General features: G+C 39.3%; 2 protein-coding genes, 1 long non-coding RNA gene and 1 pseudogene across 5 annotated transcripts in view; 2 read left to right on the forward strand and 2 right to left on the reverse strand.

Annotated features, from left to right (window-relative positions):
- Positions 1 to 9,557: 9,557 nt before the first annotated feature.
- Positions 9,558 to 91,390, reverse strand: MTX2 (metaxin 2). Of its 3 annotated transcripts, XM_036319383.1 has the most exons (14): positions 91,136 to 91,390; positions 67,233 to 67,280; positions 66,204 to 66,250; positions 46,175 to 46,247; positions 39,871 to 39,947; positions 38,500 to 38,592; positions 37,959 to 37,997; positions 37,445 to 37,570; positions 36,041 to 36,117; positions 27,102 to 27,186; positions 25,480 to 25,559; positions 16,485 to 16,651; positions 10,470 to 10,551; positions 9,558 to 9,574 (listed from the first exon to the last, which is right to left on the reverse strand). In XM_036319383.1, the coding sequence occupies exons 1-12, from the start codon at positions 91,173 to 91,175 to the stop codon at positions 16,546 to 16,548; spliced, it is 891 nt and encodes a 296-aa protein (XP_036175276.1). In that variant the 5' UTR covers positions 91,176 to 91,390; the 3' UTR covers positions 9,558 to 9,574; positions 10,470 to 10,551; positions 16,485 to 16,545. The 3 variants fall into 3 exon arrangements, with proteins under 3 accessions (XP_036175276.1, XP_036175278.1, XP_036175277.1); XM_036319385.1 differs by lacking the exons at positions 9,558 to 9,574; positions 10,470 to 10,551; positions 25,480 to 25,559 and having other exon boundaries at positions 16,628 to 16,651; positions 91,136 to 91,389; XM_036319384.1 differs by lacking the exons at positions 9,558 to 9,574; positions 10,470 to 10,551; positions 16,485 to 16,651; positions 25,480 to 25,559 and having other exon boundaries at positions 26,705 to 27,186; positions 91,136 to 91,389.
- A 19,256-nt stretch (positions 91,391 to 110,646) lies between these two features.
- Positions 110,647 to 110,745, forward strand: LOC118662288 (annotated as a pseudogene).
- Positions 110,746 to 138,136: 27,391 nt separating this feature from the next.
- On the reverse strand, positions 138,137 to 140,419 carry HOXD1 (homeobox D1). Its single transcript, XM_036319052.1, has 2 exons — positions 139,586 to 140,419; positions 138,137 to 139,199 (listed from the first exon to the last, which is right to left on the reverse strand). The coding sequence occupies exons 1-2, from the start codon at positions 140,217 to 140,219 to the stop codon at positions 138,886 to 138,888; spliced, it is 948 nt and encodes a 315-aa protein (XP_036174945.1). The 5' UTR covers positions 140,220 to 140,419; the 3' UTR covers positions 138,137 to 138,885.
- Positions 140,076 to 144,179, forward strand: part of LOC118661253 — a 14,288-nt gene continuing 10,184 nt past the window's right edge. The window contains exon 1 of the long non-coding RNA XR_004969233.1: positions 140,076 to 140,207. This is a non-coding gene — a long non-coding RNA (uncharacterized LOC118661253). The remainder of the gene's footprint in view (positions 140,208 to 144,179) is intronic.

Genomic DNA, 144,179 nt, shown 5'->3' on the forward strand with positions numbered 1-144,179 from the left:
TAGACTGGAGCAAGGTGAAAAAGGCATCCAGGAGAGATGTATCTAAGAAAAAAACTATCTGATTTGTTTAATTGTCATCAGAAAAATATACCCATTTGGCCCAAGATTTGGGGTTAAACTAGAATAAAAACAGAAAACTAAGCAAATGAAAAAGAGAGAGTTATTAATTTCAGGAGAAACAACAAAGTAGACAACAAAGGAAAAGCTATCGTATCATACAGTTCAGTTGTAAAAAAGATGTACTTAGTCATAGACTCTGAATATTGATCCTACCAAAATGAGTGAAGGTGTCAGGGAGGAAGGGTGTGAAAGCTAAACCTCATTATTAAAGGTAGGAAATTAATAGGTAATACCGAACGCTGAAAAATAATTTAATCATAGGGTAAGAATGTTATTCTGAAACACGATCACAAATACCAGGAGAACAAGTTAGAAGACTGAAAAGTGGTTACACTGAAGATGACTCAGGAGAGAAAGACTGAGTCAGGGGCTGCTGCTCTTAATTTTAAGCCTTGAAAATAATTTTCCTTTTAAAATTGTATCTATGTACACCTGTTTTAAAAATATTTTTTATTGATTTCAGAAAGGAAGGGACAGAGAGATAGAAACATCAATGATGAGAGAGAATCATTGCTTGGCTGCCTCCTGCACACCCCACACTGGGGATCGGGCCCGCAACCCGGGCATGTGCCCTGACTGGGAACTGAACCGTGACCTTCTGGTTCATAGGTCGATGCTCAACCACTGAGCCATGACGGCCAGGCTATACCTTTATAAAAGTTTAAAAAATAAAGGGACAAAAATAAGCAGAATTAAGATATCAAAATATATCCGTATTTTAGAATCAGATGCATTTATGATAGTGAATGCATATTTCATATTTAATGACAAAACATGTTAAACAGTCTTTCAAGTTTTACAATTTCAAGTTAATAAAATTTTTTAAGGAAGAAAAATGAGAAAATTCTAAATTATATAGCCACAATATTAAAAAGTGCTTCTTAAGACAGTTTCAATACATTAGGTACATTTTAAAATCTTAAGTATTTTGTATTTTTAAAATAACACACATCAATCACTCTTTCCCAAGTATGTGTTCATTGAGAAACAATACTGAGTAGATGATATAGTACAAGATCTCCAGTCCCCAGAGGTTTAAAACATTTATTTCCCATGTTTTCCAGATGTCTGTGTTGTAGAATTCTTCATTGATTTTTTTTTCAATTCACTATTTGAATAGTTTTTCCCATTTGTAAACATGAGTATCCAAACAGTAGCTCACAGCACATTTCAGTGTACACATATAAACATTTCAGTGGGACAGAAAACTGCACTTCATTCAAACAACAGATTAGGGATAAAATAGTGGTTTCCAGGTTGTTTCTGACATTTAAAAAGGGTAAAGTATTTTTTATCCCTTTGCTGCCTGTTGTATCTCTAGATACCTAATAATTTTGAAGAGAAGATCCCAGCATGTTATATACACTGAAACCCCCTCCGATAGCAAAGTGATGTTTTCCTTTCTATTTTTCATTTCTGGATGCTGGCTACAGTCAACGACATAATTGTGTTCTCGTATTGATTTTCTTATAAAAATGTATCCTTGTTAGATTCATTGATGACTATACATTACTGAGGCACCTGATAAAATTTCATTGTGTTATTACCACTGCACTGGAAATGCTCTTTGCTCGATGAAAAGAACGACTTTTAAGGTAAAGATGAAACTGTGTTTAATGCAGAATTCCAGAGAGTGGCATCCTTACTTGAAAACTAATCATCAAGAACTCCCACCCTCAAATCCATTCAGTATTATTCTCTGTTGAGAAGATGCACTGTATCATTCTAACTTGACCTCAGTTTTCCAATTTTAAGAAAAGATAAATTTCCCACTTTAAACACTTACCCACTGAACGCTTTCAGTTCTTCAAAAGAATCCTGGTTCTCTCGGGGTGGCCTGTGTGGTGCACCCCCTCTATCACGCTGGATAGACTTTCGTGGCCTGTACCTGGTTAACTTAAATTGACTTGGGTTAGAAGATTTGTTAGAACAACTCAAGTCAAATAGTGACTTTGTGTTTGTAAGGTTGCACAAATATATAACCCATAGTTCTTTTCCCTTTTTCATTTGGGGGGTTATAATAACAACAAGTCCTCCTTTTTACTAAGAAATACTAAAATATTCTCTTTCACTTTTATCAGAATTCTAGGCTTCCTGAAATTCCTAAAGCTCCCTACTGACAAAACAAGGGAAAATACATTTTTAAAAGTCTATTCAACCATTATAGATTATTTCTAAGGAGTCCAACTAAAAAGAAAATAGCTAATACTGTCACTTAAAAATTTGATATAACATACTCTTATAAGATCATTTACTTTTCAGTTAAATGCATCCCAGCCTGTGCCATTCCTGATGACGTGGATCATGGAGAGTCTGTTTAAAAAAAATAAAATGTTCTTCTTGGTGAAAAATAATTTTAAAAATCAATTTCTCACTTAAAATTAGAATCATTGTTAATTTTAAATAATAAAAGTATTCAGAATTCCACATCGATTAGATGACAGCAAATTTATGCATAAACTTAATTTTAAGGATTAGGACACAAAACTAGCACTTTGCTACATAAAAGATGGTGTCAGATACCACAACACTTCCTAGTTCAGTCTAATCTGAACTAGAAACTATTTTAAACCCATCTTCTTATTTCTTTAAATAACGTGCAATAACTCAGCCAGCTCACAAGGCACTGCTAAGAAGAAATATTTAGGGGCCTGATTGACAAATAGAGAAATAATTCATAATTAGCATGTCAATTGCATATGACTGGCTGCTTCCCGGAACTTAAAATAGCATGTACACTAAACTGTGCTTTGTAGAATGTTAATTTGTTTAGCAATTTTTTTCTCCAGGCTAGAAATAAGAGCACAGTTCTTGTCTTGGTTATCAGAGCTCTTCTTACAGGTAGCACACTGGCGAGGTTTTCAAATAATCCGACTTGGCTCCTGACTCCCCACTGTTTCTGGCTTAAACTGGAGTAAGTTACTAGTATTTGTATATCTGCCAGCCTTGGTTTCCACACTTGAAAAGTAAGGACAAGGGTCTATGCAAGTTCAAGTGAATCAAGAGTTCAAATTGAATTTGATGCTAAAAAGATGAGCAGGTACATAGCAGTTTTCTCCATAAATCATTTTGAGGGAGTTCTGCCCACAGTAACATCCCACTTGCCCATTGTATTAAGTGTGTGTAAACAAAACTACTCTTTTAAGTTAGTCTAAAAAATATGCACTTAGGGACTTATAAATAGCATATTTTTATTCATTAAATCGTTTTTAAAATAGGCTGTGAATGAGGACTTCAACATGCTTAAGAAAATATTATTCATTCTGCAAAGAGTTACTGTGGCCTGGAATACAAGCTGGTCACTGGGGACTGTGCGAAAGCCACAAGCAGGAGGAGGCAGAGGCCATTGCCCTCCTTCCTCCGTGACAACTCGAACCCCCTCGGCCTTGGCCTGTCTGCTCCTGAGGGACGGTCCACTGAGGCTTTTGCAGCCTGAACATGACCGAGATGTTTGATTTGAACAAGGCAGAAAATCACAAAACTAAAAACAAATTTGCTATGGGGGGCGGGGGGGGGGGGGGGGAGTGCTTTGCTTTCCAGATTTTATTTTAAAACATTTATTCAGGCTTCTCTATGATTTCAAGCCCCACAGCCCAAAGGCATTAAACTGAATTGAAGCTTAATGGCCTGAAAAGTTGCCTTTTGAATTAAAGCACATCCAGTTACAAAGCAGGGAGGGGCAGGCATCTGCAACTAATCTGAAAATTCCATCTGATCCTGGACTTTGAGGACACAGAAATAGCCAGAAGAATACAGTGCTTTCAAATCACATAGGGGAGCATCTGATTTCTGGGAGCTGGGTTTCTGTACCAATGCCCAGTTAAGGGGCTTTCCCATTAGTGAAGAATAAACTATAACATAGAGAGGTTTAGAAGGGCCTGGTGAAGAAAAAAATAAGCTTTTCCAGATTCTCTTCTCACTAAGTTATTCACTTAATATGGAGGCAAATTCTACAACCTTTCCTTTTATAGGTAAATGGGGCATTGTTCCCAAACCAGTGGGCTCCAGAATAGGAATGATATACTGGATACAGGTAGAAATTTTTAATTTTTTATTTTAGTGTAAGTTGCCTGCATGTTTATTTAGCAAGTGGTTCTTTGGAGATAAGAGAACTAAAGCAGGGAGCAGAAGAAAACTTCCAAAAAACTACAACTAAAATTCTCCAGGGGAAAAGAGAAAATATTGCATCCATGAAACAAGAAGGAGCTATAAACACAGAATAAACAAGGATGAGCTTTTAGGGGGGAAAAAGAAAAGATAGCCAAAATAAAAAGTCCAGTAAGAGGACTGGGAGATAAAGTCAATAAAATCTTCTAAGGAAATAGACAAAGAAAATTTTAAGAAAATTTGAGTATCAATATAAAATATTAAACAGCTGATAAATAAAACTGACAAAAAGAAAATGATTGGGAGATAATTCTCAAATAAATAATATAAGAAACATTCCCAGATCTGAAGTTTATAAATCTGAGAAATGAAAGGCCCTCTGAGAATCTAGTATAATCAATGAAAGATGTTCACATAAGGAATTTTAGATCACTCTGGATAAAGGGAAGATCCTAATAGCTTCCAAATGGGAGACCCGGCACATACAAAGGATCAGGAATAAGAATGGCATCAGACTTCTCAAAAGCTACATTGGGACCTACAGAACAATGAAACAATGAAGATCATATTCAATTAGCATTTCACAGCTAAACTATCATGCCAATGTGAGGGTAGAATAAATATATTTTAAAACAAGATGAAATGATCACTTCTCATGCCCTTTTTTTCTCAGGGACCCTTTTTTGGAGCAAAACAAGAAGGAGTTAAAAATGCACTTTAGCCAGTTTGGCTCAGTGGATGGAGCATCGGCCTGCAGACTGAAGATTCCCGGGTTTGATTCCGGTCAAGGGCACATGCCCTGGTTGTGGGCTCAATCCCCAGTAGGGGACGTGCAGGAGGCAGCCAATCAATGATTCTCTCTCATCATTGATGTTTCTCTCTCTCTCTCTCTCTCTCTCTCTCTCTCTCTCTCTCTCTCTCTCTCTCCCTCTCCCTTCCTCTCTGAAATAAAAATATATTTTTTAAAATATGCACTTAAAGAAGATAGGGAATCCAATGTAGACAAAAGGCAAGGAGAATCCCAGGACCACAGGCCTCTAGAGCAACTGGCTCAGATTAGAGCAAGAAGATCCAAGATCCAAGGGAGATACTTCCAGGGAGAAAGAAATCAAAGGAAGGGTATAGGGGGAACCTGATAGAGTGTCAGACAGGTTAACCTTTAGGGAAACTGGACAGAGAGACATAAGAGGGCATGGAACAATATATTACTGAGTACAAAGAAAACAAATCCAATGAAAATCAAGAAAGTTAGTAACTCTGGGGCAAGTGAAAACTTATATGACAGAAGAAACATAATCATGGTACACTCTTTGGCTCCGACAAGAATAATAGTAGTCATCCTATATAATAAAAGGGTAATATGCAAATTGACCAAACGGCAGCACAACCTGTCACTATGATGCTCACTTTCCACCAGGGGGCAGACACTCAACACAGGAGCTGCCCCCTGGTGGTCAGTGAGCTCCCACAGGGGGAGCATCACTCAGCCAGAAGCCGGCTGAAGGTTAGTGAGCGCAGTGGCCGTGGCGGGACCTGCCTTCGCTGTAGCACTAAGTGGTCAGTTGAACATCCCCGGAGGGCTCCTGGACTGCAAAAGGGCACAGGCTGGGCTGAGGGGACCTCCACCACCACCACCGCCCCCCCCCCCAGCCCCCCAGCGCACGAATGGCCTCTAGTAGTTTTATAAACTCCGAAATACTAATTTAACCAAAACTAGGGGGGCAAGACTCAGGGTGGTGTAAGAGAGCTAAGTCCTCTCTGTCAGAGTCGCAGTCAAAGGTGGTGAGTAAAACCGACCACTCAGGAGAGCGCCACACACTCTTATTTAGAAGTTGCGGAAGTCATGCCGAATAACAAACAAACAAACGAGCCAAAAGAGCCAAAAGCCGTTGAAGGGTGGAGAACAGGTCTTTATTACATAGTCAGTGAGACATTTCCTCTTCATGGAAAACTTTCACCTAAAGATGAACACCAATTCTGATATTCTACTACAAAGTGCCTTAATTCTGTACTTTAAAAAGTAGATTATCATATTCTTGTTAAGCATTGAATATCAAAAGGTAAAGAAATTCCTTCCATCCTACCCACTTCATCACAGGCCTGCCAAGTTCTCTATGCCAAGATGAATGGACCAGACTAGACACTCCATTGGCCTGAATAAAATATATACTATCTCTAAGCTGCCAATGGATTCATTCAAAAGTTCCTGGGCCAGTTGTTTGAAATATGAGAATGTTTTTTTCTGCATCACCCCTATCCCAGGAGATATGTTTTAGATGATTACTTATCACAGGATTCTGGATTCTGCTCTTTGGGTCGAGGAGGAGGGAGATTGGATGGGGCAACAATAAGTTAGATGTAGGTTATTGTTAAGACTGAGCTTTTGTGTTGGATGGTGGGTTCATGGATACTTATTCACAAACTTATATTTATGAAAAAGTAAACAATAAAAACAGGACCATTGATAAGAATATGTCATGAGCCAAAAATTATTAACTCATTTCTACATACCAGAAACCCATTGGAGACAAAAAAATCTATTAACCCAGAATCCTGCTTAGCTCATGATAATTCAGATGGCACATTACCTATATATTCATCCATTACATGCAATGAATATTTATTAAATATCTCCTAAGAAGTAAGGCATTAAATAGGTCCTAGGGTTACAGTAATAAATAAAGGTAGGGCCCAAGACCTGTGGGTATTAGAGAATCACCTTTATCTTTCAGAATTCAGAAATTATATTTAAATATCTAGACCATTTCAAATGTTTTTAAAACATACACACAGCAGTTCCCTCAAACATCTCATATAATTATTAACAAAAAGGAAGGCAACAGTAAAATGGATTAGGAAAGTGTATGTGTGTGTGTGTGTGTGTGTGTGTGTGTGTGTGTGTATGTATGTGTATGTGTGTGTATATATATATTATTGTTGACACTTGAGAAAGTAGATTAAATTGGAAGTTCCAAAAAAGTCCAAGCAAATTTGATAATGCTGGTCCTTCCCTTTCCCTTGACACGCATGCCCTTGAGCACCACTTTAAGCTTATTAGTCAAGATTAGGGACATATTTAGGTCATAGATATAGTGGTACATGTTAATACTGAGAAAATAATTAAAGTCTCTAGATTCTCTCCACAAAGCAATATTTTCCCATTATTTCTTGATTCTTCATTTTTTACACACATTCTTTTCCAGGGTTTCTCTCTAGTTCTCTTGAGTTGCTTTCTTTCATTCTAAAAATATATCTGAGTGCCTTGATTACAAAACAAGTTTTAGCCCAGAGGGATTCTGGTTTAAACCATACTCTCCACAGCTCACAGACCACACACACACTCACCCCACATACACCTGACAGCTGCACAGTCAGCAGTCTCAGACCTGAAGTTCATGGTCATACATCAGGGCCAAGGCTTCACATGGGCTCATTCAGAGAAAATATACTAACCCTGAAGTTACAACTTTGCCAGGGGCTGGTACCGCAGGTAGGTGATGCCTGGTTCCTGGCCTCCAAACTCATAACCTCATTCCCCAGAATAACAATGCTATAGGAAATAGCAAGGTAGTTAGAGGGGAGAGCAAAGAGGAAAATTTCTCATTATTTGAGAAACACTAACATAGCACTTACTCTTTGCCAGCTCTGTTTTAAGTGCTTTACAAATATTAACCTGTGAGGTAGATGCTATTATTCACATTGAAACATGAAAAGATGGAGGCCAGAGAGGTTAAGTAACTTGTCTAAGATCACACAGCTACAAGATGATGAATTTGACCCAAGCAGTCTGGCTCCAGAGTCTGTGCTCTTAATTATGACTCTCTGCAACCTCCTTGAGCCTACTCTCTACCTTTCTAATACTGCGATAATTAATAATCTGTTTTCATTATCGAAGGAATAGAGAGTGTGGGTGGGGAAAGGGCTTGGGCTAAGCCCAGAATCTACCTTTCCAGGCAAGCAGAGGAGCAGAAGCTAGAACAGGGGAGTCAGGGAAGGAGGGTGTGGGTTCAAGATCTGTAGAGTGAGAATCTGGTTCTCCCTGGCCAGAACATGCTTGGGGATGGATAATGCTGGTAGCCAATGTGGAGAGAGGTGACTCCAGGCCTGGAAGCCATTCATAAATAGGAAATAAGCCAGAAGTAGAGGTTAAAGTCTGTCTGAACTGATAAGAGGGCCCTGTGGATGGAGCACATTGGAAAATGAGCCAAATCACTGTCATCAGAGAAGCATATAAATAGCATTAAGACCTTGGCCTCTTTTCCCATTCAACTCAGTGAATGTTCATAAAGGCCTACTGTGAGGAAAGGGTCACATTCGACAGAATAAAATAAGGATATGGCCCAGGCTTTTCTCATCTCGATGAGCCTTTACATTGAACTTGACTGTGGGCGTGATAGGCATGAGATGTTTGGAGGGGACCTCAGCCACCAAGGCCCCTTGAGAGCGCCGTCAGCACAGTCTGCAAGATTGAGAGCAGCAGGGGTTCTGGCAACCTCCACCAGGTGGAGGGGAAAATAAATGGGGGCGGTGGGGAGGGGAGCAAAGCAGCCAATATTAGTCAAGATGAAAGAAATCCATAATAGAAGGTCAGCCACTCTAAGAATAACTGTCCTGCAAAAACAAAACCAGGCCAAAAATTACGTCTCCTACCCCAGCCAAAAGCATCTGCCTTTTGAAGTTAGTGCAATGTTCCGGCTTTGTTATGTGTTTTTTCTCCTTTATCCCCTAAAGGTTCTTCTAAGGCAGGCCGTTCTCTGTGAGAAGATATATGTGAACAAGGTTTCATTTGACATCTGTTTTCCAACTATTAAACTTGAGGTGGTTATTTTTAGAGTAAAAGACCATTTAAGAAATAATTAGGTGCCCATAGATAGTTTTAAAAAAATGTTAGGGTTATGTCTAAAATAATTCAGACTGATTGAAAAGTAAGAGAAAATAATTTAGATTTGAAGTTTATTAAAAGGACCAAATATTTAAAAATCAGCAATATAATGTATCTGCGTGCACCTCAATTTCCCCATTTGCATGCTGTACTGCCGTTTGCAAAACATGGCTCCCTGACCCTCCCAGCCCCCAGCCTGGGAGCCAGCTTGAGCAGTTGGGTTTCCGGGAGTGGTGATGTGGTGATGGATTTGCTATGATCCACCCTCACCCTTTCTCCCGTTTCCACCCATGATGAATGGACACCATTACAAGATGGTGACTGGGGTTAGGAGTGCACCTAGGAGAGCTCACCTCCAAGGGGGAATCAAACGCTGGACCTTGGCCTCTTTCGTGTGATGCTTTACCCCCACTGAACCAATCAGAAATATAAGGATGCTTATCACTGGCTTGCCAAATGGAAGTGCTGTGAGAATGTATTTTTTAAAAAGAAGGAAAAGGATGAAGAAAGATGTTAGAAGTTTTGCTTTCACAGTAAAAAAAGCTTTACTTTCAAATGCCAGCTAATATTACTATAAATCAGGAACTGAGGCAATGGCATAAAAGCTGTTTCTGTAAGTCAACAACTGGCTAGAGACTACATGTGTCTACAAAATAGGTTTTGTAAGATCATGCTTATTTTAGAAACATCAATACTAAAACAGCAGTAACGGAAAGTGTTTTTCCCCTTAGTTTAAGCACTGCTTGAATATGCATTATATCCAGCCAAGCAATAACTGAACAAATTCCTTTCTTAAATGTCCCCAAGTTCAAGTATATGGCTTCAAGCACACCACAAGCTTTATAAAACAGCCTAGCTTTAAGTGTGCAATAATCGCTCATTTCCTGGCCATTAATTCAGACATCATGCAATCAGTCAAAGACATCCATTTTCCTCTGCTGCTATTTTGGGGACTGCTGCCCTATTGTCATCCCTGCCTGAGACCCCTGACTTAGTCGTCTTTTAATTAGAGCCACCAAGAATGACAGGCAGAGCCAGCCCACTGAGGGTGATCCATCACATGGCCCATTTTGCTCCCTGGCCTCGTAAATGACAGTGTATAAACAGGACATCTTGGATATCAAGATAGCTGCTTAAGGAAACAGAAGAACAAATGGTGACCACCTTGTAAGCTCCTTCCCTGCGATTATAAGCTCTAGTCTAGGGCTGTATTTACTGACACAGTATTTTGATTAATCATCCAAATAAACTTTACCAATGATGATGCTATCGAAGATGTTTTCTCTAAGCTTGCCCTTAAACAAACTGATGTCATAACCTAACACTTGCCCAAGGCATTGATTCATACCAATATACTTACACTGAGCAATTGGGACAATTTTTAATGGAACTGCTTTTTAGCTAAATCCTTTCCACGTTGGTCAACAGCTATAGTCCCAGTCCTAGAAAATAAAATAAAAAAATCAACTCAATACTGGTAGGCTCTTTCTTTGTCATTACAGAAAGCACTACAAATTAGCCTACAGAGTGTTACTATTCAATTATATTTTCCAGGTAAAATTAAAGGAGTTCTTTATGCCTGATTCAATATAACCTTATTATTACAGAGAGAAGATATATAAGGCCCAAAGTTATGTTAGGCTGGAACTCAACTCTATACCTCTGTGGTGAGCCAGAGAAATGGAGTCTGGAAGTGATGAAGGCCAAGAGGTAAATACTTGGTATTACCCTCCTGGGCTCAATGATTTGCCCATGTCTGGGAAGGTGCATGAAGTTTTGGTCCTCACACTCAATATCTACATATGGCCAGAAAGTTAGATGAAAGGTAACTAAAATAATCATGTGGATGAAGCAGTTTTCATAAAAAGGAAGACTTAAAAAGTTAAGACTCCCTACCAATAAAGTCTAAAAGGGAAACTGTATTAAAGCCTGTGAAATTAAGATAAATAATGAGTAGGCTACCATGATATACTTGCTCATCAAATCCAAGAGATCAAATTTAGACAAAATCCAGGCAACCAGGGCACTTCACATTAACCCAAAACTTGCAAAACCTCCAAACAAGGGCCTTGGAATTTGTATTTTAACAAATGTCTCAGATGGTTCTTATGCTCAGGCAAATTTGGGAATAACTAAAAGTAGAGGCTGCAAACTCCTAGGATGAGTAATATTAATTGCAAAAATGTTCTCACCTGTCCTGCTGTTTGTCTTACATATGCCAATTATCAGTACACAGGACAGCTCGGATCCGCCCCCCCCCCCCAAGAGGATGGCTGGGGCTATTTATGGATAACACAACTGACCCAGAGCTCACCAGCCTCTTCAGCCCAGGAAGACAATAAAGGTTCAACAACAGTGTTTGACTGTGACGAGCTCAGCCTCCTTCAAAATGTACCTGTGGTTTCCCCAAGTTCTCTCACAGGAATATGATCATTTAAAGTCTTCTTCTCAAGCCACAGGCCATTGAAGGCAGTCGTCAGAGGGCAGCTGCAGCTCCTGATGGCCTCCTGTGTCCCCTTCTTCTTTCTCTCTCTCTCTCTCTCTCTCTCTCTCTCTCTCTCTCTCTCTCTCTCTCTCTCTCTCTCTCTCTCTCTCTTTCTCCCCTTCTCTATAGCCCTATCCTTCCTTCCTTCAGACTTCAGGACCACAATGGCTGGAGGAAGAGGCTGGGACTTGTGCTACATTCCCGTTCCTGGGTTTACTTTTCCAGGACTGCACTGCTAAAGGCAGTCCCCCTAAAAGATTTGATTTTTACCTGCTTGTCAAAAAATTTATTTTCATATTCACAACTATCACATTAGGTAATATTCCCAAGCACATAAAAGATATTTTTAAATATGTTTATTTTTCAATTACAGTTGACGTTCAATATTGTTTTATATTAATTTCAAATATACAGCATAGTGGTTAGACCATTATATAACTTACAAAGTGATCCCCCGATCATTTTTGCACACATCTGGCACCATAAACAGTTATTACAATATTATTGACTATATTCCCTATGCTGTACTTCATATCCCATGACTATTCTGTGACTGCCAATTTGTACTTTGTAATCCCTTCACCTTTCTCACCCAGCCCCCTAACCCCCTGGCAACTCTCAATTTGTTCTCTGTATCTATGAGTCTGTTTTTGTTTTGTCTGTTCATTTATTTTGTTAAAAGAGAGAATTTTTTTTAAAAAAAACATATCTAGAATATAAATTGTTTTGTCAAATTTCAGCTTGATGGCATTTGAAATACAGAATCAGTCAAATGATGGGGCTTCTGCATCCTAGGAACCACTGGGGAAAGAGCATGCCTTTCCTGGCACTTGCATAAGCCAACAGCAAATGGAAGACATTTACAGCTTAATGAATATGGTACGTAGCTGTTTCTAAAATGTACTTGCATTTCAATAATCTGTATTAAGTGAATATGTTCTAAGTAAGAGCTCAATTGAACTAGAATCATAAATACAACTGCTTCACAAACCAAATCCAAAGCTCCAAAGGTTTAGGGTGAGTGTAGAACCTTCATTAGTCTGAGTCAAATATGATCCTTGTTTTTTGGTCATTTCACTGCTTGCTAAAACTGTCAACAAAAGGGAGAGGAAAGACCCCAAATCAATCAATGACAGATGTTGATTTGCTACGTAGAGAACCCTACAGTCTGAAAAGTCTGGAAGAACCCCTTCCTGGGTAATGTAGACCAAGAGAAGTTTCTGCTGGTCAAAACATTCTCATATGCTAAACAAGTGCAGCAACGGTAGACATTCTGCTTACAACTTAATCAAATTTACTTACTAGTCACCATCAGGGTCAATTTACTACAACCACGTGACTCCTCAAGAGAATTACATGAGTTTCATAAAGGGAAAAGAAGCCATCGCCACAGAGCCACTCCCCTGCTCAACCTGTTATCTTCAAAACACATATTGCCCTCATGTGATGAGTGTGTAGGTCTTTGATAATGATAATTCTCCTACTCAGATGCTTGCCCAGGATTGGGATGTGCTCACCCTGTCACTTCTGTTTCTCCATATGATTAAAGTCTGGCCACTTGTGATGTGGATCTTTATTTAGAAAAGGGAATAGTTCTCTAAAGATGTCAGCCCTAGTCATAGGTAATGATCAACCACTTTTCATTATTCAACATTTTGTACCACAAGACCCTTTTCAAAATAAATTATGAGACAATATATTTGTTCATCTGGTGTGTTTTGGGTCCTAGACATACATAAATGTTATTCTCTTTTCCCCCTTCAATTCATTGGATAATAGATCTTAGTGTTGAAATGCTTCTTTCAATTAAACTTGCAGTAGATCTAAAGATTCAGGATTGTAAACTCATTACAATGGGAGTAACATAGGAGAACAATACCATTGCTGGTGGCCCTGGGTACCCAGATGTAAGGGGGGGATTCCTTATAACAAGTTTCAAATTTAATCTTTGTGTGAGAGGATTCAATTCCTATGAAGAAGACAGAATCAAACATCAAAATGCAATAAAAGGAACTCTGAGCATGTAAAATCAGTAGTGGTGAAATATTTAATAAAAGCCAAATATTGGACTTGGATTTGGGGAAGAAGACTTTGTTTCTATTGTGACCTGTTGGGGGTGAAATGAAAACCCCCAGTCTTATGTTGAGCCAGACAACAGAAAATGGCCACATAATCCAGCTCAGACTGTGGTGAAAGACAAGCTTGGGGTGGGGGGGTAGGAAGAGAGGAGTGTTCATTCCCAGACTATTTTACTTGATTATTTAAGCCCAACAACTAGGGTTGCCCTATTTAGCAAACAAAAATACTGAATACCAATTAAATTTGAATTTTGGATAAGAAATAATTTGTTAGTATAAATATGTCCCATACAATACTTGAGATATACTAAAAATATATTCTTTCTTTATCTGAAATCCAAATTTAACTGGGCATACTATAATTTGTTTTTGTTTTTTGTTAATTCTCATCCAATGATATTTTTTTATTGATTTTTAGGGAGAATGGAAGAGAGAGGGAAAGACAGAGAGAAACATCGATGTGAGAGAAATACATCAATTGGTTGCCCCTTGCACAAGCCCCTACCAGGGCCCAGGCCAGGGAGGAGCCTGCAACCAGAATCCAACCTGGGACCCTTTGGTCCACAGGCTGATGCTCTATCCACTGAGCCAAACCGGCTAGGGCTGGGCATACTATAATTTATCTGTTAACTCCACCAGTTCACTGCCACAAAAGGAGACCACATTTGAGTCTAAGATAAGAAACAAAATTTGAACTAATTTGTCTGGTTCAATATTACCTGAAGACCAAGAGTCCTAAAGCAGAGAGCAGAGATTTGGTACAAAAGAAAACCTCTTGTTTTTTTTCCTTAAAATAGAAGGACATTGCATGTTGTGATGGTGGTTTTATTTTTGTTAAATTTCCTTGAGTTAATATAAAATCATAATCCTTTGCATTTGTAATAGCCTGGGGAAATAAGAATGTCATCCCTATGGGAGTTTATGTGCATTTCTAACAAGGCTACAGTGACAAAGGACTAAGTACATACCACAGTTGAATTTAACAAAGGAAAATAGGATTGTCAGTGTGGCCCTTATGATTCGAGATGGGCAACCTTAACGTAGGTTTATTTATTGTTTGGGGTTTAAGGTTTGGTGTGTCTGTGGAAATGTGTGCATTTGAGAGTGTCTGTTATAATAAGGTAAATCTCAGAGATGCATTGAACAGTGCACTGATAAAAACAAATTATTTTTAAAATCCATGATAAAAGATTTACATGTATTTTTTAGAATGCAGAATACATATATCTCTTTTTATAAATAGCAACCTGTAAGGACACAGAACACAGTTATTAACTTGTACTAAAAATACCAAAGTGACTCAAGATCAAAAGTTATCATATGTAATTAATTCCCAAATACACCGACTATCTTTGAGACGAAGGAAATTACCCAGCCATCTACTATACTTCTTAGATATTCTGATGTTTTTTTAACATATATAAAATCCTATTTTTCTCATTATGCATGAGGAAATCAGAAACTGATTCCAAAGTAAAAGTAAGATTGAACTTCTTTATTACACACATTAGTCTCTCTTTATTTATCTAGAAATCTCTTAAGCACAAGAACGTCTCTTTATTTTTTATGTCCCTGCAACCCGGCAGTGCCTGACTCACCATAGATGCTCAGGAATTATGCTCAGTGGATGAATCAATGATTCCAACAAGATTTTTTGGAAAATAATTCAATACTAAAAGGTGTCAACTGCCTTTTAGCATAGGTTTTATTGGGTAAGACTTGAAATGAGGTATGTGTATTTTTTAATCTCCATAGTTGGGGTTTAAGAAAAGTGACATCAAGCTATAACTTGGCTTTAGCTTCCGGCCCTAAGACCTTCAAAAGGCGCGCTGGCTTTCTCTGCATCCAGGAAAGGCCCCGTTTGCTTCTGCGGGAGCAGAGCAGCAGAGATTCCTGCATCTGTTCATGTCTTCAAGGAGCCTGACCATGAAAGCAAGCAGCTTACTTACAAGCTCTTGTTACAAATACCATTCTATCAAAAAAAAACCAAACACGTTATTTTTATTTCTTTATATCTAACTCCAAATAAAATGAATTATATGAAAAAAGAAATATAAATTAAATGTGAATTTCTTCCATAGCACAGTGATAATAACGCTGTTGTGTCAATGGCACACTGCAGAGAAAGAACAGGGAATGCAATAAACCATAGGCCTCTCTACCCACACCTGCATTACTGACGCCTTCGTAAAAGACAAGGGAGAAAGGAGAGTATTACGCACTCAGCACCATATTGGAAAGCATTATGTACTCATTTTACAAATGAAGAAACTGACTTTGCAAAACTAGGAAGCAGCAGTGCTAAGATTGAACCCAGGTCTGACTGATCCCAAATGCTGCACTTTTGCTAAGGTATCATGAAGTTCTCCCTACACCAAGGGCAGATGGCTTGCAGCAGGCCATCACTGCTACTGCCTAGTCAATTAGTGCACATAGCTGACTATGAGTGGATAAGGGGTGTCACTGCCTATTTGAAAGGACAGCAGATAATTCTATTCTTTTATGGAATGAGAAGTGCCAAAGTTAGGATGAATCAGTTCTCACTAAAAATTGCAATGGAGCACACAAGATCAGATTAGTACAAAAAGAATAAGATACATGACTTCTTTCATTGTTAAATTTGGATTTCTGTTCTCTGCATTTTTCATGCTATCTTGCTGAAACATCAAGGTTAATGTCTCAGGAACCTTCCAATTCCTGAATGACCTTTATCCCAATTATCCTTCCATACAACACCTGCTTCAGAAAAATTAACCTTCAAAATTCCCCTAAAATGGAATTTTCCTGAAGATCTGTATCCCATTCCACTCACTTCTTGAGTTAAATATGCTCAAATGTCCATGCTGTCACAAAGGGTAAGATTTCCTTCTTTTTTACGGCTGAGTAGTATTCCATGGTGTAACTGTACCACAGCTTTGTATCCACTCATCCACTGGTGGGCACTTGGACTGCTTCCAGATCCTAGCTGTTTTAAATAATCTGCAATGAACATAGAAGTGCATGTATTTAAAGCTGATACAAGTCATCTAGAATCTAATTCTACTCAATGGCGCACAGAAACAATGGGAATGCATGTATAGACAAGATTGTCTGTGAGTTCATTATTGTTGAAGCTCGGCAATGAGCACAGGGAGTTCACTATAGTATTCTCTTTGAATTTTTATATGTTTAAAATTTGGCATAATAAAAAGTTTTTTAAGTACCATATGTAAATAGTCTAAAGTAAAAGAGAAATCAAGATCTGGACATGTGAGCTAAAAATAGATGTCATGTAAAGAGCGAGCAGAGTCGGTAAAAGCTACAACTCAGCTTAAAGAACAACATTCTACAACTCTATGCAAGAAGTTAGTCAGAAAATAATGTTTGATAAGACATGTTTGATGAGACATAAATAATCAATCATACAATAAGGCCATGCAGTTCCTGGAGCTGGAAGAGGAAAGCAATACACGGACCACAAGGAAACATGTACCCAACTAGAGCAGAGGAAGGAACTGGAGACCTCAGTCTGGAGAAAATAGTTAGCAAAGAGTAATAGAAGAACAATGAGGATCTGAAACCAGGAAACAGACAGTGACGTGAAGGTGATGGGATAAGTTATAGAGATAATTCATAACAACAGCTGGCAATACTTGATGTTGGGATGAGAAAGAAAGAGGAGCCAAAGATGACTCAATTCAGTACAACAAATATTTACTGAGCTTGTCTCAGTAAACATTTACATGGTCTCAAAGACCTGCAGTCTAATTGAAAAGCTAAATAATTAAAACAATTGACTATATACAAGTGTTTTATAACAGACGTTAGCATGAAAGTTGCAGGAGATCACAGACGAAGGAGCAACTATACAGATGGTGATATTAACTGAGATGGGGAAACACTGGAGGGACCGCAGGTTAGAAAGGACTGGAGAATTTAAGATGCTTATGGGACATCCAGTTGAATAGGTTCAATAGGAGGTTAGACATAGAGTTCATATATCAGCATATTGCCAACGACTTCTAAAATAAATGGATTAGCTAAGTGTGTTGGAAGACAATTTTTAAAATGCCATCTTTATACTTTGGGCCTATAGATATAATTTGATTTTATCAACATCTTCATCAAGTTAAAAAATATTTTATTTAAATCTTGCCTGAATGCTAAGTAAACAAACTTCCAATTTAATGCTACTATAAAGATTTGCCTAAATCATCTGAACCTAATGTCAAATTCCCTGATGCACCATTTAAGTGCATCATTTAAGATAAATTAAAACAACTTCTTTGTAAATGCTTGCCTCACTGCACTTATCAGTACAGATATAAAACAGCAGTGTGATAATGGCTACCTTCAATGAAAAAAATGTTACTTCAAAAATGGAAATGCAATAAATCTTTGTTTTAAGGGCTATGTAGCAGAAGACAAATGCAGCTCTGAATGGCAGTAATTTTCCAAATGAAAACAAATCATATTTCTCTTTAGAAATGTTTGTACTCAATTTCTGAATGCCCTTAGAATTTATTGTTTTCTTGCAAAGTAGGAAATTGTGAAACTGTCTTTAAAGTTCATTTATCAATTGGTCCAAATACATGCATAGAGCAATGACTCTGAAGTGTCTGCAACATTTGCTATGTATGGTTAAGCTGTAACACACAATTTTCAACATCAGTTGACGTCATCAAGAACTCAAAAAGCAAAAAGTGCCATATGGCATAAAGTTCATACTTATAGAAACAAGGGACTACACCATCTACTATTTTTTTTTATGAGTGTGATTTATTTATTACACTTGAACTATGTGAGTCATACTGGAGAAGCAATTTTTGAAATGTGTGGTGCCATAAGCTAGCTAGTCTGCAGGGAAATCTTCTAGATTTTAACTTATATTTATAAAAGAAATTTGATAGGATTTTTTTTTAATTTGACGATCATAAAAACTTACTGTTCATGAATTATAAATCTGAAAGAAACATTACCAAAAGATCAATGAAAAATAATTTTATCAACCACAGCTAGAGAAAAGAATGAATTATCTTTCTATAGAAACTATTACAAATTGTTATGTTAAGAAGTGGCCGTCTACTATTTAATCACCACAATTATTTTCTTAGGTTGAGAAAGAAATCCCATATTACCAATATACAATATATAAAATTTAAGCAGGCTATGAGATATCATTGAACATTTGCATATGAACTTCTTTAATTTATTAGAAAACATAAGCAAAATTCTTAGGATGAGCCATTTTCATCTTATACCTGTCTGCAGATTGTCATCGTGAGAAATGAAAGGCGATATTCTCCAAAGTAAGCTCGCCAACTTGAACAATGAACTAAAGGTGAGTAATGGTACAGATGGAAAGGTTTATTTACTAGTAACTACCACCTCACCAAGATATGGCATGGAAGGCTGCCCGGAGACCCCCACCCCCCTGGAATGCACGTTTTTGTTTTTATCTACGCAACGTGCATGATACAGTACATGACTAAACATAATCCGACTTGATTTGTGCCGCGGTGATTCTCCAAAGAACAAATCTGTAAAATGACAACGTGTGAAAGCTTAACACAGTGATAGAAAATGGCAGTGGCACGGTTCATATCTTAAACTGACAGACTGATGGTGATTATTGCAAGGACAATGCCCTGCATATGTCAAACGATTTGCAAATAATTTATGTCACCTTCCCCTCCATTATTGTTTTTGCAGAGGACATAAACTGTGTCACCAATATTAAACTGTCTGCAAAAAGAGCCGAGCTCAGCTCTCTCCTCTCTGACAAAGCAGAGCCATCTGCACCCAGACAAACATGCATATGGCCATCATTTGTCCAACATCTTACACAGTGTGAAGGTTTTTTACTTGAAATGCCAACCTGGGTGGCAGATGATGTATGTGTTTCCTCAGTCCTGTGATTACCAGGCCCGCGCGCCGCGCCGCGCTCTCACCTCATCAGTTCCACAAGCTGCGCTGCAAGGTGCGTGAGGCATTTGCAGCAAGATGGCTTCTGACACGCCGCGGTGCAGGCGGCCTGGTGTGAATACCCGACTCCAGATTTTGTTCCAATCAGGGTCAAAGTCTGACCCGCCGAAATTGGTGTGGGTAGAGATTCAGGACTGAAAAACGGCCATTTGAAAACTGGAATGAATATATTTTGATAAAGGGGAAAGCAAAGGGCGTTCGCTATCCCCCGCTTAACTGCTGTGCCAGGCGCCTTGGAAATGGCCCGAGCATTGTTCCTCTGGGAGAGGATGCCGAGGAAGGCGCATTGGTTAGCCCGGGGAACAAATAGGAAAGGTTACACCTGCGAGGTGCCATTAGTTTGGGGGATTTGCCAGTACTCTCGACGAGAATAGAGGGAATTGTCACCCCTGCAAAATGACATGACAAGGCAGCTCTCCTGCAGACCTGTAGCAAGGTTTATAGGGACACTTAAGTAGGATTTTCTTTTATGTATTTGTGTGTGTGTGTGTGTGTGTGTGTGTGTGTGTGTACACAGAGGATGTGCGACCCTAAAATATAATTTCAAAACTATGAAGCTCTTTTCTTTTTAAGAGCTCTCCAGAATCCAGGCATGTGGTCCAAGGCAGAATGCATTATTTTTTCTCTTCCTGTGAGCCTCTGTTTTTACTGGGGAGGGAGAAGAAGTAATAGAGGAGAACTGAGTTTAAAATTGTCCCAAAGGGATCTGTTTAGACATCAAATAGCTTTTACAAAACCACACATTTTGATGAGTTACGTGTAAATTCATTAGAAACATATGGACTTAGTTTCCTACAAAATTCACATGGACATAAAATATCTCCCTGAGCTCCTTTATTCAGTGACGGGTAGTCGAGGGACTAAAAGAAGACATGTGATTCTTAGTTCTCATCTTCTGTCATAAACAAAACACTTTTCAAACACGGACTTTGAAAATTCAACCAAATACCTAATTTTATTCCCCCCACCCCCCCACACACACACTGATTTTTAGAGAGAATGGGAGGGAGGGAGAGAGGGAGAGAGGGAGAGGGGGAGAGGGGGAGCGAAGAAGGGAGATGAGAGAGAGAGAGAGAGAGAGAGAGAGAGAGAGAGAGAGAGAGAGACACATTGATTGGTTGCCTCCTGCATGAGCCTGACCGGCCTGGATTGAACCTGCAACCCAGCTACGCATCCTTGACCCTTGACCAGGAATCAAACCTGAGACCTTTTGGTTTGTGGGCTGACTCTCTAACCACTGAACACCACCAGTCAGGGCCAAAATACATAGTTTTAATTAAAAGAAATAATTGCTCAAAATTAATTTATTAAGAAAAAAGTCTCTGTACTTGCCAAATTGAAAACGTATCCCACCTAGGAGCAGTTATGCTTATGGGAGTGAGTGAAATATAAGCCATCAAGACCATCTTAATAGTGACTCAATGTGATATGATTTCCAGAAATTGAAGTCTCTCGATTGAAAATAACAGGCAGTTAACATTATTTCCATCAATATTTGCCACTTCTGATTACCTCCAGTTCTTTCAATTAATGACAAGAGGGATGAAAATGGAACATACATATGTTAATAATAAAATTATAGAAAAACAAGCATGATGGATTTTGTGAACTGACATTTGGGGAGTTCGTAAAATGTGGCCAGCAGCCCCTTAGGAACTTATCTTGACAAGTTTAATTTACATGTTTTTAAATGAGCATTGTCAAGGTTGGCAGAGCTAAATAACATTCAGTTTACCCCTCCTCCAGGCTTTTTGTTCTCCTACACCTTAAAAATATCAATGATATGGTTATTAAAGGTCTCTTTTATGCACAGAAAAGTTTTGAGAGATTCATTAAATTAGAATTATGAAAATTTAGTCTTTTATTTTTTTAATATATTTTTATTTATTTCAGAGAGGAAGGGAGAGGGAGAGATAGAAACATCAATGATGAGAGAGAATCATTGATTGGCTGCCTCCTACACGCTCCCTACTGGGGATTGAGCCCGCAACCCAGGCATGTACCCTGATGGGGAATCGAACCTGTGACTGCCTGATTCATAGGTTGATGCTCAACCACTGCAGGGCTAATGTCTTTTAAAACTGTCAATGGGGGGAAAAGGAGACACATGTAATACTTTCAACAATAAAGAATTTTTTAAAAAGAGAGATGTCATATGCAGAAAAAAAAATAAAAATAAAACTGCCTACTGGACCTTTCCATTTGGATGTCCAACACAGCATATCTGAAACTGGCCTCCAAATTGTTAATGTCTCATGAATTGCTTTTCTATTAATTGCTTTTCTTCCATTGAGGTTCAAAGTCTTTAATGCTACTTTCTCCTTCACCACATCTGATTAGCTATCAGCCCTGTAAACTTTCCCTTCCAGTTCTTATCAGATCTGCCCCTTTATTTCCTTTTCCTTGGCAATGTTTCTGACCCAAGTACTCATGACCTCAACTCAAATTAATGAAAAGGCCTTTCATGCTTGTTTCCTACCTCTAGGAGGCAGATGCCACATCACTTCCTGATCAATCCTTCTCAATGGCCAATCTAATCATATCTTATTCTTCTCTCCAAAAAGAATAATATTTGGGATTGTGGAATACTTAAAAATCCACAAAGCACTTTCACATTCATAAATCTGTTTGACCTTCACACCAAGCCTGTGATGTGGGCTGAACACGTATGGACATTTCTGTTTTGTAGATGAGGAAGCTAAAACTTGGAGAGGCACTTGCCTGCAGCTGTACATAGCTACCAATTGGAGCAGAAGTCCAATCCCAGAGCAATTTCCATTACACTATTCTGTCTAGGGTAACTGCATGTTGCCTAAATGTAGGAATTGCTTAAGTACACTCAAGGCCTATTGCAATCAAGTCCAAATTTACACTTATAAGTTTATGTTTCATGGCTACACTACAGAAATCTTCTGATCCAACTGCATTGATTTACCTACTGTTCAAAAATGTGCAAGGCACTCTTTGCTTCTACTGTGAGCTTCTAATAAAAGTCATCCCCTATTCAGTCTACCCACCTACCTTTTAAAATGCAATTTTTACCTTCTCCATGAAGCTTTCTAAAACCATTCCATTAAATGTCAATAATTTTTTCACATGTTTAAACTCGGGGTAATTTTTTTTTAATACTAATTTGGTCCTCATCCCCTTCTGAGGCAATACCCTCTGGGGATTCCATTTGATGACCATGCGTATCAGGTGATCTTTCCACTCACTGGTGGGAACACAAAATGACTTCCAGTCCTTTGTGAGCTCTAAAGATCGTTTTGCTTGTTCTTTTCCAATAGTTCTTTTTGTATTTAAGTCATTCTTTATTCTCTTCTGGAATGAGAACAACTACACCACTAGTTCTTTCCTGAGTCTTGGTAGTGTCTTCATATCCATGTGATGATCAACACTGAGTTGAAGTCTCGTAGCAGAACCCTCTACAGCTCTCTCAAGTTCTCTATGCAGTTGTCTCATCTCCAGTGTTCTGCTTTGTGAATTCTAGCCGCCTTAGTCTTCTCGAACTCTGAACCCTTGTCTCAACTCAGGGAACCTCCTGGGCTGCTTGGTTCCCCTGTCCTGTGCTACAGCCTGGACATGCTCTCTAAGCAGAAGCTGGAATAATGAAGGACTCACCTTGTTTCTCTTCATGCAAGGATCACTATTCTGAACTATTGTTTCAGTCTGAACCATTGTTTCCTAAATTTTGTCTGGTTGCTTTAGTTATTTAAAGCAGAAGAATAAATCCAGTCCCTGTTACTCTCATCATGACAGGAGGTGGACATTCTTCAATAGCATTCTGAAATGCAAAGATTGCTCTAGAAGTCAGAGTAAAAATAAACCTTTCTTATTTGGAATTGCAAAAATAAAAATTAAAAAACAACAAAAATAAAAATTTACCCTTTCCAAAAATAAGCCCTTCAGCAATGGTATTTAGTTCAAAGTAGAAAAAGCAAAATGTATCGACTCTTTAGAGTGAAATCTGTAATTTATACACATTTAAGGAGGTAATTCAATATTTTGGAGGTAATTTACCTACCTAACCTCTTTCAAACTCATTTTAATTAAAGGTCACAAAAAACATTGTTTCAGTAGCCAGAAATATTTTCTGATGTACTATTAAAATATAAGGCATTACTCCATTTGTGTTTAGTCTCAAAAAAAAAAAAAGTGGGATTGGCAACACAAATATGTTTGTAGTCAGAGAGGGAGACAGGGAGAGAGAGAGGGAGGGAGGGAGGGAGGGAGGGAGGGAGGGAGGGAGGGAGGGAGAGAGAGAGAGAGAGAGAGAGAGAGAGAGAGAGAGAGAGAGAGAGAAACAGAAAAACTGGTCTGAACAAGCTAGTACTTTTTTTTCCCTACATGCTCCACTTTGTATTGGTAAGACCAGATAATGAGTAGCACTTTTTCTTTGTAACAATTCATTAATCAGAGAAATGATCCTTGCTAGTGTTTAGATGTTTTACTTAATTTGGTACCTCTGGCCTGCTGCCCCACTAGTGCCAAAATTATTATTTCTCACCCAGCAGGTGATAAATAACAACTTCAGTCGTGATTAATACCATGAATCCTTCAACCTGACTAATGCAAAAAAACCTTGGGACCTACAGAACAAGTGGGTGATAATTGTTGTGAGAACTGCTGAAGCTCTGCTCAGCTTGTGAGGAAGAAATCCACAGGAAATGGAGCGTTTGCTAGCAGTCCAGCTGATCCAGGGAGGCTTCATTAAGCCCGTCTCAGCCACATTCGCCATGTGAATGCCACTGTTAGATTTTTCTCCCCCCCAATACTAAATTTTAAGTATCTTCTGAGAAAAGAAACCACTCATTTTTTGCATACAGTTAAGTATTTATTGAATGGATAAATGAATGGATGAATGAATAATAAATGAGAAAATAGAATTCTTGCCGAAGTACTTGTTATTGTTAATATGGGTCATTTGAGAGCTACATATGGTTATTTCTCTAATAACGCAATTGTGCACAAATGTAGTTTTGCTAAAGCCCATAGCAGTATTAACATTCTCTTCTGGCAAAAAGAAAACTGTTAGTAATGGCCAGTGACTAAGGCCATCATCGTAATTAGTATCGCTTAGCAATAGATATCAAGGTAGTATATGAGTAGTCAATTAGGCACATGGTAAAGGGGAATATGTATTGTTTGAAGAGCTTCTCTGGATACTCCTTGCCTCCTGAGATACTTCTTTAAATGGTACAATATATTTTAAGTCAATGAATGGTGGTCAACCAGTTGAATATGGCTTGCAGGCGTATTTGCTTGGCAGACAAGTTGTTTTAATTTTTTAGGTTATTTTAATGGTTTAGGTGGAGATATGCATTCTCCAGTTTGGCACAGCCCCCCCTATTCCTATTGTCTTCATATCCAGTCTGTCTCACTCTCATCACCATATGCCTGGCTTCTCAAGTAAGTTTGTGATCCCTGACTAAATGGGGAGATGTAAAATAATGACAACCAAGGTGGGGGGCCCGAGGGGATGAAAAATTAGCTTGGATTGAGATATGTGGCTAAATACAAGGTGGGTCAAAAATAGGTTTACAGTTGTTGATGTTGTAAACCTCCTTTTGCCCCACCCTGTACATCCAGAGATTTTTCAAGAATCACAAATTATCTAAGCATCAATTTCTTCAGTTAAAAAATATTTTACCTCATGTGGTTTAATTACATTTACTTGATGACTAAAAAACCTTTTTGCCTAATCCAAAGTTCTAAAGATTTCCTTCTATTTTTTTAGAAGTGTTGTTTTAGCTCTTACATCATTTAAGTGTATAGTCCATATTGAATTAATTTTAATGTATGGATTGCAGGTTGCAGGTCTGATTCCCAATCAGGGCACATACCTACGTTGCCAGTTCAATCCAGGTCGGGTTGCATATGGAAGGAAACCAATGGATGTTTCTGTCTCTCCCTTCCTCTTTCTCTAAAAATCAATAAAAAGTGAGGATTAAACATACATATATATAGACCTGTTATAAATAAAAATTGTGCAAAGATTAAGTATAGATACATAAGCCTGTCATAAAAATTGTGCAAAACCAGGTAATGTGGGATTTTTTTATTTTAAAAACAACACACATTACAAAAATTAGTTCGTGGAAGCTATAATAAATAGCACTGTAGTCCAAAGAGAGAGCCCAAAGTTTATGGGGGATTTAGACTAAGGAAACGATAATGTACGCCTTATATGGTATAAATTTATAATCTTCAAAAAAAATAAGTATAGTGTTCCTTAAAGGCCAAACAGATGCCACACTGCCTGCGTTTGAATTCCAACTCTACCACTTATAACTCTATGACCGTGTGCAAGGTATTACCCTTTCTCTCTCCATTTCCTCTTTTTTGATTTGGGGATAACAACCTTTGCAGTGTTTTTGTAAGGATTAAATGAGTTAAAAATTCGTGGTACCTAAAAATACAAAAGTAATATTATTATAGAAATTATTTTTACATCTGACTCTTTATAGCATCCCTGGCTTTATGTAAAATATTAGAAAAATTGAAAAGGTCACAACATATAATCCTTATTGCTTATATATAAACTCTTGTTGATACTTCTGTGAACACTATCCTCCCTTCCCCACAAAAGGAATAAAAAAGCATTATTAAAATATTATCTCAAAGTTTCAAAAAAAGTTTTAAATTTATCAATATAAATTATAGCTGCTCTGATTAAATTTTTTTAAATTTAAGTTTATTTTTATTCCTTTTTGAGTTTATTGGGGTGACACTGGGTAACAAAATTATACAGGTTTCAGGTGCACAATTCTACAACACATCATCTGTACACTGTATTGTGTGTTCACCACCCCAAGTCAACTAAGCTTAGACATGAAGAATGTTCTTAAATGGTAATCTGTTCAAGGCTTTCATCACCTTGTAATCATTCACATTTTCCAAGAGTATACTCATTAGGAACATTTTTCCTATGACCAGGTTTACCATGTAGTTAGCAAAATAATCTTGGGTGTAGAAACACAAACTACTTGCCTGAGAAAAGACACTGTTTACTTCATGCATGAAGCTCAGAAAGTGACTCTCAGAAAGATCAAGTAAATATAGCAGCCATATAGTTGTTCAAAGTTTATTTTTATGTGCGTACAAGTTTCAAGAAAACAAAACTTTCAAGATACAGAGTATAACATATCAAATGGAGTCATTCAGAATTATTTCAATTTGTACATAAACAACAGTATAAAGTACATGTACAAGATACATTATATAATTTGTTTTGAGGTTTCAAAAGCAGTGTTTTGGTTTTAAAATTTTGATACCATTCACATATCATTCAAGTAACAGATTTCAAAAGTTAAATTTTTTAATAACAACTAAATTAACACATAACTCTAAGACAATCTAATAGACTCTAAGACAATCTAATAGATGAGCTGCCTTTAGCACGATCTTCAAAATAGTGCTGTTCAATTCTTCTACAAAAAGCAAGAAGGTTGCTATAGTTTTTCACCTTCTCAGAAAGTTCATCATTGGTCAATTGTGTGGTAAGAATGGTGTAGAGATGGCCAAATACCAGTGCATCTAGTTCAGTAGGCCTAAAACAAAAGTAGAAATGAGAGTAACATAGTGTTTAACTTGTATGGTAGGGTATATACTATTTTTAAAAACATTTTATTCATCTGTTTAAAAGAAAAAATCATAGAAATTCTACCCAACTTGATAGAATTTATTGTTTTAACTTAGAGTTTGTTATAAGATATGAAAAAATAATTTTAAACTATGATTTGCTAGTGTGTGGCTTGCTTTTTTGAATTAGTAGTATTATTTAAATGTGTTAAAATAATATTGGTATGTTTGATCATATTCGTTTTATTTATTAGTTTGTTCACTAGATAAATACAGCATGTTGCCAATGTGCCAGAACCGTACCAGATGTTAGAGATAAAAACAAGAAAGATATTCTAAAACATAGACACAAATTACCACAACAGAATTTAGTAAATGTGTTAATAGATGCATAGACAAAATGTTGGCAAAGCACAGAGAATTTCACTGTGGTGCCGGGACAACAAAATGATACCTGATTACCCAGTCATATACTAACAATATATCATTTTAATTTGACCATTTTTAAAGTGACTTAACTTTAAAAATGAAGTTGGCTTCAACAAAAATTTTTCCAGGGGGCTTTCCCTATAAAAAAATGAAATTTATCTACCTCACAACTAATGGCCTATAAGTGGGGCATCACCAATCTATATTACATTAAGATAACCATGATAATTATGAACTATTGGTAATTACTGCGATTAGTCCTACAGTGATACAAGTTTTTGAGAAAACATGTGTTAGTCCACCTAAACGTGAAAAAATGTTACAGTAATCTGGTTTGGCAGAATAGATTGGGGGGGGGGGGGTCTATCAAATCTAAGTTTGAATCCTAAAGCTGCCACTTAGATTGGGGGGGTCTATCAAATCTAAGTTTGAATCCTAAAGCTGCCACTTACTTACTAGCTATGTGGCCTTAATCACTATTGATGAATGAGCTCATGCAGTTCCATGGCTTTAAATGTCTCTTTATACCGCTAATTCCCAAATATTTATCTCCAGTTCTAGTCTTTCCCCTAAATTCCAGAATCATATATTCAATAATCAATAAAAAGGTGATACCACACTAAAACTATAACTAACACCCCTCCCCCTCGATTATACTTCAAGCTATTTAAAGGTAACACTGCACATATCTTGATATCCCCAGTTCTTAGTAAAATATCTGAGGAACTGAATCTGTATTTGGTGAAAGAATGAAATAAAAAGAAAGCATCTTTCCTAAGTTATGTAAAATACTTAATTTTTCAAAGTCTCTTTCTCTCTTTTGACACATTCATGAAGTTTTCATCAAAGTCAGATACACAGTTGATGGCCATGTTTAAGCCGGAAGACAATAGGATGGTTTCAAAAAATCACAAGTGTCCTTGGACTTAATAGAAATATAATTCTATCAGTATAAATGGACTATCAAGGGGGGAGGGCAGGAAGAGATTAACCAAAGAACTTATATAAGCACTAGAGGCCCGGTGCACGGATTCATGTACCGGTGGGGTACCTTGGCCTGGCCTGCGCTCTCTCGCAATCCAGGAACCCTTCGGGGACACCAGAGAGTCGTTTTTGGCCTGATCCCCGCAGGCCAGGCTGAGGGACCCCACAGGTGCAGGAATCCGTGTACCGGGCCTCTAGTATGCATATAAGATCTTTGGTTAGTCTCTTCCCGCCCCCTCCCTTCCCTCTGAGATTCATCAGTCTAATCCATGTTTCCATGCCTGTGGTTTCTGCTCGTGTTGAGCGTCTGTCCCCTGGTGGTCAGTGCATGTCATAGCTACCGGCTGGTCGCTTAGGCTTTTATATATATATACTAGAGGCCTGGTGCACAAAAATGTGTGCACTTGGGGGGGGAGGGGGGTCCCTCAGCCCAGCCTGTGCCCTCTCGCAATCTGGGACCCCTTGAGGGATATCCACCTGCTGGCTTAGGCCCGCTCCCCAGGGGATTGGGCCTAAACGGGCAGTCAAACATCCCTCTGGCAGCCTGGGAGTCCTCGGGGGATGTCCACTTGCCAGCAGGGAGCAGGCCTAAGCTGCAGTCGGAGATCCTTAGCTGCTGAGGAGGCAGGAGAGGCTCCTGCCACCACCGCTGTGCTGGCAGCCGTCAGCCTGGCTTGTGGCTGAGCAGAGCTCCCCCTGTGGGAGCACACTGACCACCAGGGGGCAACTCCTGCATTGAGCATCTGCCCCCTGGTGGTCAGTGTGTGTCATAGTGACCAGTCATTCCCAGTTGTTCTGCTGTTAGGGTCACTTTGCATATTACCCTTTTATTATATAGGATAGAAGCTTAGTGCATGGGTGGGGGCCAGCTGGTTTGCCGTGAAGGGTGTCCCGGATCAGGGTGCGGGTCCCTCTGGGGTGCCTGGTCAGCCTGAGTAAGGGGCTGAGGGCTGTTTTCAGGCTGGCCACACCCCCTTCAGAGTGGGGGTCCCTATTGGGGTGCCTGGCCAGCCTAGGTGAGGGGCTGATGGCTGTTTGCAGGCTGGCCAAGCCCCCCAGCAAGGACCCTCACCCCATGGGGGTGTGGCCAGCCTGGGTGAGGGGCTGAGGGCCATTTTCAGGCTGCCCACAGCCCCTTCAGGGTGGGGGTGGGGGTCCCGCTGGGGTGCCTGGCCAACCTGGGTGAGGGGCTGATGGCTGTTTTCAGGCTGGCCACGCCCCCCGGAGACCCAAGCTTCCAACCTCTCCTTTTTTATTTTATTTTTTTTGGCGAGCTGGAAGCAGGTATTTGGGATTTATTTATCTTCTATAATTGAAACTTTGTAGCCTTGAGCGGAGCCCAGGGCAGGCCAGGGCAAGCAGGGAGCTTGGCTTCCTCCGTCACCGGGGGCAACCCAAGCCTCCTGCTCGCTCCAGCTCCGTGGCCGCTGCCATCTTAGTTGAGTTAATTTGCATACTCACTCCTGATTGGCTGGTGGGCGTGGCTTGTGGGTGTAGTGGAGTGATGGTTAATTTGCATCTTTCTCTTTTATTAGTGTAGATAGATAACCCATGGACACAGACAGTACAGAAGGCCTTGGGGTGGGGGTGGGGGTCAATGAGTGGAATAAAGGGGACAGCTGTAATACTTTCAACAAAAAAGATAAATTTTAAAAATATATACCCCCAAAAAAAGAACAAATAAAAAACAGATCCCTGGAAAGAACCAAGGATGTAGAACAAGCATGTCAAACTTGCAAGCCTCGTTTAAATAAACTGTAGAAGGTGGATAAATGTAGAGCCTTGGCACTTTGTGAGAACTAAAATAAACATCAACACTTCCATATCCCTAAACATATTTCTTAAAAGATTTATCTTATCTTACCAATGCAAAATTTATCTTTCTAATCCTTTTTTTTATGGTGAACTACCCTTTGCTTCTTATACTAGAGCCTTAAAAAGTTGAATACATTCCCTGATGAAACTTCCAGTAGTGTAGATAGCATCCACTAAATGGTCTGAATGAGTTGGAAGTATACACGTATGTTTAACCTACTGTGGTCTAGAAATGCCTCTGAATTGTACAAAATGTTCTTAGCTGCAAATATACATCCACATAACTCAAAAGGTGCTGAATTACATATGGATAACAAGCACACAAAAACTGATCTGAAGTTACATAAAAATAGTAGTTTTGTGGCCAGTTACTCTAGAACAAGCATGTCAAACTCAAAGGCTAACATGGGCCAAATAAACAAGGTTTAAGTTTATGTGAGCCGCAAAAAAACAAAAGCTTCAATTTTCATAGAAACATAGGTTTATTTCAAAAAGTACAGTACAAAAAAAAAGAACAAGAGCAATGATAAAATTAATGTTTTCTTCCTGACACTTGGCCTCTCTTCTCTGCTACTATCTTTCCTACTTCAGGGGAAATCTTGTTCAGTGATTACTTTTAAAACTGAACCAAGGTGAATGTCAGTAATTCTGGATCTGATCTGACAGGAGATTTATTTCCTTTCATAATTGTAAATTACTGCTCACACTGTTATATTGGCTGGGCCGCAAAAATATTCACTGTGGGTTGCATGTGGCCCACGGGCCACAAGTTTGACATGCTTGCTCTAGAACAGCGGTTTTCAACCTGTGAGTCACAACCCCTTTGGCAGTCGAACAACCATTTCACAGAGGTCGCCTAAGACCATCCTGCATATCAGATATTTACATTACGATTCATAACAATAGCAACATTACAGTTATGAAGTAGCAACGAAAATAATTTTATGGTTGGGTCACAACATGAGGAACTGTATTTAAAGGGCCAGAAGGTTGAGAACCACTGCTCTAGAACATCTAGGGAAGTAGAATAAATACACCAAGTCAAACAAAACACACATACACACAAACTTTAATGAGTATTTGTTGCCATCCTTACAAATTTCAGCAATTACTTACATTTATTGACTCTGATATAAGTAAATTACCAATTCCCTCAATTCTTTCTTCTTAAAAGTATGCTTATAGTAGTGATTAACATAACTGTACACTATTACTAAAACTCATAGAACTATGTACATAAAAGTGTCAATTTTACTATATTGAAATTATACCACAATAAACTTAACTTTAAAAAAGCAACAAACTCAGAAAAATGTTTGCAACTCATATGCAAGACAAGCACAAAAAATACACTTTACCCAATATTTCTACTGAATTATTTAATCAAGCCAAAATCCTTAAGTACTTCCCATTTTAATTACCTTTCCTATATCATATGGACAAGAAACATAACATTTGCACCCTTCTGTTTACTAAGTAGTTGGTGGATTGTAATTTGGATATAGATAACAATTCTCCTACTATGACTTTTAACATCTTTCATATATATTATTGCATTTATTTTTATACACTTTTTATTAGAAAAATATTCCAGGGTGACAAATATATTTTTAAAGTCCTAAGCAATGTGTTGCCTTCTTATTATTCTTTCCGCATTTCTGTTGGTTAGCTACTATTTTTTCATGTGAGTATTAAAATAAAAACAGCACTGTAAATGTGAATATTTTCCTAACCTTCCCCATTTAAATTGTTTGCACTAATCTTTTTTTGCTTTACTTATTATCTATACTAATAAAAGGGTAATATGCTAATTAGACTGATGTCTTCCAGATGGCCTTTCTGCTAAAACTGGGCCCAGGTGAAGCTGCCCAGGGTCCCGGGCGCCTGCAGCCAGCCCAGGCGAAGCCGCCCACAGTCTTGGGTGCCTGCAGCTGCGGCTGGCCTGGGAGAAGCCACCTGCGGTCCCGGGTGCCTGCAGCTGGCCAGAGGGAGGGAAGCCCAGGTCCCGGGTACCTGTGGCCAGCCGGAGAAGGGAAGCCTGGGTCTGGGTGCAGGGACCAAGGCAGAGGCAGTTAGGGGGAATCAGGCTGGCAAGGGAGCAGTTAGGGGCGATCAGGCAGGCAGGCAGAGGTGGTTAGGGGCGATCATGCAGGCAGGCAGAGGGGTTAGGGGCGATCAAGCAGGCAGGCAGGCAAGCGATTAGGAGCCAGCAGTTCCAGGTTGCGAGATGGATGTCCGACTGTCGGTTTAGGCCCGATCCTGCAGTGATCGGGCCTAAACCGGCAGTCAGACATCCCCTGAGGGGTCCCAGATTGGAGAGGGTGCAGGCCGGGGTGAGGGACCACCCCCCTCCTGCCCCCGCACAAATTTCATGCACTGGGCCTCTAGTGATTCCATACTTTTCTTTCTGTGGCAATCAGTCTGGTTTCAAAAAGATGAATTTTGTCTGAGTGTTCCTTAATCTTTCTTTCAAATTACACTACTAACTTGTCATGACTTCAGACCACTAGAAATAATCTACATATCCTTTCTTTAAATACTGGCCACTAATCTTTAGGAGAGTCATTCAAGTTTGTAAATCAAGCCCCTTGCCATCAACCTTTTCTATATTTTGTGTGTGAATATTTTTGAGCTATTTTCCCTTCATTTTCTTAACTGGTGATTTCTTAATTGAACAAACCTCAATAAAATCTTATTCCTTCCTGAAACTTTTCATCTTAAGATTCCCAAGTATAATTCTTGCACCATTTCTTCAATATACTTTCCCATCTGTATATGAAAGTATATTTTCAAATTTTACCATTTACTTAATGGTTACTAGCAATATTTTTTCTTCTTAAAATCTAACTCCTTTTCCAATTCCTCATTCACCTTAACCTAGTTTAACCAACATTTATTGAGCTGCTTCTAGCTAACAGGCTTTGTTTGGAAAACACAGACCTGCAAGGAGGTCATAAGTACTTTGGAATACTATAATTCTTTCTTGATTAAAATATTTCTTGATTTAAAATATTTTTTTCTACTATTTCTTCTCCTTTATTAAAAAGGTCACATATAAATATCACTTTAAGTTTTCAGTTTTCATTCCAAGTCTACACTTGAAGGGAACTAATGACCATGTAGTCTTTGTTTAGGTATCTTAATAGACCACACATCAGCAAGATAGCGTAGTACCAATTTTGGTTTTGTTGCATTTCAGAAATAAGACTTAAGATATTTAAAAGATACCAACACTATATATTTGAAGGAATAAAAGCCACATATTTTAGTATCATTCATTTTCTTCTGCCTTTCCATCATTTAAGCTTCCTTGTCTTCTTTTCCCAATTACTATTCTTGCTGCAAATCTCCCTCAACTACCCTTTTTCCCTTTCTCTCATTAAGTAAAGCTATTGGGCTTCTTTCATGAGCTCTCTCAACAACCCCAGTAGGAAAGCAAGGAGAAAATTTTATTCTAATTTAAGAGGGTAAGTAAGGAGAGGACACATAGGAGAGTCAAGAATAGAATTCAGGGCCTCTAACTTGGAATCCAGTATTATATATCTTGACTTAAGCCAGTGCTCTTTTCACTACTCTTACAAAGTAAATATGCCTGCAATAGATAAAGGAATGAGAAAAGTTTTGGTACAACAAAATGCAAATACAAGTTACCTTTTCCTAAATGTAATTTTCTTTCATGTTAATATTAATAAAACAGTTGGGTGAAATTAAAATTAAAAACCAAACCTATTCTTTAATCATAACTGTTAAGGAAAAATGTTTATCTAGGTCTCATATAAGGTAAAATTATTTCAAATACCTATACTTAATATCAATTAAACTGTTCCTTGATAGGAAACCTCTTTGGTTTTGCAACTGTTCTAGGTTTTTTATTTTTCATTACAAGTTTAAATACAATTGTACCCTTATGAAAAAAAATATTTTTTTTAAATATGTTTTATTGATTTTAGAGAGAGAGGAAGGGAGAGGGAGAGTGAAAAAGAGAAACATCAATGTGTGAGAGAAACATCGATTGGTTGCCTCCCGTACACACCATGACCCGGGACCGAATCCCACACTGGCCAGGGCAGAAGAGAAAGTTTTAATATTTTCACTAAGTCATATGCCAAATGTTACCTGGTTACTAAATCTTTGACAATGAGTTTAAATGAAAAGAAAAATAAGTTCGATCTACCCTCCCAAGAAGGCAGCATGTATAACAAAACTAAATCCTAACACACAAGATGCACTTTAAACAGTAAAATGCACCCCTTCTGAGCTTCTCAACTCCTAGATCTTTTGAACTCTTATGACCTTCCTTCAGAGATATTAATATGTTTAACCAAAAGATGTTTGATAAGGCTATAGAAAATGAGTGCCTATAAGACATAATAAATAATAGCAAATAAAGGTTTATAAAAAATTATCAATCTAGCCCTGGCTGGTGTTCTCAGTGGTTAGAGCACTAGCTTTGATCCATGGTCCATTGGGGAATGTGCAGGAGGCAACCAATCAATGTGTCCCTCTTGCATCAATGTTTCTCTTCTCTTCCCTAATCTCCTTCCATTCTTTCTAAAAATCAATGAAAAAATATCCTCAGGTGAGGATTAAAAAAAATTATCAATCTAAAAAGCAAGAAAATTTTATTAAAAAGCCAAGAAAAGGTTAGAATTTCTAAGCAAACCATTAAGATTAAACTGCTAATTTAATTCCATCTTAAACTGGATCACAGGATAGCTGATCCTGGTACACTAAAAGTATAACTTAAAAAAAAATCATTTTTTGCCTACATTAGATATTTTTCTCCAAATTACCAAAAAAGAAAAAATCTGTCTTAATGAAACATGAATTAAACTATAAACATAAATATTTAATCTATATCCTTCACATTCTCTCTACGCTTTACAGATATTTTCACTACTTTAAAAGATAAGTTCATAATCGTGCTTGTTTACCCAACAGTATTTTTTATTGCTTAGCTTTTATTCACTTTTCTAGTCTTAGAGCATCACCCTACATAGACAAGTGTGGTTACACTTCATACGTTAATAGTACTTTGCAAGCTTAGAATTCTGTTAATTAAGATGTCGTATTTCGCCTTGGCCAGGTGGTTCAATTGGTTGAGGCATTGTCCCATACACCAAAACGGTTGCTGGTTCGATTCCCAGTCAGGATACATACCTAGGTTTTGGGCGGGTATGGGAGACAACTAATGGATGTTTCTCTCTCACATTGATGTTTCTCTCTCTTTTTCTCCCCCTTCCTTTCTCTAAAATCAATAAAAACATAACCTCGGGGGAGGATTTTTTTTAAAAAAGTCATTATTTCCATACACAGCACCTTGAACTACCTCTAGTAGAACCTCTATCATATCATACACTAATGACTGGTTTACATATTTGCCCTTTAGAGAAATTCTCAGTCTCCCAGAGCCTAACACTTTGCCTGACACCTATGAGGTGCTAAGTAAATGTTTAATAAAAGCAAAAATAAACTTAAATACAACTAAATTTTTTCACAAATATTTCTTGATAAAACAATTCCTCTATGATTAAATAAGTTTGTAACCTAACAATATAGAAAAGAAACTAACTTTAAAAAAATAAAGTTTCTTACTGCTTATTGAAGAAATATGGCTGTGTTCCCAGTCTTTGAGAAAGAGCTTGACAGCACTGGTCAACATCTTCCAAGACCTAATATAGGCAATAGACCCCAAAGAAAAATATTTAAATTAGCAAAACAATAAAATGTGTCTAAAACTATTTATAATACAGTTTATAACAAAAATATAAATTTACAGGTAATCTTTTATAATATATTTAAATCTGCCAATAGGTCACATATAAAATATAAATAATATTCCCTATAGAAGACCTACAAAGAAAATTTGAGAGCTAATTTCCTTTAAATGCAAGTACACTTAAGTTACTTATAAGGATTACTATCAAGTACGCTTTTACCTTAAAACTTTACTCCATACAAAAACTGTTTTGCTGAATCCAATGATTTTACAAATATTAAAAAAACCTGCTTCATAAAAATGACACTGCTGATCTACCAAGAGCAAAAGCATTTCAATTGTTTTTCCACTAGTAGAGATGGATTTTACTTATTCCATCCCTATTCACTTACTCAAGATCCCTTACGGCCAATAGCACACACACATAAGTGAGTTGTCAGGCTAAGACTAGGGGTAGCCTTATAAAAGAGACATTAATTAGTCTAATGATATTTAAACTCATGACCTTGATAAGATTTGTATTTTTTAATCTTGCTACTTCAGTACATTTAAGACCAAAATCTTTAAAAATATATATTAAGCACTGTATTTAACATGGTGTTTTTTAAGCCCTGATATTGTAGATCAATATTTATTGGCATAAAAGATGCCCACAATATGTTCTTAAATGGGAAAAACATCAGGTTATAGAGTGGGCAGGTATAATATGATCCCATTTAAGGAAAATATTATTAAGAAACATATAGAATAATGTTCTCCAAATAGTTAACAGTGGCTATTTCTAAGTGGTAGTATTTCAGGCCATTTTTATTTCCTTTTTTAGCTTTTCTGTATTATATAATTTGTTTTACAATCAGCATGTGATTTTTATAAAATTACTTCATGTTGCCGAAACCGGTCTGGCTCAGTGGATGGAGCGTCGGCCTGCGGACTGAGGGGTCCCGGGTTCGGTTCCGGTCAAGGGCATGTGCCTGGGTTGCGGGCATATCCCCAGTGGGGGATGTGCAGGAGGCAGCTGATCGATGTTTCTCTCTCATCGATGTTTCTAACTCTCTGTCTCTCTCCCTTCCTCTCTGTAAAAAATCAATAAAATATATTTTAAAAAACTAATAAAATAAAATAAAATTACTTCATGTCAAAGAAAATAAGAGCAAAATGTTTTGTTAGTTTTTTATTATGTTGGGATTTTTTAAGAACTATCAATACAAAAAAATGAATTTAATACTTTAAAGGTTTATCTTAAATGCATTAAGGGTTCGTGAACTTCAATCTGAACTGACCTGGTCCAGAGTCTTCTTACCCCAACCAATAGCTTTCATCTTACGTTTGACTTCCCACTGTTTCTGATAGGCCAAAATACGATTCAGAGGCCAAGGGTAAGGAGATCCATATCTAGCATGTGTGATCTAAAGCAAGAAGATTTTGTTAAAAACATGATTCTTCCTAAAAACAAAGCCTCTTTTTCACAAATAGAATTCTAAAGGAAACAGACTGTCAGAGAACACAAATAGAGTAACCTGAAAAAAAATACAGAGCTTACAATCTAAAAAATTAAATTTTAAAACATTCCTTTTAAAAATATATAAACTTTTATGTACTTCGCAACCAGTTATATCAAACAATGACACATAGCTTCCCTAAAATGTATGTGCAAGCAAAATTAAAGTAAGTGAAAAACTAAAGCACTAATGGTATAAACCACAATGTTTCATTTATGAGCAGGGACTTACAATTCTGAACAAAAGTATTTTCTCATTAAATTTTAATTAAGATAAATGCTGCAGAACCACTCACCTCCCCTACTGTAGCTTCATCACACCACTGGAGATACAACTAGGAACAAAAGAAACAGTCACAAAAACTTTAGAATACCAAAGAGAAAATGGTTAAAAAGAAAGTTATTTCTTGCCATGGTAATTTTTTATAAGCCAACTTTATAAAAGTCACATATGTGAGGGGCTTTTATCTTCACTAATGTTGCTATATATAAGTATTAAATTTAATGGTGGTACTTAATAAAAAGATTTTTTATTCATATAGTAACATCTCCAAATACCATTAAAGTATTTTACAGATATTATTTAAGTACACTTAACAAGGCCAAATAAAATGATAAGTGAGCAAGAATCATTGCTTTTTATAAACAGAAAATTAGAAGTGAAAATGTCAGGCAATTTGTTCAAAGATAATGATCAAATAATTTGGGTAAGCATCCTAGCCCTTGAATTGCTTGACTATTTTCCTATTTCTCAATAACTTTAGATAACCCATAAGAAAAGATTATCTTTTATGAAAGAAATAGCTTATTTTTAAGGCCTATTATTTTCTATTATACCTCTGCAGTCAACAGCATATTGTTGACTAATTCCATGTAGGCTTTCATTTCTGCTTTTTGGACTTCATCCAACCCATCACTAAGAGAATGGCCCTAAAGGGAATTTAAAAAAATTTAAGAGCATCATATTAAATATACAAAAACTTTCAGTTATGTTACTATCAAGTAATATAACATCAATCCTTTTACTGCAAATGTCCAATGGATTAATTTCCAAAATGTTTCTGAAAAAAAATTAATATCAAAAAATTATTTTATACTCTTGCTACAACATATTAATAAGTCGTATTTGTAATTATAAAATGATTCTTTCAATGGATAAAATTACGTTATCAACTATTTCACAAAAGAAGAAAACAACAATGGTCTATAAACCTTATTACTTTAAGAGACTAATCTTAATAATAAAATAAATGCCAAAAGATTGACATGTGTTACTTATAAAATGGTCAAAGATAAATAAAGGTATAGGGAAATAGATACTAATTTTTAAAATCTACACTATAGTAATGAGTGAATGCATAAAATGATATAACCTTTAGTTCAATCTGGCAATCTGTTTTAAGATTTTAAATTGCATACCCTAATATCACAATATTACTCTTAGGAATTTAACCTAAGGAAATAATCTGACAAGTGTACAAATGTGTATGTACAAGAATATTTCTCGTAGCACTCAATAACAGCGAAGAATTGGCAACTTGCAACGTAAGTGTCTATCAGTAAAGACAATAAATTATTATATATCCATATAATAAAACACTAGACAATTTAAAAGGGTAATTTATATATATATATATGTGTGTGTGTGTGTGTATGTATACACATATGTAAATTTATATATATAGTCATTACTATGGAAAAATTTCCAAGCATACTGATGATTTTAAAAAACAGGTTGCAAAATAACTAATAATAGTATGATCTATATTTTTCTATATATACAAAAAAAAAGTCAGGAAGGGTTTCCCCAAAATGTTAATGGAGGCTGTCCTTTAATAACTATTAAAATCTAAACTGAATAATTCAAATGAATAAATTAATACATTCAACTTCTAAACAGATCCTATATCTCCCTTCTTAAAGGTTAACTTAATATTTTTTAAAAACTTAACAGTTTTCATTCATGGCCAAAATTCTCATAAGCATATTACAAAATTATCTACCATTTTGTAAAAATCAAATTACCTCTTTTGCCAATGATTTTCATTATTTAAAAAACTTGCACTTTAGAAATATTTCTCCAACAGTTTATACTGGCATTTTCTAAAACCCGGTTAAAATCAATGTAAATGTTAAGATATGCTAAGAAATGATGAATGACTTATTTGAGTGGCTGTAATCAAATGCACTTAGTATCTTTTTTATTACCTTGGCTTTAACGAATTGGACTATTGGACCAAGTTCTGATACTACTTGATTTCCTACATGAATAAAAGGTACTTTACCTGTTGAAGAAAAAAAAAGTGTGAAAACACTTTCAGCATATTAAAGTTTGTGCTAATACACATAGGAAATTAACACAAAACTGAGACATGTTTCAATAATACAGAATACCAGAAAACTATAACTTTTGAAAATTACAGTTGAATGTGTATGTTAAATTCTATACATTTTTAAATACTGATTACTTACTAATTTAAAAAAAAAGACAAAAGAACTATTTGAATTATTCATTTACAGAATTCTCACTTATATATAACAACAGATCACAATAGTTCCTTTTCAGAGCTAACACTAACAAATCACTCTATAGTCGTAAATATTAATTATTCAAATTACATGAACCAAGCCCAGATACTGGTTCATGACCACTGATAGATTTCAAAGCAATTCAACTGGGCCTTCTCTTCAATCCATATTTTAAACTACACTTAAGAAAACTTCTTTTTGTGTCTTCTACTTTCAAGTCTCAGATATTCATTAAGGTCGATATTTTAAGTACATAATGGTGTATTAATAAATGTCTTTGAATCAGAAATATCAGGAATTAAGAGTATTAACAATCCTTGAAAGTATGTTAGTTTATGAATTATAATATAAAGTATGTTTCCAACATATACTGGAAAAAAGAACAAGTAGGATACTTATAAAAACTGGCTTTTCTAAATAAATGTCATGTTAAAAAATTATTTCATTCCTATAAGCACTAATAGTTGATGAAATTATCAGAGATGATGAGAACAAAATAATCTCCAAGTAGCAATAAAGTTTACCCCCAAAACCAGAGAATAAACCTTGCTGTCAGGCCTAGTTCAAATAGAGTTCACATTAACAGCAGGTTTCTTCATGGTCCTTTTCAATAGATTCACTGCTCTCTGGCTCAGTTAGCCTAAGGGTAATGGATGAGGTGCAAAGCACCAACAAAAGCTTCATCTGCATCCATAGGATAACACATTACAAAGGAAAGTCAGGCCTCTTGGAACACAACTCAATAGATGTATTTAGAAGACATATCCATGTTACCAACATAGAAACACTGAATTCAGCATTCTTTTCTTCTACTGTTTTATAAACCTTGCAATAAAAAAAAGTTGACTATCTGGTTAAGCATTAGGGCATATTGTTTTTTAGTACAGGTCCTCTGAGATAAAATAATCTTAGAATAAAAACTATTTATTAATGAATGCCTAGACCAGTGGTTCTCAACCTTCCTAATGCCACGACCCTTTAATACAGTTCCTCATGTTGTGGTGAACCCCAACCATAAAATTATTTTCATTGCTACTTCATAACTGTAATTTTGCTACTGTAAACAATATGTAATTATATATGTGTTTTCCGATGGTCTTAAGTGACCCCTGTCACTTAAGGGGTCGCGACCCACAGGTTGAGAACCCCTGGCCTAGACGGAAGGGTATTTCTGGGGTGTAACATTTTGAGAGCAAAGTGTATTTCTCTTTTTCAATAACCAGTTTGGAGTTCTTGGAAGAAAGAGATTTCATTTTATTTCTTTTCTTAAAAATATTTTGAGCACTACAGTTTCTGAAAAAGGGAAGCAGTGTGGGTAATCAATTAAATACTTATATATCACTAAATATAAAGGTATATATATATAAAAGGCTAATATGCAAAGTATCCCCTTGGGAGTTCGACTGGGAGTTCGATCGCTCACTATGATGTGCGCTGACCACCAGGGGCAGCGCGGAATGAAGGCCCCAGCCAGTGGGCAGCATCCGGGGAAGGAAGGCCCCAGCCGGCAGTGGAAGGCCCCGATCGGCCCTGATCACCGGCCAGGCCTAGGGACCTTACCCATTCACGAATTTCGTGCACCGGGCCTCTAGTCTATATATATAAAAGCCTAAGTGACCAAACAACTGGTTGATTGGTCGCTATGATATGCACTGACCACCAGGAGGCAGACGCTCAACTCAGGAGCTGCCCCCTGGTGGTCAGTGCGCTCCCACAGCCACTCAGTCAGTGCGGTCCTTCACCCTGGCAGGCCAAACCTCCCCCAGGCCGGCCAGCCCCAATTGGCCTTGATCGGGCAGCCGGCCAACCTCCCGTGGCCCCGACTGGCCCCAACCCGGATCACCAGCCAGGCCTAGGGACTCCACCCGTGCACGAATTCGTGCCTCTAGTATATATATAAAAGGCAGTGAACGTTTTTTGTTACTTGCTTGATTTAAAGTGAAGCCAATGTTATATCTTTATTGTATCCTTATTATAAGGCAAAAAGCACAGTGAGACAGTTATTGTCTAGCACCAATCAAAGGTTATAAAAGAAAACTAAAGGCACTTTTACTCACTTTAGGCAGAATAATCATTTTTAGTACTTTTATTTCTAAAGAAAGCAACGAGATGTAGCCAAGCAAGTATGAAGATTTAGAGAATATTAGAAAAAGAAAAAACCTTGGATGTCATCATATCCAGCCATCTCATATTACAGATGTGGTCACCAGAGCTCAAAAAAGAGATGTCAAATTTCCCAAAGAAACTGTTAATATGTGACAAACTCACAGAAGAATTAGACTAAATTTCCTAACACTTAGCCAAGTGCTCTTCTGACTATTCCATGATCCTCTCTGCTTTAAAAATCTTCCACAAATTAGAAAACTGTGGTACATCTACACGATGGAATTCTATGCTGCTGTAAAAAAGAAGGCATTCTTACCATTTGCAACAGCATGGATGAAACTGGAGAGCATTATGCTTAGTGAAATAAGCCAGTCAATGAAAGAAAAATACGACATGATCTCACTCATTTATGGATAATTAAGACCATTATAAACTGATGAGCAAAAATAGATACAAAGGCAGAGCAACATCGAACAGACTGTCAAACTACAGCGGGAAGGCCAGGGAGGGTTGGGGGAGTGGGTAGGAAATCAACCAAAGGACTTGTATGCATGCATATAAGCATAACCAATGAACACAAGACACTGGGGGGTATAGGAGGCCAGGGGAAGGTCAAGGGGAGAAAAAAAAAGGAGACATATATAATACTCTTTGTAATACTTTAAGCAATAAAACAATTTTAAAAAAATCTTCCACAATAACCCTGGCGAGGGGACTCGGTTGGTTGGAACACAGTTTTGTACACCAAAAGATTGTGGATTCCATTCCTGGTCAGGGCACATACCTAGGTTGCGTGTTCAATCCCTAGTCAGGAGGCAACCAATTGATGTTTCTCTCTCTCTCTTTCTCCCTTACCTTCTCTCTAAAATCAAGAAAAACATACCCTTGACTGAGGATTAAAAAAAATTTTCCAGGAGACCAACCGAAGGACTTGTATGCATGCATATAAGCCAAACCAATGGACAGGGACAACAGGGGGATGAGAGTATGAGTGGGGGGGGGGGGGGAGGTTGGGAGTTATTGGGGGGATGAGGACACATTTGTAATACCTTAACCAATAAAGAAATTAAAAAAAAAAATTCCACAAGGTCAAATAAGTAAATAAGATGAAATACATTCCCCTGATCACCCCCTGATGAAAAGACTAATACTAGAGATATGATAAAATGTAAATATCTTAACAGAAAGTGCCATTTCATCTACCTATAGAAGCCCCCTCCTATGAATGAATGTATATCTGTACGTATGTATTATTGTAGTCTCTACAATATTTATCTGTTTGTCTTTCATAGTCTATAAAAATAAGGTAGATATCTATCTAGGTGATACTTAAGTATATAATACAGTCATTTTAGGAAGCAGGTAGGTATGGCTTCTCCTTATTTGCCAAAGATATCAACTTCAGTATTAGATTACTAACCATTTGGTACTAGAGGCCCGGTGCACAAAATTCGTGCACAGGGCGGGGAGGGTCCGTCAGCCCAGCCTGCACCCTCTCCAATCTGGGACCCCTCTGGGGATGTCCAACTGTCTCTCACAATCCGAGACCGCTGGCTCCTAACCGTTCGTCTGCCTGCCTGCCTGATTGCCCCTAACTGCTCCCTTACCAGCCTGACCGCCCCTAGCTGCCCCCCTGCTGGCCTGATAACCCCTAACCGCCTCTGCCTCACCCTGCACCCAGGACCCAGGATTCCCTCCTCCAGCCGGCTACAGGCACCCAGGACCTGTGCCGGCTTCGCCCAGGCCAGCCACAGCCATAGGGGACCGTGGACGGGTGACCTCGCCCAGGCCGCAACTGCAGATGCCCGAGACCACGGGGCGGGCAGCTTGTCCCTCTCCCATGCTGCAGCCACAGGCATTGGTGCCTGGGATCGAGGGGCAGGTGGCTCGTCCCTCTTCCAGGCTGCAGGCACAGGCACAGCTGCTGGCACCCAACCACAGGGCGGGCGGCTTGTCCCTCTCCTGGGCCGCAGGCGCAGCCACTGGCGCCCGGAACCGCGGGGTGGGCGGCTTGTCCCTCTCCCAGGCCAGGCTGCAGCCTGGCTGGTCCCCATTTCTCTCTCCCCAGTGTTGAGTGTCTGAGCCTTTAGGGCATGATGGCATGAGAGTGTGACGACCATTTGCATATTAGCTCTTTATTATATAGTATGTGTACTTACATTCTTTGTATGGCTACCTAGAGAAAAAGGATAGATAGAACCCAATATAATTCATTTCTCCAGAATTCAGTAAAATTAACAAAAAAAAAATGAGTCAGCTAATGGCCTTCAAGAATATAAAATATGTCTATGTTTACAAGTCTGGAAATTATTTTATGGAAATGTTTTAAAATATATATTCATAAACCTATAAACACAAGGTGGGGCAAAAGTAGGTTTCAAGTTGTGAATATGCAAAACAGTTTATATCATATATTTTTTGAAATATATTAAAATTTAATCACTCATAAAAGCTGTAATTATTCTTGTATTATTATTATTATATTATTTTCCACATGAATATCTGTAAAGCTACTTTTGCCACACCCTCTATAGAGTATTCATATAGAATTTTAGAATTTTCAATGTGTATGGAGAGAGCATCTTCACAGCTTTTGACAATTATTACTACCCTCAAGAACATAAGATGGAAAAAAATGTTTAACACAAGTTATCATTACAATGAAGAGACAGGTAAATGTTTCCCTAAAAAAAAATGTAATACACTTATGCCCATCAGTTATATTCAACAAGATTTATTCATAAAAGAATGACTCTATGTTATTATTGCTCCAGAAAAAGCATAGTTATAATACTCCATATCAATTTTACTTAACATTTATCAGCATTATATTTTATATTAAAAATATCTGAATCATCCTTATTTATTTTTTATAAATGTATTTCTTTATTGATTTCAGAGAGGAAGGGAGAGGGAAGAGAGAGAAACATCAATGATGAGAGAGAATCATTGATCGGCTGTTTCCTGCATGACCCCTACTGGGGATCGAGCCCGCAACCCAGGCATGTGCCCTTGGCCGGAATCCAACCTGGGACCCTTCAGTCTGCAGGCTGATGCTCTATCCACTGAGCCAAGCCAGCTAGGGCATGAAGCATTCTTATTTAAAACTGTACTAATACATGACACATAAAAAAGCAATACTGATTATGAAAAATAGCAGAAAGGCTAAAATCTTAATAGAAAGTATCTTAAAACTTGTTAAAACAAAAGGAACTAAAAACCAAAAACATTCAGAAATGACATTAAGACTTGTGACAAGTTAATTTAATTATTTCACAATTTCTCTTCTTCCATATTTATAATGGGACAATATAATTTAGAGAAGTCTGTTTAATAATAAATGGGTCCATCAATATTAAAATTTGTTTTGTGAAGAGGAAAACAGTCCTGTGTAAAAAAGACTGGCAAAATCTAAGATTTCCTATTTTCTTAAAATCTACTATTTAAAAGAATTCCTTAACTTTCCAGTAAATATTTCTGACCACAGAGCTGAAATGCATAGAGAGGCCCACCACAGTACTGTCAAGTTTGCAATTTTACTTTATAAAACCATAGGGAAATTCTTCAAAAAGTAAACAAAAAATATACGCATTTTAAAAATCTAGGTACAGCCCTAACTGGTTTGGCTCAGTGGATAGAGCGTCGGCCTGCGGACTGAAGGGTCCCAGGTTCAATTCTGGTCAAGGGCATGTACCTTGGTTGCGGGCAAATCCCAGTAGGGGGTGTACAGAAGGCAGCTGATGGATGTTTCTCTCTCATCGATGTTTCTAACTCTCTATCTCTCTCCCTTCCACTCTGTAAAAAAAAAATCTAGGTACAAATTGGACTAGCACCAAGTTTGTCAATGTATAATAACAGTAGAGAAGAAGACACTTACCAGATGGAGACATATATTCTGCATTTGCCCTACAAACTACTTTGATAGGCAGATTACACATTTGCAAAAAGGCCTGTAAATCAAGAGAAATACAGTAAGCCTAGGGAAAGTATATGCATATTTGAACACAATTTTTTAAAAACTTCTTTTCTAAACTTAAGTAATCACTTAGATAATAGTAACACTTTATTGGAAAAGAATATATCTATTGAAAGTGAAAGATTTGTATTCCAAACAAAAATAAAATATTTCCCTACTAAAAACCCAGTATGATGTAAACACCAGTGAGTGTATGAAGTTTAAAGCGTTTATACATTTAAGACTGGAAATGTAAATTATCACATTTATTTTACTGTATTCATTTACATAAGTCAACAGTACTGTACACTGTTTTAATTTTCTTTAATAGATGGCAAAAGTCCAATTTTTATAAGGTATTATTACTTAATTTCACTATTCTTTCTTGTCTTAGGAAAAAGCTCTCAAAATGTTATTTCTGCTATTTTAAAGTTCTCTCCAATAATACTAAATATCCTAACATGTAGTTTTTATGCTCACTAATCACTTACTAAATATATAGTTTATTTTTACTTTGTTTAAAGTAACAAAAATTTTAAATATTTAACAATAGGAAATGGGTAAATCATTTATGATAAATCCAAACCATGAAATATTATACAACGTTAAAAATCACACTTTTAAATAAAGAATATTTTATGACAGGAAAAATATCCATATTATAATACTAAGTGAAAAAATATAAAATTGTATTGACAATATATACTAATTCATTTTTAAGTGTTTTTAAGACATCAGTAAACTCTCTGCCAACCTATATGCCTTCCGACAGATTCTCTCCACTGTTTTTTTGTAATACTCAAAGGTTACTCCCCTTGTTCTCTTTTCTATAACATCCAGGTTTCTTTTTCTCCACTCACTATATTTACCTATCTTCTTTCTATAAAATTGTTCAATTGGGGTAGTCATCCTATATAATAAAAGGCTAATATGCAAATTGTCCCCTCTACCAGGAGTTCGACCAGGGGGTGGGGCCGGCCCGCCAACTGCCTGCAGCCCCTCCCCCCAGTCAGCCACAGCCCCTCCCCCTAACTGCCCCATCGGTCCCCCCACCCCGATTAGCGGAGGGGCAAGCCAGCCAGCCTCCCGTATCCTCTCGGCCCCCACTTTCTATTCCCCACCCCCCAGCCCTGATCGGGCAGGGCAGCCAGACCCCACCGTGCACAAATTGCACCAGGCCTCTAGTATATCACAATGGTTTTAATTACCACATACAAATTAGAAAACAAAGTTTTTATCTATTTCAAAACTGAGGAAACTGCTATAAATAACAGTCAAATGTCAGTTGAGAGAAATTAATAAATAACAAGGCTAATACTTATCATATATTAAGACTATTAATAGACCAGCCTATCCTAGCCAATAAAGATTTCTCATAGGGCTGCCTATTGCAATTCCTTCCTCAGTTTTATGTTGGAAATCAGTCTTAAGATTCTTTCAAAGTAGTAAGAGTGTTCAACAGTGATTATTATCTTATACGAAGAGCTCTATTTACCTAAAAATATGTCAATTCTCTTCTTTAAGTCTGTCTTCACAAAACTCCAGTCTTCTAGAAATGCTCCTCTCTAAAAATAAACCACACATGACTCTGATCCCTCTCTACTTATACCCTCTGATTCCTTCATTGCTCTAAAATTTATGGCTACATGTCTGATGTCAAGTAAATGTAATATCTTAGAGAAGCAAAGAATAGATTTGAATTTTTGTAATTCTGTCACCCCTCCAACCTCCCTCATTTTCCTACAGCTACCGTAAGATAGTGCACTACTTATACTAAGCATTCAATACTTAGTGACTGAGCCAACCAAAGCTCTCAGAGTTTATTGTGGCAGAGGTGCAATTATCTCCCTATATATGTTCCCCCACTTTCTCTACAGTGGTAGAACCCATGAGTTATATCTTCACACGTGACTGCCTGAAATAAGAACTTTATTTCCCAGGCTCTCTCGTAACAGGGTGTAACTCATGTGGAAAGATTATTAAAACACAGTTTGCTAGGAAGAGAATTAGAGAGGATAAATTTAAACAGCGCTTTCAAGAAGACTAGTGAGAAGAAGGAAGGAGGGATTAAAAAGGTCAACTCCCTTCCATTATATAGGCAACTGCACTGATGACGAAGAAAGGCTGAGCTCATTAAAACATAAATAGAAAAAAAAGTGAAAATAGGCTGAAATGACAAGAAACAGTAGAAAAACTGACATGCAAAATCCATGCGAAGGTAAAAAGGAATGGAATAAAAGCACAGGTGGAGAGAATTTTTGTCAAAAAACAGGACACTTTTTCCACTGTAATATAAGGGGTGGTCGGAAACAGTGATGAAGACTGCAGTATAATAAGAAAATTAGAGCGCGCTCACATTCCGTGATTAACAGGAGAAATCATGTGCTAAGAATGAGGAACTAAGAGAGGACTGAGGCCCTCAAAAGAAGAAAGGAATCTGAAAAAACTGCTTATATCTTCTCAGAGGTCTAAATAATATTCAGTTGTTAGTTAACAGTCATATAAAAAATAGTAAATATGGTATACTGCACTTTGCTATACCACATGCGTAGTGGCAACTGTACTAATCAATGTTCCAAAAGCTGTATTTCACAAAAGCGATTAAGCAAAATTTTAATGTTCTGTAATCAAAGCCATACTTCTAGTCCTGTTAATTTTTTACCCCTTTACTATAAATACAAACTTAATTTTGTCCAATTTAACATCAATTTTGTCCAATTGATGGAATAACTCTGCTTAGCCAAAGATTAGTTTTACAATATTTACTATAATTACTCTTCATGCCTGATTCAAAATACGTTTTCTGAATTAATCGGTACTTCACAAAGAAGTCTGATGTCACAAACACAGTATTTTCATCCAAACTTTCAAAATACAAAATAAAACAATACTATGATTGTGTTCAAGAATATAACAATTCTAAAACCAAATCAGGCTTTGATTCAAACAGTATTACCCTTTCTCTTGTAGGATGGAAGAAAATCCCAAAAACATTCCAAAATAGTATTTTCATCTTTCATTTTCATTTTCAATCCCCTATCGGCACTCCATTTACTCCAAATAAAACAGGCATGAAACAACAACCTAATACACATTTTACTTTCAATCTGAAATCGAAATCTGCATGTTTTTATTCTTAGCTAAATCCAAAGGAAAATGTAGTTCTAATTATAGTAAGAAAACTTAGGATAACTCACCTAAGTCCTATTCCTCAGTTGGATATTTTATTCCAAACTAATTCAAATGATTGACAATATAAAGTTTTTGAGTCAAAAACTTACATTCTATCAGAATAATGATGTATAAACTGTGCTGTCCAATATGGTAGCCACTAGTCATCTGTGGTTATTTAACTTAAATTTAAATGAATTAAAGTTGAATAAAATTTTAAATTCAGTTCTCCAGATATACCAGCCACATTTCAAGTGTTCAAAAGTCACATGTGGTTACTGGATATTATATTTATGGAACAGCACAGAAAACACACACACACACAAAACCCACCAGAACATTTACATCATTGCAGAAAGTTCTATTGCACCCAGTGGGTCTGTAACAATGGTAATCAGTGCATTAAAGACATCTTAGCAAGAAAGGACATGAATAGCAAATAACTCCGCTCTCTTTTCAAAGACCTGGAGATGCTAAGGTACAATTACATTCTTTGAAACCAGACAAGCATGTTCTACTGAAACACTGAGAAGCCCAATCTTGAAGGCCACCCCATCTCTTTTACGGACACAGGTGACAGAAGTATGTACAGATCAATATCATCTTTGTCAACACTTTCCTGGAGGTCTGTAATCAAGGTGTTAAGAAACTAATATTATACAGAATAAAAATACAATCAAGGATAGTTTTATCTTTGGTGATTTCTATCCCCTGCATCTACAGCCCACACCAAGTGAAAAGTCAATTTAACCGCCTGGTTAAAATAAGCAGCTTTAAGAAGCTAAGAAAGCCATCCAATCAGAGCAGTATTATCTTTCTGAAATTTTGCTGAGACATGAGTGACTTGAAAAAGCCACTGCCAGCAGGAGTCCTTTAAAATCTCAGCAACTATGGCTCAACCTTCAGGAGATTAAAAATAAGTATGCAGGTCTCTTATAATTAATACAAGTAGGAAAGTAGAATAACATTAATGAGAAAATCAAACAAAACAATACATCTCAAGTATTATGCATATCTAGTTTCTTCAAGTCTTTATTCATGGAGAAACATACTAATAATATTCCAGAAGGAAATGTAGGGAGGAAATCAGTGAAATTAAATTCAAAGCCAAAAAGTCATTCAGTTCTTTTACAAAAAACAATAAATATGATAGTTCCTGACAGAAACAAGGAAATAGAATCCACAATATTAAAAACGTTAAAATATCAAATATTCTTTGATTTAATTGCATTATGGCTTTTCAAAAAGATAACTAAAAACAGTTCAGAAAATGGTGAAAAGGGCTCAACCCCAGTTGAATGGAAACACAGCCAGCCAACAACAGGCCTGCCCTGGTGGCTACATTTACATAGGGAAGATGTTGCCTCATTAAGATGCTATCCTTACCATCATTTAGAGCAATTGACTTTCTGTTGCTGACTCATAAGCCATACCACTATTATGACTGGGTGAACCATTAGCACATCCCCACTCCTTAATTGTCACTGGGTAAGTGCCCTAGCAGAACTTAATGGATCCTAACAGAAGACAGATTTAAGAAGCAAGTTGTTTAAATGGAAGACTACAATATCTTTGAAAAATGAAAAGTCTCTGCATCAGTTTTAAGAGTCAGTATAGAACAAAAAGGAGTTAATAGAGCAGAGCCTCCCAGTGAGACATCTCTCAGTGGAGTCTCAGTGACTGACTGCTTTAGTTGAGAAAGTTCCTTTATCTCATAAGCATTCTGATTTCTAAAATGAAAACAATATATTAAGCAGGGTAACTGAGGTACTGTGTGTAAAATACCACTTAAAATCAAAATAGCAAAATTGTACACTAAGCTAAAAATCTCTAGATATTTAAAGGATAAATAAGTCAACACAACACAAAGTACTTTTTTAAAGAATAATGTAAAGAGCAAATATATGTCTGTTTTTAATATGTATCTCATATAATATAAAATCTTTCTACAAGGCAAAAACAAATGAATAAAGATACTGACATAAACTTTTACTTTACAAATAATTTTTCTAAGTAATACACACTGATGAAACTGATAAAAGGCCTCTACCTCCAGAATACACGCTCCATTAGTACACAATGACCATGTCTATCTTATCCAGTACATTATCCTTGGCATACTACAGTTCTCAGTAAATATTTGCTTAATGAGTAAGATATTGATATTCATAATAACTTCATAGATAACTAGTAATATACAACAAAGCTCACTGTTTTTAAAAATTAGATGTGGGAGGAATGGGGGGGGAGCATCTATAATACTCTCAACAATAAAAATTTAAAAATAAAAAGTCTGCAACCCAGAAGAGGGCCCTCCCTCACCAATGCTGCAACCCTGTCTTGAACTTCTAGCCTCCAGAACTATGAGAAATAAATTTCTATTGTTTACATGCATATAAAAAACTAGATGTAACTCCTGTTAAATTCAGAGAATTTTAAAAAGTCAATAATATTACAAATATCAATAAACAGATAGTGTTTTAGGAAACAGTAATAGGAATTCAACTTAAAAAAAAAATCTGTGCAGAAGTAATCAGAAACCACAATTCAATAAGCATAAATAAGCTTTAAATAGAGCAAATTTGTTGCCAAAAACATAAAATGCTATTGAGAGCACATCAGAGGACCTCCCATAATACAACTTTCACCTGAAAACTATTCCTGGAATATTTGAGTCAATTTTAGATACATCAACATCTGACAGCTGTAGAAAAAAAATCAAGTTCAGAATAAAAGCAACACAAACAATAACCAGAATAAGAAAAGATACAAGCTTTCCCTGTTAGAATAAATGAAAGTAAGTTGTAGGGTCGAAATTAAGCAAAGAAATATAAAATAGGCAAAGGAAGAAAAAGAGTAATTCTTGTAAACCAAGAACCTAATGCAATACCAGTTGCCTGGCTGGCACTCAATGAATAATTTGGGAGTAAAGAAAAGAAACTACTTTTTTTCCCCCTGAGGTCCTATAATGAATGTTTTAAAGTTTTGTTATTTACAGATAAAATAAATATTCCCAATGGAGAAAAATAATAAAAACAGAAAAAAATTGAAATTCTTAAGATAAGCTAAATCGTAAATGGCAAGAATAAAATGTATTCCTTTCATTTTAATAAAATAATGGTAACTCAATATTGAATCATTTACCAATGAGCAGTAACAACAATCTTCTTTCCTCTCCTTTATTCTAAAAACAAAATAAGCATTGGTCTTACAAGTAAAATACATAACAATATTCTTTAATTGCACTAAAAGAAATTCAACATCGCTTCCCAATCCTGTGTAATAAAAGCCTAATGTGCAAATCGACCGAGCGGCGGAACAACGGGTGGGATGACCAGTCACTATGACGCGCACTGACCACCATGGGGCAGACGCTCAATGCAGGAGCTGCCCCCAGCCCACAGGCCCCAGACCAGCCAAGGAGGGTGCCAGCAGGGGCCCCCGATTGCCCCTCTGGTCGCCCCACAAATTGGCCCTGATTGCCAGCCAGGCCTAGGGACCCTACCCAGGCACGAATTTTGTGCATCAGGCCTCTAGTAAAGATATAAAAATAATTCAAAAGTTTAAAGAATTATATTTAATAAGTTTTTTAAAGATTGGATGCTTTATACTAATTAATTTTGTGGAATTTAAGGAATTATAAAGATAGCTTCTTAAAAGTATGTGCATCACATTAACAAAGTTATCCAAATTCTAGGTAATGGACAATCAATCCATTTTCAGTACAACCAGGTAAATCTATCCTGACAGCAGACCTCAAGTTTTCTTCTTTAGGACAAAGCTTTTATTCATTTCATAATTAAATTTGAAATATTTTATGTAAAGATTCACCAAGGACTATTTTAAAGTGTGCAATGCCATTTTCAGGACCCAAAATGAAAATGGTTCTGAATTTTAATTCATATCTTGTTTTACTAGGATACAAAGGAAAACTATGATGACAACTGAAGAATTATTTTTCACTTTACTGAAGAGGCATGTTTTAAAATTAAAAACCATGAACAAATCTATCTACAAAATAATTCATTTTTATATCAAACAGCTGCAGATCTGGTAATTGAAATAATATATCTAAGGTTACAAATGAAAAGTGTTAGGTATCATTCTTGAAATGACATATTAAGTACCTAATCCAGTTAAAGTAATAGCCATATTTGTAGTTTAACATAAATTAAGACTTTAATTATATTTGTGACTATTTTAAACAAAATAACAAACTCCTTTGTACCTGGGAATGTAATTTATAGCAAAGCCAGGTTCATTTTCCAAACCAATCTATTTCACACTGCAGAAGTACTTTGGTATAATGGTATAATGTAATTCTTGTTGTAGAATGTTGAAAGAGTAGATTCACTAAAAGCACAGAAGAGGTTTGAAGATAAATGAAGATGCTATTCATTCAAGGGTAATTTCATCTTAGAACTATATGAAAGATGTTTCACTCAGACGAGTAGTGTATGGCCTCAAATTTAAGTGTATTTTCAGCTCAAATACAATGCTGCTAGATCGATTATGTTGATACTGTATATCTAATAATGAAGAATTCTAGCCTTTTTCTGTTTAAAAAATTGACTGTCATTTTTCTCATCTTACTGCTGTCTTTATTGCTCTGTTTAACAGCAACAAATTTTGAAATTCTGGTTGCTATTTACTTTTTAAACAAAAAAGTATACAATCGATGTTCTTACTTGTAATCTCTCAGAATTACAGGAGTATGATTTTTTTGCTAAGTAGCTATTTATATTAGTAATCCATTACCCTATATAATCATTTTACATTATTTCACTAATTATTAAAAATAACAACTCTAATAGCCAACTAATTCTATTTTGAATATTCTTCATTTTCACAAATCTGGTAAGATTAATTTAAATATTTTACATAACAATACCATTTATGTGCTAATGGATTAATATTAATAATGAAAATTCTGTTTGTAACTTAAGTTTTATATATTTAAACTAGTGGCCCAGTGCACGAAATTCATGCACTGGAGGGAGGGGGTCCCTCAGCCTAGCCTGCCCCCTCTCACAGTCCAGGAGCCCTCAGGGGATGTCCCACTGACAGCTTAGGCCCGCTCCCCATGGGCCTCCCTTTGCGGGAGGCGACCAGGCTGATCAGGGGAAGGCGCCGCCCCCATCACCCCGCTGCTGCTGCCACTACCAGTCGCCACAGCCGCCGCAGCCGCCAAGGTGTTTTCATCAACATGGACTCCAGTCCCTTCACCACGAAAAAATAACAACTTTCTTTAGGCATTTTCAAGATGTCTCTTTCATAGAATATGACATTTCTTTTTTATCCTCACCTGAGGATATTTTTCCATTGATTTTTAGAGAGCATGGAAAAGAGACAGAAAGACAGAGAGAAACATCACTGTGAGAGGCACACTTCAATTGGTTGCCTCCTGCATGAGCCCTAACCTGGGCCCCAGCCAGGGAGGAGCCTGCAACCTAGGTACATGCCCTTGATCAGAATCGAACCCGGACCCTGCAAGCCGCAAGCCAAGGCTCTATCCACTGAGCCAAACCAGCTAGGGCAGGATATGACATTTCTTAGCCCCTCTAGCAATGGACCTTCGTTTTTTCCTCCAGGAGTGAGGTGGAAAAAACCTAGATCACCTTCTTGGATTCTTATTACCCAAGTTAACAAGAACACTGTGAGCGGCGTACAGGGAGCCTAGCCAATGAGCAGTAAGAAAAGGTGTTTCCTCTGCAGCTCACTCACAGAGGTGGGACAGCTGCACGCTGCGGCTGGCAGGCACCCTGTGTGTGTCTCCACTCCGGGCCCGCCCCCCTGTGTGTGTGTCTCTGCTCCGGGCCCGTGCCAGCCCCCCCCGTCCCCCCCCCCGTCCCCCCCGCCATGTGTGTGTGTGTGTGTGTGTGTGTGTGTGTGTCTCTGCTCCAGGGCCCCAGCGGCCACGCCATGGACCACTAGGGCCGGGGGCAGGACATCCTGTGTGTTGTGTCTCTGGCTCTGGGCCCGCCCCCAGCCGCTTCTCTTGAGCTGGTAGTGACTGTCACAGCGTCCTGGCCTAATTTGCATATTACCTCTTTTTATTTATATATAGATAGATTATTCCAGATTATAAGCATAATCACAAAAATGCTTTTTTTGGTATAGAAAAGGTGATGAGTATAAAATATTCAATCTAAAAAATTTCAACTCAGTGATATCAAGGAAACATCTGCAGCCTCCATTTTGCTCATTTTAGAATACTGAAAAGGATTTTACAAGTCCCCTGATATAACAAACTAGAGGCCCGGTGCACAAAAATTTGTGCACTCGGGGGGGAAGGGGGTCCCTCAGCCTGGCCTGTGCCCTCTCGCAGTCTGGGACCCCACGGGAGATAACAACCTGCTGGCTTAGGCCTACTCCCGGGTGGCAGAGGGCAGGCCCAATCCCTAGGTGCAGCCCCTGGTCGGGCTCAGAACAGGGCCAATTGGGGAGTTGGGGCGCCGCCCCCTGTCATGCACAGAGCAGGGCGATCGGGAGGTTGTGATGCCACCCTCAGTCACGCTCAGGGTAGTGCCGATTGGGGGATTGGGGCACCACTCCCGTCACACTCAAGACAGGGTCGATGGGGAGGTTGCGGTGCCACCCCCTGTCACGCATAGAGCAGGGCCAATCCATGGGTTGGGGCACTGCCACCTGCCACACAAAGAGCAGGGCCCATCAGGGGGTTGGGGCGCCCCCACTCTCACACTCAGGGCAGGGCTGATGGGGAGGTTATGGCTCTACCCTGTCACACACAGAGCAGAGCCCGTGGGGTGGGGGGGTTGGGGCGCTGCACCCTGTCACACACACAGCCGCAGGGCGATCAGGGGGTTGGGGAGCTCCCCCCTATCAGGCACAGAGCAGGGCCGATCAGGGGGTTGGGGTGCCTTCCCCTGTCACGAACAGAGCAGAGTGGATAGGGAGGTTGTGGCCCCACCCCCTGTCACACACAGAGCCGCAGGGCGATCAGGGGGTTGGGGCGCTGCCCCCTGTCACGCTGATCCCGGTGCCGGGAGACCTCGCGGCTCCGCTGATCCCGGTGCTGGGAGGCATATTACCCTTTTACTATGTAGGGTAGAGGCCTGGTGCACCGGTGGGTGCCGGCTGGTTTGCCCTGAAGGGTGTCCTGGATCAGGGTGGGGGTCCCCACTGGGGTACCTAGCCAGCCTGGGTGAGGGGATGATGGCTGTTTGCAGCTGGTCACACATCCTTCAGGGTGGGGGTCCCCACTGGGGTGCCTGGCCAGTCTGGGTGAGGGGCTGAGGGCTGTTTTCATGCTGGGGGTGACTGAAGCTCCCAACCGCTTTTTTTCTTTTTTCTTTTTTTATTCTGGGCCAGCTTTAGCACTGAGGCTTGACTCCAGCTCTTAGGCCTCCGCTACTGAAAGTAGGTTTCTGGCCTTTGCTTACAATGTTGCGATCCTGCTGGCTGAAGCCCGGGGCGGACTAAAGCAGGTTTCTGGGGTTTTGTTTAGCTTCTATATTTGTTACATAGTTGCTTAGAGTTGCAGCTCAGAGGCCTGCAGCGGCAGGCGGGGAACGTTGGAGTCCTCCGTCACTGAAGCAAGCAAGCCTCATGTTAGTTTTAAGCTGCCTGGCTGTCGGCCGCCATCTTGGCTGGCAGTTAATTTGCATATTGCCCTGATTAGCCAATGGGAAGGGTAGCGGTCGTACGCCAATTATCATGTTTCTCTTTTATTAGATAGGATGTTTACCAAATTCTCTCTACCCCTTAGTTTTCCTTTCCTTCTCCTAATCCTTAAAGTAAATACAGAAGCCTCATTTTGCAGAGGATGAGCAAAGTGGGAGGGGTGAGCAAATGTTAAAAAACTAAAATTTAGCACTGGTTAGGTAGCCCAGTTGGTTAGAGCATCATCTGATACACCAAGGTTGAGGGTTTGATCTCTGGTCAGGGCACATACAAGTAATGCCTAAGTAAGTGGAACAACAAATCGATGTTTCTCTGTTTCTCTCTCTCTCCTTTCTCTCCAAAATAAATAAAAAAGTAAAATAAAATTTTCACTTTATGAAATTTTAAGATACCAATTTTTAAATGTTTTCCATAAAACATTAATTCTCTATTAAAATATATCCACTGATATCATCCTACATGTATTTACATCAGATTTAAATTAAACTATAGTAAGACAAAAATTGCATACAACCATAAACAACTTGTTTCAAACAATGTATCCAACTAAACTGAAAATTCAAAATTATTTCTTTCAAAATTCCGCAAGTAAGCTGTCCATTGTGGCCATCTGCTATACAGCATTTTCATAATCACAATGCAACAACAGACATGCAGTCCCAAAGGAGAGAGAAATATTCCTCCCTCTGTTCTTCCCTAATCACTACATTAGGATATTACTATTTAACTACACACCAAAAACAGGTTTCTTTTTATTTACTTACTTTTATATATTTTTGTATTGATTTCATAGAGGAAGGAAGAGGGAGAAAGAGATAGAAACAACAATGATGAGAGAGAATCATTGATCAGCTGCCTTCTGCAGGCCCCACACTGGGAATCGAGCCCACAACCAGGGCATGTGCACTTGATGGGAATCGAACCTGGGACCCTTCAGTCTGCAGGCTGACGCTCTATCCACTGAGCCAAATCGGCTAGGGCAAGCAGGTTTCTTTTTAAATTATCTTCTCTAAAACTGACTAGAAAGTAACATTTATCATATAAAGACATTAAAAATATGTATATAAATCTTTGAAGCCAAAATAGGCACTAATTCAGCATTTAACATCATGTTTCTATTGCTTTTACTTTTTTCCCATTTATTACCAAACTTGAACTTCACAATAACTCATAATATAGGTAAGACTGCTTTTATCACATTTCAAAGATCCAAAAATTAAGACATATCTTTCTGTCACAACTTAATGTAATCTATAAAAATAAGATATAATTGGCTAGGAAATGTCAGAAATAATTTTTGAATTAAATGCATACACACACACACACACACACACACACACACCAAATACGCAAATTGTCCCCTCAGGAGTTCGACCGGGAATTCAATCGCTCACTATAATGTGCACTGACCACCAGGGGGTGGCGTGGAACGAAGGAAGGCCCCAGCCGGCAGCCGGCAAAGGGAGGCCCCGGCCGGCAGCCAGAAGGCCCTGATTGGCCCTAATCACCAGCTAGGCCTAGGGACCTTACCCGTACATGAATTACGTGCACCAGGCCTCAAGTCTATATATATATATATACATATATATATATATACACACACACACATACACCTAAGTGACTGTTTGACCGTTCTACTGGTCACCATGACAAGCACTGACCACCAGGGGACAGACGCTGCCGGGGTCCAACCCCAGCAGGTCCAGGGGTCCCCAAAGGTGTAGACGGAGTCGGCGAAGAAGGAATGACATGGAGGCAGTGTTCAGTTGATCAGCACCCTAGCCAGGATCTCCAGCCAGGATCTCCAGCCAAGTTCTGGTCTGGATCTCCAGTGAAGTTCTGGCTAGGATCTCCAGCCAGGTTCTGTGTCCATGTTCTCTTGCTAGGTTCTCCAGGTTCTCCAGCCAGGTTCTGTAGCCATGTTCCCTCGCTAGGTTCTCCAGCCAGGTTCTGTCCAGGTTCTCCAGCCAGGTTCAGTCACTAGGCTCTAGTCAGGTTCTGTTGCCAGTTTCTGTAGTCAGGTTCAGTCCAAGATCTTTTGTCATGTTCTCTCGCTAGGTTCTGTCTCTAGGTTCTGAGGCCAGTTTCTGTCCAGGATCTTTTGCCATGTTCTCTCCAGCGAAGTTCTTCTGTCTCTAGAGAACGTTCTGTATAGGTTCTGTGCCTAGGTTCTGTCTCTCCTGGTTCCGTATTCTAAGTTCTGTGTCTTGCTGTCTTACTACATCTGTATTTATACCAGTTGATTCAATCCTACCAATCTCTATTACAAAGGTTAGGGCGTTTCTTATCTCCATTCCAGGGGGTAAAGATTATGTAGCTTAAGCATGATTGTTCGTAGTTAAAGTGATTAATTACCCACCTGGCACTAGTTAAGAGGTTTTATTCCCTCCCTAACTTCAGGGGGAAATCCCTACCTGGGGAAACAACCTTTCTCAGAGACCTAGGTTAAAACACATAGTGCCAAGAAGGTGAGCAAACATATTAAGAACAGTATGCCATATATGCCAGGTCCCTTGAAACAGCAAGTATGGACCGGCTCCCGGCAAGACGCTCAACGCACAGGCATGGAAACATGGAACAGACTGATAAATCTCAGAAGGAAGGGGAAGGGAAAGCACGGGAAGAGGTTAGCCAAAGATCTTATATGCATACTACAAGCCCGGAGCACATATTCATGCACCGTGGAGTCCCTCGGCCTGGCCTGCAGGGATTGGGCCGAAACCAGCAGCCTGACATCCCCAAGGGGTCGTGGATTGAGAGAGGATGAAGGCCAGGTGGAGGGACCCCACCAGTGCACAGATTCGTGCACCGGGCCTCTAGTTTTTGGATGAAAATTTAAAGATCTGTATCACTGGACTGAACTGATATGCAGCAGTTATGAGTGTGAATTCTCCACTCAGACTCTCTGGGTCTATGTTCAAATTCTGCCAAGTACTACTCATATAATTTTGAGTCAATTGCTTAACTTCTCTGCCTTAGCTTCCTAATCTGTAAAATTAGAATACCACTACCTACTTTATAGGGCTGCTGTGTGTGAGGATCATCTATGATACCTGGACTACATATAACAACACCTGGCACACAGAATAAGTGCTGTGCAAATTCTTGCAACATTATTATTATTGCTCTAACATTATGCACAGAATGGGAATTATACTGGCACCTACCTCATATAGTTGTTATAAGAATTAAATGAGTTAATAAGAATTAAGTGCTCAGAACAGTGATAAGCACTCAATCGATACTGTTGTATGTTTACCTACACAGTTTCTGGGATCTATGACCTTGAGTAGAGTTTTTCTAAGCTTCAGTTTCTACATCTTTAAAATGAGCAGTGTTATGGTTAGGACTGAATGAGATACTTTACATAAAAGCTCTTAGTAGAGTGTCCTTTACAATAAAAGCATTCAATTTTAAAAGAAATCTTATTCAGTACTATTAAATACTAGAGGCCCGGTGCACGACATTCGTGCACTGGGTGTGTGGGGGGGGGGGGGGGGCCTCAGCCCGGCCTATGCCCTCTTGCAGTCTGGGATGCCTCGGGGGATGTCCACTGAGGGGTCCTTAGCGCTGCCACGGAGGCGGGAAGGCTCCTGCCACCACCACTGTGCTCACCAACCAGAAGCCGGGCTTGCTGCTCCTTAGCGCTGTCTCAGAGGCAGGAGAGGTTCCTGCCACCGCGCCAGCCATGAGCCCAGCTTCTGGCTGAGGGGTGTTCCCACTGTGGGAGCACACTGACCACCAGAGGGCAGCTCCTGCATTGAGCATCTGTCCCCTAGTGGTGAGTTCGCATCATAGCGACCAGTCATTCCCACGTTCAGTCAATTTGCATATTAGGGTTTTATTATATAGGACTAGAGGCCTGATGCATGATTTCGTGCACCAGTGGGGTCCCTCGACCTGGCCTGCGGGATTGGGCTGAAACCAGCTCTCTGACATCCCCCAAGGGGTCCCGGATTGCGAGAGGGCACAGGCCAGGCCGAGTGACCCCACCAGTGCGTGATCGAGGCCAGAGAGGGATGTGGGAGGTTGGCCAACCAGGGAGGAATCACGGGAGGGCTCCAGGGTGTTTCCAGCCTGTCTGGCTCAGTCCCTATCAGCCAGACCCCAGCAGCAAGCTAACCTACAGGTCAGAGTGTCTGCCCTCTGGTGGTCAGTGCATGCCATAGCAAGTGGTTGAGCAGCCTTAGCATATCATTAGCATATTACGCTTTGATTGGTTGAATGGACGACCAGACAACTGGACACTTAGCATATTAGGCTTGTATTATATAGGATTGTGTTTGATTTAAAGCATTCAATATTAACATTTTGGGGTATGGAATAAAAGCATGATTACGAAAATTATTAATGCTCACACAAATTCAACATGTCCTAACATTTTTTTTAACACTTCGGTTAAAAAAACCAAATCTTCCTGCAATCTTCCATTCCTCCCGCTGACATTGATTACATGTACTTCTCTCAAGGATCGGTAGTAGTGCATATTTACAATATACCAGATACTTTTTCTAAGTGCTTTATGTATATTAACACATTCACGACTCCCAAGAGAATAGATTCTATATCTCCATCATCTATCATATCTTACAGATGAGGAAACTTGAAACAAAGAATACTGTTTAAGATATACTGTATTTGGAACAGAGACCAACTGTCCATTTCATTTGTGGAATCTGCTACAAAAAAAAACACACACACACCAGCATTTGAAGAAACTCAAATAAAATATTTCACTTTGCAGAAAACTTATAAGTAGAGTTCATATGTGTTTGTTCATACTGTATTTCTAGACGTGTGTAGTCAATACAAGAGTCACCAACTACATGTAGCTACTGAGCACCTGAAATGTGAGTAGCACAAATTGCAATGTGATGTAAGTATAAAATACACACCAGAGCCTGAATTTAATATAAATGTAAAACATACCATTAATAAAGTTTGTATTGATTACATGATAAAATGATAATATCTGGAAACCCTCATTAAATAAAATAAAATATATTATTAAAATTAATTTCATTTGTTTCTTTTAATGGGGCTATTGCAAAATTTTATACGTATGCGGCCCACACTATTATATTACACTAGCGGCCCAGTGCACGAATTCGTGCACGGGTGGGGTCCCTCAGAATGGCCTGTGGGGACTGGGCCAAAACCGGCAGTCCAACGCTGCCTGTTGCTCCCCCCCATCCTGGCCCCACTGCACCTGCCATGGCCTCCCACCAGTCAGTCCTGATGGGGAGAGGCTCACACCGAGGTATTGGCACTCGCCAGCCATGAGCCCTGAATCTGGTGCCTGTCCCAAGGGAGGTGGAGGGGGCCGAGATGTGATCAGCCCTCTGGGCGGGCAGTGGGACGCTCTTGCTGGCCCAAGATCCGGCCCACTCACATTCGTGCCAGGTGTCAGGAGCCACCTGGTGGCCGCTTTTATATTGTTTCTTCCTTGCAAATTGTCTAGGGAGGGGAAGCGGCCGCAGTGCCCGAGGCTGACTTCCAGGAGGCCGGCGGCGCTGTCGGGATCGTGTAGGTGGCGCCGGTCCGTCAGTGCCTGGCCCGTTCTCTGGAGATTAGACCTGCAGGACTACTGAGGGGTGGTGCTGCTGGGATGGGTTGGTCAGCTGAAAGGCACTCCCACTGTGGGAGCACACTGACCACCAGCAGGCAGCTCTGCATTGAGCGTCTGCCCCCTGTGTTGAGCGTGATCAGTGTGCATCATAGTGACCGGTCGTTCGGTCATTCGGTTGCTTAGGCTTTTATATATACAGAAATCTATTAAATAGTTGGTTTAGGTTTAAGAATATGAGTAGCCACAGAAAATTATTATCGAAGTTCTTTTACCAATCAATACAAGCTTAACTCCTTCAAAGTGGAAGTATTATAAAATGGAAAGTTTCTCTCTCACTGTGTGTGTGTATGTGTGTGTAGTATGTCATATAGATGTATATATACCTACATGTATGTATGTACACATATATATATATATCATGAAAAACAGAGGAACACACACTACACTAATACTTAACTACATTCAACACATGAGATTATTTTATGACCAGGCAAACACTTGAGGTAATACCAATACTTTGTGGATGAGGAAAGAAAAACAAATCTAAGAGGAAATAACAGCCATGAGAAAAAATTTTATTTTCTTTTAAACTGAACTCATAAAGGTTCCTTTAATCAAAAATGATCGAACCACTTAGTTTCAGGGGTATAATAAATGCCAACTCTATGTGGTAAGCAAAATTTAAATTTCTTGATGGCTTAACTAGCAGACTATTAAAATATCTGATGTATGATATCTGGTATCTTCTAGTAAATATCCAGTTTATGGATACCTGTCACATTGTTTTGATCAATTTCATACATTTAACTGATTCTTCTAAACGGATGCTGGTCCACTATATAGATGAAAATTACTCCATAAAGTTTACATCAGATATCTGGAAAAGTCACATTTATAGTCATGGCTACTATCAGCTGTCAAGCCAAAGAATATTAAAGAAAACCAAGAATTTTTAATATATGCTGGTTAATTTATCATCTAAGTGACATATGTAGTGTAACAAAACAATTGAAAATGGTTAAGCAAAATTCTGCATTTTGAAAGGTTCCTTTTTTTCTGGTTTTATTTTTTATTGCAACTATGATTTGAGAAGCCATGGTGAGAAAGCAAATTAGCAGGAACCATAAAAATAGAGTTGCTAAATAAAGTACACACTAAGATTTTTTTTTTCCCTCCCACAGATTATTTAAGACATTCAATTTTTTATCGCTAATATACCAATATTTTAGTTTGCTATGAAAACTAGTTAAACCATCTATCCCAGGGTTTCTCAACATTGACACTACTTATATTTGGGGCTAGATAATCCTTTATTATGGAGAGACTATCCTATGTATTGTAAGATGTTTAAGAGCATCCCTGGCATCTACCCAATAGATGCCAATAGCACTCTCCCACAACAGCTGAGACAACTAAACATGTCCAAACATGGTCAAGTGTCCTCTGTGGGGTTGAAATCTCCCTTAGTTAAGAACCATTGGTGTATTCCTACCCAAAATACTTTCCTTGGTGAAAATTACTTCAGTACTTCCTAAACTACTCTTCCTTGGGGATTCCCAGACAGCTTCAGCAGAGAGATCATTAAACTTCCTAAAACCATATGCAGAATACTCTGGGTAGGTTTTTACTTGTGTGCATGCACTGGGATGTGTTTCATCAGATCCTGAAAGAGTTATCCCAAAAATGGCAATTAAAAAAGGGTTAAGAATTAGTTCTTCGACTAAAATATTCACTGCTCCCTGAGCCATCTTTTCAAGGCTATAAAGACTGACAATACTAGTTTATACAAAGCAAATAATTTATTGGTGCTATTAATTATTAGGCAAAATTGCTTTTACCACACGTACAAACCCTTCATTCAACAAATATTTGCTGAGTGCATTCTATAGGGTGTCCCAAAATTCACGCAAGAAGTAATTTTGATAAAAAACACAGGTTTATAATTAAAAATTGTAAATTTTGTATTGATTCATAAAGTATACAGTATAGGGTTATGTATGGAATAGCACATCGGGTAAATGGCCTCCACGGTTTTGCTGGCACATACGCAAAGCCATGGTCTTCAATGGTCTTCATTGTCCCTGCTCCTGGGCCATAATTGGTACTTGGTAATGCTTATCAAATTGAAGGGATTGAAATCAAAGGGCAACAGATATTAGAATCTGATTCAATAAACCAAGTAAAATTAGGCTTTTTTTGTTGTTGTTGTTGTTAATGCTCACGCAAAATTCAAATCTTGCGTGAATTTTGGGACACCCTATATATTCTAGACACCATGTTATTAGTATTTAAAAGCTAAACTTAAATTATTTTCCCTTTCCAAAAATAAATAAATAAATAATTTTTAAAAAATTAAATAGCAGTATAAAATCCATATTTATTGCCTATAACCAACTAAAATTTCTGCTTCTCAAAAGTTAACATAAGAAAATACACTAGTTATAATGCTAGTGCCTAAAGATAAAGGTAAATAAGTAAAATAAACATAATTTATTTTCTAAAAAGATACAAATCTTCAAAAAGAAAGAAACTTAAAGATACTCAGACTTATAAAAATAAGTTATTGTTCAATAGATTCCTTTTCATCTCTCCTTTCCCTATCTTAAACAAAACTCAAATGTACTGAATGATATACTATGTATTAGACATAGTTATTAAGCCCAGAGGATACCAAGTGAATAAAAAAATATAATGAGATAACCAAATGCCTAACATCATGCCTAGAACACAGTAGAAGTTCACAGTTCCTTTTCTTCCTTTCTGTCCTCAAGATGCTGACAGTCTCATCTCCAATAAATATCACATGTCTTACATTTCTCTTTTAAGTTATCTTTTAGATGCTGGACCAAAAAAAAAATTCTCTTTGTAATTCAAATTATGTAAACTAACTGAATAAACAGCAGCTAAGTATGTAAAATGTTTGAATAATTATAATTCTATAACCACATGAACATTTCTTTCTTTTGTTAAAGCAAATAATCCCCAAGAATCCCATTCTTCCTATAGTACAATTTAAAATTTATAGAACCACTAATCTTTTTTGGATTATACAACTGTGATATACAACTTAAAGAGCTATTGCATTCAATAAGTGGTTTGGGGATAAACACTAATGTAATCAATAAGTATATAAAAAATTACTAGAGAAGAATATGTCTGCTTCAAGATTATCAAATGGATTAATGTTAGAATGAGTAAAATGAGAAAAGGATGCTTTAAAATATGTGGTGAATAAATCTTCACAAATAAGTTAGAAAGTAATCCTGTGTCTGTAAATGAACATATCACCCCCAAAAAATCAACACCGTCATCTCTAGCCAAAAGCAAAACTACTAAGAAACAGAAGTAATTTTTTATAAAAAGAACAAATAATGAAAATGTTATGCTTATTTTATATACTGACAATTAACTGAATAATATTATGTAATAAACTTAACCTTCACAGAAGAGATTATATTGATCATTGTAAATCACACGAAAATTCTAAACAGACGTATCAAATTATCTGGGGGGGGAGCGGATTTTCCAACTCAAAATGAAAAAATGTTACATTATTTATATATTTACCTGCACAGCAAGGGAAGCAGCATTGTCAGAAAGCAAAATTTGCTCCCCTGTGGAAATACAATAAAATGTTTGAGTCAAAAGTGTGATTGCTAACCAAGTCAGATATACTTATATTTTTATTTTTAAAAATTATTCTTATTTTTAAAAAGATATAGCCTTCTAGTAACATAAGTATTAAGTTCTAGATCAATGCTATTTAATTATAATTTTGATTATATTATCATTGTATGCAAACAATTATAAAACAAGACTACTCTAAAACTGATTATCACATTTTTATCAGCAATATATAATTAAAATCGCTCACTTAAAAACAAATTCATTTTTCAAGTTTTCAAGATATTCCTCTTCTTTTCATTAAAATTAAGTATATTTTAAAATTAAGTACTATTTGTATCTACTCAAACCTCTCTAGTTAAAACTATTTGAAATCATATAAAACCAGCTTGCAGTTAATATTGCACAGTGTGTTTAGGTCTGTCACACAAAAGAAAGATGACAAGTTCACTGCAATAAAAATTCCATGCTTAGAAGACTAGGGCTGCTGCCTATTAGTCTTCATTACTTTGCAGTCTTCTGACAACTGTAGCAGGCTGCTGAGCCCCAAATGGGGTCCATAATGTGATCTGATGATATATGAAGAGCTGCTAAAGGGAGCCTGAACATCCTGGCCTATACATTTTAACAGTTCCTTTTTACTGCGAGCCCACTTTACCACAGGACTTCAAAAATCTGCTGTGTCAGCTATTGGTGCAGTAAATCTGCCAACTGCTCCTGCAACCACATCATTTTACACTGCCTACAGCAGCCAATATAATGAGTCAATAATAAACTAAGGACCTTATAGGCCATGAATAGTTGGTTTACACTGGCAGATACAAGTTTAGGCAAAATCTCTTAGACAAATTATACAAGGGAAGCCCTTTTTATGTTTTATGTTCTCCTTGCAGTAAATTATATTATTGAAGGAATTTTTTTAATAGATATATTTTGATGCAAGGCCATTTTTAATTATGAACAAGTACCTACCTTTCAGTTGCTGATATAATGTAGCATTTTCAGGCCAAGGTTCTACAGCTGTGGAAACAAGGCAGTGGTAATTAGGCACATAGGGCAAAAACATATAAATAATCCACCAAGTTCAATAAGCACATGCATTGGCCTAGAGCAGCGGTTCTCAACCTGTGGGTCGCGACCCCTTTGGGGGTCGAACGACCCTTTCACAGGGGTCGCCTAAAACCATCGGAAAGCACATATATAATTACATATTGTTTACAGTAGCAAAATTACAGTTATGAAGTAGCAACGAAAATAACTTTTTGGTTGGGGGTCACCACAACATGAGGAACTGTATTAAAGGATCACAGCAGTAGGAAGGTTGAGAACCACTGGTCTAGAGCATTTAAAGTCAATTGCCAAGTTACCTTAACTGTGGCAACTACTCACACTACCTTAGAATCTAACTTAGATTACACAGGTTACACAGGTAACCTGTGTAAGTAGGTTAGATAATGTTTTAAATGCATGTTTGGTTTATTGTTTGGTGGTCATTGGTTTTTTGTTTGTTTGTGTGTTATGGGGAGGAAGTGGAAGATATCTTGCCCAATCGAAAGTAAGAATTGAAAAAACTAACTTAGCCTATATGCTACTATTCCTTTAGCCTCCTTCAAACACAGACATATCCAAAATGTTACCCATATATATATAAAGATACTGAATTCTGATTCACTATAAAAATAGTGAAATAATATTTATATTTCACTGTAAACATTTAACAAAGTAAATTTTCAAACAGACAACAATGCATGAAAGAATCAAATATATCTGTATGATGCTATGCATGTTGCTTTATAAGCTGGTAGTACTTAAACATATAGTGGAATCCTGCTGTATTCTAGAACATTTCATTGCCTTGATCCCACCACCACCACCCCACAAAATCGAAGGAGAGTAGCATGACGAAGCAGTAGGTACCTACAATGTCAAAGCTGATAAAGTTAATTTTAGACCTAAAGTCAGGTTTGACCATGACTCTTAACCATTCATCTACAGAAGACTAGTTAGCTACAAAAATATTAGTAACTTATCAGTGCTTGGAAAAAGCACTAGATTTAAATTCTATCTAATCAATTGCACTTAAGAAGCAACGTCTCCACTTATAGAGTATATAGGATATGATTTGTTGAATTGTCCTTTGTAAAAGCCATAAAACATCAGAATCACCAATTCTGGCATAGTAACTACATTTGCTCTCAGGAAAAAAGTAAATTAAATACATGAAATTTGATAATAATTGGTATTTTCTTATTCTGTTTATAGTACAGTTTCTGTGATATAGCCATAAGTTATCATTTAATATATAAATCTAGCTGACTTTTTTAAAGAAATGTATGTATGTGAAGTATTTTTTTTCTTATGAATGATCATTTAAGATGCACTAAAACAGTCCCAGGGATAAGGTGACTCCTTAACTTGCTTTTATTTACACTTTAGAATTAAAAGGAAAACGTAATAGTAGTATTATAAATTATAAATGCTAGCTTTACTTTGGTTTAGTTTGGGCTACACAAAATTAAGCTCATACTTAAGGTTAATACCATGAAATCGCCAAGCAAATAATGAACATACATAGTTTTATATGCTATTACCCACCACATTATACATACACGTAAAGGCTACTGAGTTTCAACTCACATACCAAAAAGCAGTGAAACTAAATATTTATTATGTTATTGTAAACTTTTTAACAAAGTAAAATTGCAGTAAGAAACCCAATTAACCTGTGTAACACAGTTTTATAAAAAGTCAGGGAAACAGAAACAAGCTGACATCAGCAAATTACTCAAAAATAACCTTTTAGGATAAATTGTATGGTCAGCACACCTACACTGTTTACATCTATATGAGAAACAATACAATGAGGTTCATTCATTATAAGATCCTACATCATCAAAGATTCAATTGTATGTACTATATTAATATTTTTAAAGCAATAAAGCATAGAAATAAAATTTACAAAAATTTCAAAGATCTTGAAACTAAGTTCCTTGAGGACATAGATGTGTTATATACAGTATATCTTCTGTATCATGTTGTGCGTATAGTTGGTGTTCATTAATTGTGTGTTGAAAAAAAGAAAAGGGATATTTTGGTTAATCCTACTACTCTATTCCCTAAATATTTTGGCTAATCAAAATGTTATCTGAACTGCCCTGGCTGGTGTTGCTAAATGGTTAGAGCATCAACCTGCACATGGAAAGGTCCTGGGTTAGATTCCCAGTCAAGGGCACATACCTGGGTTGCAGGTTCAATCCCTGGCCAGGATCAGGGAGCATGTGGGAGGCAACCAAATGGTATGACTCTCACATCAATGTCTTTCTCTCTCTCTCTCTCTCTCTCTCTCCTCTCTCCCTCTTCTCACCCTCCCTTCCACTCTCTCTAAAAAAATCAGTGGAAAAAATGTCCTTGGTACTGAACTTAATATTATCAACTATGTTAAAGCAATGGATGTTCTAATTAAATATTACAGTAATTTTAACTGCTGGTTAGCTGTTTTATACACATGAGACATAGATTTAAATTTTTAAAAAACAATGGAATAGCATTCCCTTAGCATTAAATACATGCTGAATATAATTTAAGTGTTCTCTGATAAATCAGAAACTATTTCACTACTCTGCAGTATCAAGTTCTCATATAAACAGTAATTTATATTGAGTTAATTTATCATCACCCCCATAGATTCTTCAGATATATTACAACAGACATATGTGAAAGTAAAAGAAATCTTGCAACATACTGCCTAACTGCAAATAAGAACAAAGGAGTTGCCTACAAATACTAAAAGCTCTGCTATTAAGAACCTAAAGCTGAAAATGGGGGTGAAAGTGCTATGCTTTTCTTGGTCCAAGATGCAAACTATGTTCCAACTCAGAAATTATTATTGAAAAGAAATCCTTGGAAAGTAACTGCCAAAACGTCTAATACTATCTTCACAGCTAGAACCTACCATTTAAAAAGAGAAGGCAAGACGGCTGACAGAAACCTATTTAATCGTGTTATTTTAACAGCCTGGAATTCCAGTGCATCCATAGACCAGGTGGCAAGAAATGCTAGATGAGGCAGGGAATGATTAGCTACCTATCTCACCCATGAGCAGTTGAGAGTATACGAATATCACTGATTTAAATGTGTCACCTATCTAAAGCAGCTCAAATAATTACATTTTAAGCATGACATGGAACAAGAAATGGCTAGCTTGTTATTCGATAGTGTCCAAAGTGAAAATCCTAAGTTGTGTAGATCTACAAATCAACCATACAGATTTTTATCTAGAAAATGAGCTCTATAACTGCCTTTATAAGTAAGTCCATGAATCATGAACATTATTACCCACACACAGCAAAGTACAAAGCCTATTTCTTGGTTTGGGTAATATTAATTAAAGCCTTTTTATTGAGACTATTATGTGAAAGAGAAAGTCCAAAAATACAACTTCTTCCCCACTCCTCTTCCCAAGGTTAGGCAAGTCAATACCCACCCCTTGTTTCTGACCCTACGTAACGGAGAGATTACGAACTTAAAATTATAATGATGACAACAGACCTTAAAAATCTGTAGTATTTAAAAAGAAAAATCTTTTTAAAACAATAATAAAACATTTTCTTCTCATACAAGTTTTACTTCAGTCAACCTAAAATGTTTCAGACCACAGACTAAGTCTTTTTATTTTATTTTATTTTTATTAAATTTATTGGGGTGACATTGGTTAATATTATCTGTCCACCATTATGTGCCCACCACCCAAATCCAAATCATCTTCTGTCACCATATATCTGCCCCTTTACCCTTTACTGTCCCCTACCCCCTTCCCTCTGGAAACCACCATAGTGTTGTCTAATTCAAGAGTGAATAAAATTTCAAAATTCATCCATCATATTTTCAATTTATACCAGCAAAAGTATACACTGATATGAAATGTCTTTTTAAACCTGCCTTAGAGAAGGGCCAAACTTAGAATAAATATAGAAGGTGTAGCTAAAAGTTTCTGAATAGAAGGCTAGAAGGAAATGGGAATTGAGAGAGAATGCTGTCAAATGCTATCAAGGTGCAAGTTATTGGTATTATTAGACAAAAAGTAAACTTTATGCTTAACATACATCAATAGTTTGTGTGGCTCTTGAAATAAACATCAGTATCTTCAGTCTGGCCTTACACATAATTCTCTCTACTCTCTGGCCTCAGCATAACTCCACTCCACCCACTCTGTACTCCAGCCACACTGGCCTTCATCCTGTTCCTGAATGAGCCCCATTCCTTCCTGCCCTAGAGATTCATTTGGGCTGTCTGTCTCCTCTGCCCTGGAGCAATCTTCCCATCCTTCTGTGTCCTCACATCTCTGCTCAAACATCACTTCCTGGGGTTGGGCCAATTTCATGGACATGCAACCTGAGCAGATGCACAGGCCTACACTTAGAAAGGCTCAACCCTTGGTTTAATGTTGTGCTATCTCAATCCTGGAACATTTTTGAAAAAGGGGCCTCTCGTTTTCATTTTGCACTGGGCCTACAGCCAGTCCTGTCTTCAGGGAAGCCTTTGACCTCCCTGAATAGTTCAAACACTCTTTGCAAGCTTGAAGAGCATGCACACTCTGTTGTACAAGTTAACACAGTCAACATTTTGACACAGAAGTCAGGATTATTTGATTGCTTATCTCTTCCAAGAACATAAAAACACCATAAGTCCCCATGTCCAGTTTTTGTTACCACTTCATCCCTAGAACCTAGCACCTTATAGGCAATCAGTAGATTTTGGCTGAATGAATGTTTTCTATTCCCTATCATTATTATTATCAATCTGTTACCATTTAGGCTAAGAATGCAGCAGAAAAGATTAGGAAACTACACAACCTGCCCTAAAAAAGGAAACTTTACCCAAAAACTTTAATACCACAATCAGTAACACAACTGTAAAAATATTAAACAGCTGCCTGAAATAGTTGGCAGAATTTAATTCTATAAACTTACCTATGCAATGACCCTTAACACTGGAAATCTGTTTATATATTTTATATCAAATATGTATTTTTCATGAGATATTACTGTTATAACCCTCCTAAAACTAATATAAGGCCCTCAACCATTGATAAGTAATCTCACTAATCCCCTTTCCACATTCTAAAACCAACTCAGGGATCACCAGCTTTAAATCTCATGTCCCCATCAATAAAATATATGCGCATGCAGGCCCAAATAGATTTAGAAATCATACGGTTGATATCCCTGAGCTAATAAATCACATCCATTATAAAACATACACTAAGAGTTTTTAAAAATTGAAATCCAAGTTTCAATAGTTTAGTCCTGTACTTTAAAGGATTGCTTTGCACAATACAGGGTGTTTTTACCACACCCAACTTTGGATAACACTGTTCTAGTTAAATAACTATCTCTTAGAAATTTTAGAAGAGAACCCAGCCATTCATGACCCTTGAACAAAGAAGTATCCTCCTCTATTTTAGTAAAATCCTTTACTGACCATAGAAAAAGCTTGGAAAGAACACACACAAATTAATGGGAAGAAGGGATATCTGCCTACCTTATCTACCTAGCAACAGGACCCTTTTTTGGGGCAAGTGTGAGAGCACTTAAAATTTCCCCATACATTTCATAGTTTCTCACATTCGTGACTTTGCTCAAATTATTCCCTTCTGTCCAGAGTACTCCTTCAGCAACACAAACTTAAATCCTATACCTTTCTCAAGACCAAGTTAAAATGCTACCTCCATCTAGAAGGCTTCTGTTAACTTATCAAACCTAATTTCTCTTTTATCTATACTGTCCATAGCAGTTTGTACTTGTCTTAGATCATATATTACTTTCTACTCTATTCTATTATTGTGTCAATATCTTATCTCCCTTTCAAGACAGTAAGTTCCTAGAATGTGAAAAATTCCTATGGTCCTGAGATTATTTATTAAAACCTTGGATTCTCAATTGCTCCAAACTGAATATGACATTTATAATAATGCATGCTAAAATATGAAATTCAAATTAAGCAAGATTTAAATGTTTTGATCTAAGTATCATTTAAAGCTAATATCTTTATTATAAGAGTTCCAAAGTAAAACTACCCACCTTTCAGAAATTTATTGTTTCACAATAAGAAACTACTATATCATTTTCATACCAAAGCAACAATTTAAGGTACTCTTAGTGACTGCATAACAAGCTTTCTCTCCAATTAACATTATTAAAAGTCTTTTATCCACCTAGTCCTTTACTTATTTTCCAATTTTGCCCAAGCAAAATGATTACATTTAGTATCTCTTTTACCAGGAGCAAAGGAGATGCCTCTTATGATTTCAATCTTCAGTGGAATAGAGAGGGTTTTTTTAATTCAAATGAGTATTTTTAAATTTTTCAAAGAAACTTCCTCTATGCCTAAGAGTATTTATGTTGGAGAACAAAGTTTAAAAAACAAGAGAGAGAGGGGATCTATATGCTTGGATTTTTGAAAGTCATAAGATAAACTTAATAATGAATAAATAAATTAGTGTTAAAAAGGCATACATTGTAAAGAAACACCCATAGCCCCCCCAAAATATATATATGCTTCTCTTTTAATTATCTTTAAGGTACCTACTATTTTTAAGTTTTATCAACCAATACAATAGAACCAAAAAAATCAATATTCTTCAGTACTAATCCATTATAATTATTTTTTATTTTTTTTAATTCTTTATTAGTTAAGGTATTACAAATGTGTCCTTATCCCCCTCCCCCCCATTAACCTGCATCTTCCCCCCCCGCCCCCCCCCCCCCCCACTCATGCTCTCATCCCCCTGTTGTCCATGTCCATTGGTTTGGCTTATATGCATGCATACAAGTCCTCTGGTTGATCTCTTCCCCTTACCCCCGCCCTCCCCTACTTTCCCTCTGGGGATTGATAGTCTGATCACTGTTTCTCTGTCTTTGGATCTGTCCCTGTTCATCAGTCTATGTTGTTCTCTATAATCCACAAATGACATAATTTTTAGAGAAATGACTACTGGCCAATAAATTTTAGGGATATATATATATATATATCCCTAGATCTCTTAAAGGCTCTACCTTTTACCTGAGGTATTCTTTCAAGTATCAGGTTGGGTGACAAGTCATTGTGGTAGTAGATGATCTCTCTATTCCATTCAATTCAGGGTACATCAGTATGAAAGTGCTATGACCTAATAAACAAATCTAATTCCCAAGTCCATCTCTTGATGATCTAACCTAAGAGGACAAGAGAAAGGCCATGAAAAGCAGTGCCCTATATTGTTGTTGGTTTTTAAATTCTGCATTCTTAATGTACAACATGACTCCTCTGGCATATGAATGTAGGTAAAGACATAATTTGTAGAATAATAAGCACTAATATTACATGCTGCTTCAGTGCTGTCATATTTCTAATCCATCAAATTGATTAATGTTATAATAACTCTACACAAACCTATCATTTGTGCACTAATGAAGTAAACTACAGTTTATCCTTAGGCAACTGGATCCCAAAAGCTCATAGATGTCATCTCTTCAGCTTCCAAAGACGATGTAGACAGTGCTATACAAAAGGAGTAAGAAACATGCATAGCCTACCTCCAAATTTGAATGGCTTTCTGCCAAAGGTGTAAATACAAATACTGCTAATATAACAAAATGCTCAAAGAGCATTTGACAGCTCTTAAACATGGACAAGTTACGGCAACACACAAAGAGAAAAGAAGAAAATAAATTTACTAATTTGACATAAATACTATTCTGATGATCTCAGTGATACCAACAGACATTAATTTCAAAACCTAACAAGTTTTAAACGGTTACGAAATGAAGGCCTTATTTAAAGTAGATTTTAAAAATGTTTAGACTTAAAATATGATAACATGTGACTTTATTAAAACTAGATTTTTAAGAGCTACGTATTAAATTCAAAAACAATTCAAACTGCAAACTATAGTACAATTCAAAGATAACACTGTATCTCAGATATCACTGATAATGAAATGATTAAATAGTGATGCCCTGAGCTACTGTTTCATAGGGGATGTTTAATGATATTACACACGATATGCTAGGAGGAAGTGACTCTTCCCACAAAAAAAGTTTAAAACCCATCTCCCATCACCTCAATAGCCAGAGAGCAATGTTTACGTCAGAAAGTGGCTCATGTGAAAAAATGGAGAAGTGCAGTGTAAAATGTCATTTCCATAAACCTAAAAAAACTGGCAGGTAGCATTTTGTATTATTAGCTGTAAGTCTACTGTCTTAGTCCATTTGGGCTGCTTATAAACCAAAGAAATATATCTCTCACAGTTCTGGAGGCTGGAAGTCCAAGAACAGCATGGTCAGGTTCTGGTGAAGGTCCTCTTCTAGGTCATTCACTACTGACTTCTTGCTATGTCCTCACATGGCAGCAGGGCAAGGGAGCTCTCTGGGGCCTCTTTTATAAGGGCACTAATCCCAATCATAAAGACTCTGTCTTCATGACCTAATAAACTCCCAATGGCCCCACCTTCATTACCTTGGGGAAAAAGATTTCATACATAAATTTGGGAGAAACACAAAAATTTAGATCATAGCAGTTACTTAAAGAATATATTGGAAATAAGTGCAGATACAATGATTACAGACTATGTTAGATTGAAATAAGGGCACTGAAGCCAATGGCAAATACAACTTATCCCATAAATCCCTCATCAATATCCTCAACCATCCATTCATTTGTAACGTGATAAACAAAAAATTAAAATGATCCAAAGTGAGGACACATGAATGAATAATAAAGAATTAATTCTATATTATTAATATAGAATTAAGGCAAATGGATTCTAATATCCTGCCATTCATGAAGCAGAAAATAGAAAGCAAAACAGATTGAAAATTCAGGAAAACTAGTAGAGGGCAGAATTTCTTCCCCACAACCCAACGTTAGAGCCCAAATGAAACAAGAGAATAATGAGAATCTATCTTCTACTCGTCAAACACTACCCAGACTTCTACCTAGGCAGATGATGATGTTGATGATGATGATGATGGTGACAGCAGTTAAAATTTTCTAAGACTCATAAAGCTTATATCCAGAATATACAAAGAACTTTTATAACTCAACTAGAGGCCCGGTGCATGAAATTCGTGTGGGGAGGGGGAGGGGGGGGTGTCCCTCAGCCCAGACTGCACCCTCTCCAATCTGGGACCCTTCGAGGGATGTCCAACTGGCCCACCGGGATTAGGCCTAAACCAGCAGTCAGACATCCCTCTCACAATCCAGGACTGCTGGCTCCCAATCGTTCACTGGCCTGCCTGATTGCCCCTAACCACTTCTGCCTGCCAGCCTGATCACCCCCTAACCACTCCCCTGCCAGTCTGATCAATGTCTAACTGCTCCCCTGCCGGCCTGATTGCCCCTAACTGCCCTCCCCTGCCGGCCTGATTGCCCCAACTGCCCGCCCTGCTGGCCATCTTGTGTCCACATGGGGGCGGCCATCTTGTGCATTAGAGTGATAGTCAATTTGCATATTACCTCTTTATTATATAGGATAATAAAAAAGGCAAATAACCCCCCAAAATTTTATGGGCATAGGATCTAAATAGACATTTAAGCAGATAATAGCCAACAAGCATATGAAAAGATACTCAGTATCATTAGTCATTAGGGAAATACAAGTCAAAATCACAACATACCATTTCATAACCACTTGAATGGCTATTATCAATAAGACAGACAAAATAACAAATATTTATAGGATGTGGAAAATTTGGAACTCTCATACATTGTTGATGCAAATATAAAAAGGTTGGTAATTTCTCAAAATGTTAAATACAAAATTACCATATGACCCAGCAATTCTACTCCTAGGTATTCACTTAGGAGAAATGAAAAAACATATATCCACACAAAGGCCTGTACGTGAATGAGCACAATAGCATTATTCACAATAGTAAAAAACTAGAAACAAATGACCATCAATTGGTGAATGGATAAACAAAATGTGGTATATTCATACAATACTATTTGGCAAGAAAATGGAACCAAGTATTAATATATGCTACAAAAGGGATGAGCTTCAAAAGCATTGTGCCCAGTGAAAAAAGCCAGACACTAAAGAAAATACACTGTATGATTCCATTTATATAAAACTAGAGGCCCAGTGCACAAAATTCGTGCACTGGGGGGGGGGGGGGGTTGTCCTTCAGCCCAGCCTGCACCCTCTCCAATCTGGGACCCCTCGGGGTATGTCGGACATCGGACATCCCTCTCACAATCCAGGACTGCTGGCTCCCAACTGCTCGCCTGCCTGCCTGCCTGATTGCCCCTAACCACTTCTGCCTGCCTACCAGCCTGATCACCCCCTAACCGCTCCCCTGCCAGCCTGATTGATGCCTAACTGCTCCCCTGCCAGCCTGATTGCCCCCAACTTCCCTCTCCTGCAGGCCTGGTTCCCCCCACCCACCCCCCCTCCGCCAAATGTTGGATCATCTCTGCCTTTGGTTCTTTCCAGCTGAGAATTCAGACATTGTGAGGTAGACACAAGCCATCCCTCCTGTGGCCTATCTGAATTACTGGCACACAGGATCCATGAAGGTAATAAAATAGATGTATAGTAGCCATAATTTGTGGTCTGGTTTATACACTACAACAAAAACTGAACAGTTATCTACATCATTAAAGGCCTGTGGTCATGACACCATTATGGCATCACGACCACATCTGGTCACCAGGAGGTGCATGGAGCACCTCTCGCAGGCCAGGACTCATGGCTCACAGGGCGAGGCGGGGCTGCATGGTGGAGGTGGGGCCCACGGCTCACGTGGTGGAGGCGGGGCCTGCAGCTTGTGCAGGGTGGGTCTGGGGTCTGCTGGCACAGCAGGTCTGGGTCTCACGTGATTTCGCACGCTGGACCTCTAATATTTTAATAATTACTATTAGTCACAGATTTAGCATGAAAGACAAAATTAAATGCTTATTCATATGAAGCTTCAGAATTCCCTCTGTTCATCTAAATTAGTTATCAAACTGATTCCTGATCTTGTTACTTTCATAAACTCCACTATGCTGCTACAGGCACCAATCCTGACATTTCCATCCACCTACCAATCAGTTCTATTTTATTAACCCATTACTTTGAAACTTTACCTTTCTGAAATTTCCCTCTCCAACTTCCTTACCACATAACAACTCCCTGGCTCCTAGTCCCCAGAATTTGGAATCCAGTGGCCACAATGGCTTACCACAATCATAAACTCTGGTCTGATGGCAGTTGCTACATTATGCAGGAAATTAGAAAAAAAGAGAACCCAAGAGAAAAATGACTTAATTATACTAGCTAAACTCAAATCTTACCCTAATCTTTTAATAAAATATTAGTAAAGTCATTTACCTATGAAACAAAGATAATACAAAATAGTAAATAATAAATATCCTATCTAATAAAAGAGAAACATGGTAATTAACGTACAACCGCTACCCTTCCCATTGGCTAATCAGGGCAATATGCAAATTAACTGCCAGCCAAGATGGCGGCCAGCAGCCAGGCAGCTTAAACTGAACATGAGGCTTGCTTGCTTCAGTGACGGAGGACTCCAACGTTCCCGGCCTGCCTTGCCGGCCTCTGAGCCTGCAGTTTGAAACATTGTAACAAATATAGAAGCTAAACAAAACCCCAGAAATCTGCTTTCAGAGCTGGAGTTATACATTGTTTCGATTATAGAACCGAAACAAACCAGATACCTGCTTTCAGGAGCGGAGGCCTAAGAGCTAGAGCCTCAGAGCTAAAGCTGGCCCAGAATAAAAAAAAAAAGAAAGAAAAAAAGGAGCGGTTGGGAGCTTCCGTCACCCGCCAGCCTGAAAACAGCCCTCAGCCCCTCACCCAGACTGGCCAGGCACCCCAGTGGGGACCCCCACCCTGAAGGGTGTGTGACCAGCTGCAAACAGCCATCATCCCCTCACCCAGGCTGGCCTGGCACCCCGGTGGGGACCCCCACCCTGATCCAGGACACCCTTCAGGGCAAACCAGCCAGCCCCCACCCATGCACCAGGCCTCTATTCTATATAGTAAACGGGTAATATGCCTCCCGGCACCGGGATCAGCGTGACACGGGGCAGCGCCCAAACCCCATGATCGCCCTGAGGCTCTGTGTGTGACAGGGGGCAGGGCCACAACCTCCCTATCCGCCCTGCTCTGTGGCTGACAGGGGAAGGCGCCCAACCCCCTGATCGGCCCTGCTCTGTGCCTGATAGAGGGGAGCTCCCCAACCCCCTAATCACCCTGCGGCTATGTGTGTGACAGGGTGCGGCGCCCCAACCCCCCCACCCCACGGGCCCTGCTCTGTGTGTGACAGGGCAGAGCCATAACCTCCCCATCGGCCCTGCCCTGAGTGTGACAGTGGCGGTGCCCCAGTCCCCTGATCGGCCCTGCTCTGTGAGTGATAGAGGGCAGCGCCCCAACCCCCTGATCCGCCCTGCTCTGTGTGTGACAGGGGGCGGTGCCCCAACTCCCTTATCGGCCCTACTCTGTGAGTGACAGGGGGAGCTCCTCAACCCCCTGATGGGCCCTGCTCTGTGTGTGACAGGGGGGACCTCCCCAACCCCCTGATGGGCCCTGCTCTGTGCGTGACAGGGGGGAGCTCCCCAACCCCCTGATGGGCCCTGCTCTGTGCGTAACAGGGGGGAGCTCCCCAACCCCCTGATCGGCCCTGCTCTGTGCGTGACAGGGTACGGAGCCCCAACCCCCCTGATGGGCCCTGCTCTGTGAGTGACAGGGGGCAGCGCCCCAACCCCCTGATTGGCCCTGCTCTGTGCGTGACAGGGGGTGGCGCCGCAACCTCTCCATCGACCCTGCCTTGAGTGTGACAGGGGGCGGTGCCCCAACCCCCCAATCAGCCCTACCCTGAGCGTGACTGAGGGTGGCATCGCAACCTCCCAATCCGCCCTGCTCTGTGCATGACAGGGGGCGGTGCCCCAACTCCCCAATCGGCCCTGCTCTGAGCCCGACCAGGGGCTGCACCTAGGGATTAGGCCTGCCGTCTGCCACCCAGGAGCAGGCCTAAGCCAGCAGGTCGTTATCTCCCGAGGGGTCCCAGACTGCGAGAGGGCACAGGCCGGGCTGAGGGACCCCCCGCCCCGTCCCCCCCCCCGAGTGCACAAATTTTTGTGCACCGGGCCTCTAGTATTTTATATATAAACTACATTCCATGATTTCTAAAATATATCTCCCTTTCTAAATATTTATTTTAACATTAATATTCAAATTATTTTATCTTTGCCAAACCACCACCAAATGTTATACTACAAGAAAATTGGTACAAGTATACGGCAAGAAGGAGAAGTCTGTTTTAGGAAAAAATACATCAAGAACAATTCACAATCTCAACTAAAGAACAAATATCAATTACCATGCAGATAACTTTAAATAACTAGTTCTCATCCACTAACCTAACCAGAATGCTAACTTGATGAATAGTAAAAATAACAATGCCAATGTCTAATGAAAAAAATATAGTAACTTTTATTTTTATATTATTTCTCATGATGTATCTTTTAATATATAAGAAAATTAGGAACATTGCTTATAATTAATGATGCCAAAATATTTTCCTACAACATAAAGATTAATTTGAGTTATTGTTAGGTCAAGCCTTCCATATTTGAGTGAAAATTGAAAGAAAACATCATCAAACTTCTTAACATTTTTCAAAAGAAAAGGAGGTGGATAAAAGGCCAGATCACTAACATATCATCTGTCAATATTATCTTACAGAAATAAATGCTGGAGTAATGATGGCCTCTTCATGGCTAACAAATGATACAATTTTTTTGTATGAAGTTCCAGTCAGTGCTCTAGTTTGACCAAGTAATGAAATATGACCTGAAGGGAAAAATATCTAAGGATACTGTATTCACTGATATATACAACTATATACAAAAGTCTTTTTTTTTTCACCCAAAGGCAGGTTAAGTCATAAAGAAGCTTCTATGACATAAGAATTCTTAGAGATAAAAATATATAATCAGCACAAAAACATAGCTAAGTGTATAAAGCACAATGAAATGCTTTTTATGCTTTCTATTTTGCTAACACAAGTTACAGTTAATGGGAATTGTCATGGGAAAATGATTGTTTTTATGAAATGAACCTTCTTTATTACTAACCAATCAAATTTAATTTTTATTACTGATGTAGAAAAGTCCAAAACCATGATTCATTTATAGAGAGTACAAAAATAAGAAAAGTGTTCAAGAATAGAGGATCATTTACAAAGCAATAAAAAATTAAAACATGCATTTCTCTTACTGGCAAGGCAAATACTTCTACACAAATGTCTGTAGATGGATTTGCTGAATATTGTAACATTTCTGAACAAAAAATGAGAAGGCTGAAATTAATATCTCATCCTCCATTTGGTATTTCAGTCCATCTGATAACTGCTTATCAAGAAATTTTTAAAATGTTTGAAAAATGTTAAGAAGTTTGATGATGTTTTCTTTCAATTTTCACTCAAATATGGAAGGTTTGACCTAACAATAACTCAAATGTCTTCATAGAAATAAGAGTGACTAATTTTATGGGGCACCCATCACCAAAACCTTTAAGTAAAAAACAAAAAGTCATTTAATTTCAGAGTATAAAATGTTAATAAAGCACACAAGAAAATTAAAACTCGCATTATGTTTAACTACAGACTATTTCAAGATCAAAATAAGCCTTTCAAGTGATCTTAACACATCGAAGTTTTCCAAAAGGCAACAAAACACTTCCTCTAAGAATTTGGCTTCCAACCTATTCATGAATACAAGTATGATAAACTAAAATAGCCACACTGCTGTCAATAAATTGTACTTTGCCTCTAAGCCTCTAATCTGAAGTATAACCATTTTTGTCTTGGTTTTGCTTCTCCATCTGCCCCTTCTATATCTACTTCACATGTGCCAAAGTGCTAACACTATAATATGAGACTATTCATATAGCTAATATGAATCAAAGATTCTCTGAAATGTAACAGCCAGTTCAATAACTTCTCAATAATTCCTCAGTGCCTTCCTCCATACTGGAGGATCCTCCAAATACTGGTTATAACTAACTAACTAACTATCTTTATTTTCAAGAACAAAAGAATTAAAGGCATTGTGTTTGGGGTTGTTTTTGTTTTTTTCAATTATCTGTTGCAATTATCAGCCTCAGATATTTGGACATGCAGATTTAAAAGCCTTGATTATCATTTTCTTCATTTTCAATAAACCTTCTGAACAATAGCATCACTTCTATTTTAAAAAGGACTTTTAAGCTATGTTTTCCATTTCCAGGGCACCTCTGGAACCCTTCTGAATGCTTTTCAAGTCCAGATTTCCCAGTACTCATGTGGAAATGGGATGGAATAGAAGCACTTTATTACTGATATAAAAACAAAATTTTTTTAACATGCCTGTTTTGATTATACTTACTTTTAATATTTTTACATATGGATTCCATGGAACCTGTAAAACTACTTTCCCAGATCATACCATAAACTAATCCTACTGCTAAAATGAAGTTATTAATACATTTAAATAATTAAGTACCCACATGCCCACAACGAGATAAATGAAATATTCCAAGTCTTCTTTTCTCATTCTTTATATAGTTTTGAGCTTCTAAATAAAGAACAGACAGATATTGTCGTGATTTCAAAAGATGAATAATTACAGTATGACAAAATTAACCAATATGCTTAAAATATAGCAAGACATTGGGAAGTAATAAGATCATTCAGAAAAGATGGTATATGAGTTAATAAAAATAAAGGCACTTTGGACATTTTCTGCTGTCTAAAATGGTTACGGGATAACATCCTCAAAGGCTCTTAGGTAATAAAAGTAATAACAGAAGCTACCATGTATTGAACATTCATCATGTACCACCACATACTAGGTGTTTAATATATATTATAAAATACATTATCGCCCTTTTAAAATAAGGAAAATGTAGCAAAGAAGGGTCTGCCCAAGATCATTAAAGAAGAGGCAGAGATGAACTTAGAACTCAGTTCTTCTGTCTTCCTTCAATGGCCTGTTCCTAACCTTAATGCTTCCTTACCTAAGGGAGCTTCAATTTCTTCATCTATAAAATAACAACACCTATCTAACGGGATCAAATCACTAACATTAGCAATTATGTATATAAGTCATCTAGCACAGTGGCTCAAAAAGGGATGCTTACTTTTCATATAGTAATCAGATAATTATCAGCTAAGTTTTTAAAGCTAAAACTTTTGGGCACTAATAAATCTGCCTGTACTGAAAAAGACTCAGGATATATGTATATCTATGACCTATACCAAAAATTCTATTTTATAGTAAAGACTAGAGGCCCAATGCACAAAATTCGTGCAAGAGTAGGCCTTCCTTCCCCCGGCTGCCGGCACCGGCTTCCCTCTGGCACCCATGACACAGGCTTCCCTCGCAGTCCTGGCTTCATCCGGTCTAATTAGCATATTATGCTTTTATTATTATAGATAAACTAGAGGCCCAGTGCACAAAAATTTGTGCACTTGGAAGGGGGGGTCTCTCAGCCCAGCCTGTGCCCTCTCACAGTTTGGGACCCCTCAGGGGATGACCACCTGCTGGTTTAGGCCCGCTCCCCGGGGGATTGGGCCTAAGATGGCAATCAGACATCCCTCTGGCAGCCCGGCAGCCCTCGGGGGATGTCCACTTGCCAGCGGGGAGCAGGCCTAAACTGCAGTCGGACATCTTAGCGCTGCTGAGGAGGCAGGAGAGGGTCCCACCACCACCAATGTACTGACAGCCATCAGCCTGACTTGAGGCTGAGCAGAGCTCCTCCCATGTGAGAGCGCCCTGACTACCAGAGGGCAGCTCCTGCATTGAGCGTCTGCCCCTTGGTGGACAGTGTGTGTCATAGTGACCAGTCATTCCCAGTCCTTCTGCTGTTAGGGTCAGTTTGCATATTACCCTTTTACTATATAGGATAGAGGCCTGGTGCATGGGTGGGGGCCAGCTGGTTTGCCCTGAAGGGTGACCCGGATCAGGGTGGGGGTCCCACTTGGGTGCCTGGCCAGCCTGGATGAGGGGATGATGGCTGTTTGCAGCTGGTCACACCCCCTTCAGGGTGGAGGTCCCCACTGGGGTGCCTGGCCAGTCTGGGTGAGGGGCTGAGGGCCGTTTTCAGGCTGGCGGGCAACTGAAGCTCCCAGCCTCTCCTTTTTTCTGTTTTGTTTTTCTTTTGTTGTTGTTTTTTTTATTCTGGGATTTATTTACCTTCTATAGCTGTCACAGAGCTAAGAGCTGGCTCCAGCTCTGAGGCCCAGCTCCAGCTCTGAGGCTGCGGCTGGCTGAAAGCAGGTATCTGGAGCTTGTTTAGCTTCTATAATTGCAACATTGTTTCTTAGAGTGCAGCTCAGAGGCCGGCAGCGGCAGGCAGGGAACGTTGGCTTCCTCCATCACTGGAGCAAGCAAGCCTCCTGTTCGCTTCAGCTGCCTGGCTGTCGGCCGCCATCTTGGTTGGCAGTTAATTTGCACATCGCCCTGATTAGCCAATGGGAAGGGTAGCGAAGTTACAGTTAATTACCATGTTTGTCTATTATGAGATAGGAGGATATGGTTGGAGTTTACCAAATGTATAATCTTGAGAACACAAATCGGTGAGAACCAAGATGGCGGCATAGGTAAACACCAGAGTTTGCTGCCTCGAACAACCACTTCAAAAATACAACTAAAAGACGGAAAGGACATCACCCAGAACCACAGGAAAGCTGGCTGAGGGGAAATTCTTCAACTAGAAGGAAAGAGAACAGCATACTGAGGCTCAGAGGAGGTGCAGTGCGGAAAATACAAAGGTGCGGAGGTGCGCGCGGAGCGGGCTGGTGGCTGAGGGCGCGGTTGTCGTTTTCAATCGGGAGGGAGGCTCAGGCTCTGAGCTCCAGTTCTGGGCAAGTCTCTAGGGACCCAGACTCAAACGGGAGAAGCAGGACTGTCTGGCATTGGTCAGAACATGAGGGCAGCTTTCTCTCCGAGGTTTGCAGTGGTTGCTGGGACTCTGAGAGGCAGAGCCTCTGGGGACGGGACTGAGAGCAGCCATAACTACTCCTTCCGCCAGCCCTGTTTGATCCCATGCGACCTGCCCCGCCCTGCCCAAGCCCTGCACAGAGCCATTTGCCGGATAGCCTCAGGCAAAGGCTAGATTAGCACCTCCCTAGAAGACAGAAGTTTTCCCACTGCAGACACAGCTGATTCTCACAGCCAGTTGGCCTGGAGGTCAAATCCCCCTAGTATCAACTACAACAATCAAGGCTTAACTACAACAAGACTGCGCACAAAGACCACTAGGGGGTGCACCAAGAAAGCATAAAAAATGCGGAGACAAAGAAACAGGACAAAATTGTCCATGGAGGATATAGAGTTCAGAACCACACTTTTAAGGGTTCTCAAGAACTGTCTAGAAGCCGCCAAGAAACTTAATGAGATCCTCAACAAATCTAATGAGACCCTCGATGCTATGATAAAGAACCAACTTGAAACTAAGCATACACCGACTGAAATAAAGAATATTATACAGACTCCCAAAAACAGACCAGAGGAGCGCAAGAATCAAGTCAAAGATTTGAAATGCGAAGAAGCAAAAAACACCCAACCGGAAAAGCAAAATGAAAAAAGAATCCGAAAATACGAAGATAGTGTAAGGAGCCTCTGGGACAGCTTCAAGCATACCAACATCAGAATTATAGGGGTGCCAGAAGATGAGAGAGAGCAAGATATTGAAAACCTATTTGAAGAAATAATGACAGAAAACTTCCCCTACCTGGTGAAAGAAATAGACTTACAACTCCAGGAAGCGCAGAGAACCCCAAACAAAAGGAATCCAAAGAGAACCACACCAAGACACATCATAATTAAAATGCCAAGACCAAAAGACAAAGAGAGAATCTTAAAAGCAGCAAGAGAAAGAAACTCAGTTACCTACAAGGGAATACCCATACGACTGTCAGCAGATTTCTCAACAGAAACTTTGCAGGCCAGAAGGGAGTGGCAAGAAATATTCAAAGTGATGAATGCCAAGAACCTACAACCAAGATTACTTTATCCAGCAAAGCTATCATTCAGAATTGAAGGTCAGATAAAGAGCTTCACAGATAAGGAAAAGCTAAAGGAGTTCATCACCACCAAACCAGTATTATATGAAATGCTGAAAGGTATCCTTTAAGAAGAGGAAGAAGAAGAAAAAGGTAAAGATACAAATTATGAACAACAAATATGCATCTATCAACAAGTGAATCTAAGAATCAAGTGAATGAATAATCTGATGAACAGAATGAACTGTTGATTATAATAGAATCAGGGACATAGAAAGGGAATGGACTGACTATTCTTGGGGGGGGGAAAGTGGTGTGGGAGATGCGGGAAGAGACTGGACAAAAATCGTGCACCTATGGATGAGGACAGTGAGTGGGGAGTGAGGGCGGAGGGTGGGGCGGGAACTGGGAGGGGGGGAGTTATGGGGGGGAAAAAAGAGGAACAAATGTAATAATCTGAACAATAAAGATTTAATTATTAAAAAAAATGTATAATCTTGAAACAAGTATCTTAGAATCATTTGTTATAGGAGTAACTTTAATAATTGTAATAACTGTAGATGTTTTATATTATTGAAATAAATTTTGTATTCTATTTATAAATAACTTTTAAAATCTTGACCAAACATATCTTCACATAGGAAGTTAGAGGCAAAACCCAGTAGAAGAGAAAAACTGATAAGTAAACAGCTAAAAAGACTACTAATGAACAATTATTGAGTGCTTACAATATGCCAGACACAACACGAAGCATTTTATATCTCTTCTCATCATTTTAAAATAACATATAATTTATATTCGCTATTTTACAAATAAGAAATTTGAGGCTTAAAAAGCCAAGAATTTGCCCAAGGTCACACATTTAGTAAGTAGCTAAATAAGAACCCAGATCTGATTCTTACTCCAAAATTCAGACAGTGCAAAAGCAAGATGAAGGAAGTTATCAACACTACATAGATGTCTCCTGCTTGCGCTTATCACCTCTCTCTCCTTTTCTGTACCTGGTGGCACTGTGGAGCCCTAAAGTCAGGAGCCACTCCTGGCACAGGAATGTGCAAGTAAGTCAGGCCTGTCCATCATAGTACACCATCCTTTTGGCAATAGTGACTGCTCCAAATGTGGTCACACAACTCACATAGGGCTGCTTAATCCTCCCCTTGGATATATTCATACTCAACTAACAGTGAAAAATTTCTAAAAAACAAAAACAGAAATTGAAGTAATGTACTGGAATACCCTGTCATTAAAAGAAAAAAATGCAGTCAAAATTTTAAATACACAGGCTGTTATAAAAGGTTTGAAATCCATTCAATATCCAGGACTGTTTTTATCTTTCTTCTAAATTTCTAAATCTACCACATAAAAATCCAACAACCCAAACTACTAGTTCAAAATTCATGCTTTACCATTCCTTTCCATGTTACTGAATTAAAAGAACAATTCAAATTCCTTTTCCATTTTAAGAAATTTATCCAAAGAAACTACTCATTAGATACAAACATATCTATGCAAACACTACTTATACAGAGAAAAATCACATATACCTGTGATGGCTTTAGGATGCATCAACTTGGCTAGACCAAACTAATATTTGCCAGAATTCCCTTTCTACTATATTTCTGATTAGGGTGAGCTACAAGGAATCTTCTCTCACAGACTTTAGGAAAACAGAAGGGGTAAGAGTCACCCTATAGCATGTAAAACACCTCCTGGTTATTCAAACTCACTGCTGTGAAGGGATTTTGCTGATATAACTAAAGTCCCTCGATTAGCTGACTTTAATAAAAAGGGAGATTATCCTGGGTGGACCTATTAATCAGTTGGAAACCCTTTAACAGAGGCTCTAAGTCCTCCCAGAGATCAGACACTGCAAGCAGCACCTGCTACATGTGCTCTCTCTCTCCTGGATCTCCCACTCCTGTCTGTCTGCCTTGTGGACTTAGTACTTGGGTGGTCAACCCACACAACAGCATAAGTCAATTGTGTGTGTGTGCAGAGACACAGAGATAAAGATAGAGATATAGAGCTCCTACTGCTTCTGCTTCTCTGTTGAACTAATACACACCCTACATACCCATCAGAATAAGACTAGATAACTAAATTACAATTTTTATTACAATGAAATACTGTATGACCACTTTTAAATGATGATGTATAACTCCATTCATAGACATGACATATGACAAAACAGATTACAAAGAAGTATGCATATTTTACCTTTATGTCATTTTTCAATATTAGGGAAAGAGATAGAAATAGCTTTGCTTACCAAAGTTTTAATGATGAGGATGGGGTTTTAAAGTCTTAATCTGGGTGTTACGATATTAGGTGATCCTTACTTCATTCTTTTTATATTTATTTGGGGGAGGAAGTTATTTTCATTTTCTACAATGGCCATGTATCATAATTTTTCAGAAAAGAAATAAACCTTTCTCATTTGAGAGGGGGAAATGTCAGGCAGACTTACAGGTTAAAATGTGCCAAAAGCCTTAAAAGACAAACAGGAGTTATCCAAGCAAAGCGGACATTTCGGGCAGAGGGCAACATGTGCCAAAGGTGGACAAAGTTTAGAAAGGAGAATGTTCAGGAAAGGAGTGACAAGAGAGGAGGCTAGACAGGCTTGGATAACTTATGGAGAGTCTGACATGCTCCCTCCACCTACTGACAATGGGTAACGAATGAAGGTATTAAAACAAGAGGATCACATTTGCATTTTAGCAACATAAAAATAAAACAACACAAACAAAACCCCACTGAGGCTTGCAGTGTGGAGACTGTATTGGAAGGAGACTAGACTGGACGCAGGGAAATCAATTCAGAGACTACAACAGTAATCCAAGCAAGAAGAGCAGTGGAGATGGAGAGAATAAGCCAGAGTCGCGGGAGTAAGAACTGAGAGAACTTAGTGGGGGACACACTGGTAGTGGAGACAAAAGTGGTTCACTTAACCTGGGGGGTTCAGAGAAGGCTTCCAAAAAGATGTCCTTGTGAATAAGGCTCCCCAGATATCACAGACAGCCTTACAGGCAAGAGGTCTTTAAATGTTTCCAAAAGAAATATCAAACATTGTGGTGGCTCACAGCCACTGAAGGGAAGAATAATGAGCAAAGTGTTAAATACATTAAAAATGAAAGCGCTCGACTACAAAAACAGATTCACAATGATTTATTAAGTTAAAACAGGACTATGTATGTATATCTCTCAAATCTCCTGAGGTTGAGCTCTTCCAACAAAATCATATTACTGCCAAAAATAGAAGATTCTGAATAGTTGTTGGATTTGAGTCACACTTAGATGTCACTTCAAGTCAAACACAGGGTTTCATGTAAATTATTATTTCATCTACCCTTTTTTTTACTGCTTGCCAAAGTAAAATCTTTAAAATTAGAATCGCTTAAATTACAAAAGTAAAATATTCTCACTAGAACAATTTAAACAATTCAGAAATGTAGTTCCTCCACCTTCCACCAATGCCCTATCCTGATTACCCTTGAAATTACTCCTTAAAATTAGTTGAATATTTTTCTGTGGGTTTTTTTTTTTTTTTTTGGCTTACATATACATGTTTACACAGCATTTATTTAACAATAATGGGCTGATACAATATATATTTATTCTATAACTTGCTTTTTACTTAAGATAATCATAACTCAAGCCAATATATTCAACAAGTGCACTTCTTCATTTTTAGTCTCTGTAATTATGTGAGCAGACGACTTGATATATAATTAGGACATTTCTGGTTTTCTGCTCTTACAAATATCATTTTATACTTCTTTTATTTTTCTGTGTATTTCTTTAAGAACTGGTCCTTACATTTCTATCAGATTGAATCCCCTGAAGAAGAATCTCTGGGTGTTAGTTATGTCAGCCCATCAAATCAAAGGTGTTTTAAAAAACCCGTGTGGCCCTGGCCTGGTGGCTCCGTTGGCTGGAGTCCCCCCAAACACAAACACAGCTGCAGGTGCCGCCCCCAGTGGGAGGCATATGGGAGCGACCCATCCATGTTTCTCTCTCTTTCTCTCTCAAATTCTATAACAGAGAGCAAATCCTCAGATGAGGATTTAAATATATATATATATATATATATTTCACTGTAGTCGGTGTTGCTCTGTGGTTGGCCACACACAGGAGGGTTAGATTCCAGTAGATTCCAGGTCAAGGGCACATAGACTGCAGTCAGGGCAAGGGCAGGAGGCACCTGATCGATGCACATCAATGTTTCTCTCCCCCCCCCCCCTTCTCTCTCTAAAAACAGAGCAAAAAAATGTCCTCGGGTGAGGATTTTTTTAAAAAATTTTAGTAAGTATTTTTTAAGGACATGTAGATTTAAAGATGCTTCCGTGAATCCTAGCGACCTAGCATGTGGCTCTGTTGCGTCTCTTGGAGATAAAACGAACGCTTCGGTGGCCCCTCAATGACAAAAGGTCACTCGGACGACTTCCGAGTGGCCCTCACCTTACCCTTCAGGTCTCACCACCGAGGCCGCTCCCGCTCCCACGGAGCCTCGGGCCGCCGGGCCCCGGTGGCCACGCCCCCACCCCAATCCCAGCCCGCCGCCGCCGCCGCCCGCCCCTCCGGCCGACAGGGGGCCGGACAGCACCGCCCGGGGGAGCAGCCGCGCTCCCGCCACGGCGAGGTGACCTTGGCCCCGCGCCTCCCCTCAGTTTTCCCATCCGCGGTAGAAGGCTGGTCGCCGCGCCGCCTCCTTCCTCAGGCCTGGGTTCCGCCTCTCAGGCCGCCAGCCCGGGGGTGAGCTGCGGCCCTAAACCGCACGCTGCTCCCCGCCGCTGGCCCGCGCCAGCCCCCGCCTCCCCCGCGGCCCCGGGCCACGCGCGCTACCTGCGATCTGCGAGACGAAGGCTTCCGCCACGAGAGACATGTCGGCGGGGCGACCCTGCGCCCGCGGTTCCTGCGCCCGCGGCCCTCCGCGCCCTCCTCCGCGACCCCGGCGGCTCCCGGCAGCTAACAGGCCTGGCCCGGGCGGCGGCGCGGACTCGCCAAGCCCACCACCACGGCGATCGCGCCGGCGTGGACCCCAAGGTTACCGCCAGCCCGGCCGGGAACTTCCGGCGCAGCTGACAGCGGCGCGCGCGCGCTTCCGCCTCCCCGCCCCGCCCCCGGCCGCGCAGCGCTCCCGGCGGGTGGAGGGCGGAGGAGCTGGGGTGCCTGGCTGGCTCCCGGGGACCCGAGACTCCAACCCAGGGCGCGGGCAGGGGGACCAGGGCGCGGGCAGGGGGACCAGGGCGCGGGCAGGGAGACCCTGGCAGGTGTTCGTGTCCTTTCTGTAAGCGAGAGTCTTGTGAACAGCTCACATTTTCAAGGGCACTCGAGATACCGGGCACTTATTAACATATATGCAGCATTCTGTTTCATTTCATCCTCGCAACAACCCAGTGAAATGCCACTGTTATCGCCATTTTACTGATAAGAAGACAAGCTTAGAGGGTTTAAACGTTTGCTCCGGGAGTCTGCTTAGGCCCAGATTCACCTCCATGTTAATTTCCTCTCCTCTGTGCTGCTAGGTTGATTAGCCCATGGACAGACATTAGTGTTTAATTATTCCTTTATTCAAACATGCTTGCCAAAGAGGAGGAGACTTGAGCAGCGCCTAAGCCGAGAGACTGTTTGCCCTTCAGCTCTATACACCGCGAATGAGAATAAGAATACTCTAGTTTCACACACTTCTCCGCTTTTGGGGGTGAGAGGGGCAGGGAGAGAAGACACTAAATCCCATAAGTGAGTTTTTAACCCCTTAACTTGATAACTTCCTATACATACATAATTAAAGAAAAAAACAGAATATGTTACAAATTAAAAAGTGGAACAGACTTAAGAGGTCATCTTGTGGGCCAGAGCCCTCTCACGCTGATGAGAAACGGGTTCAGAGGCGAAGTGGCTGATTTTAAATCACACGGGCAGTCAAAAAGTCAGGTAGCTTCCTACGGTTTTGCAAAGGAAACCTGGTGTTCTCAGAATTGCTGTCTGTGACACAGGACAGTTAGGAAGTGAAGTCTCCTTTCTGTTCGCTTCCATAACTCTAAACCTCTATTACAGTTTACTGATCATATTTCTGCCTAGTTCACTAGTGTATTCGTTTCCTAACTGATGGCCACAAACTAAGTGGCTTAAAACAGCAGACATGTCTTCTGGGGGCTACAAGTCCAAAGTCAAGATGTCCGCAGGGCCATGCTTTTTCTCATGGCTCATGCCTTCCCTGCCTCTTGGTAACTTCTAGGGGTTGCCAGAAATTGTTGGCCTTCCTTGGTTTAGGCATATCACTCAAATCTCTGTCTCCATCATTACGTTATTTTCCCTATTTGTCTGTGTCCAAATTTCCTTTTCCATAAGGGTACCAGTCATTGAACGAGGGCCCACCATAATATAGTATGACCTCATCTTAACTTAGTTTCATATGCAAAGACTCTGTTTGCAAATAAGGTCATATTCATAGGTAACAGGGGTTAGAAGCTTGAACATACCTTTTTTATTTTATTTTGTGGTTGTGGGTGGATTCTACCCACTACACTAGATACATTTTTTTATGTCTTATCAAAATTTGCATCACCCGCTGCAACTATAAAACTGGTTGAATTAAATTTAAATTTAAACTTACATGAACAAAAGCAGTGTTTTAAGAAGCAGAGTTTGTTCACTGGCTGAGATTCAGAGTTGACAAGAGGCTGAGAAAATAGGCTCTTCTTGTTCATGCTGAGGGCGGTAACACTGATAGTAAAGAGTGTGCTATGCCCAGTTTCCTCATCGTCATCCCATGGGTGGTATTGACCAAGAGAAATGAACTGTTCCAGGTACCTGGGTGTCAATTGAAAGAAAACTTTCAGTTCCTGTCTGTTCTCTGCACAGTGGGGCATTATGTATAACCTGTACAAGTGAAGAAGATCATCAGCTATTCAAGTTCTATTACTAGATTTGGTTGGTTACCATTAAAAAGCTGAAGATAAAGTATTTTGACTACTTTTTGACACATGCAGGGTTTCTTAGATTTTTTTATATCATAGAATTGAGCCAGAGCTCTTAGAGAGTACTTAGAATTGAACTGGGGAAAACAAAATCCATGTCCAAGGGGCAGAAGTGAGCCCCAAAATGGAAGAGAGGGGCAAGAGCCAGGGACTGGGCATTCAGGCAAAAGAAACAGAGCAAGCTGAGAGGCAAAGGAGAATACGTCCTTGAAACGTCAGTACTCATCTATGGCTTGATGCATGGCACATTAATGAACTGGATTGGCTGAAAGTGACTGGGTTGGGACTGACATCAACTCTTTTCTAGCAAGGCTGTGAGAAAGAAACAGGGATCTGCTGGGGGCACTGTCTTTGCTCAACCTTTCTTCATTGTAGGCAGGGAAACAGAAGCATCAGCGCCATATGGATTCACTTTTTCTCCCTGACTGATGGTTCCTTTGCTTCCCACACAGGCTAATTTAGGCTGGAAAGAATCTGTAATGTGGGAGGTCTTTATTACTAAAAATTAAATCCAATAAAATGCAGATGTCCTGATGGTACCCAAAAACAAGCTGTCTTTGTAATAAACAGCCAACTGGAGAAAATGTATTTATGCATCTGCATTAGGACAACTGGCAGCTTTAAAACTGAAGATCTGTTTAAGATCACCACAATTAAGGAAAATACAAGAAAACAAGCCACTGGAATTTCTAAGAATGAGGTTATAAAACAAAAGTGTTAGGGAATCCATATGTTTCTAAAAGGATAATCACACAATTATTTAAAATGAAATATTAATGCATAACACTAAAAGCCTTATTGTTTGCCCTAATAACATCACTTATCTTGCAAAACTGTACCATCAGAATATTTTTATGTCTGTAATCTAGATTTCATATTACTATATTAAATAGAAAATATACAGCTATCATGATGAATATAGACTTTATAAAGATTAATATACTAAGGCATTTTATCTGCATTTCATTTTTCTCTGACAAAATGTTAATATTTTAAATGTAAATACTTTCTTTTTTAAAAAATGCCTGCAAGAGAAAAATTTGGGCTAAGATTCTTTCAAAATTAACTATTTATAAAATGATGATATAATAAATTCTAAACTGTAATATTTTTATGACACTTTCTCTCCCTCTGCCCCTCCTCCCTACTTCTATAAATTAATTAATTAATTAATTAATTAATTAGTTAATTAATTAATAGTGACTGTTATGAGAAGTGCTCTGGCCTGTCTATTACATCCAGGCCTTATATAATATTGGTCTCATTAACTTTTAATTGTACTGCTGAGAACATATCTTAAATCAGCTTCATGTTCCATAGCAGAGAGTCATTCTGACAGTAATAATGACAGAAAATGTGCAGACAGAACAATATCCAAAAGTTATTATTTGATTGTATGTCCTTATTTAAGACTGTGTACAGATGGGCAAGACACATATTATTGGGCAACTTCTACTGCTTAATACGGAATGATGTGTTAAACAAGGAGAAACTGGCAAACTTTGTAGACTGGTTGCAGACACTCTTGCTTTTGATAATGGTTTGGCATTGGTTTTACACTATTCCTGAGCTCTCATTTTTTACCCTTAAACAAAGCCAAAGAATTGGTAATGGTGATTAAGGAGCCTGAAGCAAAAGTGTCTACAACACGTGTCATCCAAACAACTGGGAAAGGGATGGGCCTAAGCCGAAATTTGTCGGGACCTAAGCACTTGGAGCCATTTTGAGGAAAGGGTCCCATGATGAGGAAATAGGCCACCTCTGATGTAAAGTCACATCGAGAAGCTTATGCCAAATGACATGGCCACCATGTTTTCCTTCGCCTTCTGTCCAAATTAGAATCTATATCAGAGCATGAGATTTTTTCAGTCAGTCAATCATCAGATAATTATTGAACCCCAAATTGTAATGCTGAGCCCTCAGCTAGATCATGGAAATATTATGGTGAACAAAATTCAGTGTCCACTCTGAATTACCATCCATCTCAGGAGATGGATCCAATTGAGAAGGTGGACAAGCAAACAAGCCATTTCAACACAGGGTAATAAGGACTATGAGTGTCCAAACCTATTTAAAGTCATCTTACCTAAGAAATGTTTCAAGTTGCTGTGTTGCCATAGTTACCACAACCCTTCAGTGTAAGTGAAATGCCTTTGCCAGGATACGAAATGCCTTTCTTAAATTTAGATGTATGAAAAAATAACTCCTTGGGCTGGTGTACACCTTTAGTAACCCAACAGGTCATCAAATATGTTAGCATTAAAAGGAGTAATGAACAACCTCACAATCTCTCAGAGGTGCAGCGTGCTTCTGTCCATGAGAATTATTTTTACTTTCTAGATACTATATACCTCTTTTTTAAAAATATATTTTATTGATTTTTTACAGAGAGGAAGGGAGAAGGATAGAGAGTAGAAACATCGATCAGCTGCCTCCTGCATACCCACTACTGGGGATATGCCTGCAACCAAGGTACATGCCCTTGACTGGAATTGAACCTGGGACTCCAATCCTCAGGCCGATGCTCTATCCACTGAACCAAACCGGCTAGGCAGTGGTCAGCAAACTGCGGCTCGTGAGCCACATGTGGCTCTTTGGCCCCTTGAGTGTGGCTCTCCCACAAAATACCGACTTCTGCGCATGGGCCACGAAGTTTCAGTCACATTGTACATGCACGCCCGTACGTGGTATTTTGTGGAAGAGCCACACTCAAGGGGCCAAAGAGCCGCATGTGGCTCATGAGCCGCAGTTTGCCAACCACTGGCTAGGGCAAGAATCTCAATATCTTAAAATGAGATGAAGACAGAGTGAACAAAGATGTTACCTAAGAGAATAAATTTCAAAATAATAATAATAAAATTTCCTGGCTATCTAATAACAGTTTAAAGATCATGTAAGTTGCTTATATTTTTTTCTTATGATGACCTAAAAGTGTATCTCTCACCTTTTTTTTATGCCCATTTTCATGTTGAAGTATACGTTTATTACAGCAAGACATAAGGCTTTTAGAAAAAGAATGCATACTAGAAAACACTTTAAGCTCACCAGCCCTGCCAGATCATGTAGCAAGAAAACATATTAAGGAAAGTGGAAGGTGGATTAAAAGGCACTATAACAGGCTTAAAATTAAAGTTAATATCATGACTTTCCCTGTATTTTTAAAATTTAAGTTCTTGAGTTTTAAAGCATCACCCTGATAGCCAAAGGTTTGTCCTATTTTATTTGTTTTTAAATTTTGTGTTGATTGTTAGACTTACAGAAAAGTGGCAAAAAATGTAGAGTTCCCATATACTCTTCACTCATTTTTATCTAATGCTAATCACTAATAGTAAAATATAATTTGTATTTTGTGTAAATACAACATTGTATTTGCAAATGTAATGCATTTGTATTTATAAAATGTATGCATATTTATAAATGTAAAAATAAAATTACTGAAACCAAGAAATTAACATTGATGTGGTACAATTAACTAATCTCTAGACCTTCTACTCGTTTCTCCAGTTTTCCCACTCACTTCCTTTTTCCTGTCCAGGCTTCCATATTGCATTTTAGTAATTAATAAGTACATTGTGGGAGGTACGTTGACACTATATAAAATCTTCTTTCTAATCATATTTTTGTCCACTAATTTTAATATCCATTGATGGCTCTTGCCTGTGGCAATTATTAATTTGGTGTTTACCTAATGGTGATTTTCTTTTTTTATCATTCCTCCTACATTTATTAGTTAGGATCCTACTGCAAGGAAAAGCTATGCCTTCTCCCTTTTATTTATTTATTCAATTACTTATTTGTATCAGTATGAATTTTATTCTATTGGTTATAATCCAAAACTATTATTGTTAATTTTATTACTCAAATGTCCCCAGATTTGGCTATTGGTACATTTTCCAAGTTGTTTCCTGTATCTTTTCAAGTGCCCCTATAATTATCTGAGCACCTCCTTATTTTCTAGCACTAGAAGATGTTCCAGGATCATTTTGTATTTTCCCTGTTCCAGCCATGGAATCAACCGTTTTCCAAGGAACCCTGGTTTCTTTTGATGAAGCATGGTATTTAGAAAACAAGATCTGGATGCTTCCAGTGGACAAAGGTAGGAAATGTATGTGTATAGATAACACCTGCACACACACACATCTGTATTTATTTCTAAAACTATTCATTTGTGTGTATACATGTGTGTATGTATATGTATATGTGCATATACATATATAAAACCATGAATTTATACTGATAATTTCCATTTTAACCCAACATCACAGAATTCGTTCTAGCCTGGTAACTTCTTTCTCTGACAGTGAGAAACCTGGCTTTCATTATCCACAATATATTTTCGTATTTGTTCAATCACAGTATATGCATAAAGAAGTTACAAAATTGCAAACCCGTATCCCCATGAGAAACAAATTTACTAAATGGAGTACAATATTTCTATGCAGGATTTTTGGCTTTAGCTTTACAATGTATAGTCAATAAATTGTTTTCCAAAGTAGTTAGGTTAGTTCTTTTCTTCCCTCCCCATTTCATGTGATTATGTTATTCATTTAATATACTTAGGTTCATGTATTACTCTTTATGTTCCATTTGAGGTTCCTTCCAAGTCCTGGCTGATTTTAATTATTCATTTGGGGTGGTGAGGAGCATGTAAAGCATTATCATGGTCCTCAGAGTCAAAACAATGTAGAAAGACATACACAGAGAAGTGTGACTCCTCCCTGATTCCTACTACACAGCCTTACTACTCATTCCCATCCACTCCCTGTCGGTAACCAACCCCCTTCTTTCTGCTTTGTCTTTCCTGCATTTCTTAAGCACAAATGAGCAGATGTTTATTTTCTTAAACTCTCCTTCCTTTTTACATGAAGTAGTTTATCTTCTTCGATATCTTTTCTTATAATTTTGAATGTTATCCTGGCTATTCTTGCATGTTTACTTTTCTACATAAACTTTAATATCAACTTGTACAGCTCCATAAAAAAAGCTTGCTGGTATTTTTACAGGATTAGCATTAAACCTGTAAATCCATTTAAGGAGCACTGACATCTTTACAATGTTGACTCATCCTATCCAAGAACAGAGGATGTCGTTCTATTTGTTCAAATCTCCATTTTTGGCTTTCAGGAGTGTTTTGGATTTTTCACATCTAGGTTTTACACATTTCTTATTAAGCTTATTCCTGGGTATTTAATCACCTTTATTGTTGTTAGAATGTGGTTTTCTCTAACTTCATGGACTTTAGCTGGTTATTGTTGGTGTATATACACAGAAAGGGGTGCATGTTGTAGGAAGAGAAGTGTAGACATGATTTTCAGGTGGCAGCAGAATATACAAGTGAAAGTACTCTGGAGGTATTTTGAGATGCCTAGAGCTAGGAGGGATAGCAGGATTGATTTTTTTCTTAATCCACATATGGGTGATGATTGAAACCAGGGACCAGGGGATGGAATGTGATCCCAAAAGAAGAGAATTGAAGGAAGGAAGGAAGGAAGGAAGGAAGGAAAGAAGGAAGGAAGGAAGGAAGGAGGGAGGGAGGGAGGGAGGGAGGGAGGGAGGGAGGGAGGGAGGGAGGAAGGGAGGAAGGGAGGAAGGGAGGAAGGGAGGAAGGGAGGAAGGGAGGAAGGGAGGAAGGGAGGAAGGGAGGAAGGGAGGAAGGGAGGAAGGGAGGAAGGGAGGAAGGGAGGAAGGGAGGAAGGAAGGGAAAAAGAGAAAGAAAGAACTGTGAGCTGAGGCCTGAACCTTGGAGAATACTCCGGTTAGGTTGGGACACAGAGAGGAGATAGGAGAAACATCCAAATAAGGGAAGTCACCGAGGCCAAGAAAGAAGACCCAGAGAGATAAAGTGGGCCCCTATGGCAGAAGTGGCAAAGACAATGAGGCCTGACAAATGCCATTAGATGCGGGTAATTCTAGTGTTTCCAAAGCTTGGTCCCTAGCATTCTAGTTCCTTCAAGATGATAATATGTATTGTTCAAAAAGTGTTATGGCGATCAAATAATTTGGAAAACACTAGATTAATCAAAGCTAAATAGGTTTCTTTACTGCAGAACTTTTCAAAGCTATTAATATGTTCCTATGAATTATGAATTTCCATAAAAGAGATAGTATGCAGATTGCTACAATTTTTTAACCAATTAACCTTAAGTTTTCTTAACCCATCTTTTTTCCAGAAGGATTTCTCAGGATGAGACATATCTTGGAACACACTTGGAAATTTTAAAGCACACTGCAAACCAATTTCCCTTAGCCTCTTCTCTGCCCTCAAAGTCAAATACAGAATTGAAGAATGTCCCTTTTTTTAAGTTAATTAATTTTTTTGTTAATCTTCACCCAAGGATATTTTTTTCCCATTGCCTCTTTAGAAAGCATGGGAGGGAGGGAAGGAGAGAAAGAAACATCGATGTGAGAGATGCACATCAATTGGTTGCCTCCCACACCTGGGATCAAACCTGCAACCAGATACATGCCCTTCACTGGGAATCGAACCCGTCACCCTTCGGTGCATGGACCAACGCTCTAAACACTGAGCAACACCAGCCAGGGAAGTAACTTGTCCTTTTCTTATGTCCTCAGTTTCTTCCTTGAAGTCTACAGTTGCATAAATCAGATACTTGTTAATATTTAAACAAATGCTTCCATTAATTGAAGCTCTGACCTTCATTCATAGTTGGTTGTTTCCTTGCATATTTCCTAATTTTAACCTGTGCAGCTTTTTCTGTGGAAATTATGTGCAACTCAGGATAAGTGATATTCCTGCAGAAAGGTTTTGCATTTGCTTCTACCAAGCACTCCAGCCTAGCATAGACCACTTTTTTGTTATTGTTGGTTTATCAATGTGGGAGAGTTCCTAGACCCCTTCAGATGGTATAAATTCAAATGACAAATCCATATGAGGGCTCGTAGTTTAGAACTTTAAGTGGATACTGTTTTGGTCCACCCAGGGCACAGGTGAAGAACATCAAGATCCCCGTTGCCTCCCTGAGCTGGTAGGCAGGTGTTCGCTAGCTTGCCTTTTCTCTGATGGCACAGCCTTTCAGGGGTTCCAGCATGATGGAGGTGTCCTACCTGGCCCTGGCCCAGGCCTCTCGTGTTCCTGCATGGGGTAATAAACCCCAGACGCTAAGTTAACAAGACCAAGACCCTTTCCAGGGGCAGCGATTCATCCTCTTCCGCAGCACTCTTTTGCTTTTCAAACCACTCTTCACTTCTGGCGTATGGGGACGTTTAATTCTACCTGATTACCAAGTGTTTTGTAATGAGGGAGTTTTTCGATTATTTAAACCACAATTTTTCTAAAAGTGGAAGTGTCAGTGTGCCTTTTTAATAACAAAAAAATTCAATCAGTAATTCTATCGGTATAATTATATTTTATTTAATATGATTTTTACATACACAAAAACTACCCTCAAGAAAAATAGTACAAAACCTTACAATGATGTACTTTAGATAATGTCTCATAGTTTATGTTATAAATCGAAAGGTCTAGAATGTACTTACTGCTCTTTGAAATAATAAAATATCATTCATTTCCTATAATCTTGTTCCATAGTCTTTATATATCCACTACCATTCTGGTTCAAGCCATATTCTCATGCCAGAATTTAGGAAATAGACTCTTAATTGATCTTCCCATTTCCAGTCTTTCTCAACTCCACATCATTCCGCAGATAACCGCAAGATTAATCTTCCTAAAATTCTGCTCATTCAGTGACATGCTTTCTACATATCCCTGCTACTTCTCTACACAACTTAGACATTTACTCACTACATTCCTGTACTGTTTGTTAATTCTTGTTTCTATTCATCATTCTCCTCTCATTTAGAATGCCCTTCTTCCTCTACCCTGCCTTTCCAAACTCCTGCCCATTCTTAAATGTTTTGCATAAATCTTCCGCCTTGAAAAGTTCCCTCACCTACCTCCCCACTCCCAGGGGGGCCTCTTTAGTTCACTTCCAGTGTCCCATATCTGAAATACTCACTTAGCATTTATCATATAGAATACAGAGAATCCCCAATTTACAAACAAGTTGTGTTTCAAACGTATCTTTGTAAATTGGCTGCTTGAAACGCTGAATTCAATTTTCTTCAGAAGTCAGATTACAAATGCTGGTTAGATTTTGAAGCACGAATCTCAGAAGTCTATTCAGCCCTTGAAACTGAATCAAAGTACTAATAGTACCAGCTCAAGAACCTATAGGCCAAACTTTATGCTATCCAGAAAAAGCAAAAGGATAAGTATTAATTTATTCCTCTCTTTTGATAAAGCAATTGTTTCCACTCTTGGGACAAATTTCTACTTAATATAACAAACATTTATTGGACAATTACTAGGTATCAGGTACTCTTGAAATACAACTAAGACAGATACATCACCAGGACTCATGATGTCCTTCATCTCTACCCCTTCATGTATACAATCCTCCCCCATTTCATCATGCTCTTCTCCCTGGGCCCAACATTTCTGACCTGGTGACTAAGTTATTGGAGGTATTGCCATTCACCAAGGTGGAATTGCCAGAGAAAGGATAAGTTTGGATTTGTTTGGTTTGGAGTTTTGTTGGTGGCTGTTTTTTGTGATAAAAGTGGTTTCTGCTTTTGTTATATTTTGTTTGGGAGAGATGGTATGTTGGGGACAGATTCTATATTATATTAGAACTTAAAGTTTGGCATGCTTGTGGGACACCAGGTAGACATTTGCAGAGTGAAAAAAAATAAGGGAAATAGACTTAGCACTTATATGAGTAAGAAGTAACCTGGACGGGTAGCTCAGTTGGTTAGATCCTTGTCCCAATAGGCCATGGTTGTGGGTTTGATCCCTGGTCAGGGCACATACAAGAATCAACCATTGAATGCATAGATAAATGGAACAATAAATGAGTCTCTCTTTCTCTCAATCTCATCAATTTAAAAAAAAAAAACTTTTTAAAAAAAAAAGATATGACCTGGACCAGAGCTAGAGGTTTTCACTCATCAGTTTGTCAAGGGAATCATTCTCATCATGAGCATGAATAAAACCATTTTTGTAGGTATAGGTCACTTGAAGGTTTATTTTTTAAGTGCTAGGTTATGTGATCTAGCTTTTTATTTTGTGTTTTTTTTCCCTTGAGGGCATTTTAAAACAGCAACTAGTCTGCTCCCTTAGTGCAAAATCCTTTCCGATCCAACTTTATGCCCCATAAAGACTTTGCACACTATATGGACTCAATAAATATTTATCCATTGTTCCACTGTGTCAATGTTAGATTTCGAGACACATCAATAATTTCCCTAGGGTTAATAAAAGTAATTGTAAACAGTTGGACAGCCTGATGTACCACAGGCTGGCTAACTATAGCAATAATAGCTACCACATTTGCTAAAATAACAGCTAAGCTGCTATACACAATTTTGGATTAAAGACTCAGTAAATAATAATATTCTTTTCAGCCATATACTGACCCACTCATTATTCCCCGACAGGCATTGAATATTTCTGCTCCCACGTTTCTGACAACTCCATTTATCACACCTGGAAAGACCTATCACTCCTCTTCCCCGATGTCCACACTCTTCCTTTTGTTAACCTCTCTCAGGTGCCATTTGTGAAGGGCTTCCTAAGCACTCTGGCCTCAGGTTAGCATTCCCGCCCAGCACACATCACCCCGTCTCCTCAGTTTTACCTGTCTAACCCACCTGCCCAGCCAGAATGAAGAGGAATCTTCTAATTGGTAAAAAGATTCCTTGCCGAGCCCAATATGGTAAAATAATAGGCACCCCACAACTCATTGTTGTTGGTGATGATGGAAGCATAGGCACCAAATAAGTCAAAGAACCATGGACTGTTAGAGTTGAAAGGAAACTGGGAATTCTGTGATCTCAGCCTAACCTCTAGCAGGCATTGGGCTCTTGTCCTCAAATTAACTACATAAGCTAATTGGAGGTTCCTAACGAGGAGTCCCTGGACAGCTGCTGAAATGAGGTCCTCTGGAGGTGACGAAGGTCAGGAAAACTAGTCCAACCAAACTTTCTTATTTTGAAAGTGAAGAAACAGAGTTACAAAGAACCAAAATTATTTTTCCAAGGTTGTACAACTGATACAGTGCAGTAGAGTCTAGAAACTCGGCTTGCTGACCCTTACCCTGAAGGTTTCTGCATAGTGTCAAAATATTTGGGGGCTGATACCTTAGTTACATTGCCAATATAAAAGACATACACACTTGACAATTTTCCCTTACTGCTTTCAATAATAATATTTTTAGTTCAAAATCTATTGAATAATTGAACTAGACAGTGACTGGATAAAAACTGTCCTTTAGGTTAACCAAAATAACTTTATACTTAAAAGTGTTCTTTATGGTTATTTCCACTGAAGCTCAATTCCAAATGGAGTAAAGTAGGAGAAAGATTCCAGAATGAAGCTGCCTCCACTATTCTAGCCTTGCTCCCAACTCCCGCAGGGGCAAGGATGCTATGAGTGACTAAATCCCCTAAAATACTTTTATAATATCGGTATGGCTTCTTTGATGTTGTAAAATTAAAATGCTTCATTTTGTTTTGAACATCCTAGATAGAATTCAATCGTCTTAGAAATATGAAGCTTTAAAATGGGGTAAGCTAGAACACAGTCAAAAAGAGAGTTTATCATGTAAATAAACTCAGGTAGCTTCCATTGCATCCTCTTAAAGCTCTGGAATGGGAGTAATCAATACCAAAATTAAAAACCATTTCTTTCCTATCTGTGCTTATTAAGAATTTGGGGCTACTACCTCAATAAGAAAAAATACCATTTACTAGAGGAATTAGCTTTCTTGCTCTTTCCCTCCCCCCATCTTTTAAACTAGCAATAAAAAAAAGAAATGTGAATTTTATTTTTCAGACAATTTATTCAGTCTTGCTATTGCTATATCTCCAGAGACTAGATTTACATTTTGGAAAAAAAAGTACTGTGCTGCACAAATGTGCATACCCCATTCAGCCAACATATCATCGATACTGTGTAATGACATGTGGGAATATTAAACTTTGCCTTCCCTGGCAACCCAATTGGCATATTTAATTTACATTGCAGATGTTTTATACTGATGTGTTTTGGAAATATTTGAAGTATTCTTAAGACAGTATTCTGAGGTTTCTGCAGTGGTCCACTTTCATCCTTTGAAGTTCTTTAGACAATAGGATACATACATAGATTTCCCCAAATATGCCTTGTTGGGGGGATAGAAAGAAAGAAAAGTTCAAGTTGGCATTACCCAAAGCTTCCCTGAGGGGTCTGTGCCTAATTCCTTTTTGGCACTGTTGCTTTGGCAGTCAGTGAGCTTTACAATACCCATCTGATAAAACCGTTCCTGTTTCCAGACTGCTTCGTGCAATCTAAATCGTTTTAATGCCTGGTATTTAGGAAACACTCATATTTATAAAGTACAGATATTAAATTTTAATTTTACTTCTGAGCACATCGTATTTTGGCTGAGCATTATTCAGAGGGCGATGCCCCATGATAGCAATTACTGCCTGAATGTGCGGAGACGGCTGGGAACCCAGGCGCGATGGTGAGCGCTTCCACGGGGCTCCCACTGAACAGTGTTCTTTCATTCCAGACCTCTGGCACTTCTCGCGGAGCTTGCTCCTGTTTACGCCACTGGCTTCTCAACTTGGGCACAGTCCGGCTTTTGTTTAAAAGGAGCTGCCTAAACCATTCGCTGCCAGTGTTTGCCAGGACTCCACTACTGTGCCTCGTGCTTAACATGTGGACTTCGGAACATTTTTAAAGCAGGGTTTACATCTCTCCTATTTCATCTCCTTCTTCTATTATGGAGACAGCAATACTTTCTGATCAGGCTGCAGTGAGGATTAAATAAGAGGAAGTGAACAGAATATTTTCCGCAGTGTCAGACCCCCATCAGGGTGTGCAATTAACATTCTCTGAACTCACTTGGATTAGCAAGTGTTAAAATGCACACTGAAGTATGCCACAAGTTTTTCTTCCCACTATTAAGCAAATCAATTTTTAAATAGTTTGAAGGGTATGAGACAATAAATAAAATATAAGCTATCATATTTGGCCAAGTCAAGGAAAAACATGTAGATATAGTGTGTATACTTCAAGAAATCCAAAATGCTGGAAATTATTGAAGAAATGAAATGATTTGGCAGAGCTGCTTCTAAATTGAGGAAAAAATATTCATCTCATAAAGGCATCATTCCAGAGTGACTATCCCATTTACCTGCCCCTGAGTTTGCCATCTGTGGGGGCCCTGTCTAGAGTGTGCTGGATGTTCAAGGCCACTCTGAGCATGGGAATGCCAATCAGGATGTTCAAGACTAAGTTGCTATATGCCGGTGCCAAAGGAAAGACACAGCTATCTTACTGTATGTACACTGCACAAGAGTGCCCTTCTATAACCCAAAATAGTGGGGTCACCATTTGGAAAGAAGCCTCTTTTGTCTAAGTTAGTATTCAAGTATGTTACTGACCAGCAGGTAGCTAGCTTGGCTTGGAGGCAGCTGCTTCGTGTGGCTGTAGCTCTAAGGATGGCTCCTATGTAGCTCCTATGTTGGAGGCTACTGCTACTTTGTAGGAAAGATGTATTGTTACCTAGCCAGTGTATGGCTACTGTATGGGACTTTGCTTTGAAGAACTGTTTGGTCTAAAGGCTCCTTGTTAGCAATGGCTACTTGGGCTACAATAAAGACTCTCTTATAAATCCACAACTTCTCATGTCTTCTCTATCAAATACCTGGAGTCTAAGGAGGTTTAGTTCCTGGCAGAGGGGCTCAGACCTGACACCATTCCTCTATTTTTATTACCTGTCTACTCTTTCAATGCCTACCTTGATATCCTAAAAGTCATGTCTATTAGGTAAATATCACAAAAGCTGATAAACACTAACTGCAACAGGTTTCTCCTGAATCTCCCAAGGATAAACTGAACAGATAGGTTGCACCGCTAAAACAGGACTGTCTGCAAATCTGCTTGGCTGTCAAAAGAAAGAGAAGAATTGTACAGGAAGTGAAAGAGTCAATGAGACAAATTAAAGGAAATAAAGAATTCTAGTGGATTGAACTGACAAGCTCAAGAACAAAATGATAAAGACTTTTAATCACTTCAGAAAGTCTATAAAACTGTATTAAGTACAAGAACTAGAAGATGTTATTAATAAACCTTATCCTATTACATAAAAGACAAAATTAATTGCCAGAGCTTCAGAAACATCAGCTCTATCATATATTGTATCTGTATTGAATGTTCATACTGAAAACTAATTGGAAGTCTAATGAAGAATTTGCTTTGCTAGGAAAGAACGATCTTTTTAATTAGTCAAATGATTTCAAATACGTAAGCCTCTTAGACCCCTGTAATTGCCCTGAGAACATGCTTGGGCTAGTCTGCTATAGGGTGAAACACAGGAGAAGATGAGCCATCCCACCAGAGTCCATCCTAGATTAGACAACCAGTGAGTGAGTCCTAGCTGAGCCCAGAAAAATTGCCAGCTAAGCCCAGCAAGATCAGCAAAATTGCCCAGCCAACCCCACCACTCAGTCCCTCCGTGGATACTATCCCTTACAGTGTGGGAGCAAGGGCAAGTGGGGAGACCAGTGAGGAGGCTACTGCAATATGCTATGCTGATGGCCCCCAAACTACTGATCAACGCTAACATCACAAAAAGAGAAACGAGGCAGTATGCGCCTTCTGATGTGATGCAGTAGGGAGTACTCAACATCTCTTGGAGTTGTTTTTCCAAACAATAAAAACTGCTCTAACTAAGCATCCAGATCTAACTACCAATTTACAAGAAATACAGGAGACAGAAAACATGTTAAACAGTAACAGGGGATGCAATCAACAAAATTTAGACTATGGAAAACTCTTATGGTACAAATTACCTGGTTTCTTCAACAAACAAGGGGTAAGAAAAAAATAGAGCAAGGGTAAAAAGGCAGTCACACAAGCCAAATGTAAAAAAACAAACAAAAAAAAAAGACCCTACATTTATGATACAAACAGGGAAATTTTAACAATAATTGGGTACTTAATAATATTAAGAAATTTCTAAGGATTTTTAGATGAGATATTATAGTTACTTTTTTTAAGCTCTTATGAAAATACATAGTGAAATATTTATGAATTTAAAAAATATGATATTTGGATTTGCTCCAAAATAATTCAGTTGGGATGGGGAAAAGTGGAAGTATAAACAAAACAAGGTTGGGCATGAATTGATCATTGCTGAAGCTGGTTGATGGATACATAGGGGTCTATTATACTACTAGAGGCCTGGTGCATGAAATCCGTGCACGGGTACAGACCCTAGGCCTGGCCTGCAAGCAGGGCCATCTTCCCTGGCTGCCAGCAGCCAGCCCCACCCCCTGCCACCACCCACCCACGGTTCCTGTTCGCCATCAGGCAATGGGAGCCTGCCTGCTGGGGAAAGAGACCAAGAGGTGGTCAGTGTGCCTCATGTTGACTGGTCAAGCAATGGTTCTGGTCATTCCACCGTTAGGGTCAATTTTCATATTACACTTTTATTATATAGGATTCTCTCTACTTTTGTGTATTTTAGAATTTTTCCATTTTAAAAAGTTTTAAAAGCATGTTGTGTCATTTACATACAACAAATGACAGGAGGTTCATAAAAATAGCTCTTTTTCATGATTGACAAGCCCTGCTGTTGCAAAAAGCCCTTCTCCCTTTGAAGACCTTTGTTCCTCTGGGAACCCACAATGACATTATTAATGCAAAAATCCCCCTGAGCTAAAAAGTGGCTCTAACTCAAGAATGAAATTGAAAGCATGGTGCAAAAGCATATGTACAATGCATGCCTGTAGGCTATATAGTATGTATTTCAGGGTACGCTCACTGAATGACTATCCTTTTTAATTAGCCAGCTCTTAAATTATTAAAATAAAATCATGTTCCTGGCCAAAAAAAATAATAATAATCCCAACAGTACAGAAGATGGGGGAAAGGCGAAAAAGTTTTTCTCAACACCCAGTCTCTCTCCCAGAGGTGTGGAACCACATAATTAACATGCTCTTGAGTATGCTTCCAGAAATGTTCAACACATAATCATGGTGTGTGTGTGTGTGTGTGTGTGTGTGTGCGTGTGTGTGTGTGTGTGTGTGTGTGTGTGTGTGAAAGTTATTTTTAGGAAATATTTGATTAAGTGCAAGAATGATCTGACTTTTGGTTAATTTTATTATAAATAATTATTGGTGAATATATAATACATCTTTATTTTGTAGCAACACTTTTATATTTGCAAATATACATTTTATTCATACAATTTATTCATAGCCCTCATGTCACATGATTTTCCATGTCATTCTAATATAGTTATTTATATCTTTATTGGTCATTTGAAAATATAGCTGAATTTTTCACCCTAATATAAAAAAGGATACATTAAAATGAAAACAAATTAATGGTTAATTTATCATTGTTTGTTTAAAACCTTTCAAATTAAAAAATGTTTAGATAGATTTTCCTCTGGGGCTGTTATGGTGCTGTCTCACATCGATAAAGTAATACAAAACTTTAATGCATAAGAAGATTGCTATCTTTGCATATTCTTATGCCATCTACCTCAATTAGGAGTAAAAATGGTTATGTCATAGATATATGCAAAAAAAATTTTTTCAAAATATATTCAAATTGTGAGAGTAGCTCTTTTATATTAACCTTTTTTCTTACGTTGTGAGGTTTGCATCAATAAACAAAAACGTTTCAGTCTCCTGACATTTTTAGTCTCTTAATTTTCCTCACACCTAAAGATGACTCTCAAATGAACATTGACCACAACTTCTTTCTTTCCTATTAACTTGTTTGCGATATTACAGGCATGTGTTACCCATTACCATGCTACCTTCCAACACTGCCCTGTTGGCATGTGATCATTTTGTTCGTGCTCTTCCAGTGATTACTGGTTTTTCAATTACTGAAAAACGCCAGGTAACTCTTACTTTGCTTACACACAGGGCCCCACATTCAGATGGTCCCCACACTTGGTTTAATGCTCTACTGTCACTGTCTTGAAGTTCATAATAATTTTGTCTGTGACCTTGTGTTCTGTAAGTGAAATCCAAAGGGGCAATGGCCTGAGCAGATATTTGCGTGCCCGTTGCTCCTTGCCACCCCATTTGCACAGGACATTCCTGATGCTGCAGGAGCTCAGAATTCCAGTGGACCCAGCATGGCAGTTCAGCAGGGCTCAAAGCAAGTAAAGGTCAGCATTTCCAGGAGTGAAATAAAACATACTCAAGTTAGTTTTTGCAGCATTTCCAGTGTCCTGGTAAGAACAAAATACATATGCATAGTATGAGCTAAAAAATACAAATTGTGTAATTTTGGTGGTTCCTCATACAAGTTAAATGTTCTCATATTTGCATTTAAAACTGGCATTCCACAATAAAAAAAATGAATGATAAAAATCATGCCAGTAATTTAGGATTTTTTAATTTTTCTTTACTAAAGAAAGCATTAAATAACAAAAACAACAACAACATGACAAATCAAGAGAGAAACTGGAGAAAAGGAAAAAGCCTCTATTTTAGTATCTTTTAGACACTTTTTTCCTGACTTTTGAACAAGGGGCCCCACATTTTCATTTTGCACTGAAACTCAGAAATTCTGTAAGCAGTACTGGTTACATGTTCTTTGTCTGCCTGGAAGATCCTCCTGCAGAAAGTATCTGTCTTCCATTCTGAAGTCATTAGTTCATTCTTGCAGCTGAGGTCTGGCTGGAGAAAGGACATCTTTATTTTGGCAAATGGGCAGAACTGGCAAACAGAAGTAGCAAAAGGAATAATCTTGTGTCCTGAAATCTAGTCTGGTAAAATGCTTACACTCAATGATTGGGTTTTGTTTGTTTGGTTTTTGTTGTTATTTTGTTTTGCTTCATTGTGGTTTATAGCTGTGGGTTTTTCACATTGAAGAGCAGTTGTCAAATATTTTCCTTCATCACTTTTTTTTTTTACAAAAGCTCCAGACTTCCCACTGCTGTCTTGCTGTAAATTTTCTTTTCTCCTAGAACTAGTAGAAATGACCCAGACTAATCAAATGCTGTGTTGTTCATTTTTGTGTGCTTTCCTGTCATTGTCTCTGATGAACCATCTTCAGATTATTTCAAGAAATATTTATTGAGGACTAGCTTTGTGACAGCCACTATGATAGGATACCAAGTGAAACAGGAAAAGTCGCTGGCCTCAAGGGGTTTACATCTAAATGTCCCCCAGAGGGAACAAGTGAGGCCACAATGTGATGGTGAGAGATCTGGTGGTTCATGGGAAAAGGCCTTTGGTTTTGTTTTTTATTCCCATACAAACTAGTGAGCTCTATTTTTCATGGTACATAAACCACTCCCAAATAGTGAGTTAAGAACGGTAAGTTAACCTAGTGCTCGCTTCGGCAGCACACACTAAAATTGGACCAATACAGAGATTAGCATGGCCCCTGCCTAAGGATGACACCAAATTCGTGAGGCGTTCCATATTTTTGTCTGGCTTTGTTAACCAAAGTCACCCCAATAAACTCAATTTTTTAAACAGTAAGTTAACTTTACCATTGAATAAATATATCATTGCTGTGGGAAATGGCAAGAAGGAATTGAAACTGACCCATTTGGGAGGGAAAATGCTCCTTTGAAATAAGCCATTGTCATTTTAAGTTGAAATTTCAATTTCTCTGATTTGAAAATCTAAGTACAGAAATGGTGCTTAGGAGAATCCAACCTAAATGAAACTCCCCAAGTCCCAAACCTGTGGTTCAGAGTAACTCTGCTGACAATGACCAAAACGTCCCTCACGGGTGACAGGCTGCTGTTCCACTTCCAGAGTGCATTTACCCACCAGTCTCCGAGGTCTTTGTTCTCAACATGCACTCACTCGCCCTCATTCTCAACACCCACAGAAGGGGTAATAACTTGTGAAGTGCTTCTAAGTCCAGGCTCTTGAGCGTTGTGCTTGTAGCTCTATTAAAAAAAAAAAAATGTTCCTGAAAATGATTTGCATATATTTAAATTATTTAATATTGGAAGGTAGAAATCCTTTGGGACTTGTTTCATGAAATGCTTGTGGATTTTTTTTTTTACCCCAACAGTTCCCATTTACATCATATTTATCTATTTCCCAACATCTAATTTTCCCTTTTCCCTTGCAATAATACTCCTAATTTTTGGCTTGGTACATGAGCACCTGGTATAAAGAGATTTTCCAGGCCCTGACCAGGTAGCTTAGTTGGTTAGAGTGCCATCCAAAAACACCAAGGTTGCAGGTTAGCTTTCTGGTCAGGGCACATACGAGAATCAACCAATTAATTCATAAATAAGTGCAACAACAAACAGATGTTTCTCTTTCTCTTTCCTTCTCTCCTTCTCTCTCTAAAATCAATCAATAAAAAAAAAAAATCAAGACATTTTTCAGCTTCCCAGAAGTTAGGTATGGCCATATGACCAAGTTTTATCTAATGTGATACAAGCAAGGTATATGAATCTAATATCCATCTATCCGGTTGACAAATGTGACAGCTGGAGTTTCAACAACTGCTTTGGACCATGAGATAGAATATTAAAGACAGTAAAACAAAAAGACAGGAGGAGCCTGAATCCTTAATGACTTCAAAGACTGTCTCCTTCTAGCCTTTTTCATAGAGAGAAATAAAGTTCCATCTTGTTAAAGCCTCTATTACTTTGGGTTTCTGTTATTTGCTGCTAGATCTAATCTTAACTGACACATTTTCTTATAGATTCCTGGCTCATTCTGCCTTAGGTGAATTTAGTCTTAATACTGCATTTCCTACCTTGAAAATTATTGTTCCTCCTGCTAAAGATTCCTTAAGGAAAGTTGTGCTTTTCACAGTTCCAGTTAATTCATTCCTAGTTACAAAATAGATTTAAGCACCATAACAGCTGTAAATATTAAAGTAATAGAGAAAATATCAATTACTAGAGGACCGGTGCACAAAATCCATATACGGGGAGGGTCCCTAGGCCTGGCTAGCAATCAGGGCCAATCAGGTTCCCCACCTCCCGGCTTCCCAGCCTCCTCCTTCCCTCAGCACCCCGCTGCCGCTGCTGGTCGCCCACCATGTTCCGTGCCACCCCCTGGTGCAGGAGACAGCCAATCAATGATTCTCTCTCATCACCTGTTTTTCTATCTCTCTCTCCCTCTCTGAAATCAATACAATATATATATTTTTTAAAAGTTTGCTAGTCAACTGACCTTAAAATAAGGAAATTATTCTAGAGTATCCAGTAGGCACAAGAGTCTTTAAAAGTGAAAACAGCCCTGGCTGAGTGGCTCAGTTAGGTGGAGTATCGTCCATGCACCAAAAAGGTTGTAGGTTCCAATCCCAGTCAGGGCACATCCCTAGGTTTCGGGTTTGATCCCCAGTCAGGGTGCATATGAGAGACAACCGATCCATATTTCTCTCTTCTCTCTCTCTCTCCATATTCCTCTTCTCTCTCTCTCTCTCTCTCTCTCTCTCTCTCTCTCTCTCTCTCTCTCTCTCTCCCCCTCTCTCTAAAAGTCAATAAAAATATATCCTTGGGTGAGTATTTTTTAACAAAAAGTGAAAACAGAAAGCAAAAGACTCAGTGTTAGTGATGTGCTGTGAGAAAGACTGGCCTGGTTACTGCTGGCTTTTGAAGATCATGAGTCAAGGAAGCTGGAAACGACTTCTCCCCTAAGGCCTTTGGTTTGTAAGTACCAACACCTTGCTTTTTGGCCAGTGAGACCTGCATTAGACATCTGACCTCCAGAACTGTAAGATAATACATTTGAGTTGTTTTATTTATTTATTTAACATTTTATTTATTTTTTTATTAGTTAAGGTATTACAAATGTGTCCTCATCCCCCACATTAACCCCCAACCTCCCCCCGCTCCCCCCTGCACACTCATGCTCCCATTCCCCTGCTGTCCATGTCCATTGGTTTGGCTTATATACATGTATACAAGTCCTTCGATTGATCTCTTACATTTGAGTTGTTTTAAACCACTGTTTGTGATTATTTTGCTAGGGCAGTTGCAGAAAACTAACACCAGTCACAAGCAAAACAAATTGCTAAAGTACAGTTTTTTCAGTCTCACTTAGATTGAATGGTTGTTTTACGAGGAGGGGTTGCACAGGAATATAAGAATGTTTTGGAACTGGCATATAGGACTACTGTGGCACAGTCTAAGCCTGCCATTGCAGTCATTAGAAATGGTCACAGAAACAGGAGTCTTAAATTTCTCATTAACTGTTCACACTGAGTTGTGTTAGTAACCTGCATCCACTGCAGACATTTATGTCAGTTAGTGAAGAAACTGGAAAATATAGGCCTGTTTATTTCAATGGAAAAATAAACACACTTAACTTCTGCTGATACTCTGAGTGCATAAAGCCTGTTCTCAGCTTTAAGTCTGAGAGTTCAGAGACATTTTGGGCAAGGCCAGAAAAAAAAAAAAAAAAAAAGAAAGAAAGAAAAAGTCCTTTAATGTCCATGTAGATCAGAAGGGCCTGGCTTTTTAAAGCTTGTTCTTCATGGAGTAAGTTAGATGAAATCCCATTAATCTATTCTAGAAAGCTAAAGAGTAAAGTCCATCCTCCAGGGATGGGAATACATGATTCCAAAGAGGTTAGCCTTTTAAAGCTAAGGCGGTGCTGTGGAGGACTGGTAAGCGTAAAGAGATGGACTCCTCTTACTTGAAAATTCTAGGGGATGTTCTTTCCTTTCCCACTTCCTTTAAGTGCCTGTGAATGGAGCCTGACAGATTAACGTGGATGCTAAGAGGTAGATGCTTCCGATGATGCACTTGCTGAGCTTCCATTAACACTTCAGGGAATTATGTGCAACTATCAGTGGGAGAATATATCCCTAATACTCTATTTAAATTTTTTTCAATTAACAATTATGTTTAGTCAATCCCCAGCAGGATCTGTTAGTGAGATTGCTGGCTCCCTGATGCAAGAGTCTTTGCAGTTAGCTGAGCTAATGCTGACGACCTGCTTTCCCTTGACGGCGCACTGTTAGATGTATCCAGTGTCTACCTAAATGCATTTGTGAATTAAATCTTGTCTGGGAAGGCTTGCTCATTCAACCTAGGGATTAGAAATTATATTGACCCAAGGAGGAAGACTTGCTATATTTAGTCTGGGATCAGTGCCAAACATGCACAGCCAGACCAAGGAATTAGGCGCCCCGGACATCATTTTTATTCCAATGACTTATAAAGCATCTAAGGTTAACAATTATGCCCCATCATTTGAACAGTACAATTCCCAGGTTTCAAATTATTTAAAATTTTTTTGTGGGGAACCTCATTTTCACATGAATGATATTCAGTGCTGAAAGGGAAAGGAAGGGGCTAAAGGGGGATAGAATCAGCTTTTAGCAAGAACCAACTGAAACTTTTATTCCCATTTTTTATTGTGGGGAAACCATCCAGAGAGGCTAAGTAGGTAAATTACAGAAAGTGCAGTTGCATCGGTAGCAGGATTAGTACCCTAGCCCAGACCTGACTCCAGAAGCCGTGCTTTTCTCCTGTTGCTATTCATCCATCTTTGTGGGAGAGAAAGGGGGTGCAGATGCTTCCTTTCAGCTGGAGAAGTGAGACCATTATAATAATGAAATGAGTTCAGACTCTCCCAAGAAAACCTGAATAATAGCTTCTGACTCGAGCTTCCATCCCTTTTTAGACAATCATTTTCCTCCTCTCTGTCTTTCCTTCCTAATAAAAGCACGAATGAAATTAAACATTAAAACTCCAAAAGGAAAAAATTCTCCAGGAGGGCACAGATGGTCATTTATCTTTGTATCTCCAGTGCCTTGTGCATTACCTGGCTCAGATTAGGTGCTTGTCACTGATTTGTCATAGGTACTAAAGAATGAATTAAGGTTGTTTTATTTATAGTGCTTATTGAAGCTGCTGTTCCACTTTCAAAGGTAGGCCAGTATTTTGTTATTATTTTAATCCAGCTGTTTTGAATATGTTAAATATTCCAAATTTCTGAAATGTGTTACTAAAGACTGATTCTGGACATGGATCTATTTTTCTCTCTTACTGTACACAGACACACATATACATGTATATTTAGTGTTATATTGTTATCATGCTTCTAAAAATGAAACAGTTTATATTTGGAGCTGTATACACTCTAAGATCCCCAGTAGCAGTCTCGGGAAGGGCCTTTTAACTTTTCATTAATTAGAAATAAGATCGCTAACAATGAGGGCATTCATAGGTCTCTCTAAAATGTAGGCAACTCTTGGACAGGATTTATAAATTGTCCAACTGTAACGTAAAATAGTTACAGAAGCTCAGGTACATATGGATGGTGTTACCATTAGCAAGAAATTAAGAAAAAAACAGTAGCTCATGTGTAAAATCTGGCTACATTTGAAGCAGTGATTATAACTATTGTCTATACAACCCCAGAGGCAGTCAAAATTTTCCAAAAGTATATGTAATGATGCTCTGAGAATTCTTCTCAAGATGTACACCTACTGTTTCCCACAATAGACTTTTCTTTAGAAGAAAGTGTAGCATTGCAAATGTCTTTCTAGCAAAAAATCAAACACATTTTAGAAATTTTCTTATATAGCATTTCATGAAATACCTTGTTTCCAAGCGAAAAATATCCTAAGGACTTGTAATTAAATATAAGTTTTGCTACATTTCCAGAACTTTATTTCTATTAAAAGTGGGATATTTTCTATGAAAGACCTTAGTTCATATCCTAAAGAATAAGGATTTTTTTTTCATAATATCACCTTTGGAGGATGAATTGGTATAATGAAAATGTCAATACATGTAGGTCATACATGAGGTGTGTTTGGATTGATTTTGTGTTCTAATAGCCTGAAATCTAAATGAAGAGCTTTTTTAATAAGAAGGTAATAAGACTATAGAGATCCTTGTATGGCATAAAAATACCTGGGGAGGTGTGTTGTAATGTGAATAAGACTAATTGATCATCTTATTGGAGAAACACTTATCTCAAGATGAAAAATGGCCACATTGTTATTTGACATTTGGCTTGTCGATGGCTTGACCAGAAGAAACCTTAGTCAAACACTCCCGAGACACAAGCAGTTCAAGAGAGCACTTGCTTGCCAAAGGTCACTGATAGAATAATAAGGTTTTTCTTTACAATCTTAAGAAAGTCATCTGATGCTGCTTACATCCCAGTGGGGGGGAGGGGTAAAATTAGGGACAAAAGTCACACTTTTATTAAAAATAATACCATTCATGTAACAACCAGTATGACAGGACAAACTCCAAAATCTTTCCATAATAGAATCCCTAAATGGCATACTTACGCATGTAACCTATACTTTGCTCATTTGATGTACATCAAAAGTAAAGCCTTTAATTCTTTTTGAGAAAACATTAGCTAAGAAAATATCCAAGTTGAATCACTAGTTTTCTAGCTTGAAAATCATTCAAATGAATAGAATTCTCAAGATAAATTTTTGCCCTAGCTGGTTTGGCTCAGTGGATAGAGCGTCGGCCTGGGGACTGAAGGGTCCCAGGTTCGATTCCGGTCAAGGGCACATGCCTGGGTTGTGGGCTAGATACCCAATAGGGGGCGTGGAGGAGGCAGCCAATCAATGGTTGTCTCTCATCATTGATGTTTCTATCTCTCCCTTCCTCTCTGAAAACAATAAAAATATATATTTTTTAAAAAGGTAAGTTTAGACTCCATATTTGTTTTTAGATTTCCATAATAAAAAGAGACTTTAGGTAGGCTTAAAGGTATTTTTAAAAGAAACAAAGAAAAAGATACAAAGGGCCTCTCTTCTCTACTATGGAGTTAAGCTTTTCAGAAAAAGGGTGGATGGATGTTCTTAGCCATTCTAAGCACCTTTGCTAATTTCAGCATTTGCTATCCCCTGAAGCTGCTCACATTAAAACTTTACTTTTTTAAATTGTCTGGGATTTTAATGCCAATTAGCAAATACCACATGATTGAGTTATTTAACAAGGTGTTGGTAGCAATGCTAAGACTACTGGTGGACATGAGGTTCTCCCAAGCCTTGGACTTCTCACTCTTCACCAAGGAAAATATTTCCCAAAATCTTTCACAAAACTGCAAATTTTAACCCATGTAGTGCCATACTAAGGCGATACAGAGGCTAGGATCATATCTAGGGGAGTTAAAATTTCCCCACTACCTCCCACTCCAGAATCTTTGCACAGTGGATTTCATGTTAAAATATGCAGTATGGGCAGAATTAAAAGCAAAAAGAAGTCAAAACAATGAAATGTGAAGCCTGAACTGCATTCAGGAGAAAGGCGAAAGCAATTCTATTGCCCTTTACCTTGATAAGAGTTGGCAGGACGCGAGCTTCAGCTACCCTGACCTCCTCCCACACAACAAATACACACTCTTTCCTTGCCTATCTTGTTCACTCTAGCAAAAAAGGCTCTCCAAGCAACATTTCCCCAATTCATGCTGCATCTGTGGACTGTTCTGAAAGTTATCTGCCGGTGCTTGTGAGTTCCTAAATTGACCACCAAACTTCTTTCTGCCCACAGCAATGTGAAATAAATGTTGAGTTCTCTTAGAACAGCCTTATCTTCTTTATAATGGAATTATTTATTAGAAGGCTCTAACAAGCAGTGCAGTTTGAATCAAAGGTTGAACTAATAACCAAATCACTGTGAGATTCAAATTCTCACTAGCATTTTCTTCATATGCGTAGGTCATCCCCATATAGCTTGAAGAGCATGGAAGAAGCTCAAAAACATCTCACTTGTCTTCTTCAATCAGGAATCCATGCTTTTAATTCACAGCAGAAAATGTATGGACATCTGAAATGCCCTTTCTTACATAACTACCTGTTCCATGAATTCAGTAAAATTAGTTTTTTGCCAACATTGTTTCTACAAGATTCTCTGCAGATCAAGATATCATTTGCAGCCAGAGATTGTCAAAACCTCATAGCTTCTTATAGTCCATATATGGGAGATAGCCACAGGACCCTCTGCCACTCCAGAAAGAGTCCGGGGAGCCAGCAATGTTTGGGAAGCTGAAATATAACTTGAAATCAAAGTGTCCTGAAGTACCAAGCTCAATTGCTGATCTATAGGAAGATTGTAGCATCCAATCCTCTATCTGAGTTTGAAGATGAGTTGCATCCCAATAGAACCATTCAAGTGCTTGAACAGTTTTCTCATTGTCCCCTCTGAATCGTAAGCCTTAAGCTAAAAATGGCAAACCAGAGCTCCCACAAGGCACCCTGTCCACCAGCATGACCTTTGTCACTGACTTCTGTTTCTGACTACTCTTTAGAAAGAAGTCCATGCATATAATTCCAAAGAGCTCGCTCTCTCTCTTTCTTTTGTTTCCTACTTTTTAAGGTTTATAATAGTCACATTACTTAATAATTGAGTCTTCAATAATGGATATCTTATTAGAAATAAAGACATGTTTAAATTTGTCTCAGATCTTCATGCAGCTGAATCAGGTGAAAATCCTGAACCTATCGTGTCCTAGCTGTGTGACCTGAAAACATTATTTTACCTCTCCCAGCCTATTTTTTGTTCATTTGTAAATGGAGCTAATAATACATGCCTCACTGGCTACACTATTAGGATTAAAGAACATATAGAGTAACTAGAATGCCAGAGGCAGTAAGAAATGTTAGATTCTTTTAAACAAACATCTAAATGTATTTACATAAAAACTTGTAAATAGATGTTTTTTTCTTCTTTGTTAATCCTCACCTGAGGATATTTTTTCCATTGATTTTCAGAGAGTCGAAGGGAGGGAGGATGAGGAAGAGAGAGGGAAACATCGATGTGAGAGAGACACATCAACTGGTTGCCTCCTGCACTCACCCCATCCGGGGTTAGGGGGAGGCAGGGAGCGAACCCACAACCCAGGCAGGTGCCCTTGACCAAAATCAAACCCTTCACCCTTTGATGTGTAGGTCAATGCTCCAACCACTGAGCTACACCAGCCAGGGTGTTTTTCTTTTGTCAGTCAAGTCTTTTAGTGTTAAATTATCTCTTTTTTACCATTTCAAAAAAAAAAAAGAACTGATCAAGCTTGTTTAAAATGTTCATATTAAGGATTGATTTAAAACATTCATATACATACAATATTTCATCCTGCTTCTCCTGTTTAGTCAGCTTTGTATTTTAAAGAAACATTTCACATAATTACATAGTCTTTATAATATCCATGTGTGCACATGAAATTTCCATAGATTGATGTATAATTATTTAGTTTTATTATTGGATATATCATTTGTTTCCAGTTCTCCAATATTATCATCAATAATGCTGTGTAGGAGAAAACTTTGTGCCCAAGAGCTTTTTCTAATTTGTCAATTGTTAGTTTCTTAAGCTATAGTTCTAAAGATGGTATTGGTGGGTCAAAGAATGTGAACATATTTTTATGATTTTGATCTGTTTTATTGATTTTAAGTTGAAGAGGAAAGTTACTGTAAGGTCCGGTTATCAGAAGTCAAAATATGGAGATTTGGACAGTGGAAAAAGGAATTTTTTTAGGGAGAAAAAAAAATGCCTTAGAAAATAAACAGAAGCGCCGAAACCGGTTTGGCTCAGTGGATAGAGCGTCGGCCTGAGGACTGAAAGGTCCCAGGTTCGATTCCGGTCAAGGGCATGTACCTGGGTTGCGGGCACATCCCCAGTAGATGTGCAGGAGGCAGCTGATCGATGTCTCTCTCATCGATGTTTCTAGCTCTCTATCTCTCTCCCTTCCTCCCTGTAAAAAATCAATAAAATATATTTTAAAAAAAAAAAAAAGAAAAGAAAATAAACAGAAGCAAGTAAGAGCTTTATAAGACTAAAAGACAAAAGGAAGCTAGTCTAACTGAAGTACAAGTAGAGGTGTTTGGGACAATAGTGGGAAATCAGGCGGGATGCGTTAAGTAGTTTTTTTAAAGGTGGCTCTTAAAAGTGAGATAAAATAGTTTAAGCTTGCTGTGGTTTTTCTAGAGCCCAGGCCAGTAGCACAGTTTGGGGGTTGGGGAGAGTAGCAGGGGAGATGGTTTACGAAGAATCACTGGTGACAGGATTGAGGCTGAATTAGATGGAAAAGACACTGGAGTCATGGGAAATAGCTATAATCAATCGAAAGTGAATCCAAACACCTGGAGAGAAAAATGAATAAAGAGATTTAGAAAGAGGGTAGTGTAGAAAAAGGAAGAAAATTGTATTTCCCAAGAGTTTTCACCTGAGAGCCTGGAAGTGAAGAGAACTGGATGTCACTAAAGTGACAGCAGTCAGATCACTGGGAAGGGGATATTGATTGCAAGTTGAGAGTAAGATGGACATTCAGGTGGAAAGGCCAAGTATAGGCGATTGGGAGCCCTTACATTCTTCAGGACTTTAGTGGATTAAGTTGGATACACATAAAACAAAGAGTTCAGCTGGCAGGAATGGCTAAGTGGTGGAAGGTCGACCCATGAACCAAGAGATCACCGGTTCAATTCCTGGTCAGTACACATCCTTAGGTTGCAGGCTTAATCCCCAGTAGGGGACGTGCAGGAGGCAGCTGATACATGTTTCTCTCTCATCCATGCTTCTATCTCTCTATCCCTCTCCCTTCCTCTCTCTCTAAAATCAATTTTAAAAACATATCTAAAATGCACAATGGAGACCCTGAAACTCAGAAAATCTTCTCTGAAGAGCAGTATGAACAGCTTTCAAGAAATGACACAATAGTGAAAATTTGGCAGGCCTCACACCTGCAAAAACTTACAGATGAGCTCCAATGTCCACACCAAACAGTCAGAATTCCAGATTCATCTTTTAACTACAGAAAATTCCACATGAAGAACCTAATAATCCCCTGGGTCATCCAGAACCACTGAACACATACCCTATATTCTAAATATAACTTTGCATTTTTCCTTAGAGAAACATTAATCACATGTGTGGGCCATATGTTATAGTCTAATATCTCCCCAATCAGCAAGGAATTTCCTCAGATTTTTCTTAGGATCCCCGAGGAACCAGAAATAGACAGCAGGAGGATCCAGTTTGAAGTAATCATCTTAGATGGAATTAAATATAATCATATATGTAATGGTACCAGAATCTGATAGATAAATTGGGATGTATTAAGTGTCCCTGAACTTGTGGGTTTTATCTTTATTTTTTACCCTCATCCAAGGATATATTCATTGATTTTAGAGAGAGGGGGAAAGAGAGACAGACAGACAGATAGACAGACAGACAGAGAGAAACATTGATGTGAGAGAGTAACATCAATTGACCATCTCCAGTCTGCACTTCAACCAGGGATCAAACCTGCAACCTTTTGGTGTATAAGATGATGTTCCAACCAACTAAGCCACTTGATGAGGGCTTATCTATTTTCAATTATTTCTTTTAAACTTATGGGGGAAATCTCTCATCAAAATATTTTATAATTCAAGAATCATAAATAAGACGGTTGGTGTAAGGCCATAGTTAGTTACCTCAAAAATACTCTATTTTCACAATGGAATACTATGCGCTGTAACAAAGGAATTCTTACCCTTTAAGACAGGATGGATGGACCTGGAGATTATTATGCTAAATGAAATAAGCCAGACAGAGAAAGACAAATATCACATGATCTCTCGTATATGTGGAATCTAATGAACAAAATAGGTCCAGAGGCATGGATGCGTAGAACAGACTGACATACCTCAGAGGGGGGTGGATGGGAAGAGATTAACCAAAGAACGTATATGCATATATGTATAGCCCATGGACACAGACAATAACGTGGTGAAGGCCTGGGAAGGAGTGGGGTCTGGGTGGAAGCAAGCAAAATGGGGGTGATGGGGGGGGAAGTGAGGGACATCTTTAATACTCTCAACAATAAACTTTTTAAAAACAACAACACTTTATCTTCAAGGTGAGTAGTGAATGCACCAGAATAACTCGTAGAGAGTGGGATCACTTGTGGCTCAAAGGTCGCCCAGCACAATCTATCTGCTGAGCATTCCCTCTGCCTGCAGAGGAGGAAAGCTTTGGAAACTGCAGTTGTTGAGTCCCTCTAAAGCCCTGCATCAGAATCAAACCAGGAGCATGCAGGGTACATCCATCTCCCAAGAGTTCTGAGCCACAAGTTTATAGCCCCGGATCTCCAAGGCCTTCTGAGCACAGAAAATGCCCTGGCCCAGGGCCTCCTTCTGCCTCAAGGTCAGCGGAGCTGGAGTGAAGGGAGACGGAAGGGAGAGGGGGGAGGGAGCACACAAGGAAGCGATTTCTTGCCCATTACCGGAGGTTGTTTTGATTCTTTTAAATTGATAGTTCACAGAATTATATATTTTTTCTTTTCTGTAACTCCAGTAAATATGTTCATTGCAATTAAATAAGATTTTGCAGTCCATTACTTATAATGGATGTAGCTTTTGGGTATTTTTGAAAACTAAAAGAAAAAAGAGCAAGTAAATTGTTGATTAATGCATCTATGAGGATCTTCATACTATCTTTTGAACAGACTAATGAACATTTTGAAGCAAAATAATAACATGAAAATAAGTATACTGTCTTTGTAATGATAAACCTGCTTTTCGAAACAACCACCAGTGAGTGAATAGTCTAACCCATTCCAAAGCTGAAGACAGTGAGACAGGAGGAGACCAACTCGCTGTCACACACAAGTTGGTAGGAGCAGCAGCTGCTATCAAAAACTGCTGGCTCAGCCAGGTGACAGGGATTACCAGGATATCTGTCAAAGGTGTCAAAGTTGTAGCCAATTTGCTTTAAAAAGGAATGGCTTTATTTCTTTTTACCAGTCTGTACCTTCCTCCAGGGGCGTGCCTTCCTGATTCCAGCTGCTTTTCAAGCCCTCTGTTAGGGCAGGGAAAGGCAGGCGAAGCTTGCTTGCGTGTCTTCCTGCCTCCCCGCTCAGGGCCAGTTTAAAGCCTTCCTCCAGATCCCACCCCACCTCCATGTTTCCCCTATTTCTGCGTTAACTCACAACTAGAATTGGAGCTGAAGAGGGGTATGGCAGCCAGCCTCTGAGATCCTCACTTTCTGGTCTTCAGCCTCCCACACTGTGTGAGAAATGGCTGAGTTCAAATTTCAAATGATAGACTAGGAAACAGAAGCATGGCGAAAACGAGGCTTAATAACACTCTCGAGAGAGCTATTTATTTAGACCCTCCTCCAGTTCCTCATTGGCTGGGGACTATTTCATCACCTATTTCCTAGTAGGTCGCCTAGCTCTTGTTGTCTCCCATTGGGTTATTTTTTAAAAATGGGCTGGGGCCTTCGCTAGTCGCCTCCGGAATCTTCCTAGGACATGAACTGTACATCAGCCACGTGTACAGCTCTCATCCTCTCTCCCCACGCTCACATCCTGTCTGCTCGGGGGAAATTCAGCAGCAGCCTCCTGGCCACATGCTGTTTCTTTTCTATGGAGATAAATCAGAGGCGTATTTCTTACAACTGAATCATAGAACATTCCGTCGTGATAGTGTGTCATTTCAGAGGTTAGATCGGAAAGGCATTGTGGCTTCCACCTTGTTTTTGTTGTTTTTTATTTCTTGTTTTGGAGGACTCAGCAGCTATGTCGTGAGGGCATTCAAGCAGCGGCATAGAGAAGTCCACATGGAGATGATGAGCCATGTGAGTGAGCCACCTGGGAAGGGACCACCTTGGGAGTGACTCTCCAGGCCCAGTCAGGCCATCAGATTGCTGCAGCCTGGGTGACATCTGGCTCAGAGATCCTGAGCCAGAACTACCCAGCTTAAGCCACTCCAGAATTCCAGACCCACAGAAACTGTGAAGTTTAATAAGTGATTTTTGTTGTTTTGACCCACTAAGTCTGGGGGTGATTTGTTACATTGCAATGGGTAACTAATGCAGGAAGTTAATATATAACCCCTCCTGAGGGGCATTTATACTTTAACCAGAGGCTTTTACTAAAGGAAAAAAATGGTGAAATGACAGCCCCTCCATCACCAGGCAGCCCATCCCCTGCTCTGCCTTCCCAGTGAGCCTGTCCTTCTTTCTCTTATGGGAAAATAAAAGGTAGGGATTTGGGTATCAGGTTACATTTTCCCCCTCAGGCCTGGGCAGAGAGATTCTTGATTGTAACCTAATGTTCTCCCCTCATCCTGGTTTCAAGAAAACCAGAGAGCTAATGGGCATTTAACGAATCTGATTATTGTAGCTCCAACCCTGGCTCTACATTGAGCCCTCAGTGCAGTATCTCTGGGCCTCAGTTGTTTAATAGTAAAAGGAGGGATAGCTAACATAGGGTTAGTGCTTACTATATACCAAAAACCATCCTTAAATACTTTTATGTTTTATTTAATCCTTACAACAATCTTAAAAGGTAATACCATTTTGCTCATTTCCCTGTAAGGAAACTGAAGCACAAAAGAGGTCAAATGACTTGCCCAAGATCAAACAGTAAGTACTGGAGTCAGAATTTGAATCCAGGTCCTATGATCTCCAAGCCCATGTCCTGAGCCCAAACAGTTAGGATTCTGTGCTGTGAGAAGCTGCTCCTAAACCACCACCCACCTTTAGCCAGGTGTGCTGGGGCCATAGAGCCATCTTAGGTCTCACCTGCCCTGCCACAAGTCTCACCTCCTCCTCCATCAGCTTGTTGCTCTCTTGAAGTTTCTATTTTCACATTGACTCGAACTCATTAGGATCCATTCAAAATAATTCCTGGTTAAAGCGTAAACATGTTATCTGGGAAATGCACAACAACCTTTTGTCATCAACCCTGGCCTAGTTGCAAACAACAGGGCCCAAAAGAGTAGGAAACTGGGCAGATACATTTGAACCTGGCTGGAATTTGGAAAAGACCTAAACATGTAGCATTTCTGGGTGTTGGAAGGCCACCTGAGCAGTGGAGGAGTGTGAAGTAAGTGAGCAGAGAGTACCACCCCCTCACACACACACCCACTCACACCCCAGACACCGAGAGAAAATGTTAACTTCAATTATCTGGAAGTGTGCAATCAGAAAACCCAGAAATACGCTTTTTTAATTTAAGCATATACATAATTTAGTGTCATTCTGAACAATATAATTTTATTATAAATTACTTATAATGAAGGTGAAGTACAGCAAAATCATTTATATTGAAAACATTATGCTAATGAAATAAGCCAGATACAAAATGCCAAATATTATATGATTCCACTTACTTGAAGTATTTAGAATAGTTTATTATAGAGCTAGAAAGTAAAAGGGTGGTTACTAGGATCTGGGCCAGGGGGGAATGGGTGTTTAATGTGTGCATAATTTCAGTTTGGGAAGATGAATGTGTTTCATGCCACTGAATTGTACATTTAAAAATAGGTAAAATGGTAAGTTTGAATTTATGTACATTTTACCATGACTTTTTTTTTTATCATTTCTGTTTCTAGAGCTCTAAATTCTATGTCTGGTCTTACATCGTCTCTTTTGCATCAGTTACTAACCCCTTCACATTTTTTGTTCAAAGTGTCTGTTTTATGTTTGATGTTTCTTCATTGTCTCAAGCCTTCATCATCTCTCATCAAGTCTATTGAAATGAATCCTTAAGTGGCCTTTCTGACTTCTGCCTCTTCCCATCTAATCCATCTTACAACACTGCTTTCTAGGTCATCTCAGTGTTTAATACTTTCTGTGTCTCTCATTTTTGCCTCTAGGAGAAGCTTAAAATATATTAAAACAGTCTTATCTCCTGTTCAGAGGGAAACTCAGTACTAGATGTAGTGGTGGACACATGCTTTTAACGTGCATTATTTCACTTTTTGATTGTGATTGTGAAATATAGCATACATCCAGAGCAGTACATGAACTTTTGGGTGGGGCTTAAAAAAACAATCATAGGAGACCACTTGTGCAACCAGGTTAAGTTAGAACAATGCCAGTTAGTACTTTAGAGCTGACTTAATCCACTCCTGACTGGAAGGTGTGGGTTGACCTAAAGGGTGGGCAATGGCAGAAAACCCTCAGAAGAGGAAAATACAGAGACAAACGTCTCTTCCTTTATCATTTAACCCAAGCATGGGAGGCAGCACCTTCTAGAACAGGGGTGGGCAACCTTTTTGTGAGTGCGTGCCCAAACCAGCAAAATCTCGGACTCAAAATTCTTCTGCATGCCAAGCCTAATTTTTTGAGAACATGTTATGCCTACTTGATATCTCTTAAGGTGTACGTATGTGAAGAAACTTGAAGAAATAATAAAATTCATTCGAGCGACAAAAACACAGTATATGATGATGAAAAAGACATTTATTTTGTAACGTATACATGTACACTGATAGTCCGACAGAAAACTTTATGACTCCGTTTGATATTATCAGTGGGACTTTTGCTGCTGCATCACTGATGATGTTACATTTAGCACAACACTAAACATAACAAAAATGGATATGGTAGGGAATCCAGAGTTAGGAAGATGAATATATCCTGTTCCAGCCCTGGAGGAGACAGACACAGATGCAGACCATTGCAATAAGCAGCAATCATTCTGTAAGAAAGATGTGTACAAAGTGCAATGTGCAGCACAAAAGGGCTTGGAAACGGAAGGAAATAAAAGTAACCAAACTATGACACAAAGCAAGAAGCAAGTGGTAGTGGGATCTTTGTTCATCCTTTAGTCCAAAATGCCCATTTGAGCTGAGAAAGTTCTTGGGAACCAAATGACCTGAAGGAAAAAACCAACTCCACTTCTTCATTGCCAGAGTCTGTGGAGCACCTTAGAGCGAATTACCAGTGGAAGTTCTGGAACCCCCTTCTCCAGAGATCTTCTGATTGACTCTGAAGGCTTATGCAGTCAATGGGCTGCCAAGTTTGTTAAAGCAACTGGGTGTGCGCCAGACTGCCACTTCATTTTGTGCTGTGCAGACACAGTCCTAAGCATGTGAAGCTCCCATTAAGCACTTAACGTTATTTTTGGACTTGTCCAATCTCCCTTACTACTGAGTTTATAAGTTCCTTGAGGGCAGTGCATCACACAGGGTTTGAGAGACAAACACTGTTCCCCTTAAGCTGGTTTAAACAGGAAAAAGAAAAAGAAAAATGTTAACTTTAGTTATCTTCAGGGCTGTGGACCTCCCTAGGCTTGGTGGTGGCTCCTCAGCCCTGAATGTAAGCCAGGTACAGGCCCAAGTTGACATCACCACCCTGGGCACAAGACTCAGAAAAAGTGGAGAAGGGCTGTTAGAGGAAGGAGTGGATACAGGGCAAGCCAAAACAGCAAACAGCCTTTTAATAGATGCTCCACAGAGTTTTAATAATTTCAGCCATATGAAGATACCTAATACAGTTACAAAAAATATACACATTTATTTTAAGTTTTTTTCACACATACCTAAAAGTATCAAGTTGCTAATGAAATAAAACCAGTAAAAGAATTAACATTTTCTCATTGTGGTTATCTTACCCTTAATTAACCTCTTAGAGGCTTAATTAAATCTGTCTTATATTATTGTTGTTTTTCTTTTTTTGGTGTTTATCTCACAGACCACTGAAATTTTATGTCTTCCTACAACTGAAAGATAGAAATCAAAGAATGTTGTGGTGTTGCTCTCCAGAAAAAATGCAAAGCTTATTAAGAATACACATTCTTGCCGGAACCGGTTTGGCTCAGTGGATAGAGCGTCGGCCTGCGGACTGAAAGGTCCCAGGTTCGATTCCGGTCAAGGGCATGTACCTGGGTTGCGGGCACATCCCCAGTAGGAGATGTGCAGGAGGCAGCTGATCGATGTTTCTCTCTCATCGATGTTTCTGGCTCTCTATCTCTCTCCCTTCCTCTCTGTAAAAAATCAATAAAATATATTAAAAAAAAAAAAAAAAAGAATACACATTCTTGCCTGGCCTGTGTTGCCCAGTGGTTGAGCATTGACCCATGAACCAGGAGGTCAGGATTCAATTCCAGGTCAGGGCACATGCTGGGGTTGTGGGCTTGATCCCTGCTAGAGGTCATGCAGGAGGCAGCCACTCAATGATTCTCTCTCATTGATGTTTCTATTTCTCTCTCCCTCTCCCTTTCTCTCTGAAATTAATAAAAATATTTAAAGAGAATACACGGTCTTATAAAAAGTTTGATTGTATCTATATAAACTTGCTTTCACCAGTAAAAGTAGCATTTCTTTTGTTTTATAAGTATTACAAAAAATGGTACTCAGAAGTATAGTTTTCCATATTTCATGACTCTCCACTTTACTTAAGCAAAAGGTATTCTTTTCTTATTCTTTTGCTAATCGTGAATTCTGCTTTTATCAGCACAATTTGGAGCTTGTTTCCAACTGGTAGGATGAAAATTGAACATATGTGACAGCCAAGTGCTGAATTCCCTGTTGAAGAAATGAATGATAGACCTTATCTATCATTTATTTGACTCATGTGTATATCCATGTATATTATAGACCTTTTTATTTAATTATTCAGGAATTGGCACATGAGATGCATTATCTAATTCCTCTGGGGTTACCAACTGGCAAAAATAAATGCAATGACTGTGACTACCAAATGTTTTTCCTTTTTCACATATTTTAAAATAATGACTTTATTACCTCTACATTTAATGTTTTATTATTTAAAAATTTTTAAACAATGTAGAGGAAAAGTACTATAATGAAAAAAAATGAACAAAATCTTACTATGTAGAAATATCATCATCAACATTAGGTGAACATATTTCTTGACATCTCAGTGTAGACACAGATATGCAGAGTGATGATTACATGGAGAGGTAGTTTGGTACACAGCAATAATTTTTTTAAAACTGGGTACATTCCATGCATATTATTTTTAAAATAAAAATATTAAATTTAACAAAAGAGAGAAACAGATGAAACTAACAAAGGTTTCTTCTTCACTAAAAGAGTAGCTTTTAACAGAGCCTTCTGACATTAAAAGGGAAAAATATCTTAAAAGTTGGAATTTTTTAGCAACCCAAGTGTGGTTTTGAATTTTATTAAAATGACCCTAATACTACATAATCGTAATTAAGAAAGAATTAAGCTAACTGTACTTATCCTGAATTCAAAATGATCATTGCTTTATAACTAAAATTGGAAGGGGCAGAAATGGAAAATATGAACTTTTATTTACAAACTAGAGACCCAGTGCACGAATTTGTGCATGGATGGGGCCCCTTGGTATGGCTTGTGAGGATCAGGTCCCAGCTCGGGCTCCCAGGCTTGTAGCCCCAGCTCACGCCCCCAGCCTCGCAGCCCCACCTGGCACCCCTCCATGGCTTGGCTCTGCCCCCTCACCTGCTCCAACCATCCTACCTGCAGCGCACTTGATTGGGCTGGTCCCTCAGCCCCCGCTTGCACCCGCCTTGGCCTGGCACCATCCGCTCACCTGCTCCCCATCCCGCTGCTGCGGTCCTGCTAGCGCCTCCACTGCCGCCTGCTGCCAGAGCCATGTCGCCCATGTTCCGCACCACCCCCTGGTGGTCAGCACACATCAGAGCGAGCAGTTGAACTCCCGGTGGAAGAATTTGCTTATTAGGCTTTTATTATATAGGATAACCTAGCTTTGTGATGCATATTGAGTCATGGACATTTATAAAGCAGTATCTTTATTTACCTTTGATCATTCAGAATGAAATTTATTCAGTTTATTGGTGTATTAAAATATGTAACATATAATAGTTTGTTGTTAAAAAACCTATGACATTTTCTTATAAAATATATAAATTTTCAAAATCAAGGGCCAAGCCAAAAATCACAAACCTTCGATAGAAGTGGTCTTGGACAGTTCTTGGATAGCATCACCATGTGACAGAATCCAAAACATATTCAGAGATTCAAACACAATTGTTTTTGAAGTTTACAAAGAAACCATATGCTGGTAGGGAAAAAAAAATTATTCTGGTTGCATGTAGTACTTTATTCAGTCAAAACAGAAGAATAAATTGTACTTTTTGGCAGGTTAACCCAAGAGAGATTAAATTGTTTTTAAAGTCGATTGAAGACTTTTAGGGATAAGTAGTATGCTACTTTTGTCTGAATAAGAAATACTATAGTTTTAATTTGCCCATTGAAGCTTATTTTATTTATTTACATTGACTCTATCTTTTCTATGATTCTTTCATAGTAAAGCCAACACACTTCATGAATTTGAAATTTAGATCAGGTTTAAAATGTAAGAGGAGAAATAAACATTTATATCTGATAGAATAATCACTCATTCAAGCAAGTGAATATTAACACTATTTGGACAATTGGTCATAGACATTGAGGAAAAAATAAAATACTTTCTACTTTATTTAGGACTATCCTTTAGCCATCAATTAGACCTCAAAGTGTCCTTTTTGTAGTAAGCCCCCTCCAAACACACACACACACACACACACACACACACACACACACACACACAACTTAATAGCAGGCTTTCATAAACCTACAATGGACATAGTTACAGGTTATGCACAGTTGGGAAAATTCATGATTCCCCACTTCCAGAGTAGGTAGAGGGGAAAATTTCTTCTTTCCACGGCAATAGAAACAAGAATATGGTTGATCCTATTTTAACTTTGATGTCAATAGAACACAGCAACCAGAGTTTCTGTTTTTGAGAATGATAAACTCAACCCAGGGAAGCACCACAATGTAGGAAACTCGTGGGAATCATCACTGCATTCTAATTTATGACACCTGACCCTCAAAATACCATGCATGCAAATTCACATGTCCTTTTGCATAGGGAAAAAATGAGCGGAAGTGTGATGAATTTCACTTTTCTGCATTTCCCAGAGTGATCCAGTAAACCAGAAGCAGGGTTTAATGATCTGATGCCCCTCCTGCCCTTTATTTCTCCCAGGCTTCTTCTAAGGTCTTGGGCTCTTACTTAATTCAGTGAGTACTCAACCATCAACTGCCATTTTACTTTCCTATAGCTTGCAAATTTTATCCATAATCCCAGGCCTTTACTTATTCTCTCTAACCTGATTTCCTGTGATTCTTGTTCCTTTCTTGGTATCTCTTTAATTCTAATATTCTGTACCTGGCACTTGGGAAATCAATAAATATTTGTTGTATATATAAATATTTTTCTCCCTCACCCCATATTTCCATCCTAGCTGCCTATCAAAACTCTTATAATCTATTCTATCTTAATAGCAAATTTTTATTAAGCATCAGACATTGTACTGTGCAACCTACATATATTATCTCTGGTTATCCTCAGAATTCAATGAAGTAAGGTCATTATTATTCCCATATTTAAGAGAGGAATTTAGAGCTAAGTAACATAGTGTCACTTGTCCCAGGATGTGCTCCCAAACCTATCTGCCGCCTAGGTGCGCTACTATAACCACTATATTTAATTATCTCCAGACCTTTCTTAAGAAACCCCACACTGGACCTTGCTTGGTTTCAACAATCCTCCTCCCATGATTTTTGTTCCCATAAGGTACATAAGTGACAGTAGCAAGTAACAAATGCAATATATTAAAAAGCCTCAAACAACAACTAAAGTGCATTATAAATTATATTCTGTAAGGATAAAAGGGATCTTTTAGATAACATTCACACTCTTTATTGGTTTACACTGTACTCAATCAAAAGAATGTGCCTTAAAGCACAGAAGGGAAGTCTATAGTTTTCTCTCATTCACCTCTAGCCTCCGATTTGTATTTTATTGTGTGGTCAAGGATAGCTATGTTCTACTGTAAATAATGAAATCCAAAGAATACTTAGCAATAAGTCACTATAATGCTCTGCACCTAGTAGAAGAGGTGCTTGATGAGTAGCACTGTACCCTTTAATCTAATAAAACTATATTCAACATTCAGCAAATAGTGCTATATACAAGGTACTCAATGAGAGATAAAATATATACCCGTGGAGAGAGAACTAATGGGAAGGGGGAGAGGGAGATAGCAGCAGAGAGGGAGAGAGAGAGAGGGAGGGGGAGAGAAAGAAAAAAAAGAGATGATTTAATATGGCAGAAGATTGTAAGTGCTAAGTGAGTATTATAAACAGTAACGCTGTAGCAACTCAGAGGAGTTTGCTTTAGAATTGGATGGTGCAAAAAAGATTTCACAGAGGTGGTAGGACTAGAGCTGTGCTACTAAAGAATGACTTTGAATAGGTAGGGAAAATGTACAAGATAATTGTGAGAGAGCAGAATGGCACGAGAAAGGGTTCCAAGGCAAAAAGCAAAAATTTCCTTGGGGAGAGAATGAACAGACTATTCTAACTGGGGTGACGTTTTTGTGTCAATAAATGGTATGAGCCCTGGCTTGTGTTGTTCAATCGTTAGAACATCAGCCCAAACAACAAAGGGTCCTGAGTTCAATTCCCAGTCAAGGGCAGGGTCCTGGGTTGCAGGTTCAATCCCTGGCCCTGGTCGGGGTGCATGCAGGAGGCAACCAAACCAATCGATATGTCTCTCTCACATCAATGTTTCTCGTTCTCTCTCTCTCTCTCCCTCTCTCTCTCCCTCTCTCTCTCCCTCTCTCACTCTCTCTCCCCCCTCTCCCCCCATTTTCCCTCTTTCCCTCCCTCCCTTCCACTCTATCTAAAATCAATGGGGAGATATCCTTGAGTGAGGATTTAAAAAAAAAAAAGAAATGGTATGAGATTAACATGGAAAATACAAAGGTTGGGAAACTTGAATCTCAGGCCAAAGACATTTCAGTTGCTCCCATTGGCAACCAGGAACTACAGAGAATTTAAAGTGGAACACGGTGAAGACAGGACTTTACAATGGAATAGCTGGGAAGGATACCAGAGGCAAGGAGACCAGTGAGGCACCCACTGCCTGTCTGAATGAGAGATGATAAAGCTGAAGCCAATGGAGAATGAAATAAAGGCCGCATTTGGGAAAGGAGGAGTAATTTGGTTGTCCTTTATCTCTTTTCTTCAACAAAAGAGAATATTTATTTTGCAAACCCACATATTTTAAAGGAATAAAAATTCAAAATTATTTCTCTATTTTGAAAGTTGACAACTTTGAAGTATGGAATTAAGGACAAGGAGATTGAGGCTCTGAACATGAAGTGCTGACACCTATTTGAAAAGTTTCTTATTAAACCCTAATTTATCTGGTCAAAGAGAAGTGGTAACTTTGGGGTTGAGGGGGCAAGAGCATTGTTAGATTTTTTTGTTCATCAAGTCAAGACCAATGAGAAACATTACCTACCTCACATACAAACACACACACATACTTCCTAAAGCTAGAGAGATGACATTTTTAAAGGCCTCAGCTATTATTCCAATAACAACAGTCTCTCATTGATGATAATCTTACAGAGCTTCAATATTGTTAAATACACCTTTCAGTAACAGCAGAGTAAAGGATTATGGGAGAATGCTAAGGTGATGAGAAAACTTAATGACCATCCAGACCAACTCCCCCTTTTTTACAGGAGAAACTGAGACCAGGGAAGTTATTTTTCCTTTTAATCAGAAAACACAACTGGTGTGAAAATCCTTGTTTCCTATCTTAAGTGTAATTTTCTTTTTTTAAATATTTTATTAATTTTTTACAGAGAGGAAGGGAGAGGGATAGAGAGTTAGAAACATCAATGAGAGAGAAACATCGATCAGCTGCCTCCTGCACACCCCCCACTGGGGATGTGCCCGCAGCCAAGGTACATGCCCTTGACCGGAATCGAACCTGGGACCTTTCAGTCCGCAGGCCAACGCTCTATCCACTGAGCCAAACTGATTAGGGCAAGAGTAATTTTCTTGGTTACACAGTTCTTTACTTCAGTCTTAGTGATTCCATCCTTCTGTGAAATTTTTAGAAGCTAATTGTAGCTGTGGGCTCTCTAACCCTGTATTTCTCTTCTGCTTGTATCATTGAGAAGGAAATACACAGAAAAGGCCCCCAAGGATGAGAGAGGGCTCCCATTGCATGGTGGTAAAGTAATTCAGCCAGCCAGTAGCCCAAAGCAGAGTGAGATTGCGATGCTCAGATTGTAGAACAAAGTCCCAACCTGCCCTTGTCCGCACAATATATATTATTGAATGCACTTAAAGACGATCAAACAGTAATTCTGGCTCCAAGATGTTGGAGGAAAAGAAATCATTGTGACCATCTTATAGGCAATGGCTGGGTGGTGGGCATGAAGCAATGGTTTCAGGAAGGGGCAGAGATGGATTTACCATGAACCCAAAGAAACTTAAGCTTCACTAACTTGGGTCCTTCTAGATCCTGGGAGGTGGCCTAACAATTTTGTATTTGTGATTTTGGGTGTTTTTTTCTTAAAGAGGACTCCTCAGATTGTAGGTTAACTTCTACACAACCCCTAAGGATGGGATGTGCTAATAGTCTATCGCCCTCTAGAAATGCCTCAAAGTGTCAGTAACCTGCTTTCTTAGCTATTATAAGTTTAAATGTCCACTCTTTGGCCATCCTGTCCAAATTATATCAATCACACTATTAGAAATGGAAGAGGTGATGTTTTAAATCTTTACAATCTAAGTCAGGGGTGGGGAACCTTTTCTCTGCCAAGGGCCATTCGGATATTTATAACATCATTCGTGGGCCATTCAAAATTATCAAGTTAAAAATTAGCCTGCTATATTTGGCCAAACATTAATTAACTCACCCCGAATGCCTTGGCGGAGCCAGACCAAAAGATTCTGTGGGCCGTATATGGCCCAAGGGCTGGACGTTCCCTATCCCTGATCTAAGTAATAGACTTCCCTTTTATTCACTATTTAGGGTTTCTTTCTTCTTAATTCATTATGGAACTTAACTAAACAGTTTCTATTGAGATTATATTTCTAGATAACAAGTATAACCTAAGCAGATATAAGCTAGATGTTAAATAGAACTATTTTTTATATTGCATGTTTATGCCCTGGAAATATGCTATAGAAGTCAAAACCATGAAAATCTTGATTTCTAGTTAGGTGGAGATTTATCATTATTTGTGAGCTATGTCCAGTATGGTTTCACTTTAAAACCACAAATAAAGTTTTAACAATGGGCATTTTTCTTGTTGAGAGGTCTGTGGTCAGACTAAACATCTCTCTGAAACTGATTAGGTGCTGAGGTTTTCAAATTCAATATTCAGCAAATATAGAGCATTTGTTTGGCCATAAGACATAATTAAGAACATCAGAGCTAATGCAACTCTCCTGCCCCTGCCCCTCCTTTCTAATGACATGCTAATCGGACATAACCTCTTCTGGTCTTGGGCCTAGCCATATATGAGATTGAGGCAGAATAAATTGCATACAATTAATCTTTTGAGCATCTAGGTGACATTGCTTTAGGATTTTACATCAGCAAGACCTTCATTTGCTAGTACTCAAGCAATGGAAGTTTTATGTGCTATTAAATGCTTTGTTTCTTTTTCCTCACTCCCAACTATCCTGAATCCAGAAAAATAGACACATGGTCATTCTGTGGAAACGAACATTGAATAGTTAATTATACAACAGCCAGATTGTCCGTTGTATATTCATTCCTGTAATGGGTCACTGAAGGATGAATTAGCATGTTTAATTTGAAATCTTGTTAAGTAGAAATGGGATTGTTTTTGCAGTTGCCCAATTTGAGTAATAACCATCACACTTCATGGAAGATCTGACGCAAAATAACACAAGGTTCTGAATAATGAGAAGGGGACTGTTCTATAAATAATCCACATGAGCTAGTTACCTCCACCGATGAGATGTATTTGATAATGTCTAAAATCCACTTTTCCTATATAAACACAGTCTCCTCATTCTGGAGAAGGTATTTGCTTTCTTAGAACTGAATTCTCTTTCTTCCAATGATAGGCCTAACATAAACTATGTAGAAGTCATTGAATTGTTTCTGTAGCATTTTCATGCTGAAAGGAACCTCCAGGACCTGGAGAATATTATGCTAAGCGAAATAAGCCAGTCAGAGAAAGACAATATCACATGACCTCACTTATATGTGGAACCTAATGAACAAAATAAACAAAAAAGATCTAGAGACATTAAAGCATTCAACAGACTGACATATTTCAGAGGGAAGGGGGAGGCGCAGGAAGAGATTAAGCAATGAAGTTATATGCATATATGCATAACCCATGGACAGACAATATATATAGTGCAGAGAAGGCCTGGGGAGGGAACAGGAGCAGGGTGGAGGGGGTCAATATGGGTGGAAAAGGGGGCATCTGTAATACTTTCAGCAATAAAGATAAAATTTTTTTAAAGGAACATTTTACTTTAGAATAAAAAAAAGAAAGGGACCTCCAGAGGTCATCTAGCTTGTCCCGATCTTCAGCCAGAATTCTCTCTAATACTGAATATCACTATTTAGTGATCTGCATTAAGAAAGCTTTTAAAGATCCCTCGGGTTGGTCAAAAAATAGCTAATATTGGCCTGATTCATAGAAGAGCATTATACATATGTCAAAATAGCCACCTTCATCAAGGGAGACATCCATCAGGGTTAAGTGCCAGTAGTAGCTAAAAAAAAAAAAAAAAAAAAAAAAAGCTTTATTTTCTCAAAGAAAAGGGCAGTAGATTAAGGAAATGACCAAGCCTCTTGGTACTCTTTTGTTTAGGTGTACATTTGAAGGCTTATCAAAAAGGAAACATTGTCTTGTCAAAGACCACTGCAGGGGAAACCGGAGGTGGCTGTAAGCAAGCTGATCACAACTCCTTTAACAAGTCCTTTCACACAGCTACAGAGCTCAGAGGGGAGGATGTTGTTTCAAACAAGATCTGATTCGCATCAAGTTAGTGTAGGGCAGATGGCAAAACATAAGCATAATATTGACAGACCTGCTTTTTTAAGTGATATCTTTTCCCGCTTATCAGCTGAGTTTGTTAGAGCTGACAATCTTATTTCTTCAACTCCATTAGACTGTGAAAGAGTACAAAGGACAGGAATTTCATTATAATTTCAATATTCTAAGACAATTAATCACATTGCTGTTTTATAAGGAAAGTAATCCTCTACAATCATTAGTTCTCTGAATTATTGGATTTGAGGCACTACCCTAAGAATCTAGATATCCTAGCTAAAAAGAAGAGCTTAGGTTCTTATCTGGATTATTTGGGGCTTTAAGCCTTTCAGTTGAATTATACAAAGAACTTAAAGATACAGCTACAGCTATCTATATAGTGAGGAAAATGACCTGCCCTAACAATTGTCCCAAGTATCTACTGGATTTTGTGTATTAAAATTACATTTTTTTCAAATAATATTTCTGTAAGGTTACATAAAAACTTGGTCAACTACAGGTGCCTTCAGGATTGGGCACTGGATGGAAATAAGGTTAGAGAGAGTGTGTGTGTGTGTGTGTGTTTTGTGTGTGTGTGTTTTTGTGTGTGTGTGTTTTCGTGTGTGTTTTTTTAACCACATACCCTCATGCCAAGTTTCAAACTCTGCTTGTACTTCTTTCTATGACTTCATTTGAAAGTACTTAATTTCAAAAACAGAAAGCACCTCTGTGCTATCTCCTGTAAGGCCAGATGCTCAGGCTGGGTTACAAAAGTGGAAAGCTCTGACTACTGGCGTCTCCAAGCCTCTTTAAAATACTTGACTTTGGAAATAGGAATTTCGACTCTGAGAACTTTTGATGAGCAGCTGAGTACACTAATCAACTAGCAAAGTCTTCAGGTCACCTTTCCTCTTCCTTTTGTAAGACCAGGAGACAAAAATACAGCAACTCCCTGCAGTGTCTCCTTGGCTTTATAACATTCCCACAGGGAGCACCTAATCTACAGGTTAATGTGCAGTCTCCATATCTGCCATAAAACTAGGGCACTTAAGGTAAGGAATTCCTAGGTTAGTTGATATTTGGCAGAGTAGTTTTTTTTTTTCCTCCCTTAACCTGTTCAGATAATTATCCCAAACTTGTTTGTGTATCCAACCTTTAAGAAGTGTTATTTTTTAAAGTTATCAACCTAAACAAATTTCCATAGCAGAATCAAGAAATTCCAAATAGAAGAAACCGAATCAACTTGAAAGAAAATAAAAATGAGAGTAAGGAAAAGCAGAGAGTAGTATGTTCTGTAATTTTTATTATAAAACAGTTCAAACCTTTTACATGCTATGACATTAAATGTCATATATGTTCATTTCAAGCAAACCTTTTTAAAAATATACATACTGTATATATTTACATTCAAGTTTGAGTAACTGGAATCAAGGTTTAGTTCAGGTTCTAATCTTTACCCACCTTGTGGCTTTGTTCAGCTACTAACTAAACAGCGATTGTATCTTCACTCAGGCACATGGAGAGGTAGAAACTGGTTCTTAAAGAAAAACGAAACTGGAGTGCAAATGTGAAGATCATCATTGAAGCAGCTTAGCTACATCAGGGAAGCTCTAACTAGCTTTGGTCATCTCAAGAAGCTGAATACAGGTAGCCTTGTCCTTTAAATTAAAACCAGAAAAACTTTGGGTAGACGCTCTTTGGAGCACATCAGGGGGTTGCTAGAGCTCTGCAACTACTGCACTGCACTCTGCACCCAGGAATTGCATCTGACTAAGGCAACATAGCAGCAGGGTTGGGCTGGCAGCTAGGCACCTTCTCCCTGATAAGACACAGATAAAACACATATGAGTGGCTGAAGAGACCTCCAATTAGTATCTGTACACCCACAGCCTGGAACTCAGAACTCGACTAAGATACTTCCTTTCCCAAGTGAAACCTCTCTTTCTGCACAGGCCCACTTCCACCCCAAACTGAGCTACTAAGTCTAGACAGGGGTGGGCTGGCCTATGACTCCTGCAGGCCAAGTTTCCTCAGCCTCAAGACTAAATCTCATGAGGGTTCTTGGACCTGAGAAGGGCTCCCTAGGTTCTTGCCTGAGAAGGTAAGTTGGAGGGAAGCCACAGAGGTGGCCGAGGGCAAAAGCCCTTCTCTTTCTCTTTTCTTCTGTTTCATCCTGCGGTTCTGGAACCAGATTTTGACTTGGGTGTCATTCAGCTGCAAGGAGTTGGCTATCTCGATGCGTCGGGCTCGAGTTAAGTACTTATTGAAATGAAACTCCTTCTCCAGTTCTGTCAATTGCTTGGTGCTGAAATTCGTGCGGATCGCGCTGGAGGGGCTAGCGGCTCCATACTCAGCGAGTTTGCCTGTAACATGAAGACAGATCGTCAGCAGGGGCGAGAGGGCAGGGAGACCCAACACCGGGGAGCAGGAGGGCTACAGTTAGAACGTACAGTTAGAGTCAAGTCACAGCGCAGCCTTCCCGGGTCTCTGCGGACAGAGCTGTGCCTGGGGAATGCTCCATGGAGCGAGCCCCGTCCTGCACTTTCCTCCACGCCTGGCACACTTTGCGAGCGTGTGGCCGGAGCACGCTCATTAGGCTTCTCCTGCTTTAACAACACCTGGGAACGCGTTTCCTCCCCAGACCCCAACCCGCCGACTAGAGGAACAGCTGCAAGTGCTCCTAGCGCAATTCCGCGGAGGGGGCTCTGTCCCCAACCCAGGCGCGTCCGTCCAAGACTCGAGTACTCACTTTTCTTGGGGGCGTTCCTCTTCACTTTCATCCACTCGAAGGTGCTGAGAGCGGCGGGGAGGCCGGACGCGGGGGAGGCGGACTTGGGGTAGGCGCCGGGGGCCGGGGACGCGGTCTGGAAGGCCCCGGAGAGGCCGTCGGCGGGCTCTTTGAGACCTGCCGGGAAGGGGCCGGGCTCGCCGAAGGCCGCGTAGTCCACCTGGCCGCTGAGAAGCAAGGAGCTGCCGCCCGAGAACACGGCCGAGGTGGCGTAGTGGACGTGCGCCCCGCCGTCGTCGGCCGGCCGCCCGAGCGCGCACGGGAAGTCGTAGGCGGGCCCGGGCCCCAGGAAGGCGTAGTCGGCGGCCCCCGCCGCGGCAGGTGCGGCGCCCGGCTCGTAGGCAGCCTCCAGGGTGCCCGGCGCGTACGGCGGGGCGGCGGGGGCCGGCGCGGGGGTGGCTGGCGGCGAAGGCGCGGGGCGGGCAGCGGCCAGGGGCAGGCAACTGACGAAAGCGCCGTCGCCGCTGCCCAGGGGGAAGGCAGGCTGCAGGGCCACCGGCCGGGCATCGGCGCGGCGGAACTTGGGCGCGAAGCTGAGCAGGTCGCCGCCGCCCCGGGCGCCGCCGCACGACACGTACTCCAGGTAGGAGCTCATGGTCCCGGCCCTCCCACCTGAGCGCGCGGTCCCGGGCTGGGCTCTGCGCCGCTCCTCCTCTCCTCTCTACCCGAGATGCCCTCGCGAAGCCATGGCGAGCGAGCCCGGGGTCCATAGTGGCCTAATATAGCGGCCGGGGTGGCCACGTGGCGCCGGCCGGCCAATGGGCGCCTGCCCCGCACGGCCCGGGCTCCACGCGCCTAGCCCAGCGCCAACTTTGCCGAACCTGCGGGAGGCCGCCACCCAGTGGCCCCCCGCGGGGGGTGGAGCCGCGCGGCCCGGGCGCGGCCAGGGGAAGGGCTGGGGGAGGCAGACAGGACGGGCCTCTCGGGTGAGGGCGGGAGGAGGGAGGGGGCGAGAACTTGCCTGGGTCGTGGGTGGCTAGTCGCTCAGGTGCAGGTTGTGAGCCTCGCGGTGTGGAAGGGGTTAAAAGGGAGCACGGAGCTTGGCCGGTGGGCACTGCTCCTGGCCTTTCTCCAGGGAAGGTAGGTACACCTCTTCCTCGTTTCCCTGAGACCTCTGCGTTTTCGGTTTTCTTGGCACTAATGTTACTTCTCTCCTAAACCTGGAGCGGAAGTTTAATGTCCCCCGCCCCCTTTCTCCGACTTAATTACGGAACTAAATTTTATGCTGTAGGTGCTGGATAGCTGGGGAGGCACAGCATTCTCGCTGTCAGACTCGATTCTCAGGTCACTTCGCAGTCCCTCCAGCTTCTTCACTCCTTCCATTTGTGGGGGCCTAAGGGCCACTGTTGGAGTGACACGCTTTGATTCGGACAGAAGGTAAAGTTTCTGCCTTGTTCGGAAGTTTGGCTGATTCCCCCCCACACACACACTAGGTTGTCAAAATAAAGAATGTGCCCTTGTGATGGAGCGATGGTTGTGCTCCTGTCTGAGAGGTTGGCACACGCACTGGTGCTGGGCACCCTCTCTCCCAGGCACTTGGCTCACGGGCGCAGAGGCTTCCCAGGGACCGGTCAGATCTCAAAGGTTTGGACAGGCTTGTACCTCGAAGCAATTAAAGCTTCTGTTCCATCAGATAAGTGCTGCGTCGTCTCTTGCGAGTGAAATCTGAGGGCTTACAATGTTAATGGGCTCACGTCTTTCCCTTGATAATATGGTTTTGTTTACTGAGTGTAGAGAGACGGGAAATAAAAGCGCAGTTGGCACAGGAAATGAAGAGTAGAAGGGTTAGAAAGACACGATTTACATTGACAAACTTTCCAACTTCCTTGAATATTTCTTTTAATATTTCCCTCTTTGTGGCTGTAGGAAAATAACAAATTAAACCAATAGATGTTATTTACACACAGCAGTAATGAAAGAGAGTGGTTTCCTAAAACTCTGTGAATAAAGAGTCTACTCTTGGCTTTTCAAGTGCCCTTGAGCACTTGATCTATTACAGCCTCTGAGTTATGGTGACGGAGGTTTTATTATTGTTTTACTGATCTACTTGTCATGAAAGAGCCATTGAGCCCTTGCCTAAAATTGCACTCTGAGAAAGTCTGGAATACAGGAGCCACCACAGTCTAGGGAGCCAGTTCCTTACAGGGATGTGAACTTGTGAACAAACAAAGCCACACCAAAAGTGTTACTGCTGGTGAGGCTGAATCTGAGCCAAGATGGGGGAGGGTTGAGCCATGGTGCAGAGGGGTTAGATAGAGAGGAACCAGCACTGGGATTCCTGCACTGCTGGAGTGCTTGGATTTCATTGGGAAATAGAATCCTATGCTGAACTTGATCCCTTCAAACTTGATGTTGCTACTTCAGTTTTCTCCTGTAGCCAATCATCAAATGACAAAGGTCCTAACTAGTTTTTTAAAAAAAAAGAAAAGTAAGAGCTTTTCTCTAGCACCCTGGTCAGGAAATGATAGAGCTCTTCAAAGCTAACTCAGGCTTCAAATGCAGATGCATTTCTTCACTGTCCTCCCTCTGCACCTTTAATGAGAAAGTACCAGCAAATCACATGCTGCTGAGCTCATAGAGGGTTCTCTGGCTAGACTCTTAATAGCCAGTTTTTAGCAACATAATGTCCCAGCTCTTACACTCCTATCTCAAAACCATAAGGCCCTCTCTCAAAAGGTATGACAACGCATAGGCCCAGAGGCCCCAGGGGGTCAAAAAGGAAGGGGTGGCCTTATAAACCTCTCTGAAGATGTGCTGCTGGCTGCAACCCAGGATGTAGGACAGAAAACCTACCCTGACTGTCAGCAAGTCTGACCAAAATCTATCCAATGTAGAACCCTTACTCTAAGCTTTCAGGAAAAACAAGCAGCCTAGATGCCTTTGCAACCTTCATTGCAACAAGGACCAGGTTTTTATTGCTAAGAACTTGGGGCAAAAGTTGGGTCCTTCCTATCACAATTAAACATTGACTTTGATGCACTAATGAGCTGTCCACACTGTTTCACTGAAGCAAAATTTTGGAGATTGAGCTTTTGCTGAGAGAAAAGAGTATCCTAAAAACAGAATGAGATTTTTAAAAATTGAGTTATTTTGTTTTCACAGCTGTGGGTGAGGTTGTTCACTATTTGTTCAGACTCCCTGCTAATTGCATGCAGGGGGATACATTCTGTTCATCCTTCCCTCTACCCCCTTTAATCTCCCAGAGTTTGGCATATCCTACACTTTGGGGTTCAGGATTGTCACCTCCACTCCTGGACTGGTTCTTGACTTGCTCAGGTTAGCAGTCAAGACTCTGATCATTTCAGCCTCAAATTCAACAAACATTTGCCAAGGACCTACTATGTTAGAATATTTTGTTAGGGGAAGGTTAGGCTGGGGGAAAATATTCTCAAACCAAAGGACCAAAGGATTCATTCCTGGCACAGGTCTTAGCTGTATTATAAATCCACTCCAGCTGTGACCGGTTTGGTTCAGTGGCTAGAGCATCGGCCTGCGGACTGAAAGGTCCCGGGTTCGATTTCGGTCAAGGGCATGTGCCTTGGTTGTGGGCGCATTTCCAGTGAGGAGTGTGCAGGAGGCAGCTGATCGATGTTTCTCTCTCATTGATGTTTCTAACTCTCTATCTCTCTCCCTTCCTCTCTGTAAAAAATCAATAAAAATATATTTTTTAAAAAAATCTACTCCAGAAGAATCTATGTCGATAGTTTCTAAGGAGAAATTGGAAGGTAATATCGGGGGCAGTGTATGTAGAAAGATGTGAATATAGGGTATGCTTTATGTTTGTGTTTTATTTTTATTTTTTTAGAGAGAGGGGGGAGGAAGGAAAGAAGAGAGAGGGAGAGAGAGTGGGGAGAGAGGGGGGAAGGAAGGGGAGGGGAGGGGAGGGGAGAAATACCTCAATCAGTTATCCAAACTGGGATCAAACCCTCAACCCAGGTGTGTGCCCTGACTGGGAATGGGACCTTCGACCTTCTGATGCATGAGACAACACTCCAACCAACTGAGCCACACTGGCCAGGGAAATACAGGGTAATTTGAGTAACTTTAAAGTTTGTTTCCTAGATGTTTACAGGGTATGGGAGAAAGGTCTTACTGATTTTATTGTTTGTTCAAGTCATGAATTCCCTAGGGCCACTTGCCCTGCTGGGTCCTAGTGCTGGGTTCTCAGCAGGAGATATAGCAGAGAGTCCTGATTGCCAGGTTCTGTTTGATGTAGGAATGCTTTGAAATCTTTCCCATCCTACTCACCACAGCAGCCACCCCTGCCCAACCCATATGACTACTTTTCTCTCCCATTGGAACAAAGGACAAGCTTTTTTCAGCAGACAGAAGTGATGGAGGGTGGCAGTCTGGTCTTCTGTGTGTTTACAGTTGTTTCTAAGAAGCCTCTTGGCAACCCCTCTCCACAAGCCCCACCATGTTATTCCTTGGAGACACTTGAGCACATGCAAACTGTTGGCTCCATAGCCCCAAAGCATAGAAAGACTCTTGCTTTTGGGGGTAAAAGGGTAGGGGCTTTTCCTGGTGTGGAGATGGGGATGAAAGAGATCCTAAG

This window comes from Myotis myotis, unplaced genomic scaffold (genome assembly GCF_014108235.1).
Source record: "Myotis myotis isolate mMyoMyo1 unplaced genomic scaffold, mMyoMyo1.p scaffold_m19_p_8, whole genome shotgun sequence".
NCBI lineage: Eukaryota > Metazoa > Chordata > Mammalia > Chiroptera > Vespertilionidae > Myotis > Myotis myotis.

Coding starts and splice junctions, on each gene's coding strand:
- MTX2 (XM_036319383.1), bottom strand. CDS start 91,175: ATGTCTCTCGTGGCGGAAGCCTTCGTCTCGCAGATCGCAG. Junction 67,281..91,135: donor CTTCGTCTCGCAGATCGCAG/GTAGCGCGCGTG, acceptor TTGTTTCCACAG/CTGTAGAACCTTGGCCTGAA. Junction 37,998..38,499: donor ATATGCTGTTGACTGCAGAG/GTATAATAGAAA, acceptor TTTTGTTCCTAG/TTGTATCTCCAGTGGTGTGA.
- HOXD1 (XM_036319052.1), bottom strand. CDS start 140,219: ATGAGCTCCTACCTGGAGTACGTGTCGTGCGGCGGCGCCCGGGGCGGC. Junction 139,200..139,585: donor GAGGAACGCCCCCAAGAAAA/GTGAGTACTCGA, acceptor TTCATGTTACAG/GCAAACTCGCTGAGTATGGA.